Source organism: Coloeus monedula (assembly GCF_965178545.1).
Source record: "Coloeus monedula genome assembly, chromosome: 13".
NCBI classification, from domain to species: domain Eukaryota; kingdom Metazoa; phylum Chordata; class Aves; order Passeriformes; family Corvidae; genus Coloeus; species Coloeus monedula.
Window position 1 is genome coordinate 11,809,561 of NC_138793.1, and position 144,179 is coordinate 11,953,739.

Here is a 144,179-nt window from a genome sequence, read left to right on the forward strand (position 1 = left end):
TTGGCTCTTCCTTCTGATTTCAAATCCTATTTCCTGCTCTGTATCTAGAGACTAAACCTTCATTTATGCTCAATGATAGACATGCAATGAACAAACTGCAACTGTATCCAGCAACCCCTCCTTTCCCCCACTTTGGTTTATCCTAATTGTCTCAAAAAATTCTAGAGTCTATAACTTATAATCAGTTGTGACTACAGTTCATGAGACCAGCAACATGAGCAGAGCTGTGCTGGTAACTGCATTCCTGCTTGCCCAGCTTCCCGACGGAGCTGTGCTCAGCTGAGTTCTGGAGCTGCCCAGCTCAAAGCTGGTTTAGTTCAATCCACAATGCTCTTTGACTGACTTTTCTGTTCGTGGCTTCCCAGAGTTACCCCAAGAGCAGACTGCCAGCAGTGCTGCCCTTTGCCACCAGCTCGTCCCAGCCTGCCAGCAATGTGGGCTGATGCTGCCTCCTCAGCACGTTTGCAACCTGCTTTTCCTGTTCAAAACAGGTCAGAAAATCATCCCATCTCCTAAACCATTACAAGAGTCATTAGCCTGGTCATTACAAACCTTCTGGAGGCTACAATATCCAGCACTGAACTTGCTCTGTAGCTGGAAGATCTTCAGGCCCACTCCAGCAGTGAGCTCCTACACTGCAGCAGCAATGTGCTGTTTTTCCAGAGTAGCTGTGTCTGACAAGGAACTGCTGGTGGAACCTGGTGCCAGTGAACAGAATGGAAAAAAATAACAAAGAATCCACAAACCCAAAATATTGCCACCCCTGCATGCACAATTTCCCCTGTTGTTAGCATACTCTCTGTGGTGTATCATCAGGGTCTAGGTCTATGGCCTTACAATTTTCTTTCTTCCCCAAATCATCTCCAAAACAGTCCCCATAACCTGAAAATTTGGAATCCTTTCTTTTCTGGGAGCTTACTTCTTACAAGGTAAGATCAGGTCACTTTAAAAAAAACCACTGACATGCTGTTATCCATCACCAATATCTTTTAGCTGAGCAAAAAAATTAATTTTAAAGACAAACAGAAGTCACATTTCATTGAAAATATGGAAGCTGCCATCCTTATAAGCCTTCTCCTCCTCACAACCAAGAGAAATGGCCTATTACTGTCATGAGAATTACCAGGTGTAACTCTAACTAGTTTAAGATGTATCTCCTTATGGCCTGCAGATCATCATCCAACCTGTGCCCCAGATCCCACCAAGAATATGATGTACTTGACTTTTTATAAAACATTTTAGAACAATTTAAAAGGTAAATACCACACACACAGAGCACTGTAAGCAATCTGAAAGTTTATATTCCCAGGCATAGATTTCTTGTCAGTAAACCTAAACAAAATTGATTGTTTTTCTAAATTTTTGCATTGCTTTTCAAAAAAAAACAAAACCAAAGCAAAATAACCAACCAACCCCACCCCAAAACAAACAAACAAAAAAAAGAAGTAATGACCTTTTCAAGAACATTTTAATTTAATGCTATTACTACAATTATTATGCAGTGTAGCTTGTGTGGATTTTCACACTAAAGTTCACAATTGCACAAGGACTGCATTGCATCAAACAAGAGAAGGACACACTGAATCCAATGGGAATGAGTCCCATATTTTCAGGGCATGTTTAACTAAGAATTCCTTGGACTAAGTAGTACTGACCAATGTTATGCTCCAGATAAGGCTCAGACTGTCCTTTTCTCACTTAACCTCTCATGCGCTGACCAGAGATGAGGAAGGAGCTGTTCCTTGCCAGCCTTTGCACCATGCAGTTCCACCACATCTTTGCATTTCTTCCACAGCAGAATTTTGTGTGCCTGCCATCCCTACTGAAAGCAGCCCCAGAGAGATCCCCAACACTGAATTAGTTCAGAAAACAGCAGGAAAAGACCTTACTTTTCCTGACAAACCCACAAGGTTTTATTCAATGGAGCAAAGACAGCTAAATTCTAATGCTATTCCATTGCACACAATAGAGATTTTTCCAACAATCACCCATCATTTCCATCAGTTTTTTGGAGCTTGTTGCAGAAAATTCCTGTAAGACTCCCCCTCCCCAAAATACTTCAGTTTTCCTCTCTTCAGTTATTCTGTTATTTCCTTCCACTTCTCGCCTGTTCTTGTTGATAGTAGTAAGAAGAAATATAACAATATTTCCTCATTTCTCTCTTGCATACTTTTAAGTATTTTAAATGTACCCAGAGTAAAGATTTTGAATATTTTTCACACAAATACAAATTTTAAAAGTTACATTTGCATGAAATTCAAACATCTTAAGTTATTTTAGAAGGGAATATACACACACAAGTGATCCGTGACAGTAGCACATTAACTTTTCCCCTACCTCCAGCAAGCAGAAGATAAAGTGCTGATAACAGGGAATGATTAAAACCAAATAGCAACCAAAAAAAAACCTTTCAAAAGTTACAATGTTGTAACAGCCAAGCTGGAAAGGTAGGGATCAGTACAGGAGAATGGTATAAACCAGAAAAATTGCACGTTCATCAGATCTATTGTAAAAGCTGCTTTCCCAAATGAAAAGCAACACAACATGTTCTTCTTATTTTCACTTATTGCTCAACAAGAGAAAAATGTCCTGGAAGGTCTAGGAGCAGTAGAAGGCCCAGTTTAATGCTCCCAGATTTCAAAGCAACAGAAATTTACAAAGACAGCTCCCGTGTTTGAGGGTTAAGGGTTGTGGGTGAGAGTGTTTGTTTGTTCCTTTTTTTAAATAGTGGAACTATTGATATGCAACTCCCCATGCTTCCCCAGTTTCTCTAGAAAAAATTAGGCAGTTCCGAAATGTGGCAAGTGCTAAAGCAACTCAAGATCTAATGCTAAGCATTAAAAACCTCTCCCCATTTTTACACTTCTTTCTATACTATCTGCACACTCTAGTGTGAGTGAGTATCTCGTGGGATCCTCCACAAGGAGAATTCTCAAAGGCTCTCAGTTTATGGTGCTAAACACAACCAAAGGAAATTACCTGAGAGACAAGGATTAAAACCAACAAGAACAACAAATTTACTCTCTGCCAACAGTAGTTTACAATCCTCAGCAGTGAGGAGCTGAACGAACAACTTGAGAAAGTTCCCACCTCCTTGAGAGCAGCCCTGCCAATATCGAGGCCATTTTACCACACACGGGAACCAGGAGCCAACCACAGGGCCAAGGGCAACTAAATCAATCAGCAGAGCAAAGCCACAGCCCTCGGCTCTGCCAGCTGGGAGCAGGGAGCCATCACAACCAAATGCTGGTCCAGCTGAGGCTGCAATCATGTTTGTTGCTACAACATTTAATCGGTTGTAAAGCCTTGACATTATGCTGCTGGGATATGTTATCTTTCTTAAAGCCAGAAGACTAAAGAGTCATTTTTATTTCATTTTTGGCCTAACACAGTATGTTCACATTGGGGTGACACTTAAAGCACTCCTTTTGTCCAATCATTGCCACTGAATCTCTAGCAAACATTTTATCGATTTCTTTTTGTACAGCAGTTTGTAAAAGTTAATTTTTTCCAACTAAACGCAGCCAGATACAACCGTGATTTTCACAATTTGAAATCAATTTGTACATTTCAAAGCAACTATCTTGAATATCAATGAACATGTAGAAAACATTCAGAATAGAAAAACAAGAACAAATTTGAACAAAAGAAAATAAAACCAAACGAAAAAAACAACACAACAAACTTAAGTCAACAATTTTATGAGGGCAAAGTGACCTCCGATTTTAAGGCTAACAGGCACCAGAGTGTTCCCTGAATACACTGAAGCTCCTGCTGCAGTTGGGAACACGGAACTCCCGGCTCCAAAGCAGTTGCGTTTCAAGCCCCTTCCCTGCGAACCCCGATGGAAAGGGGACATCTACTGGCAGCAAAAGATATTCTCTCAAAGACGCAGCTAACATTAAATCGATAGAATTAGAGCAGGACCTTAGTAATGTTTACAGAAGGGAAGGCATTTTATTTAAACTCTACTTTTTATTATCAGCAAGCACACAGAAAGCAACAAACTATTTTAAAAAAAATAATGTATTTAAAGTAAAATAATTATAATAACACAGCAATAAAAGAAATGGTAATTAGCAACTCTAAATTAACATATTGTCATCTTTATTTGAATAGTTGCATTTCAACTGCATATCCAGCTAAAAAATACAGTAGCCCTCACCTGATTATATAAAAAGAAAAAAGGGGTAAAAAGTCAGGTCTCTTGTTTAGTTTGGATTATCTTTTTAAAAAACTTTATAACAAGTAGATCTAAAAAGGTGACATTTTAAATAGACTACAGGCAAACCTGCAGACTACAGACATATCAGGAATTTTCTGCTTTAGAATATTTCAAGTTATTCATAGATGCAATCAGCTTTTAGAAGACACTTTTTGTGGTAGACTCAAAATACTTTTTAACAGATTTTGTCAAATACAGTTCTGTATAAGGCAGAACCCAACAGGTTAAATTGCCAGGCTTGCAGTTCATTTAAAGTGACTGAAATAGAACGAATACTATTTCAAAATGAAGGTGCTGAAAAGCTTTTTTCTTCTAAAAAAATGAGGAATTGAGTTTCACTAATAAAATAATTGTTGAAAATACCTTAGTTTACATAAACAAGCAAAACTTATAAGCCTGTCTTGGGCAAGTCTGCTCTGCAAATGAGAAATCCCAACAAGAAACACCTGATCTGGATGCACAGCTGCAACTTTTGAAATAGACAATGGCCATTTCAAACTCTTCAGTCTCATCTCGAAAAAAAATAGTAAGAATAAGCTATCTTCTCTCTAAGCTGGGCAGGAACATCCCATGGGATGGGCCAACATAGAAATCATTTCTAGGTAAAATTATCAGTATCAAGAGAATGGAATTTTAGAAATTACTAAATGAATCATCTCAAAACCAGCACTATCAGAAGTGTGAAACTAGGAGAAGGAGTACAAACAACAGTAATTTTGTTCCTCAGTTATACAACATGGCAACACAAATGCAGGTGAGGGAGCTTGCTGATTACAAGCATAGAAGAAGCTTCTTTTTGAGAATCCAATTTTGTGGCTGAGTGTGAGGACCCTTTCTTTAACAACAGGAAAAGACAAATCAAGTTCTTTACCAAACTTCCCTTCTTCTTTGGTGAAACAGTTAAAGCTTTATGGTTTTTTAAAATTTTTCTGTTAAGCTACATGTATGTAAAGATAGTGATTCCTCTGATAAGGCTTTGCAACACAGCACAGTCTAAAACTTCAATCACAAGAAGTAAAGGCATTCATCAAAGATTAAAAAACACTTAGGCCTTACCCCAGGTTCCTAGCCCTCTCCAGTGATGGAAGCCGTCATCCAAACACGCGTGCTGCAAGTATTTATCTTCCATCTGTGAAGGAGAGCTCTTGGACTTGAAGCCAGCCCATCAGCTATAAAGCGTCTGCAGCATAATTACAGGTGAGCAACGCCAAAGGGACGCTGCTGGTGGCTGCGGCTGCTTCAGAGGTGAAGCTGAGGGGTCACTGTGAGCACAGCTGAACTGCCAAGAGTTCCCTGCCTCACCCCAGGGCCCGGCAGAGCCCCCCAGAGCTGAGGCACGAACCCTGCGGGCTGCCCCGGCCTGGGAGGGGCGGCTCAGAGCCGGGCAGGGCCAGAAAACTTTAAAGGCCAAGTCCGGCCCCGCCCGACCCCTCTGGCCCTGGAGCCGAAGCCCCGGGGGAACTGGACCGCTCCGGCACGGCCGTTCCGCTTTTACCGAGCAGAAGGGTGAAACAAGAGGCGGCTGGCGGAGTTTCAGCCCCCGCTGGCCGCGGGTGCCCGGCCGGGACCGTCCCCTCGCCGTCCCCTCACGGGATCAGTCCCCCCGGTCAGAGCGTGGCGCCGATAGCGCCGAGGTCGTGGGTTCGATCACCGGGTGGGCCACTCACGAAAGGGTTGGGTTTGATGCTCCTTGTGGGTCCTTCCCGACCCGGAATATTCTGTGATCCTGATGGATTCCTGCCTCATCCACCGCCCTATGCCAGCAGCACTTTGGTTTTTACCGTTCCTCTCTTTTTTCCCCTCTTTTATTCTTTTAGACAAGAGCGCAGTTTTCAATACAAGCAAGAAAGTTCAGAGGAAGAGCAGCCCCAGGTCTGGCCTCTTGTCAGGCCCCCACCCGAAGGACTCTGGGCCACCCAAAATGCTGTCACTGCCCGTGCAGTCATTTTACACAGATAACTGCTAAAAATGACACATTGCACCCATGTGCCACGTGTTAGGTTTCACACACAAGAACACACAGCCTGAAACATCCCCAAGTTCACTTTCTAGATCTGATTTCCACCATCTCATGCTAAACAGGGAATAAAACAGCAGTGGGTGATAGACAGCTAGGTACATATTCTGCACATGGCAGAGCCTCTTTGCAGTTTTGTCATGTGGGCGTGGGACTGCACTTGAACTGCGATCATTATCAACTAAGCCATAAAGGTGTTAAACTAGTAGGGGGAGTGTTTACATCTAAATCATGTCTGATGTGACTGAGGTTCTCCATTCCAGCTCTGCCTCAGCTTGCCAAGGAAGCAGAAAACCACAAGTTCCATATCAGTTTTATAAGAGGAAAAATAGGAATCTTTCAAGAGCCTGCAAAGCCTAACCAGCTGGACCATGGCAGACTGTGTGTAATAAATGGACTACATAGCAACCAAATTTTCCTCCAAGGCACAATGGCAATGTTAATTACCATTGTGCAGTCCTTTCTACTATTCAAATTACTTTAAAATTATGATTTTTGGTAGACTTCACCAAGACAAATCTTGAAAATAGATTAATGCAAACATTCCCACTTCAAAATAATGAAAAATCTTTCCCTCCAGTCCTACCCGGTTGTTCTGGAACCTAATTTGGGAGGTTTTGATGATGAAATGGCATCTGGCATGAGATACTTCTGACTAGAGAGAAACAAACCTTATCTTGATGTGATTTCCTCCCCTTTCTCCATTTTCACTACAAAAAGGATGACTGGCTCTATCCTGACTTAAACATAGCATTTTGGGTTGCACAGAAATGCAAGTGACCCATTAGGTCAATTAAACGCAAACACGAACACAATTTCAAGTTCAATACTTTGTTTCCTCTGGCAACAGAATGAGAACACTAAGCATGCATGTAAACAATTACATCATGTTGCCTAAAAAGTGTTGCACTACAAGAGAAACAAGCATCATACAGATTTCTATCTTACCAGGACAAGCAAAAAGGCAAAAAACCCCCAAAAACGAAACCAAAAAACCACCAGGAAAGTCACACCACTGGCACAAAGTACAAATGCTTATCTAAATCTAGGAGAAGGGAAACGTGTAAGGCTTTTTATCAAAGACTGATGCTCCGGGAAAATACATTAAACCAAAGCATAAGTTACTTTCAGAGGGCAATGCACATCGTAAGCATCTCTTTTATTTATTGTAAAGAAGCATACATCATTCAGTTCTTTTAAGTACAACTCAAATTGTACACTAACAAAAAAGATCAATTCAGACATCCATGAACATGTCAACAACAGAATTCATTACATTTTGCTCTGCTGGTATTGCACTTGGAATGGTTTAGAAGTAAGGCACAGTAAAAACAAAGTCATTTAGTGCTTCTACAGCAGATGTCTTTTTTTAAACACATGCTACATGACGTAAAAGTACTTCTAGCTTATGTATATACACACAGGGAAAAAGAAAAAAAAGCATGCACTAGAGAATTCAGATTTCAACATATCTTGTTGTTTCATAATATACAAATAAAGTAGTTTAAAGATGTAAACAAATTGCATGCACATAAACTAGAGCAAAATCTTTAATACAGTATCTGAAAGCTATTATGCTTAAATAAAAAAATATAACTTATTAGTACTCAGGTTTATGTGCCACTTTTGTCCTGTAGAGATTAAAAATTCAGGGCTGGGGGCAGGGATTTATGGGTGGGCAGAGAGGATTTTTCTGGTTTTGCTGTCGGTTTTATTTTTTTGCTTTACATGTTGGCAGCAGTACACTGGTAAGAAGGTCAAATATGGCTTTTGCAAAACAATGTCTCACGAAAACACGAACAAGCACAATTGTGTTCGGGATCCAGCATCCTGATATTTTCCAGTCAAGAACAAAATGAAAGAAAAATCAATATGATCTACGCTTTGAACTGGGTAAGCCATGCATTCCAAAAGACTTTCCTAAAGACATTTAAACTCTACAAGAATGAGACACTTTGTCAAGTGTAAACTCTCAAAAACTAAACAGAGAAGAATCTGAACGACTCAAGCATCGCTTTCCACTTCAAATGCTACTGAGTAAGTTTTGCCCATGGCTGTGGTAGCTGAAGTGCTATTGGACTGTCTTCAGAATTAACTACATGCCAGGAGCGGGTTTGCTTCTTTTTACACAGGTACATTAGAAATTAAGTAAATTAACTGCATCATTTTTGGTTTCACTTTATCTTTGGCATAGGATACGCCATTTTTCAAATTAAACACAGGACATGCACCACTCTGCATTCCAACATGTTATGCTGAAAAGGCACATTTGTTGCTGCCTGGGTGGCAAGGGAAGACTTCTTATTTTGCAAAAGGCACGGTGTTGAGTGCAACATCCTTTCCTCATCCTCCAGAGAGTGCTGAGTTAGACCAGGTACAATTGTACACAGCGGCTTCCCAGGAGCTTTCCGTTTTTCTCAGCCACTGCTTTCTTAGCTAGATCCAGGCTTGGGAAAGTCACCAATGCCTCACCACTGGGCTGGCCACTAAAGTTGTAAAGCATGAGGATGGAATCTGCTTGGAGCTGCAGTGGTACAAGAAGACAAAAGAAAAAAATTATTAAGACCACAGACAACACCTGGAAATGCAGTTTTTAATGCTGGGGCATTTTTTAGTGCATCTGGTTCACTCCACTCCTGTGTCCTTGGCAAAAATATTCTAGATATTAAGAATGAGAAGGAATCAATGATTAAAGGAAATTCAGTTTTTAGCTTGGCAAACAGCAGCAGCTCTTATTCTGCTGGTGTGCTGAATACAGTGATATAGACATAATTCCATGCAAAAATTTTGCTAGAGAAGCAATTGAGATTAAAGGTTGATAAGACGAGAAAGTTAGGTGTTAATAGGAGGTGAATGGAGCAAGAAATCCAGGCATTAATAATTCTTGTACTATGTGGACTACTGGCCAAGTGACAAAGGCTATTAAGGCATGTCAGTACTGACACACAAAGTTTAAAAAACCCCCAACACACATGCAAAAAATAAAAGAGCTGTATGAGTTTTGTGTTGGGAGAATGAGCTGAACTTAACACAGGTATACAGTGCTAAGAAGATTTTCCAGAAAATTAAGTAAAATTTGGTGCAATCCAACTGAATTAAATAAATATTTATTGTAATTTTAACAAGGCTAGGAAAAAGCAGGTTAGTAGATGAGATTATTCAGTCATTGCAGTTGATTTACTTTGGAGGGCATTTGCTTTCATGAAGTCTTAAAAGGCAGTTCCAAATTGCTGAGTTCAAAGCAGACATCCCTGTCAGCCCTATTGTACCCCATCCATTTTCCATAAGATGCAGGAAATTCTTCCAAGCTAAGTTTGGAACTCCTGTTTGTTGGATAGAAATGAATCTCAATGAAGTTTCAAAACCAGAGACTGAAGGATCAAAAGCTCAGCATACAAGGTTAGTTTTTTTGAGAAAACAGTGTCAAACAAAGCTATGCTGGAAAACCAACCAGTTTTATGAATACTAACCCAATTCAAGTTATGTTCATGTGACATATGTCCTCTTGAGTTTATAAGAGGTTAAAATATTTAAGCATTTCATTTCTGTAGAATTTTTGTGTGCCTGGTATACTACAAGAAATAGCAGACTTCCCATTTATTACCAATAGCATTTCATTCATATATCATATCATATATCAGCTTGACATTCAAACATATGAAAATAAAGCAAGTACATGCCAGAGCTTCACTCACCCAAACACTGAGCAGGCAGTAAAAATATTCTTAAAATATAAGCAACAGCACACTTTGGAAACCAAAAGCATGCGTAAGGCAGTTAATACAAACTTTCTATCATTTCTTCTCAGAGAACTAATGTTAGTCAAGAAATAGCATGCAGAAAGATATCCAGAAACAGAAAAAAACCCATCATGTTTAAAGCCCACTTCAAGTTTGGAAGCAATCTTGGTTTATTTCAGAGTAACACTCTCTCAAAGAGAAAGCTGTACCTAACTTGGGTTGAGCTGCAAATCTGAGTTAAAAGATGCTCTGCTCTAAACCAGCTCTTTGCTGTTAATCCATATGGGAACTCATTTACCATCAGTCCAGCTCAGAGTCAGCTAAAAACACACATGGAGCACAGTTAGATTTCTGAGCACAGAGGAGAGTTTTAAAACATAGTTTGAATAGCAGTATTGGTGTAATACCAATGTAGGGATCTGGAAATTCATGTTATAAAAGTTGCATAGAAAGTCAGCAGAGAAGTCTACACATTCTTCAAGCAACATGATTAAAAGAGTTAAATGAACCCCTTCAGTTTCACTTTAAGACATACTGGGTTTCAGTTCTTATTTATAGATATTTCGGGAGAGAAATAGATTTTATGTATGTACATGTGTGTTTTAAAATTAGATTCAGATTAATACAAATCTTTTTTCTGGATTTTTTTTTTGTTCTAAAAGAGTGGTACCTGTATAATACTACTTTGTACCACTTAGAACTCAGATTGAGCTACTCCATGAATTACCCAAAGACTGTTTCCATATCATACTTAGTAGAAATCTATTGCTGATCTGGTTTTTCACTTAATCACCAGACCATGCAGTCTGTCTGCTCCCAACAGATCCAACATGAGAAAACAACTCATTTGAAAACAACTGACTTGATGGTACATTTGTCTGTGAAAGTAATTCTCTCAAGGAACAGTATTTGATTGCCATTTTAAAACTGAAAGATTGTTCTGTTTTTTTCCTTAAGGAAAAAAAAAGTACTAACTAATCAGTAGCATTCTGAATGGAATACAGTAGTACTGTGGCATCATTTACTCCACATAGGCCATAACAAAATTTCTCTAAGAATTATCTGTTAGTGCCAGAAAGGCAGGGAAGTTTACTGTTAGCAAATCTAGTTAGTTGCGTTAGAAATTGACTATACCCAAAAAACTCTTCTGAAAAAAATAATGTAATAGCTCACATTGCATTAGGGAGATCAAGAAAGAGAGATATTAATCTCTATCCAGTCATATGGTACAGAAAAGACAAAGCCGGTGGTCTGGGGGCTTTTGCACACACATTTGTGTGTGCTTTCTAGCAATATCGGGGGAAAAAATCATCTACCACTCTACTAAAAGAAAAATATTGGGCTGAAAGGTTCACATGAGAAACAAGCACTAACAAAGTCTTCTGGAAGTTTAACACACCATCTGAGCAGAACCAGGCAATCACACTACCTCCACCACTGCTGCCCCATCAGCTACGGATCACAGCTGGCCCATTTCCTTAGGTTAGTTGATTTTTGAAGCAGAAAGACTAACACCAGGATCCCAATGCAAGCTACTAAGGGGGTAAAAGCCTCAAGCAGAGATCTCTGTATCACCAAGCCCTTTTTTCCCTTCCCATTCACCTCTGGAGACCGAGGCTCTCCAGTCACATCTTACCTTCTTCAGAAGTTACAAAGAGTTACAAACAGACCCACTCTTTCGGTGCTTGTAACACACTCCTGGCTTGATCGCTCAGCTGAATTAGGCCATTGTAGTCATCTGGTGCATACTACAGTACAAGTGTGACATGGGACAGTCAGCAAGAGAAGGAACAGTCTGGCACAGCAAGCCACACAGACCATCATTTGCAACCACAATTAAGAGCATCAGCTATAATAACTGGCAGGAGACACTGAATTGGACAGAAACTATTTTTATGCAAGATAAAAAAATACATCAATTGTATTACTGGTTGTAGAAATAAAGTAAATGCTTGTAGGGAATATTCTGAACTATTTGAACTGTTCCTTATCAAGGAAGGGAAATAGACCATGAAGTGCTCCTTTGTCCCTTCTACTCATGAGATGGCAGCACCAGGTAACCAAACTTTTAAGTTTTCATAAGCACAATCATGTACCCAGTAATGGCTCTCACTGCGACAGATGAGCCTCTTCCAGCCTGCACACTGAAATGGGGAATTAGAATAATCGTATGGATCTCATTCAGATATTTTATGCACTCATGGAAATACGCTGCAGCTTCTCTAGGGCAGAGTGACAAACACTTGAGCTGCAGATAATACTTGTACTACATAGACTACACCAATGTAATAAAAGAAAATCAATGCCCTGGCATTGACAAGGTAAAGTAGCATTTTTGGTAGTATAGTATATTTCTACACTGGAAAAAGAAATAAACTACACAGTGTAACTGCATCATGATAGATTTGTAGAAGTAGTATATTAAAATAAAAATAGTGACTGTACATAACAGGCACACCAACAAATTAGAACAAAAACCTCACATGCGAATCAGATCTAAGAATTATTTGAGATCCTGAATCTGAACAGTAATCACTCATACTATTGGCTTGGTACAAATATGACATATATAGTCAGAAAATACATCTTGGGGAATACGAAACATTGTTCTTAGCACATAACCTTTCCAAAGCACATATCCTGGAAAGGGACCAAGCATTCTTACCCATGCTGCAAACACTACTTGAGTGGCTCCTATAATCCAGAAGACAAGAGTGTTTATCACAACCTGAGTTGTAGAATATCTTTTCAGTGGCAAGAAGAGTTTCCTGTTTCCCCCCAGATGGACTACCACTAATGGTTTTGCACTAACACTTTAGATGATTGCCAAATGCACACAATGTAGATGTCCTATGCTGCCTTTCCTTCGATATTTCTATCATACAAAAAGTCTCCTGCCAGCTTAGGGAGAAAAGGGTATTATATTTGGGCATACAGGACATGTATCCATCCAAAGGGAAGTTGAAAAGAAAAATACCAACCATCACAGGATACACCTTCCACGGAAAACAATAACCAAGAGCCCAGAGAACATAAAAGAAAAGAACCCCCCAGAATTTTACTACTGAATTCTAGCCACCTTCACATCTAAACCCATGCCATTAAGTAAAAGACAAATATAAGAAGTATTTTCTAGATAGTCTCTGCCAGGGCAACCAGACCGTGCAAATATTAGATTTATCAGTTCCCAGACCTGCCCTTGAAACAAACCTACAAAATGTAAGTTTACTCTTTGGAAGGAATGTCTCAAGATAGTACATACTTTAGATTATCAGTAGATGTACAGTAGGCAAAGTTCTACAGTCTTACTCTTGTAAGGGACAGTATTTCAAAGGTTACACTTAAAGTGCAATAAACAATGTGGAAAACATAAAAATTGGAAAAATATCCTGCACAGAAATGTCAAAGTTGTCAGAGCTTAGACAAAGATCTAAAGAAAGTGAAAAAGAAAGAAGAAAATAAATTCATCAAAAGACCTAGAAATAAAAGTAGCTTCTAATCACAAGGATAAGTAAGAGACTGCACTCAATTAAAACAAGCTGTAGAACAGTAAATTCTTCAAATGAAATGAAAACTACCCTACATGATTGTGAATCCTTCTGATTCTGTCTGCATTTCAGAACCCATAAGAACAAAACACAAACATCCAATCACACAGGACCAAACCAAGGGTAAACTGGTTAATAAAGACATAGTATACTATACTTTCTCCTTGAATTTTCTTTTTCTTCAAGCTATTTTATTTCTTTCTTCTTCTCTTACTAAGAGAAATATGGGACTGTCTTCCCCTCACAGACTGTGCACAGATTTAACCAGGTCACTAACCAGAAAGTAATTGATTTCCATTTCATTTTTGCAGTTCCTACAGTGAACATTCAAAGCTCAGTCTAAAAACAGCACATACAAAGCAATCTAGAGAAAATAACCCACTGCTAAAAAAAACCAAACAGCATTAAAACTGGAAAGTATATTTAGACACACTCCAACTGGGAAAAAACAGGAGCAAAGAAAAGAAAAGGGAAATATCATAGGCAAAATGGTCAGTTCAGGATGGCAGCTACAATTCTAGCCCAAACTACCCATAAACTTTACAGCAGAATGGTCCCCAAAGGAAACTCTGAGACTCTGGAAAAAAGCCTAGCTGGACTAAGTCTGGAACACAGAATCAGATTTAATGGTAGGTAACTGCAACCTTTAGCACAAGAATCAGGAGAAATACCCTAAACTGGCTTTGCCCCTAAAAGTATATCAATTGTACCATAAGACTACCAATACAAACACCCACAGCATCTGAAAGCTCTGTGGAAGAGATACCACCTCAATGTTCTGTGTATCAAGAGACTGAAACAAGTAATGCCTGTTCCCAAAAATACAGAGGGTGCAACTTCAGTCTCTTGCTTCAAGCGTGGGAGGCAACAGACAGAAACTGTAACCACTAATATATTGCTCCCAGTCTCACAGATGCTTTCTCCACAGGGGCAACATTTCCAGGTGGGAGATAAATTTAGGAATAAAGCAAAACAAGAAGCATGCTCTATTCTGAGTGTGGGGGTGAGCACGTAACAGTGTCTGTATTGCCACATGACTTCCAATACCAGTATGTGGGAATTCTTCCTCTACCACATCCCCTTTCCCTTCCCTATTGAGAAGGTGCAATGCCTAGGATTGGCAAACAGATGATGGGGTATCCCCCTCTCAGACTACAAAGAATCAGATTTCAAAAGGAACCCAAAGGAAATAGAGAATACTTCTTTGTTTAAGCATGCATTTCAGAGAAAAAATCCCCTAATCCCTAAAAAGTCAGTAACAATGAAGTCTGCTGTCCTGATAGAAGAGAGAAATGTCGTTAATGCCCTTGGAATTCAGCCATCCATCCACCTCCCTTCACTTTCTTATTACTGTTTTAAGCACAAGTCACCCTCCTCCCCTCCAACAGCAAGCCTTAAATTCTGGGTCTCTGAAGCCTTGGAGGATTAATATACTGCATAAACTCTTTATAGCTACAGACAGAGGACACTTAAGCCCAGTACAGGTTTAAAGAACACTATTTATTTTAAGCTTTTCTTGTGTAGACACATGGACACCCAAAAAGAAGTCCCTACATTTCCATCCTAGCTTTTTCAGGAAATTCAAGGGGCTTTAAAAAAAGTTCAGATGGTGACCATGGCCCCTAAATCTTAGTAATCTTCTAGTTTGCTTTTTTTTAACTACTATAACTACACACAATCTACCTAAATAGCAAGTCTGCTTTCTAAGAACTAATCCACAGGGTCTTTTTGGCAGGCGTGAGTTCACTGCACACCATGCCAACCTCCAAGAAACTGGGCAAGTACTACTAAATGCAAGCTGAATCCTAGCCAAGACAACAGCTGTGAACTAGTTTTTGGTCAGCTAAGACTATGGGCACAGCTAAACTGCATCTGCTTTTACACTAACCTAACAGTTCTTGTCATGATACCAACTCTGTCACTATTTGCATTCTCATAAAAAAAATTTTTTAAACCCCCACACCAACAACCCCCCCCCCCAAAAAAAAACCCCCAAACAAACAAACAAAACAAATCAAACAACAACAACAAAACCAAAAAAACAAAACAAAACAAAAAACCCCCAACCCCAAAAGAGTCAGTATTTGGAGACTGAAATATTTCTCATTGATTCATTTAGCAGATAAATAGTAAAACCCATTAAGTATTTAGCCACTAAATAAAGAAAAATAAAAATACTTTAGTGAAAAATCTTGTTCTGCTATGCACCAACTTCACATTAATCCATCAAACTACTACCCTACTACTACTCTTGTTCATTCACTATTTACTAGAGTTCTCTCACTGCTTCTACAACTGTACAGTGATGGCCTAAAATAACACTGATGAGTTTTATTTTATTACTGTATTTTATTACTATATTTGCACCACTTCTTCCTCAAACTTTACCCCCATATGACATAAAATATGAGTTATTTTTCTGAACTCCTGAAGAGTCTCCTCATAATCCCGTCCATGGATCCCTTACTTCATAATGCCCAGAGACCAGGATCTGCTGAGCAGCTGGTAAATTGCACAGTGAGGGTTTTGTTGTTGTTTTGGTTATTTTGGGGTTTGTTGTTTTTTCAGCGTGGTTTTAGTTGGCTTGGGTTTTATTGTTGTTTTTTTAGTAATCCTTTAATATTGGACTCAAATCAATGGCCCTACTGCTTTACAGTACAACTAAAAAGCAGTTTAATGCAAATTACTGAAACAGAGTACTAATACTAGCTCTTTTGAGGATTACAGTACACTACAATATTATACAGAAAGGTGATGGGGAAAATTACCATCTCCCTGATTTACTATTAAAATTCTTACCAAGTTTTCAATTGTTTAATCCAAGTTACAATAAATACATGCAAGCTGGAAGGAATTTTCACCAATAAAAACAAGAAAACAGAACTACAAGAAGAAATCGAGCTGCTGAAACACTAAACAAGAGGCTAATGGTAATAAAACTAAATGAAAATCAAAATGCTGATCTGCAGACTTTTAAATTATTTGTTTTTAGAAGCATGTACTGATGTTGAGACCAGCTTGTTGAAGCCCATGGTAGGCAAAGTCTATCTCTTAAGAGGCAGGTCTGGTACGAAAAGTGCTTTCACTTAAGTAGCAACATGTGCACACATGCAATATACACAGCCCATGAAGCCTGAAGGAAAAAACCAGAGGAGAATAAAGCAAGAACTAAAATTTAAACCCTGTTCCTTTCAGACAAGGACACAGAAAGACAAAAATCACCCTTCAATCTCAGCATCCCGATCTGGTTCCCATAATACCAACACTGAAGTCCATTGAATACCAACATCAATTAGTCATACAGAGATTAAAACCATGCCCAAACCACTGATGATTATTAAGGGCTCACTTTATGAACGAGCAGAAGCATTGTGCAATAAATCCTTGGGCAGCAGCAGAAAATGAAAAAACAATGTGAGGAAAGGGGAGAAAAAAAGAAAAAAAAGATTAGTTATTGCTCCAGAGATGTTATATTGTCCCATTACAGTAAGTCACCATCTCTTTTTCCCCTAAAGGAATGAATGAGTATAAAACTAGCATTACCACATGTGGGATTCCAAGAACAATTCAAAAGAATTCCTTGGTTCCTTTATAAGATTTTGAACCCGATCTCATTTGGACAACATCTTCTAAAGAAATCAAAGAAGTGACCAATTCAATAACAGTAACTGATGATGACAGGAGGTTGCAGCAGCAGAATATAGTTTTCACCTTGTGGCAAAATTTCTGTTCATCTAACCATTTAATTATGCAATACAAACACCAGGAACTGCTCTCCAAATGCAGGAACGAGGAAAAGGGCAAACTGAGCACCAGACACGAAGTCCAGATTCACTAAACTGAAGATTTAGTGAAAGGTAGAGATGCTTGAGATTGTCACTGACTTGTTCAATGCACAGAGTGGTTCAGGCCACATTTTTCAAAGGTGCAATTACACTTCTAGCTGAATTTCAATTTAGCAAATAAGCTTCCCACCCTAAGGCGTTAATATATCCACCATCTAGTCATCAAAAACCCCCATCAGTAGAAAACAACTAAAAGGCAAAATATCGATGGCTAAACAATAGGATGAATGATTATTACTTGTCTGGACATCATGAAAGCCACAAATAACTGAACTTGGTTTGAATTCTGGAAATATCTGTGGAAGAAAAGCCCTGTTTGTCAAAATTCACCACACTTTTTATGTGACGATCTTTTTCCACTGAAAAACTGAGTATGCAAAACTGCTTTCAAAACATAAATGTAACATTCAAAAAAGACACAAAAGATAGGGCACTGCATCTTTCAAAGACTCAAAACTTGGAACATACACATTTAAGCATCTGTTCTCAGTCTACATTCATTTACAACCAGACATCTGGCTCAGCAAATTAAAGCTCATTGTCTTTTAAGAATCTTAAGGTAAAAAAAAAAGAAATGAAAAAAGAAAACATACCATGCCTGAATGTTTCCTATTAACTCTAGCAATATCACTGTTATCCAACTTACAGAATGTTGAAGGACAAACATGCAAAAACCGTTGCCTTTTAACACAAATCACTTGCAGTGGTTTGAGAGCCACAAAGAGGATTTTAGGTCAGGGCTTCCAAGCAGTACCCAAAAGGGCAGAGTTGGTAGCTGTGTAAGTGGTGTTACCCACAGGAGTTAAATACTCACCAGAATACACCATATTCAATTATCTTTCCTTTTAACAAACATGTTATGACAAAACAGGGATATAGATACAATATCCTCTGAGACAAAAGGCAGAAGACATGGAAAGAGCCATTCCATGAATTCAAATAAGTGCTGCTGGAAAATTATGTTTCTGGATGGTGTCTTTTTTTTTTAAACTTATCAAGAAGGTAAGTTTCTGTTCACACACTTGAGAGCATTCCATCAGTCCATACAGACTGAAGTTACCTATAGTATATTTGCTATCAATATAGACAGCTTGGATAATACAGATTTCCTTTAGTTTGCAATGTAATACAGCTTTAATGAAAGATATTCTTTCGTGTAACCAAAATAAATTAGCACTTCAAACAGTGTTTGACTGAGACATCTGTCTCTCTCCCTTTCCAAGTCACCACACCCAGCTCACAGCTCTCTGTACTACAAATCTGCAAACTGTAAGTGTTGAAGGTCAAACACTGACCCTACCAAAAGGCTTCCACCACCAAGTGGCCACGACTGAAAACTTTTGGCAGCCCCCACTTTCCTGTGCCAGGCCCTTTGCAGCCCCATTCACAATGGGGCTCTGAGGTCTTCAATCTCAAACCCCAAACCCAGACACCAAATCACTACTTCCAAAGTAGGATTTGTTTGTTTAATAAGAAGCAAGGCAAATCGTGTGCTACACTTCAGTCTGCCAGTTAAATATACAACATGCAGCTTGCACACTTGTTTGGCAATTTCCAAAAGCACTCACTTGCTCAGTTTGATCTCCACTGATCAATTCCCAGAGGTCCAAATATCTCTAGGAGAGGTACTGCATACTAACCTGGTACCCCTGGAAGAAACTGAGTATCTCCTTCATTCCTGTGTTATATGGCAAGCCCTGCATCCGGACTAAGGCTCCAGGCTGGGGCAGGATCGGAGTGTGGGTTGCAGTGGCAGCAGCAGCCACAGCTCCTGGAGGAGCTGCAATGTACCCCACCGTGGTAGGAGATACTGGAGGACTGAAAGAGAAAGAGGAAGCAAAATTGTTATGAAAACCAGTAACTGGTTCTACTACTCAGAACAGGCAAAGATGAAACTGAAAATTTAGATTTGAAAATAAACCCAAATCCCACAGAAAAACAAACAGCCCTGATGTGGATGGTTTTGTGGACTTTCTTAATTTCTCGGAAGCATCTCAATCTATTTTTAAAGAAGTGAAGTTAAGGAAAATAGCTAACATTTGTTGCTAAAGACATAAGGAATGGCATTTGTTATTTCACAGGGGAGTAGAAAAAAGTAGCTGCAGATGACTTGTTTTAAGATCATTAATAAAAAAAAGAAATAAAGGAGAAGGGTGTGTCATAGTATGAAATGGAGGCAAACACCCAAACCCGGCATTTTTGAGCCACAAAATAGTGAGTAATTAGCATCTCCATCTCTAGTCACGGCCCATCTAGCAAATTACCAGATAGTCAAGCCAGCAAGTGTAACAAGCCTAGGAACTATCCGTGAACAAGCTATTTCCCCACAACTCATGTACCAGACTTCAGTGACTCATCCAGATACCATCTGTGGGAAGGGAAAAGGTGGAGAGCTGCTTTGCTTTCACATGTAAAAATGTTCTTTGGTCTCACTGATATACAAAATTAAACCTAGTATACACCTATGAGGAGTCTTTCAGTATGAAAACAGTACTGTAAGTAAAAGAACAAACTAAGACATGAGGGTAGAGGAATGAAATGACACAGCTTCTCTTTTGGCCAAGAATAGAACTGCCTTGATGACATTGTCCCAGTGTCAAAAAACCCCTGTTAAATATTAGGCCAACGTTATGAGATTCAAGCAGAGCCTACAGAGGAGATGAATCCCATTACAAGGCAACAGAGAAACAGTTAAAATGGTTTCTGCCTCTGCTGCTGAATATCAAGTTCCCAGGACTACCTACACCAGAAGTACAAATTTAAGAGCCATTCACAGGTGACCACACAGTCACCTACTGCACTGGGATGAGAGGTTAAGAGAAGCAGTGAAATCTCGGGGTTACCTGGGATAGTAAGCTGTGTAATTCATGTAAAGCTGAGCAGCCTGGGCTGGGTAGTAGGTAACAGTTGGAGGAGCAGCTGTGGAGGCCTGGGGCGTCCTGGTGGTTGGCAAGAGGGCTTGTGGCTGGTAAAGCGCTGCTGCCTCTGCTGGGATCACAGCTGCTGTTTGGAAAGCTGCATAAGCTGGTGGAGAAAGACCTAAAACCAAACCAGGACACAGCGCCAAAAAGCAATCAGAATGAAGAACTCTCAGATGAATAATTCCTCTCCTACAGCAATGTGATTAAAACTTGGGCATGAATGATGAACACTTGAGCAAAGACTGCTCTCTAGCTTCTTCCCTGGAGACCTTTGCTACCTTGCCATGAATGACAACTGGGGCATTTGGAATGAGTAATTCCCAAAAGTTCATAACTCCTAGAGCTGAGCAGCCTTGTCTATATGTAAATGGAAAGTAGGGAACTTCAGAGTTATTAAAAGAAAGCATAAAGCCATGTGCATAGAGAAAGCAGGCGTGCACACCAACACACCCTTGTGTTTTTTCTAACAGAAGTTGTACTCTGTGGGACAAAAGTACTGTAATAGTAGCTACACATGGGCATCCATAACTGTTGACCATGAGACTTCATATATAAGCTTCCTGCGACTTCAAAAAGTATTTTTAGGATATAGCAAATGGAAGGGAGAAAAGATCACTAGTCTGATGCATTTTGATGAACAAATACCTAATTTGTACAGGAACATTAAACTTGGCTTGGTGTGCAGTCAGATTGGTTTTATATACTATATTTGGCAGCTTTTTACTATTTTGCAAATACATATCAGTATCTGCTTTGTGATTTGGTAGTGAGACTAATTAGAACAGTACAGTAAAGTTCCATTATAGTTCCTCAGTAAGGTTCACTGTAATCTTAAAATAAAAAAATGAAAATACATCCAACTTCCCCACTCTATGGTTGGTTAGTATATAATTCCAGTGGGTGTTTTCCTTCAAAAATAAGCCCAAAGAGTACCTTCTCAATGCTCTGAGGCAAGATAGCAAGAGCACTCATCGGCAGCTAGAATACAGAACTTCACCCCATTTTAAAAATGCCTCTCATTCCAAGTAGGTTTCACTACAGGCAAGTCTACTGCAGAGCTCAGAAGAACAGTACACCCATAAAAAGCAAAGTGTGCAACAATTTCACTGGCAAGGCCTTGCTGCCCTCTACTCACCACCGAAAATACAATAAAAATGCCTCTGATCAGTCCCATTATTGCCCAAAGGGAACAATTCCAATCTTAGCATGTACACGGATGATTATTAATCATGGCAAAACCCGAGTCAAAAGGTGAAAGGCCACAAAGCTTCAGCACCTACCACATATCAGCCTTTAGCAGCAGAGAGCAGAAGAATTGGAGACTTACATGGTAACTTACATGGCGGTGGGGATAAGCCACTACGATTTAAAGTGCCACCCATTAAAACAAAGTTCATCTCCTCTCCTGAACACTGGAATACTTCCACATAACGGTCCTTCATCATTTTTTTGTGACATTTTTGAGCCACCATAAAGGCTTTGTCAGCAGATTTCATTTGGATAAAAGCATCACCTGACGGTCGTCCCTAGGGGAGGCGGGGAAATAATTGTACGTCAATCTGTTATTAAATCACCCAGATCACAAGAAATGCAGAAAGGAGTAAGATCAAACATCTACTGAAAGCCTGTATCGTTATTCCTTCTCTGGCACTAATGACTCACAACTCAACAATTCTTTTTAGAAGCAGAAAAATCAAGACTTATGCAACAAGTGCCCAGTTAATACAATGCCACTTCAGTCCTCTGCAGAAAGAAACAGAGAATCATGTAGCGTGGAAAAAAAATTTGGAGGTCTCTAATCCAAAGACTGTTCAAAGCAGGACTAACTTTCAAGTTACATCAGGCCACTCATGGCCTTCTCTACTTGAAATCTGAGCATCTCCAGGGATGGAGATTCCATATCACCTCTGGAAGCCTGTTCAGGTGCTTAGCTAATTTCTCATTGTGATTTTATTTTTTCCTTTTCACCCAGCTGGAATTTTCTTTGATGCAGTTTACTCACACTGTCTCTTATTCTTTTGCTGTGAAGCCCTAAGAAGAGCCTGGCTTTGCCTGCCCTAGAACTACTTTCGAGGTAACAGTACAACAGCATAAAGTTCCAAATCCTTTAGTAAAGTCCACAGCTACATCAGAAATTGATTTCCAGATCTGAATTTCTGCAGTCTGACAGATATACCTGTCTGTATAAAATACTAAAAACTTTCTTAACAAAAAAAAAAAACCCAACTAAACAAATATAGTAGATCTCTTTCATTTGTTTTCTTTAATACCTCAGTATTTCTGTCATTAAAGAGTTTATTTTTAACACAAGACAACAGGGAAAATGTAACACTATGATCACACCATTAAAACATACCTAAAACACAATTTTTAATTATTGACTTCTTCTAAAACCTGAGCAATCACTAATCAAGTTAGAAAAATCTAATTTTGACACAAAGACCACTCAAACAACACAGGAGGAGCCCTGAAGCTGACAGAGCAGCTATGCCATCTAACAGGAGACATTTCTGTTGTATCTTCAGCCTCTGGCTGAACCATGAGGGCTTATTTAAACAGCCTCCAGGATAAGGTTATCATTCAGAGAACAAGCTTCATCATCCCCAGGCTGATGCATACATACAGAGAGAGAAAAGCAAGATCGCATGTAAAATGGCAAGAGAAAAGAGGCAAAGACAGACAAAGAGAACATTGTATTTTCCCAAGGTTAGAGAAGACTAAAGCACAGCCAAGATCAGGTAAGCTGCCCTGACTTCTAACCTGTTCAGTCACTGCAAAGTTACTCCTCCCATGCAAAATGCTGTTACCTGCTGATTAAGGACCATGTGAACTCCATGGGGCTTGATATCACCTGTAGCATCTCCCATAAATTCCAAGATGTCATCAATGCCAGCAGTGTAAGGAAGACCTCTGAGCCGGACACAGTCACGGATGCTGCCCGTGGCAATGGTGTATGGTGGGGGTATGACTGGAATGATGGGAGTTGGAAGAGTTGGAATAAGAGGTGTTGACATGTATCGATTAAGTACCTGTTGGCAAAAAACCCACAGAAATGGACATTTACAATCATCTGTCTGAATACAGAGCAATTGTCACAATACTATTTCCAACAGAGAAAAACACCCCTTCTTACACCAAATTACTGCAGTTAGTTTCCTGTTGGGCATATGAAAGTTTCAAACTCAGAAGGGGAGAGGGAAAGGCTAACAAATTCAATGTGTTAGACCCTAATAATATACTTTTCTAATGTCAATATAAAAAAAGTTAAAATCCAATTACAGTTTATAGTATCCCAAAAAGGAACATCTGAAATCACATCTGTGCTCATAAACCAGTATTGCCACATACAGTTCTTAGTTAAACCAGGGAAAATTAAAAACAGTCATTTTAAAAGAACCGAGACCTGAAATAGCTGGAAAGTAAAAGCACTAATTCTAATTTATTCTAAAACCTGATTCGTTAAGTGAGTGTGCTTATTTGTTTAACCCCAGTGCTCATCTCCAAGTACAGAGTTTATGAGGAAAAAATAAAGATAAGAATATAAGAGACTTTGATCTCACATTTTCTCTTGACTCATTTCCAAATGGCAAAGGGAACATATGACACATGTTGGGGCTTACTGCTGAAAAACATTTTTACTGATCATTATCACAAATAAACACATTCTACTGAAAGAGGTATCAAAAAACAGGTTACAAAGCTTAGGGAGTTTGTTTCAAGAATCTCCTTGTAGCACATTTCAGGCCAGAAATCTCTCTCATTTGTGTGGAGAATATTGCAATTACTTTGTACTAACACTAAGTAGATGAGAGCTGGCTTTACTTCTTGCAATTACTCAAAGAAGTAGCTTGTAATTTCCTAAGAAATAATCTCTTGCCTAAGCAGCAAAAAAGTTCAGGTGTCAGCCTAGACAGCTGTCATAGTGAAAGAAGTAATGACATATTGATAGAATATAAGTTATATCCAGGTCTCCCTACAAAAAGTGGAAGCAGAGACTTGGTCGCTGTGACAGAGTGATTTTGTTCCTCAGAGGATTTTGCTTCATTCTCTCTCAGGAGGGAAGCTGTGTGGGAGGGGGAAATGCCATTTCCCAATCTTCACAAAACACAGATCAGATTCTTGGCTGTTGTAATACCCATATCACAGCAGTAGCAATGGGTCTAGAAGTGTGGATATTCATTCCCTTGCCCAATCCCTTCTACAGAGAGACTTCCCTGCCACATAGGTTGAAACAGAACTGTATTACATTTTTATAGCCAGTGGTTATGCAAAGACTAGACCAAATCTAATAGTGGTTCCCTTTGGAGCCACTTATATTCTGTGTCAGGAAAAAAAAAACCATTATGTGATGTTTTTCATAGGGACAAGCTGCTGGTGACAAAATAAAATGGTTTTATCCATTTAAGAAGGTAATGATAGGAACTAGTGAAGGATAGGGAAAAAGTGAAATATATTACCTCAGGAAAAAAAAAAAATCACTTCCTTTCACCAAAAAATCAGATACATCCTCTTAATTCTTAGTTTCCAAGAAAGCATTGTAGAAATCGCTCATTTTATGCACTCAGGTTTGGATTTAATATTAGAAATTCTGTACATTGAGACCAGAATTTAAAGACAATAGTGCAGATTTTTAAGAAGCATTACTACAATACTATCAATCAACTATGTTTTTAGAATTATTTTTGTGATTTCAGTCAACCTCTATGGAGAAGAAAATTATGCAATGATTTTTACTTCATGGTCTAGGGCATAGTAAAAAAAAAACCAAACCCAAGCAGTGGCAGCTTAAAAAAACCCAAAACAAGCAACCATCCAAACTAACAAAACGAGCAAAACCAGTGCTGCACTATTTTCCATGCCCATTAGGAAACATGTATTTGCCTTTCTTGACAATTTTCATATAACAAATGTTCATGATTGCCTACAACATATTTGTGTGCAAGTGTTAGAAGAAATGTTTTAACTGTTAAGTTTTGAGTCTCACAACCAATAGTTACAACCTGTTGGACCTCTGCTGCTGTGCTCCTGAAGAGTTCAATGTAACGTTTTCCAAGTATTTCTTTGTGTTTTTTAAGTGCATTCTGTGCATATTCTTCACAGGAAAATAACACAAATGCATCTCCTGTGGGCCTGCCATCTGGGTACTTGACAAAGAGAAGTCCCTCTTTCCCTCCTGTGACTGGGCACTCTGGCCCCAGGAACCCCAAGACATCTTCCTGAGTAGCAGTGAATGGAAGGCCTCTCATCCGGATGATAACTTGATTCTCCTTGGATAAGAACTGGGCCACTTCATTGGAGGTGCCTGGTAGAAAGATAACAGCACATGGTCAGCCAGGAACATACGGGCAGTGCTGGGCACTCGATTCCAGAGGATGCAGCAGCAGCGAAGCATTAAGGAAGAACACAGGAGGTGAGTAGCCAGCAACAAACCCAGAGAAGACCTAAGACACTATTAACTTTCAGCAATATCTTTTGAGGGGAAAATCTCTTACTCTGCAAGTGTTTCATATTTTAATGAAATTGGAACAAAGATGAGATTACTGTGAATTGATACAAGATATACAGATGCTTCCACTGCAAAGGTTGGTCTTCCTCCCGAGACCTGTTTATGAACATCACAGCTCAAATGCTCACATCTCAGTTTCAACCACGTGAAAACAGAACTTGACAGGGTCAAATACTCTTGGAAGGCAAAACAGGAAAAGCTACTTTGTTATCCATTTGCATCCTCAGTCAACTAACAAAAAAAAAAAAAGAACTAGAACAACATTCCTATGAACTTAAGTAATCACACTGAACTCCAGCATCACTTACCTCCTGCAATTTTTAAGAATTCTTCTCCAGTTGCTTTGTAAACCTTCAAAAGAAAGAACAAAAAAACCCACATGAAAATCACGATGTTCAACTTTAAACCACACTCTTTCACAAACAAGAGAATTGTGTTTTGGTACTTTGAGCAAAACAGAAGTGCAGTTTGGTTTTTAAATGAGAACATAGACTAAAATATTCGGGTTTCTCTCCAAATATTTGTTTCAAGTCACAACTTTTTACCTCAATGTATCTGCTACCCATATGATGCTTGTGCCTTTCCAGGGCAAGGTCTCTCTGTTCAGAATTGACAAACCGAACCAAAGCCTCCCCATTTCTTCTTCCTTGAGAATTCAGACACAGAGCCACACCACCTCTGGAAGATAAAGACAACAAATGTAAGCTTAGTCTGAAACTTTAATATATTTAATAAATAACTGTGTAAGAATAGTAAAGGAATCAGACTTTAACACAAAGGTTACAGATTGAAAAAGAAATTGCTACTATCCACAGTTTATTTCATTTTTGTTGTAACACAATTATACTTTAAAATCTGCTTCATTGAGATCATGGATCTCATGTTGTTCACCACTTTCTCAACTCCCATGAAGATGCAAATTTGTCCTTCCTATTATCTCAGACAGGCACATTTGAATTTCCTCATCATTCCATATAAAAAAATTATATTTTCTCAGTGTTGGAGATCTGGAATTAAGTGACAGGTATGCTAAATAAACTCACTTTTCATATATATATACACACATACATCTGTACACAGGTATACACACAAGTCATGAAAATTTCTTTCAAACAGTACTTGGAAATTTCTAAATCTGGCCTGTTTAGGAGGTATAGAAGAACAATAAAGAGTTGGCACAAAATTAAAGTTTTTTTCATATCTTGGCCTCTGCTTTGACTAATGCAATAGGAGTTTCTCCCTTTAGATACTATAAATAAATGAATGCATGTTGGTTTTCAATTGATAAGTCTCTTTTTCTTCTTCACACATTTCAAACCTTTCTTGCACACCTAAGGCTGGTAAACTTGTTCAGTTGTCATGACCACAGTGTGGGAAGGGGTCAAGTAGGGAAAGACTGAAGGACTCCAGTGGAGAGTGTGGGGGATGTGTGTTAAACAAATATTAAAGGAACTTGCTATTAAAGGCAAAGTGATAACACAAGGCAAATTCTCCTTATCTTACTTGGCAATGTTGAGTCCTTTGAAAAATCGAGCGATATCCTGGTCTGAAGACTGCCATGGCAAACCTCTGGCACGTATGACTGTCTCACTGTCCACAGTTTCGGATTTACTACTGCACAGAAAGAAGGGGGGAAAAAAAAAAGCCAAAGAAAGCTTTAATCCTTTAATCTAGGTTTTCCAATATTTTACCAAATGTCAGATTGCAACTAATTGAATTGTAAATTGGGAGCATTTTTTCTCTTGAGACTCTTTTATCTCCATTATTCCTTTCAACAAAGAAAGGGAAGATAACTTGGAAAATTCATTTATATCTACAACATTGAAGATGCACAATGTTGTCACCACATTGCAGTTCCTTAAACAAAAAAATTGGAAAACTGCCTCGATGTAAGGTAATAAGGAACTGGATTAATTTTATTTAAAAGATCTAGCAATCCAAACAATACAAGTTACTTATGCCTAAGATATTTCATTGTCTGGTGACTGAAATGTATTTGTAAAGAACGAGCCATCCTGTTCCTTCCTTCCTTCCTTAACCCAACACCCAATTCAGTATGTAAAACCATTTTGGGAAGCACCACACAGCTCAGCTTATAGAGGGTGCACTGGCTATCAGCCCTGTTGACTTAGGGAAAGTTCACAAATATTTCTTCACCCTGAATAAGATAAGCCAGCCTCGCTGCCACGCAAAACAGAAGCAAGAGAACAAAGAGCATTTAACTTGCAGTGACTTTAAAGAGATGGACTAAAGTACAGCATTCAGCGTGCCAGCCAAAGTGTGTCTGCACTGGGGTGACTGCTGAGTACACTGTACTGTTCTCAGCAGCCAGCCTGCTTTCAAATGACCATGGGGAAATATTCACAAGCTTTCCTTGCTGTACACAAGACTCATCTTTGCTTGTAAACAACCGTGACAAGTGCACTTACCAAGGACCTGTTTCATACTTGTATTTCACAGTTTCAGGCTCAGTAAATACGTGATCTGTGACAAAACAGGAAGTTTAAATATAACCAGGGTCAGAGACTACTTAAGAATGACAGTACCACTGCCAATTCTTTCAGAAAAGAAAGATTTCAGCATTCAGTATAAATAACTAGCTTACTACAACCTTCTGAGAGCATGCTGAAAATGACAGCCACCATGGTCTTCACTTGCCACACGCCAAAGTCCTCCTCCGCTTCATCTGTCCCTAAGCCTAGATCTAAACAGGTGATTATAGAAAATAACAGACTTGCACAATCCTTTGCAAACAAGTCATAAGGCTTTCATGATATTAACACAAAACTAGTAATCAAATGTACTGGTCTTAGTGGGGACATGTGACTATTAGACACAGTACTCTGTTCATAAACTGGATTCACTTTAACAGTCAACAGTTTGAAAACTATTGAGAGCTTACATAATTTCAGTGTTAATAGTTCAAAAAAGAAAAAGCTGAGTAAGTTCCTATCACTTTAAACATAACCCAACTTTAATCCCATTCAGATGGGCCACAACAGTCCTTTTAATTTGAATTTAGATGTAGAGTACTGTTTTGGTTTTGTTTTTGCTTTATTTTAAACTCACTTCATTACCTGCAAACAGTGGGAACTTGCAGGCCAGCTGGTGCTGAAAAGCCCCACTGACAGCTCAGCTTTTCCTTTAAGATCAAGTACCAATGCAAATGATGCTTTTATTTGGCAAATTTATTAAATATGGTTTAGAAATCAGTTATATTCAATTTGGGGAAAAAAAATTACAAGCAGAGCCACTCCCCTGACACACACAAGTAGACATTCCTTTCACTTCACCTGTGAGTTTTTAAAATGCACATCTTGTTTTATTTTTCTAAACTCTGTAACAATCACAGACATGAAACTTCAGGAAGCTTAACTGATTGTTGTGTAAAAGCTGCAGCAAAAGGATACATTCTGCCATGGTCTTGATAGTCTGATCTTTCACGGCGGCTGAACTAGGGTAGCAAGTGTGAAATTCTTTGCGCAGATCGTAAAAGGAATAGAAGCAGTCTGACAGCAGGAAGTTCTACAAGGAAGGCAAAAATGTTTGTTTTGTACACATTATCCTTTCGAATTTCAGTTAATACTTTTGACCTGAATGAGGCACTCTCAAAAATCACATAGCTGCACGTCACCAGCTTGTCTGTGACGGAACAGTTTGGTTCCTTTGTAACACAGTTCAAATTCCATAATTCTACAGAATTGGATCTCTACATGAACAAAGTCAAATAGCCTCTGGGAGTCAGACCCATGCAAAACAGCTGGAGAGGATGGCTGGGGAAAAAAATTTAAAATATCTAGGCTTTGCTGTTTAATTCCCATTTTGGACACTCTTATTTTTTCTTTTGCAGCTACACTGAAAAGCAGAATTGTACCAAACCGTAACGACAAATTTTAAATAACTATTGTTACAGAATATAAAATATCTTTCAGCAACTTTCAAAAAAAAAGCAACCTACAACTGGCCAGCTCCTTCCATGTCAGCAGCTCTTATTCTTGTGGGTTTCCTGCAGACCTTGCTAAACCAGCAAACTCAAGAGCCACCACCTTGCACAAAGGCAAGGTTCTCCTCCCTGTGCATGACAGGCTGCTCTAAACCCTCCACGAACGTGGAGTAGAAACTGCTGCTTCATGTGGGAGTAGCAATAAGCTGCAGCTCTGTTTCCCACTGAATAAATGCAAATGGGGAACCACTGCCAGGCCACATCACTGCCTGTGTGCTTACCTTCCACAGGACACTGGTTTAACACAAGCCTAAGCAAAGCAATAGCTCTCCATCACTTCTGTTGAGGTTTGATCTGTACCTCTGTTTCCACTTCACACATGGAATTCAAAGTACTTCTATTGTTTCTATCTCTATCCTGTTCTTCCTGATTTTCCTCTTCCTTACGCTCATCTGGAGTCCAAGTAGTGTGGCTGACTTTCAAGAGTAAGTCCCTAAAATAACTACTCTGCTACTCAGGGTTGAGGTGGGGAGGGGATCATCTTCAATAGTCTTGGAATGCTCTAGTTCAACATGGAATTGTGTCACTCCCCTCCCAGTGCTCCACCTCTGCACCAGTTCTGATCTTGTACCTTCTTGGATGTTTCTGGGTGAAGAACTTGTCGAATGAGTAACTGGCCATCACTGCAGAGTGTGTAAGAGCTCCTTCCAAGTACTTTCAAATCACTGGATACCAGCTGACTAAACTGGAAAATAAAGTGATAAATTTCATTGTACTGACTGATAGAGATACTTTCATGCACTTACCATTATTTCAGCATCTTTTTTTTTTTAAGGAGATAAAGTAATTAAACAAGTTTTTGAAAAAAACGTGATGGAGAACAGACATGGGCTCCTTATAAAAGTAGGCAAATAAACTGTATGCATTTGTGGAATAGAAAACAAGAACATACAGAATATAGTAAAAAGACTAATTTGGAAGATATGGCAGAATTATGAGTTCATATGAAAGGTGACTGTATTATACTGGTAATGTACAAAATCTGGAATAATTATAATTTAAGTTATGAAATATTTGAAAGAACTTTCAAGATCAATCCCATTACTGGTTTTGCAATACCCTTTCTTCACATATGGTGCCTTAGACTTTGGTTATTTCCTTAATAACTTATTTAACTTCAATAAGAAAAAAGCTACCCATCAGGATTTACTAATGTTTCAAAATATATTAAGAAATACCAAACAAATAGTGATCTAATACCTTCAAAAGTGAAATTATAATCAAGTCACCTTTGAACAAGGTTACCTCTAGGATAGGTAACCCCCAGCAGATTAATTCTCAAGAGGAAAGGGCTCCAGCTATCTTGTTCACTGTTATTTTCCAGCCTTACATACATAACAGTTTCCAGCCTTTTATTTCTCTATACTAGTGTTAAATTCCTAGCTCATAATAGTCAACTAACATGTATAGTACCTACAAGTATTATATAAGTAAGCAGTAGCTTGTTAACTTTCGAGGGGACAAATATAATTATTCTAAGCTTCCCTCTTGACGCTACTCCCTCCCAGGAAAGCATCACCTCACAAACAAAGCAATAATTACAATCATGATGCAGTAGCCACCCACTGCTCTCAGCAGCAGTTTATGACTCCAAAACAACCACCCCCAAAAGCAAATTACAAGTTGACTTGAGACTCACACAATATCTTTGTGCTTTCTTTTAAGCTGTGTAGGGGGAAAAAAGAGAGGTGGTTTGTTTTATCATAATATGTGTGACACTTTACACCATAACAGTCTCTGCTTAGGAAAGATGATGTCCTAATGACCTGATCCCACAGCTACACAGAACTCACAGTATGAACAAGTGTTGCAGCACCTGCAGCCCAAAGGTAAGGCTCCACAAGGGAGAAATCATGTACTGAACATGATTGAGAAGAAGCAGAGACATGATTACCCAAGCTTTATTTCAAAATAACTGCTCAAACCAATCCAGATCCTTTTCTAGGCTTGGGCGGCTGACCAGAGTCCCACTACCATTTTGAGTTCAGAACCCTGTAGTAGTGGGTACTACACATAAAAACAGGGACCTGAGGGGCAGAACTGGGTAAGGAGGGGCACTCAGTTCAGCACCTTGTGTTAAGTTGCTTCATTTGCAGATATATTTACAGATATAGATAAGAATATAAAGTGAAGTTATTTAATAACAGAGAACATATGTGAAACTATAAGAAGGGTGAATATCCTCCCAAAACCAAAAAACCTTTATAGTGCAATCCTCTACACACTACCAAAACACACAAAAAGAACAAATACACCACACATAGGCAAAATAACTAACTCACTAAATAAAAATCAACCAAGCCAAACTCTTGCAGATTCACAAAACCCATTTCCTCCCAGGGAAACAGGTTGTGTTCCTACCACAAGGTGAAGTTTTGAAGAAGCTGAGGCTTTAAAGCAAGTTATTATTCAAGGATGATTTAAAGTCAGAAAATTGAGATCTGAGAGTGCTCAAAATACCTCAGTTGATGTGTAAACATCAGAAAAAGAAGAAAATGGACTCCAGAGGAACCACTTCAGAAAAGTAGTTCTGTGGATGGCCACAGTCACAGACCAACAACAAATATTCTCACCACAATAACACACATGAGGAGAATTGCCTTCTTACTAAATGCAGTAACTTATTAGTTTCTTTTTTAACTAATGGGCACAGTAAAGAGCAAATATTTGTAAAACGGGATTGGAAATGGTGATAGGGATCAGCCTCCAGAGGGTGCACAGGGATTCTTGCCAAAAGGAAGCGGAGTCTTATGGATGAAAAGTAATAAAACACTCCCCAAACCTTCAACTTTGTACCCTGTGCTTCTGAAGATGCTCAAGAGCCAATATAGAGTGTGCAGTTAGGGAGCTATTTTGATCAGATACAAGAAGAAACCCAACCCACACAATTTGAAGGAAGCAGCAAATGAAAGCAGCCTCCTGCTGTACATATAAAACCTAAGAACTGTAGTTCAAAAAGACTTTATCAAGTTAGAAAACAAAAGGAGAAGAACGTTTGCACAAGGGAGGAAATGCTCAGGTCAAATGGTGTAAGTCAAGTTAGTAAAAATCAAGACTGCTGCACTGAAACAGTTACATTTTTTTCAAGGTGGTGTTTCCCACACAACTTACAGCTGAAAAGACAACATAGATATTTTCAGAAGCCTGTACTGAGAAGATGCCAGAGTAGTAAAATATTGCATAAGGACACTGATAAGCCCAGTATTCCAAGTGTACTAAGGTTTGAAGAATTCCAAAGGATCAGCATTTGTTTTTACTTTTACCTAAGTAAAAATAAGTCTAAGTATTTGCACTGCATAATTATTAAATGTCAGTGATAACATTCAACATTGCAAACTCCTTTCCAATGGAACAATCAACATGTCAAAACAATTCTCTGTTTTTCTTACCAGATGCCAGCAGATTAAAGTGCCTTAGATAAATTGGCACAAGGTTGGCAGGCCTTGTTGAGAGCTTATTTAGAAACTTCTCTTTTAAAAACAGCCTGTTCGAAACTTTGGGGTGTACTGCTCCAGAAGAGGGCAAAAAGACTGTGGGAAGAACAGTCAGGAGACATAAGCAATCCTTCCTTATCCAAAACAGCTTAACTATGGCATGGGTTAACTGAGGAGAGGAGGAGGGTAGCAGAGCGTGAATGGGAAGATTCACCCAGGATCAGAGCACAGGGCAAAACAGCCCCAGAAGAATGACAGATATTTGAGATTAGCCTGAAGTAGCTTCTTTCATCCACATGAGATGTCCCCTAATTCTGCAAAGGTTGAGCATGAAAAGCATAGCTGTGGACCAGCTCTTGTTGCTACAGATTACACTGGACCCTCAAGTCTTTCAGGCAAAAGATACACGTCACACATGTGTCAAACGTGTTAAAGCAACCAGGGCAGATGTGTTTGTAAAGCCACATTGTTCAGCATAACAAGCCACATCAGTTAAGCAAGTCAGCATTCCCGAGGAAAAGCCATCTTCAGCCTCCTTTCTTGCACCACAGATTTCAGGCAGCATTTCAAAAGACAGCCTTGAACAGGCATCCACCCAAATGTAGCAAGCTAAGGACAAGTTAAGACCAGCACCAGATTCACATTAGGTTTTTCTGTCTCACATGTTGAACAACCTGTCCACAACTCAGTCATTTCATAAATTCCATCCCCATCTCCTTCACTCCACTAATAAAAGCCCATCTGAGCTATTTACCTGCTGTCATTCATCTTCATGCTGCCTTTCAAGAATGCCCCCCACTTCAGCAGGCAGTGCTACCCCACCTTAACGCTTCCCCCACCAAGCTCACACACCCTGTCTGCCCTGTTCATCTGCTCCTTTCACAGCAGTCACACACTGTTAATTACCTGTTTGCATCCTGCAGCCAGCCCTCATTTCAACTGCAAGAACCAGTATTAACATCACCCTCCACCTTTATTGCTTATTCCACCAGCTCAGTCTCTCCAGTAAAGCTCTGATGAGTCATTCCATATTTAAAGGAGCACGTTCAATAATTCCATGCCGAGATTAAAAACTGAACAGTGAGAAGAAGAATCAAAGAAGCTGCTCTGTATATTTGCCTCCACAAAACCTAAAACAGTTCTTAGAGAAAAGGTGGTGAGAGGGATGGACAGACTTTGAACACCACTTTGAAAAACTGGCTAAACAGGATTTTGGTCATGTAGCTGAGAGTACAAAGAGACTGAAGAGACATGTTTTGCCAGCAGCAAAGCTGGATGAAAGCCAGCACAAGCTGCTGTGTTTTTTGCAAATGAATCTCAAGGGACTAAAATAACAGCCCCCTTCGTGTTGCCTTAAATATCCTGAACTAGGATGTGGATCTCAGAGAAACAAGAAGATTCTTCATTAAGCTTTTTCTACAGTTATGATGCACGAAACACTAAAATAAACATCTGTCTATTTGGATATTCTCATTTCCCTTACTAAAAATAGCTCTCATCCTTGAGAAAGGCCACTGCATCTGCACTGTATCTGTGCCTGGCATGGTAATGAAACACTGAGATAATTCAGTCACAGAATGCACCCATGCTGTCAAACGGAACCATTTCTAAACCACCATGGTACTCTGGGGGATTGTCTCTTTAATAAAATCACCTGTGAGAAGTAACAGAAAATTCAGCTCTTACTCATCTGATTTCCAGCAGCTCCTAGTGAGTCTTTAAAACAGGATCCTTTCCTTTAGTCATGCACAAAATTTCTCTTTTTTGCTTCTTTTGGCCCTACTGACCCATCATAGCTAAGACAAGACAAAATAATTCACAGAGCTTCAGAATTACAGGCATCCTTGCAGTTTAACCAGGTCTGGAATGCCATGCTAAAGTAAAACATAAAAATCCCAAAAATAGCTTAGCTTGTAGTCCACACTTAAGCTAGACGTGAATCTATTTTCAAGTAGAAAGATGAGTTATATTTATCAATATTCTTTGCACAAAAGATGGTCTTCACTGTGTAGGATCTGGTTTCAAATCAGTAGCATCAACAGGATGTTACTAAATTGCCCAGAGTTTACAACTGGTGATTGCAGATGAATACATGGTCTACTTTCTGCCAGATAAACAGCTCATTTTTACTTCCATGACATCTTTAGACTTGGGTGGGTGAACAGTTCATACCTGGTCCAGTCAAAATTGGAGACATGAGACAGAGAGATAGATGATATTTGATTTGGCTTAAAGCCTGTTGGAAGACTTTGAACAGGTTTAGCATTCTAGATTAGTGTTTTGTAAAAAAAAAACCCAAGCAAACAAAACAAAAGCCACCAAAACAAACAAAACCCCCCACACTAGAACTTTTTCAGGAATGGTATCTTTTGGTCATTATTAAAAAGAAAACTTTCAGGAATAACTTAGAAGAAAAGTTATTTTGCCTCACTTAGGCCCTACATTCTGATATATTCCCTTGAGCTTAAAAACCCCTCATATTACTAAAATGAAACCATCTTAGAGAAAGTGAAAATAAGACTCCACAGACCTGTAAAGTACCCTGAGATGAAAAAAGTTTTATCTGAGGCACATAAATGTGCACTGCTTACATCTCCTTTGCACAAACCTATGACTAAAGCCATACTGTTTATAACCATGGATGTTTTCCAGTCTAACTTGTATTAAAAAAAAAAAAAAATCATCACTTACTAGACATTACTGCAATTCACAACATTAGAGCTTTAGACTCTCTTTTCGGTCTTTGGTGTGAGTCATTTTTGCTTGTAGCATGGAGCATATAACAATGATCAGTCTTCTTTCAGCTTACAGCAGCATGGAAAACAAAGGATTATCTTCGAAAAGGTTTCTCTGAAGATTTTCTACTCCCAGTTCTGTTTCAACAGGCACTGCAGTTGTCACCTCAAAGCCTGATTTTATGCTAAGTCCTCTACAGTTTATTCCAGAGAACACCCAAACCCAATTATACAGTTGCAGGTGCGGTTCCTGAAAGAAGATCTCCAGCAGTTGAACAATGAAAGAGGCTGCTGAGAGAAGTTGCAGATTCTTCATTGTTGAAGATACTAAAGACCCAAAGTGGCCATGGTCTTTGGCAGCCTGCTCAAGTATCCCTGCTTTCAGGGCTTGGGCTGGACAACATCTATAGTTGCCTTCCAGCCTCAGCTGTTGTGTGACTCTTACATCTTTGGACTCTGTTTTGCCCATGCTGCAGCTCCACTAAAGATCAGGACTCCAATGTCACCATGTTGTGTACATGAGGGGTGTTTGGGAAAGGACATGTTTTCTGGGATGGGGGGAAGGGGAAGTGAAGGAGATCAGAGTTGAGACGCAGCCAAATCTCATTAACAGAACCTGTCTGCCACTAAAACAAAACAAGATTGGAGCACCTCTGAAAAACAACATCCAACATTCGGACATTGAAGTCTGTCTGAAGACTTAAAGTCTAATACAGCATGAGAAAACTCAGGAGTGACAAACCATGGCTTTTGTATACAAAGCTTGCACACACACACACCACATCATGACATGTCAACCTATGGAAATATTTTCACTTGGACCTTGTGCCTCAGTTCCTACACCCATGAGGGTTTCACATTTATTTACAATACTCTCCATGGGCAGTTTTCTGCTCCTTCACTCTTCCAACCCTGGTGATAATGTCAGCCTTATCCATGCAATGGAGGAATTTAAAGCATGTCAATACTACTGGGAGGTGCACAGACTGCATTTCAGCACTATTTACAAGTATGATAACCCTTTATTGTGCTAGGTAACTTTTTAAACAGAGAATCCTATAGTAAGCCCTTGCCTTTGTTCATCAGTTAACTGATATTCCACATGGCTGATAATGGATACATGGTGACCTTGTACAGAAATTGCTATATGGAAAAAAAAGAAAGAAGTGTAAGCCCCAGTGTAGCCACAAGCTACAAATAACTTCTTTTCCCCTTCTAGCTAAATAGGGAAAAAGTTACTGTGTTTAGATACCATTCAGACATAAACATGAAAAAAAATTTGCCCCTTGATTTTATTTCTTGGCAGGGCAAACATGCAGGAGATGACAAAGGCAGCCCAGGTCTATTCACCACAAATGTTCAAAAATAATATTGCCAGTTGATTTCTCCTGTTAGGAGGAAGGCAATTATTTGCTCTACTGAACACTAAAGCCTGAGATTATTTAGTGGCTGCAGACTAGGCTGGGCAAAGCATGGGTTTCATTTCCAGCTTGCCAGAGAATTTAATTTTGCTCTATATAACCAATCAAGTTACGTATCACCTCATGCCTCTTGATGGCCTGTAAACTGCATTAAGTAACAGAACAAGTAATCAGTCACAAAGGCCACCATAAATGTACTCAAGAGAGATGGGTACATAGTACTCAAAACCAGTTAAGAGTTTCCATCCATCTTTGGCATTTGCAAGTGTAAGAGCAAGTTTGCCCTACTAAGTCTCAAGGAGAGGCAGGATGTGGCACTGAGCTTCAAGCACTGTAGACTGCCTTCTCCTCAAGTACATTATGCTGCTTCTTCTACCTGTTAATCTGCTGTCACTTTGCCTTCTTTCCTGAATAGAGGTCTAGACCAGGTACTGCACATCCTGCTGCTTCTCTGGCTGTTCTAAAGCAGTTTCCTCCACACCAGCTGCTCACATAGACAAGCTCCTGTTGTTGCCTCTCTCACAGAAAGAAACTAATTCTTTTTCACCCATGGCATGAGCCAAAGGTGACAACAGAGTCTCAACTAACCTATGCCTGGCATTCTGCCATGAAATTCCAATCACAAATCTTCAAAAGAAGTAGTACTTGAAAAACAAAGAATTATATTTTTAAATTTGTTTATGATATTCACTTTTATTTTTTAATTTGTTGGGAAGCTGAAGTTACCAGAAATAATACCACCTTGTCCTCTTCCTTGTTGTCATCTCACAGGTCACCACAAGTCTCTCAAGACAGAAAGGCCTATAGATGCTTCTTATAATTACTGCAAGACTTCAAAGGAGAAAAATGGAAGGTATTCTTCAAGTTTATTGCATCCGTCCACGCAATAAAAAAGAGCAAAATTCCTTTAAAATTCATTATACTCCTTCAGAATTAATAGAGGGACTTGCAACTTTAAACTGAGATGGTGAGAGCAGCCTACAGCTAATTTTCTGCATTAAAATAGGTCTGTTTAGTGTTGTTCAGCAACAGGTAGAACGTGAAATACAGAAACAGAGCAACAATTGTCATGGTTTGTCTCTCCAGTGAGTCTGTGGAGCATAGAAAACAGACCATTGTGACTCAGGGCTGTGATAAACTGTCTTAAAGATGAAACTCCCACATTATTTCTTTCTGTGGTTCATTTTAATTGGGACTGGGTCTTTGTCCGACAAAGTAAACAATAACTAACTAAATGCTTTATTTCTTCCTAGGAAAGAATGCGAACATCTAACCTTCTGCCACGACAAAGATCTGTCCAAGCCATGCCACTTGAGCACTTTATGACCACTTTTGATTAATTATTTCTTAGATGGAAGTTTGCAACACCAGATTATTTGCATGCTTTCCAGCTATGGTATCTACAGCATCTAATTCAGGTAATGCATTAAGCATAAAAGGCAAGAGCATGGCTCAGGCCATCTGAATGTCACAGCAATCTGGTCACAGGCTTTTATCTTCAAAAGCACAACCTGTTTTAATAAGAGAGTGTTGAAATATGCAGAGTACTCCACAAATAAGCTACTTGAAGTCAGCCTTGTGTAAGATAAAGCACCCCAGTCCAGCAACATAAGAATTTCAGAGTTTGTGGACTTACTTTACTACTACATAATGTGTCAGGAAACAGCTAAATAAAGAAACACTTACTGAGATAAACTATGTTTTCATTTTAAATTAATCTGTGTGAAAGAGGCCACAGCTATCAAAACCAACAAAATAATGCAAAAATATGCATATCTTGCAAAATACTTTATTATTTGTTAGCACCGATTATTCATGAGTCTGACTTTAAGCAAAAAGAAAAGTCTGAATACTAATACCAAAAAATCCCTGCTCTGTCAACCTTTTATCTACATTTCAAGCAGGATTACAATGGTGCCTCACACTCCTCACTGCTTGCTATCAGCTCAACTCACAGAGCAAGTCATTACTGCCTGAAAGACAAGGTTGAACATACTTTCCAAATGCTAAGTTTTAATTAATGCTATGACTGCAATATTTCCCAAAGTCTTGATATAAGCACAAGCCCTCTCAGTGCTCTGTACCTCCCCCACTCTCACTCACCTCTGTTTCAAGGACAAACTTTCATTAGCAATGTGATCTTTAGCACTGGCTCTATTGACTGTAATGCTTGGTACTGCTCTATTTACTCAACACTACCTCATTGTTTGTAGTGCAAGCTTAACCAGTTGTAGGAGAAAAGCCAATGCCTGCAAAATTAAAGCATTTTTTGCTAGTAAGTTGTTTCTCAAGTTGTTTCTGTAGTAATACACAGGGAAAGTAAAAAGATGAGGCAACATCAAAAGAATGAAGAGACACCTATCATCCACAATCCAGTTTCCTGTACGGTTTTCTCACACTCCCGCCTCTCCATTAAACTTATACTGTAAGAATATAATAGGCATGGACTTTTCTGAATACAGCCTTAAGATCTATGAAGTATTGCTGCTTATATTAGAATCCAAGTGATTCCTGATCAAACCCTTACAAAAATCAGCAAAAGAAAGTCAAACTTTTCAAATTGACTCTGCTTTCCTTCCTAAATGGGGGAGTGTTCCCTTTCTTGTACAAACATGGTTTCACAAATACATAAAAGACAAGTGGAATTAGATCCCTAAATCAGTTTGCCTTCAGTCTCTCAAACTTTCAAGTCACAGATTAGGGCAAGCATCAAGAATTGGTTATAACTCATCTAAGGAAAAATGAGAGTAATAAATTATTAGGGATACGATTTCAGCAGTTCAAAACTGAGTAAGGTCAAAATTTACACTTGGCCTTCCAAAGGATTCAGACCTGCCCAACACAGAACAAGGACATTAATGGTGACACTATTTAGATGTTGCTTCCTCTTACAGAACTATGTCCTCCCTTCTAGGTAACTTACTGTTTCCAAAGCAAGTTCCTTGTGACTGAAAAGACTTGATGTAAGTTTGTCTGAATGTGAAGCATGTCACAGCTTCTTGTGGTCAAATCTTAGTATCTGAGACTTAGAGAGAAAGGCTGTTGATTTATATTTTCTTTTGTTTCTTTAAGCATAGCACAAGAACAGCAGTTTTCTTCTGCACTTCATATTTACAGGGTGCCATTTCACATGTTTTACAATAAGCTAAAGACCATCCTGTGTAAGCTTAATTCTGTTGTAAGAAATAACACTGAGACACTCAAGTTATCAATCAAGCAAACTGCAAAACTCTGTCACAGTCATATTCTTGTGACAACTATGTATTTCCAGCTATGTATTTCTCATGATCCCCCCTCCAATCCAATGGTATTTGATTCAAGAGTCTTGGTGTGTTATACACTGTCTTGTGTGTTTCTTAAGCTGCAAAGGAAACTTAACTTTCAGCTACAATAAGTTCTAGTTACACAGCAAAACTCCCACAGGGGTTTTTTGCACTTCTATTTTTCAAGCTGCATTACTATAGTTCTACTTTCCTCTTAGTGCAATTCACTGCAACAGACTTACTTATCAGGAAAGTAAACATCTTTACAGAAGTTACAGCAGAATTAATTTCACATACTGCCAATGTCGACACAGATCATTACAATGTTAAAGCACATGCTTACATTTCTCTAGAATAAGAGCCAGAGAAAGGAAACCCCACTAATTAAGTTTTGATTTGAGTTCCATAAGAATGATAACACAATTCAGAGATTGTCCTAGAGCTCTAGTAACAGACAGAAACTTTCATTTTAAGCTAACAGGTGTCCAAAATGATCACAGGAGCCAAGTTTTTGCAAAAAGGAGTACAACTGTTTCTTAAGTTTCTAACCAATATTTCAGTGCTAACAAAATATCCATTTCTCAGTACTTTTTGCCAAACTCTGCCCACTGCAGCTCTACAAAGAAAGCAGCAGGAGGAAAGAGAAACTAAAATATTTTTAAATGGAAGTTTGGGGGAAGTGGGAGAACTGATTTTAGTTGTTTTGTTTTGTCACTCATCAAAGGGGTGAGCATTTGAATTTCAATTCCCAATACCTTTTGTGTAATATTTATCCCATAACTCACATCTACCTTCACAGCATGTGGATTTAATGAATGAGGCACATATTAGGAAAGCACCTTTTTATTAACTAAGCAAGAACAGAGGCTACTGTATAGAAGTACACTGGAGCAAGATGTGAACAGTTTAAAGAACATCACCACAGATTATCAGAGCAAAGCAATGAAACATGGTTTGTAAAACAAACATGACTTCTGACTCAGAACTCTCTTAGGGCACGTCTCAAGTTGTCTTTCAGAGTATCAATATTTCCCCTCTTTTATTGGAATAAGACTGTAGCTAACAGAAATGGATCATGCAGGAAAACATTGTGTCTCTGCAGGTTTTTGCACAGCAGCAGCTATTATGAAGAAAAAAGCTTTTCCAGAGCATAGGAGATGGCAGACATGAACATGAGGGAGAATTACTGTTTCTGTTTCTAATAAAGAGACATAAAATTTCCAGTTGTAATCATAGAAATTATAAAATAAGACAGGACTGATATTACGTTGCTAAAAATTAATCTTCAAGCACCATTTTTAGTTTTGGCCACAACACTGCTTTGCTCACAGTATCAATTCTAGCATCTATACATCAGTCTGAAACTCAACTGCTCAGCAGGGAAGTGCTGCAACACATTGACAGAGACATTGCCCTCATTTGGCAGCACTCAGCTACCCAAAAACTTATATATAACTTAAGGGCATTGGTTTATGAAAAAGAGGGGGAAAAAATCAAGTAAAGCAACATACAGATTGAGGAAGTGTGCAACCCTTTCAAAATGCTACCAGAGGAAGAGAGAAACAGCACAGGTTTGCAGACAACGCAGAATATCCACGAAAAAGTTTTCTAAGCTGCTTCCATGTTAACAGCAAGAATAGATAGAAGCACTGCACATATAATTACTGTCAAAATAGCAGAATACAAATAATAGAATAATTTAGGTTGGAAAAGCTCTTCAAGATCATTGATTCTTACCATTAACTTAACAGTGCCAAGTTGACCACTAAACCATGTCGCTAAATGCTACATCTACACACTAAAATCCTTTATGCTTCATTTACTCCTCAACCACTTTTAAAAACCCTGACAATAATTCATTAACACATTTCCAGTGATTTTTTTCAGTAGCTACTTAGAGCAAGTTAGAGGAAAGAAGTTCAAAGTCTCTGAGGATCATGCAATCCAACAATCATTGTATTAAAATGCTTCTACCTGCTGTTTTGCTGTCTTTCAACGACTTTAAAAAAACCTGCAAGAACAACTTCAAGAGAAATTCAAGTATTCAGACATAATATTATAGCTGTGGAAACATCCAAATGTGTTAATGACACAGTTTTCAAACATGGCACAACATCACTCCCTGTGAAGACAGGCACCTCAAGCTATTCTGGAAGGTCACATAGTAAAGTTTATTTGTCCATATATGCTAATCCTAGACATGGTAATTTAAAGTTACTGTTCAACTTCACCAGGAAAAGTAGCAACATCTGCTATCATAAAAAAGTCTACTCATCCTCAAACCACTGGGCCAAATTATTCACTTCTCGTGTATACTGGCACTTCTGGTTTTAAGAGAAGATAGCCCAGCTAGCCAAGGCTAGGACATTTTTATGCCTCTAAGGAAAAGAATATGCAGCTTTAGACAAATTCATTTATCCAATTCTCTGCTCATTCTGAAGTCAAATGTACCTGAATACAGGAACAAAGCAAGGGAACCTTCCTATTTCCTAAAGGGAATACTTGAGGAGTTCAGATAAAAGTATTGCAGCCTTTGGAGAAGGTAAGGTCACTACTTTTCCACACAACCTAATGGAACATAAATGCTGCCAATAACAAATGGATTCACATGATCTACATATGTATATTTCTGTACACATATATATAAAAAAATATACATTACAGAGGAACTGTTTATGCTATCAAGTCTTTTCTGGGTTTTTTGAGGGAACAGATTTGATTGTTTCAGTAACAATGTAGTGGGCTACAGAGCTGGGTAGCACTGAGGATTTGTAAAGGGAAAAATAGTTTACCTATACCATCAACAACAGAATTACAACTAAGGTTCTGAAAAAAGAGTTAGCCATAGCTAAAAAAAAAAATAAAAATCCACACTGTAATATCCTACAGCTACAGAAAGCATTAGCAGATCCTTAATTCCACACAGTAAATACTGATGATATTTCAATATTAAGTATACAACCTAATTTAACCAATGCTCATCTAACTTTATCAATGAAAATAGGTGGTTATTGGATGTTAATAGATGTAAAAACTTCATATAAGGCTACCTGCACACAGGACACTCAGCCCTCCTGTAGGAGCAGAAACCTCTCACTTACCTGCCCTGACAACCTGAAGGCCCTTGTGTCTATCAGGAAATCCTCACCACTCACTGCTGATGCCAAACCAAGGCCATAATTTCACATAAACTGCTCAGTGCCCTACCTGTCTTAAAATGTTACCCTCCTTTCACCCACACCTTAGTACCACGGCTGCCCTCAGGAAAACTTCCCAATCTGCCATGTGTGCATCAGACAGAACACTCTAAATCTGAACTGGCTTGAATTCAGAACAGTGCTCTGCTCCAGTTCAATTTGCAGCCCCAAAAACTTTTGTACTGGCAGAATGCAGGTAAGGGAGGGCCAGGTAGCAGCAGCTGCCTAAGTGAAAGGTGCCACTGAAATTTTCATACAACAGCAGCTCGAGCACACAATGCAGAGGCGGAAATAGCTTAAGCTGGTATCACCATCAAACGTGTTGGATCATGAAAACACAACCAAAGGGTGTAGTTTCACAGGACGTGAGCTTGGACAGCAAAGCAGCTGCAAGTTCCCACCCCACCTGCTCATTTCAGTGATCCTGTTTACAGCACATCTCCACAAAGGGTTTTACTGACACAACAAAAAGATGGCAAAGTCTGGCATAGGGGCAGGGGAGAAGCTGGCTTCACTGCTGAAGCCAAATCTTGTGAAATGACACCCTAAGTATTTGTTGTGGAAAGAACAGCCTGCTTAGTAACATTTGCCAAAGGCGTGCCAAACACCTGCTCCAAAATGTCAGAACTCATACCCAGCAAATACTCCAAACTCAGTTTGGAGTTTTATGGAGGTGATGCAGTCATCAAATAATCTGAAGGTGGAAGACCACCATAAGACAAAAAAACCCCAACCAACCAAAAAAACAAAAACAAAAAAAACCAAACAAACAAAAAAAACCCCACAAACAAACAAACAAAAAAAACCAGAACAAATCCCCCCCAAAAACAAACAAAAAACCAACAAAAAACCCCAAAACAACAAAAACCAACCAAACAAACCCAAAAAACCACACACACAAAAAATATAAACCAACAAAAAACCCCACCCTGCATTGTCAGGCTTTTTTCTGCAGTTTGAAGACTGGAAGATGTATTAAAAATAAATTTTTTAAAAAATCATTTATCCAAAATGAAGGTGTGACAGCTGGTAAGGGAGCCAAGAAAACTTTCTGCTAGCACTTTGTGAGGAAGAAGCTGCAGAACAAGTTTCCCTTAAAAAGAAGGTTGTAACCGGTTTATCAGGTTAGAGGAATTCACAGACTCTTCCACCTCTCCCCCCCATCCCATTTGTTTCCAAATGCTCATTTAACCAGCTTGTTTCTTGCTGAATTTGCTGAAAATAAATTGCACCTGCAGCTCAGCTGGATGATCAATAGGCATCCAAACATGCTTGAGGGAACTGGCAATTTGCTATCACCTGATAAAGTGGCAACCACTGAATATTTTCAATTTAAGCATTATTTAGGGGAGTGGGAGGAAAAAAAGGTGCAGCTTTGTCTTTCTCTAAGAATATAAATCAAAATATTCACTGATGTATTTGATTCAATATATTCAATCAGCAGGACTAGGACAGTATTTTAAACAAATTTTTAATACTTAAATGTCAATCCATAGATTCAATTTGAATGCTTTCGGTAGGTCCAAAAGCAAAGCCAGGTCTCACATGAGAATGTCTCCCTTTTTATGTATATCGTTCAAAGAAAGACAGTAATTACAGCTAAACACTGCAGACGGTTCTCCAAAATTATTAGCTCTTCTTAGACTTACCCTTTGTCAGGAAGACATGCAAATAGTGTCTTGCAAAAGGAAAGTAACATGTCTTAAGGCAAGTCATGCTGATTCAGCCAGGTTTTCTATATGGGAAGGATTATGAAATCCACAGCAGTTTCAACTTCATATGGGATCTTTAACTTAGAACCCCCGTGGCTACAATCAGAGAAGCGCGTGAGGATGTCAGCTTTTTGAAGACAGAGTAATGGGCTGAGAGAAAGGCAAAGTTCATTTTGGTTTTGCTCTTTAAAAGCAAGGTTCCATTCCTGCAAGGTTTCAGAGAGCAACCTGAAAATAATTGCTTTCCTTTAAAAGGTTGGAAACTGGGAAACTATAAAGCTACAGCAGTTAACTAGAAAAATATAAATAACGTGCTAAATAAGCCAGTCCTGTGATTTGAGGATCTGAACAATGAAACCTGGCAAGAATGTCCCAGTAATGCAGGAAGAAAACTATTCCCCTTGGTAAGTGGTGTAGCTGATGCATGTTTAGAGGCTTAGATCACGGGCTCAAGACAGTTTCAAATACACACTTGAACAAGAGACCTCCCATTTACTTTGTTAAATAAAAATCCTCACATTTTTCTACTCAGTAGCATTCTGCAACATCTCAGCAGCTGTGAGTTCACCATTACTGCTCGCACACCAGAGATAAGTTACTAATGCCATTTTGAGCTAAATACATCAAGCAGGCTGCTCCCAAAGAGCACACATTTTATGACTTCAGGTAACTATTTCCCTGACATTTGTACATACTCCACTCCCCCCCCAAAGGAAAGCTATGACAACATGGCACATCACCTATCAGAAAGTACAGATAGATCCCATAACTGCAGTAGTACCTATGGAATCAAATGCTTGTTACCCTGGACAAGTACAGTAATTAAAACCTTGCAACAAAACATACAGAGCACACACTGCAGCAAACAGCTGGGTTATTTAGGGGCACTGTGTTTCAGAACCTTACCTTGTAAAATTACAACAACCAAAACTTATTGATAACCCTATTTTAGAACATTTCTTCAGAAACTCAAGTAGTAAGCTGTGCAAGATGTAACATTTTAGGAATATGAAGCAAAATTGAAATTATGCATCATTTGTTGAAGTGTCTGGTTAAAAGCAAAGTAAAGACTTGACCACAGATTACAGGTAGACCCCATCATTGCTGGAAAGTGACCTACACAGCAATAGAAGGAGACTTTCTGTGGTCAAGGGAATAACTCCAGACCCACAGTAGCTGATCTACTGTTTACCAGCTACAAATCACTGATTCAGAACCACAGAATGTTTGAAGTTGAATGAGGCCTCTGAAGCATGGATAAAAGTTACAATGGATTTGTGCTCAGTGATTCTCACTTCCCTCTAGGTGTAGAGGCTGGGAGATCTCAAGGCAAGAGCCAGAAGCAGGCACCGACACTTTCATTCACATGCTTGAGATATGTGCTAAAGTGGGTGATTTTCAGCTGCATCATCAATTTTCTACCACAATCCAGGCAGGGTGTGGAAAGTTAATTTCACATACTCTATAACATTATCTCAAATCAAGGTACAAGTCTACTTCCTTTTCCTCCTCCTTTTAAAATAACCACTTCACCTACCTGTGCTTTTGCTGAACAAAATGCTTAACTGAGAAAGAAAAAAATACCTGTATGTGTTGTCAGATACCTGACTCATCCTTAAAATACATGATGCAATTAAAATATTCAGTGGACTTGTCTTCAAAAATGCAGAAAATTATCTACTATCAAAGAATATGGAGTTTTGCTTTTTGCCACCACTGCAAGTGGGAAGTTGAATTAATTTTCTCCTAATTCCCACAGGAGTCAGGACACCGAGGGGAAGGGAGAAGAGTTTAGGTAAGGTGTGTTCCAGAAGACTTATGATGGATCTGGCCACATCACAACTGGCATCCAACAATTAACAGCAAAATCATTATTTAGTTGCATAGATATGCAAACAAAAAGGAAAAAAATTGTTGTTTTTCAAGAGTCTCTACCCACCTACACACAAAGGTAGTATTTCCTTTTATTTGCTAAAGCAGACCCACCTACAGTGCAATTTACAGCAATAAGATACAATCTCTCATAAAGTATTGAGTATAATTAAAGTGTGTCTGTTATAAAGGTAAACAGAGTGTACTGGGCTAAGCTGTTCCAGATGTCTTTAGTGCAAGATCTGGGACAAGATCAAACCTGCAGCTGCACATTTTCTCAGGGGTTATTATGGAGCTTTAAAAAAAAAAAAAAAGAAAAAAAAAAAAAGAAAATCACCTCTTGGTCCTGGACTCCAGCAAAACAAATGCAAGTAGAACAAATGTCATTGCAGCCAATGCTGACAGATTTTAAGCCACATAGAAGTTACATGTTCAAAGACACTGCATGGTTAACACTGCACTCTGGAGTGAGTACCAAAGAGGCTTAGGACCAAGTCTGCCAAGTTATCTGTGTCACCAGAAGTTACAGCAACACAAACCTGTTCTACTGCCTAAGCAAGTTTCTTGCTGAAACACACCTACAAATGATTCAGACAAGGTGTGGAAAGCCAGGTTTATATGTTACACAAAAATGCACTATTGTATTTTTCCATTCAAGCACATTTCATGTACAGAAAGGACAGTCATAGCAAGCACACTTTAGGGAACTGCATTATATATACACACTATTTGCACTAAATTTTTTGAAGTAACTTAAGTCCTCTTGAGCTGTAGGTATCATACAAATTTATAGATTTACTGTCTCAGTGTGATATTAAATGAGCCAAAGAGCAAACCTACAGAAATCAGAAAAAAATAAAACCAAATCACTTTGTAATCCACTAATTAGGCTCATCTGGAAAAGAGTGATACACAACAATCATATCTGATGTTACATGAAAGATTTTGAAGATTTCAGCTGACTTTAGGAATAGCAAATGAGAAAAAGTTTTTTAATACACATTAGAGCATTGAACCTGTAGACTGGAATGTACCATGTGAAGTTCGAAAATTTGATTAACACTGCTTTATTAAGCAGTACTTTTACTAGCCTACTCTTTTAAAGCTTAAGAGAATCCTAGAATAAAAGTAGACCCATCAAAACAACCAGAAGTCAGATCTTCCAAACACTTACAGCATCACCTCAAACAACTCTGGTATTGTACATAACTGTTTCAGAATTATGGGGTTCCCATTTCAAATGGTTCAGGTACCTTTTGGGTTAGCTTAAAAACAAGCATGAAAACTTGCTAGTGATTTCAAAACGAAAGACAAAATTAAATTCCGTTTCCTTTTTCAAATCCATTAAATCTCATTCACGGGCTTCACCCTGAAGAGCTCCTGCTCCCAAAAGCAGCACCTCACCTGTTGAAGAACCCGGTCCAGTGGTTCAGCTTTGCCCAGTCCCTCTGGTGTTAAGCCACTGACTTCGCGACACTGGTCACTTAAGTCCAAGTTGTCTGCTTTCACCAGGGATTTGTGTAGTGTCCCTACCTAAAAACATTTAAGAAATTATGGGCAAAAGTGAGGAACAATCGAATTAGCTCTTTACAGCAATGTGTTGAGACTGCAGAAAAATCGGAAAGGTGCAGTATCACCTCCCGATAAACGCCAGGAGAAAACGCATTTGTCTATTTCACAAATCGAAACCTTTGGCTGCGGTTTCTCTCCCTCCCACCCCGGAGAGCCACGCTCTCAGCTTCGGAGTATCCGAGCCCATTTTCAGGGAAGGCCTTTTGCAGTTAGCACCCACTTTTGCGGGAGTTAACTGCAAAGGGAAGATCACTTAATATTAAGGCAGTTTCATGAATCCACTAATGAAATTGATAGTCCTGTTTGTTTTATCAAAGCCCTTCATGTCTAGGGGGTTATTTATGATAGGACTTTCGGGGAGAAAAAAGATTAGAGGTGACTTTTAGATTGGCATAAAATTAAAAGAAGTCAATATTCTTGTAAAGGTTATCCAAACATTGGTTAAACAAACAAAAAGCAGGCCCAAAGGGTCCAACGGTGACCGTGAGCCGGCTGCCAGGGAAGCGAGCACGCTCGGAGCCACCCGGGGCAGCTTTTTGTTTTAAAGCTTCAAAAGTCCGTAGACATCCTCGAAGCTACACATGATTTAAGGCGGACGGGGCAGTGGGGCGTGGAAGCGGCCAAACTTTCTTTAGAGGTTACTTCTTCCCTGAAGACGGAACAAAAAGGAGCTTCCCGAGCGAGCGCCCCGGGCAGGGAATGACCCCCGGGCACGGGCCCCGCGCCCTCCCCTCCCTCGGTGCATTTGTGAAATGAACAAACGGCTCCGGGCAGGCGGCGAGTGGCCGGGAGAGCCCGCTCGCCCCGCGCCGGGGAACGCGCCCTCGCCCCGGATATCGAAGCCATACCTTCTTGCTGTGTAGATCCACAACTTGCCACACCAAGAGAATTAGTTCCCTCTCATCCGAACCCAGTTTAGCCCCATATGCACCAGCTGTTGCCCCAAACAACACCACCAAAGAGTCACTGTGCGAAGCCGTCATGACCACAGGGGGAAACAACTACAATCAAAAGCAGAGGTCAAAAAAAAAAAAAAAAAAAAAAGAAAGAAAGAAAAAGAGAGAGAAAAAAAAGCAAAAAAAGCAAAAGAAAGACACCCTAACAAACAAACAAAAAAACCCAACCCAAAATAATCCCATAAGGCTCACCCCCTACCTCCAAGTAATCAAAGGGAAAAGGAGTGAACGAGGAGTCACAATAAAAAGAGAAGAGAAAGAGCTATTTAGGAGATTGAGTGTTTGAGGAAAAAAAACATGGAGAAAGAAAGGCTCCCATCTCTACCTGTTCCCGGTGATCTCCTTCCCGGGGCCGATTGGGAGGTGAAATTAGCAAGCTGTGGGTTTCTTTCCCTCTGACATCATGGCAGAAGCTCAGTCTGGGCTTGGGGTTTTTTCTTTCTCTCTCTCTTTTTTTTTTTTTCCCTTCCCTCTTCCCCTCTCCTGAGTTACCTGCCCTTGGTGCAGCTCATGTGACTCTAGTCAATCTCCCAAAGGGACAAGGCCATTGGGCCTCTGGAAAAGGTGTAGGAGGGACGGAGGGAGAATCAACGCCTGGCTGATCTGGCCTGATTGGTTTTTGAAGGAGATCAGAGGCAAACTCCCTTTCTCTCTTTAATTCTCCCTGCAGGAAGTGCCTGTACCTGCTTTCAGTTCTGCGGGATCCCGCCCGGCGCTGGGTGCGGGCACTACGCGGGGCACGCGGGGCTCTGTACGCTCAGACCCGCGCCCGTTTCGGGGGAAAATCTGAACAATGTACGAGTACGGTTGCTAAAACACAATTTATGACTTGGCATTGAATTCCACGACAGAAAAGTCTTTACCTGTTTCTAAGTAATTGTCTTTTGTGCACGTTGCTGTGTGTGTATCGAGCTACCCATGCCGACGTTAATCTGTAATGAAAGCGTAGTATTCCACAGGGATTTTAGGCAGAGAGTACTTTTCAATTTAGGCCCTATTCTTCATATAGTTTGTAAAGGTGGGTCCTAGCAAAACTTTTTTTTTTTCTTTTTTTTGATTAAGGATGCATCTAGGAAGTTTTGCAAAATAGCAATATAAAGCCTTGCATTTTCTACCCTACTTCAATAAAGAACTGTCTCCTGGGCATTAATTGCAGTCCAAGATAGGCAGCTTTTCCCCACTCCTCTCTCCTGTTTCACTGGTGAGACTTCAATGGGAAATCACCACCTAGTCTAGCTGCTATGAAAACATTCCTGCTCAACAGCAGCAGCAATAATATTTGTAACATCAGGGACTGAGACAATTTTCAGAGATATTGTCAAACTCAAATTGATTTTAAAACAGAAAAGAAGATCAAAAGGCCTCTAAACTCTTTTGAAAGTTATTTTTCCTATTGCCACCACTGATGAGTTACTAGTGATTTTTAAAGGCCAAAGTTGGACTAGTAGTATTTTTCCTTTTGTTTAATTAAGTCTTCAGTTTATACTTCAATATTAGTATTGTGTTGAAATAGAGCTTTTACTGAATGAAAATTGGTGCTGCTAATTGGCTAGTGGTGTCTATCCTGGGAAAATGCAGAGCTGGGCATTTAACTGTGAACATCTGATGGCTTGAATTATTAAATCATATTTTCTCATTTTATTTTAACATTCCAATTTTATAATTGATTAATTATAGCAGTTATTGTGTTCCTCCTTATGGCAAACACTGATTCCCCATGCTAACACCACCAGCAAGACTAATTCCTTTTATTTCAGTGAAAATAAACTACAGTTCAAGGATGCAGTCCAATGTGAAGTATCTTAGAATTCATGTGTTACAAGTATTTACCTGACAGAGGCCATGCAGGAAACTTTGCACAGGTGCATCTCACTGAATATCACGAGACAGTTGTTAAACACCTCTCAGCTCTTGTCTCTGCAGCTCATGCAGCTGCTTGGGAAATCATCCTGAAAATACATTGTTACAGAAAGAGCAAATTCCCAAACAACCAGAGATGAAAACTTTAATCTGTAACATGAATATATTTATATATTTAAAATGTTTTCAGCATTGTATTTTCTAGCATTGCTGAATTTATGCCACATCTATATTTTTCTCTGTCAATGCACTTCTAGAAGTCCTTGGTAGAATAAAAACCCATTTCTATTCCTTTTGGTTAGTTATAACCTTTGGATATAGTGGTAATGAAACAGTGTAACAGACTGTTACTGAGTATGGGATGATTCTTATCCCTGAAGTCTGTAATAAGAACCATAAAAATGCATTGACTGCAAGTGTGAGAACTGTTCCTCTTTTCCCAAACTGTTCCTCCCCTCCCAAACTCACACATACATATGGGGGTGTTTGGAGACAGGCAGTGTATGCATAAGTGTAAACACAGATTAAGTGTAAATACAGATTTTTAACTGTAGCTGTGTTCACAGAAGAAAGTACCCAACTGTTGCAATTCAGCTGCCCTCATGAGGATGTCACTTTGTAGCCCTAACATGTGAGTACCTCATACATAATGGGATTTTAATTAGCAGATCTCTATAGATGATCATACACATGATAAATTCTTGGCCAGGTTGGCACATATGCTCACAGGCTCCAGTGAATCGACAGAGAGAATGCCAATATGTATGCACTTGTCTTTAGGATTTAAGGTGAAAGAAAAAGGGTTATAATTGACTTAGAGCAATGTGTCAGATTAAAAAAGTCCTCCTCAAAAAAATGCCAAAGACCCTTGAAAACTAACTTGAAATCTACATATGGTATCAAAGGCTGGTGAGCTCAAAAGCTTCTATGCTTTTTACAATTATATTAGCTCATCTCATAAAATGTAGCCTCTCTTCCTAGAAAGCCCATCTGGTTTCTACTTTTAGACTATCTTGACTCATATAATCCTACTATTACTAATTTATCTGAACTATTCTAGCTAAATGAACTTAAAACATATTCTAAAATTTAAAGAAAACCCTTAAATAAATGCTGGCCTTCCTGCAATCACACATTTCAAAGTATCAGATTATGCATCTGGTTCCTCATTCACCTTTTATCCACAACTCTCCCATTTTCTGCCCTGAATTATACCAATGTTATCGATTTAAAAAATATAAAAGAATGACATCGTATCTCTTAACAGAACAGCAACAGGATCCAGTTCCTGAAAAACATGTGGGACAAGCCCTTGTACACTGGGCATAGAAAAGTTAATTTGTAACCAAGATCTTGCTGAAATAAAGAGTTATTGCTCACCTTTAGCTTTAATCCTGGCAGGCATATTTATAGAGGTGTTTGCTAGTAGGCTCCATGTAATGTAACTGGGTGGAGAAGAAAAGTTTTAAAGATGGACATTCACTGTTATGCAAGCTTAGTACTGTGATTATTTTGTTTCTTATTAATCAAGCAATTAAAACTGGAAAATAGATCAGTTTTACAGTTAGATCCCATGAGAACACTGAAGAGAATCATTAAAAGCATTGTGCTTGCAATGGATAAATCTGTAGTGGCATTTCATTCTTACTATACAGGGAAGGGAAGGGAAGGGAAGGGAAGGGAAGGGAAGGGAAGGGAAGGGAAGGGAAGGGAAGGGAAGGGAAGGGAAGGGAAGGGAAGGGAAGGGAAGGGAAGGGAAGGGAAGGGAAGGGAAGGGAAGGGAAGGGAAGGGAAGGGAAGGGAACTATCTCTTTTACATTATTAAAAATTCCTGTGAACTGAATGTCCTGATGACTGAAGTCCTTTTGCTGAAGTCTAATAAAAGGAGTATGAAACTTTGAGACATGAGATCTGGAGTAATATCCTGGCTGCATTTAGATCTACAGAAATACCTCAATTACCTTTCAGGGAACATGGAAGTCAATCTTCTGTTCCAAACTAGTATGATATTGAGAAGTTATTTGTCCTCATGAATATTTTAGTCATCAGTTAAAAGGAGGAAAATTATGATGATATTTAACCCTGTCAGATGGGTTGAAATACCCTGAAAAAAGTGAATTAACTTTGAAGTTGGGTCTAATTTCAATTTCTAATTCTAATTTCTAATTTTTTCTATGATTTTGAGAAACTGAGATATTAAATCGAGTAAGTATGGAGCCTTGGTGTTTCTCTGCACAATAGGGATAGTAGTAAATTCTCTGCATGCCTCAGCATCTCCAAACTGAACTGGCACTGGAAGTAAAAGATCTGTAAGTGATCTGTAAGCAAATGTGAGAAGACATTTAGATTTCATACCCATTCAGTCCTTGGCTCCTGGATTGGATTATAAGATACTGCAGCAATATTTGCTGAAGGAGGAGCTTACTGTAACTCCTGAAACATAAACCCATATGTAAAGAATTTTCTGGCATCCTTTCTTTAACAGCAATGAGTGGGAAAAGGCATGGGAACAAGTGCTTAGCAGTGTTCTTTGATTGCTGTCCAGATGTTTGGAGAAATCTGATTTTTTGGTCTGCCAGGTAGGTCTCCCATGACTACAATGCACTGTAGAAGCCTTGAAATAATTTCCATTGAGATATCCACAAAAGCTCAGCAATCTGCAGAAGAGCTTCAGAACTCTGGTTCTGATGGATTGGTACCCTGCTGCGGATCCAATATTGCTGCTAGCAAGAATTTTCTTGCTAGCAGCAATATTGTATCCACACCCTGCAGATACCAGCAGCATCAAGCCACACTGGAAGCATTCACTTAGAATCCTGTATCAGTTGGAATTCCACTTCTGTTGACTTAAAGGTAAATTAAAACATAACATTGGTGACTATAAAGAGAAATAAAAATGAAATTACTTCCCCTATTACTTTACACAGTTTCTCTTCTTTATGGAATGACCATCAATCCAGTGGTTTAATCCTACAAAGGTTTTATACATGCTCAGTTCCCACTGGAGTATTGGTGTGAGCTGTTTAGCCAAATTTCTCCAGATTACACTTATCAGGCTTTTGAAAATCTAAGCATTTACTTTTCTACCAATCTTATGGACAAATCTAACATGCATGCATAGTAGTGTCTTTCATAAATATTATTATAGATTCACAACAAAGTTAACAGTTCATAACAAATAAACTGAATTTCCTTTATTTTTCATTGGAAATAATGTTGTCCTTCAAATAATTGACTAAAGAATTTTCTGGATTTAGAATCACTGAAATGATTGCTGACAGGGAGGGACCTCGGCAAGTCCTCTTGTCCAGAACTGGATTATTGCCAGCACTATGGTGAACCAGCCAGTATTTTGGCCAGCTGTGTCTTGGAAACCTCCATGGACGACACGTTCCAGCGCTGCACTGCGTTGCTGATGAGAAACTTTCTCCTGGTCGCCAATCTGATCTCACTGCTAAATTTTTAAATAATTCACTGCAACTAGTTGAGACAGGATCTTTAAGCCATGTGATACAATTTCTGTTACCTAATGAGATGAATATGCAAGTACTTCCTAACCCTTTCAATCTACCTTATCTGTGATTGAAAATTGACTTTGTGTGAAGCTTTATTGCCCCTACAACCTGCCTAAGAAATTTTCATTGCAATTGGTTACTTTTTTTACTAGTCTCAGGTACAGTATAATATGAGAAAAGAAGTTCAATGGAAAATACTCTTTGTGGCAGGTTTTTAAGCAAGACTGATGTTCAGTCTTGGATCAAAAACACTTCTGTATACTAACCCATTCTCTCTTTGCCCATTGAAAGGACATAGCAGGGTCAGTGTGGCAGCATTTCCAACAGTAAAAAATTCGCTTTTTAATTGTGAAGTTGATCTAGTGATTTATTTGTTATAGTGAATTATAAAGGAAAAAAAATCAATTGGCACCATCCTTGGTACCATCACTATCACCCCAGTGGAAAGAGTAAAAACATAAATTGATAACACAATCCACTGCAATAGCTAAAAGCCAAAATGCTCTCTGTTATTCACTAGTATTTACATGCAATTAAATAGAACCATCTTCCTAATTTATAAACAATAAAATATAAAATTACACATTTACAGTTCAACAGGATAAAGTTATATCCTCTTGGGGAAAGATCAAGATTTCAACTCCTCATAATAGAAAATGAGAATGACCTGATGTCTACATGAAGCATTTAATTTGGGCCATTTTGTACTTTATATTTAACAGACCAACTCAGAGGCTTCCAGTCATAAGAGTAGCAAGACAGGAAATTCAGTAGTCCTTTACCCTTTCAGAAAACTTTTGCAACACTCCTTCAAAGAATCAGTGGTATTCAGACTATCATATTCCCACACATAAATGATTCATACTGTACAATTAGGAAGTTCTCAGAAGTTCACTGAACCACAAAATCACTGAAGTTTTGAAGTGAGAAGTGGCCACTGCCAGCTGGAACATTGGATTCCAGTCACCCAAATCCAGTCACCTTTGCATGTAAACATAAAAAACAAATAGACAACACAAGAAATGTAAAGGCCATTATCTACATCAAAAGATCTGCATGCTCCACATTGCTCTCACTGAGAGTTGATGTAATGTAGCAGTGATGAAAGAACTGATCATCAAATACAAAGGACTGTATACTGGAAGTCCAAGTTATTCAATGAAAAACAACTGTAAAATTTACACAATTAATGATGAATTTATACAGGTTACATCTTCTCAAGCTTTACTGACAACTGGCTGATACTGGCCTCATGAGATTATCTTGGCAGAAATTACTAATCTCTGTCTGTTTATTCAGATTGTACCACAAACTCTCAGCTGACACAAAAACCTTGATAAAAAAGGAGGGTGTGTTCCTATAATACTCCATTCCCATTTGATTTAACTGCTCTGATATTTAACCTGTTTTTTCATTAGAATTTAATTAAACTTATTCCACATAGAGATATGCTAATACACTTCTTTTTCTCACCACAGTATAAACAGAAGTAAAATATAAATGCAAAACATAAGCAAAACTTAACCACCTGTTGAAGTAGTTAGGCTTTAAAAACATTTCATCGAAGCATTTTGTATAATAAATTGATGAATGCAATTATGTGCATCCAAACTAGACATGAAAGGATTTATCATTCAATGATTTCCTGATCTTTCATCTTGCTTATGGCTATTTTGCTTCACTTCATTTCTACCAGCAATTGTTACATACCTCAGATCTCACAGGGATTTCAAACACACCCTGTGTCCTATTCTATCCAACGCAAGGATGGAATAATGTGCCCAAAGAAGCAGCAGACCTCTGATACAACTTTTTTTTTGTATTTCTGTTTTCACTGTCCTTTCTTGAAAGTACAAGACTTTAAGGCTGACGCATTGCTACCAGCCTCTAGCAGAACTAATGCCAATTTCTAGGAAGATTAGATGAGTTTATTTTCTACTCTACCATTTGCAGCTTGACAAGACAACTACAGTTTTTGCAAAAAAAATTTAATTTTTTTCTTCAGCATCTCTAGATGCAATTGCTTGCATGGAAGACTAGTTCACATTCAACTGTATTATATAGTTACAATCATGTCATCAAATTCTCACTCAAATAAATTTCCCTGACTTATTCAACAAACGCTCTTCTCACTTTAACCTCTGAGCATGATTAAACAACTACCTTTCTTCCTTTGGCCTGATGTTGGATCTTACACACTGTGGAATATACAGTGGAAATAGGATAGAAGTAGTGTCCTTACAGATACATCTGGCTGATACAGGAGAATGATATGGTCTCCTGAGAAGAAACATTCTCAAAGAAACATACTGCACAGTCAGTAAATATATTCAGACAGAAAGAGGACAGGTATACCTAGATTATTCCTTTTGGCATACTGTAGAAATTTTAAATTTAAGACTCCATATGATTCAATTCAGTGCATTTTATCACTTAACAGCTATAGAATTGCTTTATAAGCACAGATAATAACTAAGCACATGGCAAGCAGGTGCAATTCCCTTCCCAGCAAGTTGGAGTTGTGATAATATACCCTGACAGAGCTGTTTCATATGTGCCAGTACCACCTCACCTCCTTTCCATAACCCTCTCCTAATGTGGCACACCCTTGTTTGACAGGAAATGTCACCTTGTGTTCAGTCATTCCTTGTTTTCTCCAAGTAATTATTTCAATCATGGTGTGACACAGTTAACGTGCATTAAGATTTTGCCTTTTCTACACTGAAATACATGGTGGTAAGGAAAAGAAAAAGAGCCCTGGGGCACACAATAGGAAGCTGCCTCGAACATTCTGGGAGTGGCTCTGCAGTGACTTGAGTGAACGCACCAATAATGCTCTGGCTCTGGGCGAAGTAGATGTCTAGGACATAACTTTTAATTACTCTTTTCCATACTCTAGTGCTCAGCTTTGTGTGAGCAGGGAATCTGAGGGGTCCATCTGCTCCTCTATTCTCTAAAGCGGAGTCATTACCTCATTTGGTTCAGTTATCCTGGCAAAAACAAGGCAGTGACTCATGGGAATGGGCAAACAAGAGGGGTACTTTTGCCTGATAGTGTCATGAATGCGTGGCTTTAGGGCACATGAAGCTTTTCTAGGGCCAGTTCCCGCTGAACACCTGCAGCCTCACTAAGGGCAGTCAGGCCGGCTGTCACTGTCACACATGAGTCACGACGGGCAGCATTTTACACCTTTATATAGACATTAGATATAAGACTGTGAGGCCAGGTCTTCCTGTCTCTCAAACTCTGGATTACATTCTATCTATGCAGGAATCCCTGTCAGAGGAGGTATAGAACATCAAGTTTTTGACAAATTTATGTGCAAATTTCTCCTTTTCCCACGCACATCTTGCAAAAATGACTTTAAAAAACATTTTGTATTTTGTACGGTTATCAAAAGTGCAAGATTTATCTATCCAAACCTTGTGAATCTGTTTGGTTTGGGGGAACAAGGTGGAGTCCACCACCTTCAATCAAAGATTGGCTGCTTTAATCAAAGAGATGTGAACAGCTTGCATTCTCAACTTTTGATTTCCACAAAGCCTGTTTGTTTTACTTAAGGCTAGCAGCCCCTGTTGCCAAGGAATTGCTAGGGAGCTAAGCCACACCTTTATGAACACACTTAGCACTTCCTGCTCTGTGCAGCCTTAAAAGCAGTCTCCTCTACTACAGAGAGATAATTGGAGGTTAAAAAACCATCAACAGCTACATCTTAAGATCTTGCCTGGCTGGCAAACCACCTGTCTTTGTGCCCTTGTTAAAAAGTTCACACAAGGTCTTGGGGAAGTGTTTACCATGAGATATATTTTTCAGAAGAATTCGATGTTTGTGATGGTGATAATATGTTTCTTACCCTTTCATCTGTTTGAATCCAGAGCTTCCATTGGTGCCTGCTTTGTGACCAGAAGAAAATGAATTGGTGGGTTCCTCTGAAATCCCTCTGGGCTAGTACAGATGCTGTAGGCTGACTGGTAGCTCCAGCACACAGGGTAAGGGTTCATTATTTGTAATATATGTAAACAACCCTCTCGGTGCTCTGAGGCAGCATCATGGTATAATTGCTAGATCACTTACATCCTCCTTTTTCTGCTTCGTCTGTAATTTAAATTATTATATAAAAGGATTTGTCAGTCCTGTTGATGCTCAGTATTTACATCAATCTCAGGAAGCTGTATTTGCTGTTTGTTTGGGGGTTTTACCATAGTTTACTTAAAGAAACAAAATTTAAACACACACACATTCAGTACTATAAAACAAATCTAAGTACAGAACTCACTGCTGAAACTTAGTCTAAAAATGACTAAAGCACACCAAATACTCATATCAGAAACCTTCTTACTGATGAATCAGTCCCACAGTTTCATAGATTTCCCCCTTTATCCTTCCTTCTGATGCAGAATATAAAACTATCTTTTGTTTTATTGTCACTGCATACTGCAAATGGGACTTCAGGTTACCACTAAACATTTCTTAGAATTTTTGTGACATGTTACAAATGACAGCAGCTTCTAAGACTTGGGTGGATAGCAGTGATGATTAATAAGATGGTAACTGGCGCAGCAGTGAGGTGGAGTAGGTGTGAGTAATTGTATTCTGTGGGAACTTAATCAGAACCCTCTGGTTCATGGGCATGAAAGTATTTTGTATTCCTTGCATTTATAAGAAAGGACAGAAAATCAACAGCATTTTAGTGCAAATTTCCTTCAGGATTTCTATACAGAGGAAAATACAGGCAATAATAGAAAACTACAAATTTGGAATCAGTTACTTCATTGCCACTTTTGTTTTCCTGAGAATGAAATCTGCAATGCACATTAGAATGCTGTAGACTCAAATGCAATGGGAAATGATTCTCTCTTACAGACTTAAAACTTGTTGCACAGGCCTAAAAGCACTACAGGGGACAGACAATGCATTTGAGGATGCAGCTTCATTGCTTTGAAGGGACACCATTCTCCACAATATATTATTGGGGGCAGAGAAGGAGGTTGTGAGCATACACACAATGAAACAAAACTAGTGGATGTAAAATAACAGCCAGTTTCATTTATTTGCACAGTTTATCTATAGTAGCAACCAAAGCCCCAGTAGGCAAACAGCCTGGGCAACTGGTGTGGAAGAATGGATTCCACAGCTTTGCAAGGATTTCATGTGAAGCAATACCCTCTTACTGGGATTAGTTGCCTTACTCAAGATCAGGCTCAAAGGGATTTACAAAACCACTATACACCCTTATTCAGAGTCATACAGTAACTTCTTCATTGTTGTGTAGACAATATGCTGTGTAAGAGAGACTTGTTTTTTCTCTTATGTAGAAGAGAAAACACCCCTTCCTTAGAAAAATCATAGGGGACTGGTAATATGGGGATTAAGCAGGCAGGATTACACAGTCTCAGCTGAAAAAAAATAGTGTATGACAACTGACAAAAAGTGTTAAGTCCCTTTCAGGAAAAGGGATTATTAAGCCAACAGTTCTGCAAGTCAGGCCCACAGTTCCTGGTTCTTGGGCAACAAATATTAATTGTCAAATGCTGCTATTTAACATAAAATGTGTTCTCTTCAGTCTTCATTTGCCTTTCTACAATACAATCAAGGCTAGATGACAAAAAGTATTTGTCACATTTCAACAGGGAACTTGGTTTGGCATTGGGCATGATGGTTTGTACAATGGTTTAGGAATACTGACGGAAAGGATGTGCACTGGAATGCTCTTAAACTCATGAAACCAGAGTCACTACCTTTACATGAAACAAGAAAATGTATGTATCAAGATGTTGTAGTGTATCAAGAAAAATTAGTATGGGGATGAAACAATAAGGAGTTTATTTGATCTACTGTCCTTGAGTGAGACAAAAGACAGTAATTTCAAAAGCACTGTTTATACATGAAGGAAAATCAGAGCTCAGGGATCTATTTGTTTAGTTTCTTTAGCCCGTCAGAGAGTAAAGACACAGACTGTTTGAATTTCTTCAATTACTTCAAATTTCAAAGAATCAAACCACAAAAGTTCAGTTTCCTAATCTATTTCCTCAATAAAAATACATCTTTCAAACAAGGCAACATTTGGGTAACAAGCTCATCAAAACACATGATCCCACATTACAGACAAATATGGATGTGTATCTATATGCACATATACATTACTCCCTTGTTACATATTCATTTCCTTTTCTCACCTTTGTGTTCCCTCAGAGTTTTCAAGTTTGGGCCAAAGGCATATACTTGATCTGTTCTCGTTTAGCATTTCTGACTTCTTTTATCTTCTTTTAGTTCATATTTTTCTATCCTTTCTCGCAAGCATCTGAAAATGCAGAACATTAGCTGAGTATATAGCAATGCAGAATAATCAAATGTCTGTAGAGATCACAGGTTTCCCACAATAGTATTACAAGTATAAATTGAATACATATTTCACACATCATTCACAACATAGTTATTACTGTCTCCCCCTGCTCCCCAGTGAAAGGAAGCAACACTTCAAAGAAAAACTATCTCAGTAGTGTGAAATTCACATCTGCTGTAAGGCCATTATGCACCTAATTTCACATTTGATTTGAGCGTGACTCTATCACTTTCCTACCAGCAGTACATACGACCTTTTTTAGGAATGACTGCATAGGAGAAACATGCTCCTTTCACATAAAGTGATTCTTTATGATACCTTTCCTCCACCCCTCCCAGCAATGCCTTCATGTTTAAGCAGCTTCACTCTGAAGTTACTATATCTATGCAACTGTTGCTCATTGTGTAGCCCTTAATAATTGCTTTCCATTTGGATAATGCTGTTGTCATATTCTCTGCATAAGGCTACACCTTAAACACCTAATAAAATGAAGTTCATGTCAGAACAGCAAGGATTACTCCTGAACTGCTTGACTCAATGCAATTTTTTCATACGTTGGTTATGAATAACAAGTATTGCATAGGAAGGGTGTATCAGCTCTTCTCTTTTTCTCATTACTCCTTGCTCTGTGTACACACACACCAACATATGGCCACAGCTGCAGTTCATGTGCCTCAGTTTGATATCCTTGATATAACAAAAGCCATGACTGGCAGAAGTTTCTCTGAGGATTCAGAAATTCAGGATATGTGTTCCTATTTGAAAATAGCATGAAATTGTATTTTAGCCATAATTCAGAAGACATCTTCTCAACAGGGCCTTTGAAAAGGGATGAGGATATGCTGCCACTGATGAAGAACACACAAACCAGTTCTGTGTATATCAAGTCAACTCCAGTATCAGGCTTTAGTCCAAAGATGGATCATGACTGAATTTTTCCTAGGGCATGCAAAGATTCTAAATGTGATATAAACTGCATTCCTGCAAAAGATTTCTTAGCAATAGTCCAGTTTCTCAAGAAGTTTCACTGGGACATGACAGGTATCAGATGTGAGGGCAGCATTCAGCACAGAGCTAACTTGTTGCCTTCAAGTTCAACAATGCTTCCTGTTAACCAGGCTCAATAGAAGTCAGCAAATAAAAGACTCCCCTGGGCCTTGTAAAAATTCATTTACTAGTCCTGAGTAGAACATGGGTGAATTCCTGTTGAAAGTTAAAGCTAAAGCCTTATTGTCATTACTTTTTATATCAATTAGCCATATTATACCTCCTTTACCCTGGATCCATTCTGAATAAAGAATGCCTTGCTAGTGTCATATTAAATGTAACCTAATCCTTTGCAATATTTAGATGCATTCTATTCCACCACAGAAAGCTATGCAGTGATTGCAGGTTTTAAGGTTTGTTATATTTGCCTTCATTTTCATTTTGAACATTCCAAAACTGTGTCCTTTGCCCACTGCTAAAGGGTAGAATTATATTGGAATGGAACATAACTGTCATTTAATCTCTGGAAGGCCACACACTGGCTTAGGTATGCAGTCAAATATGCTCTAGAAAGCTGCATTTCTGTTCAGTTTTCTGTGTAACTATGAACCTCTTTTACGAGCTGCTCTACAAGATGGGAGTGACAGTCTCCCACAGCAGTGCTCTGCAGTTACTGCTTCACCTTCAAATCAAATGGTGGTTATCAACTGAACCAATGTCTCATACTGAATTTTCTCTTCTGTACTCATTCAAAAAATAATCCTAATTTGTATGTTGTTCAAGAAATAGTAGAAGTAACATTTACTTCACTACTTTTACAGTTGGACCACTGATCTAACACCATTCAGACTTGCAAAGTCAATCTTGTATGACGAATTTCATGTGAAGAAATTCTAGCTTTTGTTTGTTTTACAAAGTATTATAAAAAAATCTCTGCTCACAGTTTCACAACATCTTTTGCCTCCTCTTTCTCTTTGCTTCCTTCAACTGAATTCTCATAATTCTCCATAATGTCATGGGAAGATGACAGTCAAATTTTACCCAATGATTAGACTTTTCCCTTTCCCTCCACATTTGTGTGTTCTCTGGGCCAGTTTGAATTTTTTACCCTGGAGAGGAATATCAAAACAAGTAGATGTATCTAAAACGTACAGCAGACATGTTCAAACAGTAGTAAGTCTCACACTTCTTTTGCACTACAAAGAAAACCACAGGATAATAAACTCATCCAATTTTAAGTATAAAATATGTATGTTTATATACACATAATAATGACATGTGGGAATCTGATACAAGACTTTCATAATATAGAGGTGATAGACAAAAGCCTTGAAGAGCCCTTGGATATTCTTTCTCTTTCCCTTTTTAAACAGGCATTTTTCTTTATAGCCCACCCAGACTAGGTCACCATTGAAAATGTTCTTGGAAAGTGACTGCACAATAAACCCAAGGCAAGAGGACAAACATACTCCTGCACCACTGTACAATTTGTCTCAATAAAGCAGGTAGAACAAAAGAATATTTTAACTTGTTAGGAAAGAAAAAAATCAAGAGTATTTTACTTGAAGTATAGTTCAAAAAAAACACCAAAAAGAACATTCAGCAACTAGAAATATCTGTTAATATAAACACTGTAAAAATCCTGTATGTTAAATGGTAAAAATGGAAAAAGTTCATTTATTTGTTCAATGTAGCTTTCCTCATTATTACATTAACTGTCACAGCTGAGTAATAGAGCATCCTCTGCTTGAATATTTTCTATTATGTAGATCATGTGTCAAGCTATGATCCAGAAGGAAAACACAATCCAGCTCTCATGTGGCCTACAGCTAACAGTTTTCCTATTTTGTGTGACTTGTAACTAGCTAACACAGAAGTATGTTTAAATAGCTGGCCTGGCAAAGACCTATTCAACCTTGGAGTAAGGAAAACATTTCCAGACCCAGTATAGATCAACAGGTTATGTGTGACAACATATTCAACAGTCTCAGCAGCATTGCCAAGAGAATGTTGGACTAGAATTTATGAAACTGCTAAATTCATAGTGAACTGATGCACTGCTCTGCCACTTTTCCCCTTAGTGGGCCCTATAAGATGACTGCAAAACTGGCTGAGGGTGTTTAAGTCTCTTTGTGTTTTGTTTCATTGAATCGTAGAACCAAGGGAAATTTCTAAATCTTTAATATTGAAATGATACCTAACTCTAAAACTTTAATGGTTTGAATAGTTAACAGACAACAGGCTCACATGACCACCTGCAAATTTGAGTTGAATTCTGAACTCTGTTCAGAAAAATCTGAAATTTGACACATGCCTTTTCAGGTAAAGCTTCTGAACACAACTTTTGAAGTTAAATACTACAGCTAAGCTGGTTTAACAGCTTGGCATTGCCAGGAGTGGGAAGCCCTTGTTCTTTCCCCACACTTCTTTTTCCCAGCTTCATGTATCCCATCTCTTTGTAGCTGCTGTAGCTGTGGTCAGACTCTGGCTGAGCCAAAACCACTTGTTAATTCACCAGTAAAACCCCTTTTAATCACCAACCAGGCTGACTTAGTTCTACTACTGCCAGAGCCTATGTAAAGAGAGGGGCCACAGTCAAGAGGGAGAAAAAAAGAGTCTCCTTTTAGCAAACCATAAAACTGGCCAAAGCCATGATGCAGCCTCCCTCTCATTACTTACACAACTTAAAAAAACTGATTTTGTGTTTGTAACGAGGAGTTTAGAACTCATTTTGGCAAGTAAAATTTTTTGGCAATTTTCAGAAGCCTTGACTCCCTAACTATTCTTTAGCCAAACTAAGTTGCAGTTTCACAATCTTTTTGTTGGTTGGGGCCAGAAATGCCATTTTAACTATAAGCTGCTCTCACAAGTACTGCTGTGAAGAGGAATCGTCATGATATCATGCCCTTACAGGGTCCTTCAAACAAATACTTCAGTGTGACAATAATGTAATCACAGACTTAAGGAAATTCCTTGACTAAAGTGCTCGGGCATACATTCTAGTCAGTTTAGTACAAACCATATTGATCTAAAGACAGAACAGTAATGTACTTCAGATACATGTTCAGAAGGAGACAAAGCAATAAAGTGACAATAAACAGTAAGCAGCCAAATTCTTCATTAGTTAATGGGTCATGCACTCATAGCTACTTAGCAGTATTTTGAAATACCCACAGCAGCTACTTTAGGCTCTGGGTCTTTCAAATTTGGAATTTTACATTTTCCAAGTCTTTCGAGAGTGACAGCTAGAGCACAGAAGAAGGAAAAAGCTGAGGAAAAAGAATAGTACAGCGCTATCATTAAACTTTTTATACCATCAATACCTGAGACAGAAATTGATCTTGAACAAGAATATCAGTGTTTGTTTCCAGAATATCACAAAAACCAGATGGTATGAAGGACAGATCTTTCCAGTGTATCAGATGCACGACCACATGTATTTTGAGTGTTCCTTTCAGATAGTTCTGAACATGCATCTATAGCACTATGAACAGGCATACCCTTTGAAACAGCTCCTTTTTTTAAGTGTAAGTTTAGTCAGCTACGAAGTGGTTCAGGCTTTCAAGAAAAGACTCCCATCTGATGGCTGGAATAGTAATTTTATAAATATCCTGTCCCCATTTGTTAACCAGCTTTTCTCATGAATAAATACCACGCAGCATTTTCCTCCCCATCCCCATCTTTTAAGAACAAAAGCGGCCTCAGGCCATTGAGTCTTCCCCATCACCTCTTAATCTCTGAGAAACAGCTTCTTTCTCAACTGTTGTTGCTTAACTAATGCAACATTTAACACCCTAGATGAATCAGCACTGAGCTACAAGTAACCTTCTGACTACTGATCCTTCAGCTCCACAACGCTAAATTTATTGATGGAAGTGTCTGGAGTTGGTGAGCTCCATTTTGGAGCCCACATTTGCATATGATACCTTCTCACCTCTTGTTCCTTTGAATCTGTCTCTAGATTCCAGTATATGCAATTAATTTCTGTGATGTGGTGCATTCTGATTATCAGAACTCATGTCACCTATGTAGTTTTGGTTCTTATCTGGGCAGATCCTAGATGATGTTTGAAGTTTAGGGGTTCGGGGTTTAGTACAATACTTACAGAAATTCCCTGTATTACCTTACCAAAGATCAAAAGGAAGCATTGTGTTGGTTGAGCTATTGAAGAGACAGCAGTTCCAGTTAGCAGGAAGTTTCTCTTTCTCATCTGAACTAAACAAGAAACTCAAGTGGATGATGGAAACAAGAGGACAGGTTTGTTACAAAATCTTTCCTCAACAACATGAATATGTATTTATATATACACACATATTTAAAATGTAAATTATGCAAGTATGTATGCACACATACACCTTTTTTTCCTCAGCAGTTATTCGTTAGGGTGGACAAGGATGAAATCCCTTGATATTTTTGCTGGAGTTCTAACTTCTTCCTGTGTGCAAATTTTCTTTCTTTCCACCCCTCATTTTCCTCAAGCATAATGGCCTATGTGTAATAGAAATAGCATCAGTCAGCAAGCCTTGTCTTCAAGCATTAACAATTTCAACCAGCAAATAAAATGACCCAGAAATCAGAAAAGGTGGGTTGGTTTGTTTGTTTTTGAATTTCTTTTCTTATATTTCCCCACTATTCCATCCAAGAAGAACATATTGTCTTTTAGGTAAGTGCTCTGTGAATGTTTTCCTTCAGTCGTACACATGATCTCATCCATCCTCCTCAAGAAGCGAAGGTGGGGCTGTGTTTATTGAGCAGCCTCTAGCGGTTCCCCAAGGAGCCACCCATGGCTGTAACTGCGTGTGCTGCAGAGGCAGCAGGTTACCTGCTCACATCTTGCACAGGGAGTAGCTCAGAGAAATGCTCTGAAAATGTCATCTTGCCTAGAACATTGAGAAAACTGTTGGGCCTTTCTTTAGCATCTCCAGTTTAACAGAGAAATTCTTCTAGCAATGAAAAATCTTTATTTAGAAATCAGTAATTAGAATAAAACTTCCTATTACTGGAAGATTAATTCCTAAAAGAGGTGGTCCTTGGGCAGCAGCAGTGTGAGCCAGCCTCCAGCTCCAGGGTTTTGTTCAGTGAGAGGTTGTGATGGATGGGAGAGGACGTGGATGGCAGGGGATGGGAGGGATGGAGCTACCACTGAGCTGGCAGAGTTCATCCTGCTCATCTTAAATAGCTGTGGAACTGCTCCCGACCAAGCAGAGCCCAGGCTACCTGAGAGACCTGGACGTGACCCCGGGGAAATAATCATCTGGGGAAGATGGGGATCTCAATTAGCTTTCAAAAAACAGTCATACACTTTATACAGCACAGTTAATATTATATAAAAAATGTCCGGCATATGAAAGACTGAATATATATTAATCATGAAAAAATTAATTATAAAATTAATTACAAATTATTTTAAATTGTTTCCATTGTTTATAATTATAAAATTAATTCTAAAGGCTTTGTAATTGTTGCCACTGTTTATGTTTAAATACATAAACTTGGTGCTCTAATATTCTGTTAGCTTGAAAACTTAATGTAAAGAACTTCAAGTTTACACAGAAATTTTGGGCTCTGAAATTTATGAACCCTTATCTAACTATTTTGTGATGATAGACTGATATTAATGAATTTTTTCCAACTTTTAGTACCAGCTTTTTCCACTAAATATCAAGAAAGGAAGATTCAGCAGCATATTTATTAGTTCACATGTAAAAATTAGTGACACGGCAAAAAAGAGCTATATTTAAAGTACCTACTTAATAATTCCTCTGACAACCTAAAACTTTAAACTCCAAAAAGCTCCAACCATTTTTTTCAGCCTGGGTAGGATTCTGAGAACATATTTTTCAGCTGATTCTCTGCATTTGCATCCTAAAACTACTGCTGAAGCTCTTCCCAGCAGTAATTAATTACTAAGTGCAACGGGCATGTTTTCACTACAGCCTGAGATCCACCAACCCTGCCCCGAGGGGAGAACAGCTGCCCCACCTGTCAGCATGCAAATATGTGTGGTATGCCCAGTCACATTCACAGCAAAGCCTGCCATCCCACTAACAGAAAGACTAAGGTTTCCTATTTCTTTGAGGCACATTTTCAGGAGATCAAAACAATGGACTAAAGGAATACTCTGAAACTGGGAAACCAAATTTGCAAGATTTTACACTTCTGCCAAAGATACTTTAAATCTCTAAAAAAAAAAGTCATTTTTTTGAGTTTCTGAAACTCAGTACACCCTGGGCTGTGATTTTTTTTTTCCCCAAAATGTAAAATGGCTTTTGGGTGACAAAAGCTCCATGATTTTAGGTCATTTAATAACGTTCTGAAATAATATCTCATAAATCCAGGATCCTGAAATAATTTCAGAAGTCTTATTTGTGTGAAGTTAAAGAATATTTCTGTAGTCATTGCTTTGTTCTTATTTCTTTGTATCCCAGACTGGTAGACTGGGATATCCTCACAAGGTGGGAAGCGCTAGGAAAGTTTGTCATCCAAGATCTGAGAAACAAAATGATTAAATATCTGAACTCTCAAGAAATTGTGGGATGCAAATGGGATCATGGAACAAAAAACTCTTCAATAGTCTTCTCTACAGAATGGTGGTGTCAAGGTTTTACATCCTTCTAATCTGGGCAACACAAGAGTTCACCCTCCAGAACTTTGTGGTTTGGAACAAAAAAAACCCAAATGTGCTTGTGTACTTTGTTTATTTGGCAATGTTAAAATTCCCTTTTTTTTTCTTTCTCATTGCCATTTATCCCCAGTCAAACCACAAGCATTGTCCATTCTTCTTCCTTTCTTCCCAATAAAGATGAGGGGGAGCATGGGTAAGATAACACATGCTGTGACTGCAAGCACTAGTGTTGTTCTTAGGATAATACAGGAATCTGCCTCCCAGCCACCGAAGCTTGGTTAGGGCATACATGGAGCCTTCACTAATAAAATGTAACTTATTATACATATTTTTTATCCTACCCTGAAGACCTACATAAGAAAGAGCTTTTCAGTGATGTGAAATTACATTCTTAAAGGCTGAATCTGTCTACAGAGGAAATAAAGCATAATGTGTAATAGTCCAGGCTGGATTTAACTTCCACATCCTTTAAGCTTCATCTCTCTGCTGATGCTGAAAATCAAAGGGCCAGTTCAGACAGATGTTTTTTTCATCAAAAAACCTGAAGTGTGAGTGATATCTATGAAAAACTTTTAGTGGCACACTGGATTGTAACCAACCTCATAGTTTAAAACTGACTGATTCCAGTTAGAGAAACTTTCTCACTAGCAATGATTTGTTCTTATACTTCCTGCTGTTCAAACTGGTGGATTGTTATTTGTGATGATGATGAAGCACTTACTTAAACTTCTGAATGGAATAGATATAATTTTAGAGGCCAGTGAAAAGAAATAACCTGTAGAACTATACCTGAAAATATGTATGGTCTATTTCCAAATATACCAAGAAGAAAACAGAAGGTATCTGTATGAAAATCATGCAAGTAGTGTTCCAGTTCTGCTTCTTTTTCTGTAGTTACCTAATTGATCATCTTGATATCAATTTATCAGTTACATTTATGGCTAAACCCTCCTGACATATCTGCTGCTCTCTAGTGGCTTCCACAGAAACAATAAAGCACATTTCTACACTCAAAAGCTGTGCAAAACAAAAATCTATATTGACTTGCTATTGCATTTTCTGTGGCAAAGTCCGTCTAAGGAGTTCCCTCTCCCCATTTTGGGCTTTGATACAATGGTTCACACAACTGTTTGTGGGGCTGCATAATGAAACACGCCTAGTAACTGATCAGTGTTAAAAATCACCCTTTTTCTTAAGATATTAAGGGTTAAGTTAACCCTAAGAAAAGGGGTTATTTAAAAAACTGATAATTTCCCTGATCTGCTGAATGGATGCACTATCACTACCAAGGACAAGGATAGGGGTACAAAGTGAGCAAACTTTTTAGACTGTTTTTGTCACTGAGAGAAAAAACCGCATCCATGGTGCAAATTCCTGATTTCTTAAACATTTCTGTGGAGTGGCTGTGCACAATCAGCTCTTGCTTTGGCAGCAACCAGAACACTACCAAAACTAACCAGAATGGTACAAAACCAATTTATACACTGGTCACACACATTTTAAATTACATCTTTCAGAAATGCTGTTAAAAGCAGTCAGAAGTTCTGTTAACATCTTTCATTTTTTCATTTTTTTCATCTTTTCATTTCTTAACATCTTTTCGTTTCATCCTTACATCTACAGGCCTCAATGAGATTGGTCCTCCACAATCATTTTCACCTATCATCCAATACTTCAGCTAGATGCCAGTTTTTGCTGACTGTTTATTTGTGCCCAAACCTGTCTTTCCTACTATCCCTTAAATCTAGAAAACCCTGCTCAAATTAATTAGTATTCAACTTAAAATCCAACCTCAAGACATGTTAATACTTTGGTGTTTACAGTAAACTGCCAGTTAAGGTGCAGAGGAAGGTTGTGTGCAGGGAATTTTGATGCCATAAACACTCCTTACTTCCAGCTTCAGGAAGTCTACTAAGTATGCAAATAACTGGACTTGTTCCTCTGTGTCATTTCTTCCACTTTCTTATTTCTTCCACTAAATTAGCTGCTGCAGCTATTGCAATATACTGACTGAAATAAATCTCAATGCATTGTTTGAAGATATGGGACAGAAAGCTGACTATTGCTGTATCTCTTCTGTTTGATACTGTGGTTGTATTAAGTAATTTCCATGTGCCAGAAGCAAAGCTGCCTAATCACTGTGCTCAATTCACCTTTTCAAATTTTTTTAGACCCAAAGTGATTTTAACTGTATTTAGAAGCAAAGATGTTTTTTCCTTAAAGCTGTTAGTAAGACATAGCAAAATTTACATTTATCTGCCTTACTTTGGCAAAGGACTTGAAGAACCAAAGCTCGCTGCTATACTTCAGTCCTCATTCCATATCCCAAGGGAAAAATTCAGTCATCTGTAAAACAGGAAAGGAAATGTAATAGATCAAACTCCATCAGATCAAATAAGCTTCACCATAATAAACTGATGTGATTCTGTATTATCTTATGCAAGAAAGAAAATAATGAATCCCTGAATCTTGTAAGCAGAAACTCAGTTTATACCTGATTTCTAATATATTTTCTGTGCACAGACATACACACACACACACACACACACACACAGAGGAAAAGGGTTGTTCCTAGCAGCAGTGAATCATTGACATTTCTGGGCTACTCAGCAAGGGTCAAGAGATAGTTTACAAATAACAAACTTCATTATTGCAATAGTAGCTCTCACAATGTTGAAGGGCGATTCACAGACAGTCACAAAATAAATTCATTATGTGTTTAGAAAGACTATTCAATTTGTGCATGATGTCATGCATTTATGAAGACAAGAGTTGAGAAAACAGACATACAAAATACTGAACAGAATTAACCAGCTCTCTCCTGGTATAGCCTCTGTTTTCAAATACCACATGAGGCTGTTTTCATTCACAAGTTCAACTTATGACAGAAGGAAAATTCAAGGCATAGCTTTTTACAAGACACAGAGTTAGCAGAACTTGTGTTAATGCCTCGCTGCTGCAGTACCTCAAACCCATCTTTCTTCAAATATTTGATATTGTGAGTTTCCTTCTTTAAGCACCAATATGACAAAGGTGCTGTAAAACCCCTCAAAGAGGGGACTTGAATGACTGAAACGTGGCTAAGGAAACAAGGGAAAGGGGAAACAAGAAGATGGATGTAGGAGAAAAAAAGTTTCAAACTCAAGTTTCAAATATGAATGTTAATGTAATATGAATGTTACAACTGTCAGGAGAGAGATACAAAGCGAAAACAACAAGTACACAAAAATACAATCTAATGTGGAAAGAACTGCCATGAAGTCAGAAAGTGTTGACTCTATTTCCAAATTACCTCCTGTGTTTCCAAAAAACTGTACAGAGGTTACTTACATACTACCTTTTCTGTCTGTAAAATCAGAGAGAAAGAATGCTTATCTGATAGGCAACTCGGATATAGAAAAATCTGTAAGTAATCTTCAGACCTATCAAGTTTCATGCACTAAAATGAGATTTCCACAACTGCTTTCAAACACACATTCTCATACAGCCCTCCATACCTCCGCTGGGCAGTGCCACAACTTCCCTTTTCTTCCCACCTCTCAGTCACCATCCCAGGCTCCCTCCAGCCTCTGGTCCCAGCACTTTTCCCACACATCTGTTCTGAGGCACCTGTGCTATGCCACCTGTGGGCAGGAGGACACACCACTCTTTGTTTGAGGGGTCTCCTGTTTGTGCAGCTACAGATCTAAGATGCTACAGAACTGGAGAGAGTAAAATCCCTTGGGTGATTGAAGCATCTTCTGAAACAAATATCTGGCTGGATCCATAACACCAGGAAAAGTCAAATCTCTGACTCAGCCTACCTGACAGGGGTAAAACAAGTGAGTGAACAAGTTTGATGTGATAAAAAGTGTTGTCTCTTCCCTCAGGCTTTTTTCCTACTTGCTAGTGAAGTCTTGCTCCTTTACCACCACCTGTGGTTGGTTTTGTTTTGTTTCCTGGGAAAAAAACCCTGAAATAGAAACAAACATGTAATTGGAAAAATACTCCAAATTAAATGTTATACAGAAAGCAAGCAATTGTAAAGAGAACTATGTTGTCCAATAGCAAACAGCATTCACAGAAGAAAATTCAAGCAGAGGTAGCCAAAGCAACTACAGAAGAATGCAAACACAATTCTGCAGCTAGAAGAAGACTAATAATGAGAACAAAGATATATTGTTAATACAAATGATGGAATGGGAAGAATTATAAACAAAGTCATTCGCCGAAAGAAAACATCAAATTAAGTATTGACTGAATAAGTTAAGTAAAAAATAATTTTTTTTTTTTTAAAGCCCCACACCTGGAAATGTAAACAAAAGGAGTTTTTAGAGAGAGATGCCAAACAGAAAAGATTAACAATGGAAAAAAAGTCATTGAGAGCCATAGAATATTTTCCAGCTTGCTGTGAAGGCTGGATTTAGAGTAAGGAAGATGAAGGCAGGGTATTTATAACACATGAAATTAAACCTTTAGTTTAAGAAAATTAATTGGGAAAGTATTCTCCTTATTTTTAAGTATAGTTGATAGACAAATAAGACCTTCCTCTACACTTGTTTCAGGAACTGCTTACTTCTTTCTACAGGTTAAATAGGGAGAACAGAGAGTGACAAGTGGCTGAGCCAAATTAACAGTTCTTGGAGTCCAATCCTGTCCCCACCTTTCCAGCTTCTCTTTCTTTTCTCCCCACATCTTTCTTGTGTCGCCTCCGAAGTTTATCTGATTAATTTCAAGGTCAGGCAACAAAACTCACTAACTTGGGAAAAATGCACACTTTGGAAGGTGGGTAACTTCTGTTGTTTTATCAGGTTGAACAACCTGCAGCCAGATGAGCTCCAGAGGTGGCTCAAGGTAAGCAGGGGGATCATGTAGCCAAGAGCAGAGAGGGTTACAGGAGAAGGGCACAGGGAAAAGGTAAGTGCTTTCTGGCAACAATTAGCTTTTACCTTAAGTCATAACTTAAGCACCTTAGTTAAATATGTAAAGTTAGATGGGGGAAACTGTGCCACTGCCATCCTTTATGTTCACAGAGGAGGTGCTATTACTATTCTTCAACTTGTATCTTCACATTCTTAGGTCTCTTATTCATATTAACCAAATCATCTCCCCAGAAGTTTAATTAAAGCTGAATTAGGAATATCCACCACTGCCAACCTCTCCTGTGCTATTCTGCTCCACAGCACTTCTTTTTTATTATACTACTGAAAGTATGACACTCTTTCAACAGGAAGCTAGTATTTGATTTATACACTTGCAGGTTTAACACAAATCTCATGAATCCTGTTGAGTTTTATTTTTAGACTCAAAACCTTACATTATGCAAATAGATTACAATCTGCATTTTCAAATTTTCATTTCTCACTGGTGTTCACTGTTTTCTTGTTTATAGAGCCTTTGGTTATATATCAAAAAATCCCTGATTCTTTAATATACCTCATACTTTGATATACCTTAGTCAGGAAGGTTTTGCATGGTATTCAGACTAAATTTAGCCAATTTACAACTTCTTTTCTATTTCTAATATCCAGGCTGCTTGCCCCGATTTAATGATGTTGAAGCAAAAAGTGGGACAAGGATTCTACTCCCTGTAGGTACAGATGTACAAACAAGCTACTGCAGGCCATGCCAGGGTGTGAACCCACAGCACATCACATGCTCTGCAGAAGCTCTGCAACCTGTTCCTTCTCTAGTTTGTTATGTGCTCTTACTGCACAAAACTGGACTTTATGATACCTTGGTAGCCAACAGGAATTTGTGCAAAATATATACTTATTCAGGCTGAGTGACCATGCTCGGCCCTTTGTCTTTAATATACAAAATTATTTTCTTCTGGGAGTTACAACTCTCCAATATCTTTAGATAGCAGATGGATCTCAGATTTCAATCACACATGCACATGGCAATAGACTACATGCATAAAGAAACTGTTGTAGACATCACAGATCTCATCAGGAAGAGTAAGTACACTTTAGGAAACTCTTCCAAAAAGTCCCTTGAAACTAGCTCTCTTTTGGGGAAAATTTTTATACTCTGGTTCCTCTGAAAATTAAGCTTGGGAGTGGTCATATTAAAGTCAATGAGGGGAAATAGTGCATGCAAGAGTTTTGCAGGAACAAACTCCTTGCACATTCGGGATTTTCCTTGCTGTTATAACAACTGTATTTGATTGACTTTAGTAAAACAATCTATTTATACTGTGAAAATATGACACCCTCTGTACACCAATCTCTCCCTATATCCCCCAGGGTCTGTCCACGCGCACAGATGTGTTCCTGTGCGCTGACTGGTTCCTTGTGTTGCTTGAGCAAAAGGTTAAATGATGATTTGTTAGCTCATCAAACCTTTTCTGAATAGGTATCATTTTTCTCTGTGTTCCGGTGAATATGTAAACACTGTAGATTCTAAAAGAAACAAATGCCAGAGGCACTGAGGTAGGTGTGTTACATAAAAATGAAGCTCAGTGAAAAGTCGTGTGACATCTGCAGCACCCGCCCAGCCCAACGTGCTGAGTAACAGGGTGAGAAATGGAGAGCTGTGGGCACGAATAACACATCAGCACAACTGCACTCTCATGGGATTGTGTTTTCTAAATACAGTGATGCATAATGCGCAGCCCGAGTTGGATTCCCGAAAAAAGCAGTCCATGATAAATCCCTGAAACTAAGGAAATACCTGAGATAAGTATGTTGTAGACTGAGAAGGAAATCCATTTTAGATGAATGTATAAGAGATGTGGCCTTCACGTTTTTTGGCTTCTCTGAAGTATAATTTGCCCAAAATTAAACTAATCTACAAAAATTCTGTCCTGTGCTATTGTGCTCATTACGTCTACGTGGAAAATATACAATCAATTTGAAACATAATTTTAGAGGCCTGATATTAAAATCACAAATCATGACACAGCATACCAGAAAATATACTTTCAGATTGTTAAAATCAGGGATGATACAACAGGGGTCTTAAATATATTAATAATTCTAAAAAGACATTTTCATGCTTCTAAGACATCTTACAGCAGCCTCTCTGCTCATTTCTAAAAGAAGGGATTACCTGTGATGAATATAAACCAACTATTTGTGTATGATCTTCCCTGTGAGTGTAAGAAATAACCTGGGATTCCAGTCTGACCTCTGAGACATGTTGAAATTAAATACCTAAAATGTAGGTGTTCACTCTGAAAACTGGTATTTTTCAGTTTCTGCAAAATGATTTTTCCAGGTTAAAATTCCTGTTTCATATTGCTTTGAGACTACATACTCCTTGCTTTTGCTTAAAACGTCTTTAGAGACTTTTGCAACCGAAACATAAAACTTTAAGTTGTGGGGAACTTTGTCTATAAAGGCAATTATTCATATCTTTAACATATACTTCAGCCATTCCAACTGTACCCTGAGGAAATGTTAATTTTTAAACTTTAATGTATTATTTTAATGTAACTTTCTCTGTTACTATTTCTGCCTTATTCTCAATTTAGGAAGCTACTTGGCAAACCCTACTAAGGTAAATTCCATGCCAGTTTAAGAAGTCTTCCTTCCTTAAGAAGTTTATCTATGTACATACCTAAGTGGTGTAAATTCCTATAGAATTTATATCACTTTGATGAAAAAATCTAAGTATTTTGATAATATAAAAATTTTGAAGTGTTGCCCATCTGCAGCATATGACGATAATTTCGTTAGACCTATATTTAACTATGGTAATATATTATTACACTTATCTCACTCTTACAATGACATTCATTGTGTAGCCTTGGGTACCTCCCTTCACCTTCTGTTTTCCTGACTGTAAACCAGGAATAGTAACAGCACAGCCAGGATTCACACACAGCCTCTCTGAGCCGTGCAGAAGGGCTTTGCTGGCAGTCAGGTCATCAATGCATCCCCTCTACCCATTCTTACCTTTGGCTTTCATTATGAGGCATAATGAAATTTATACAGGAACGTTTAATATTAGATACAAACCTGCACTCCTTGCCCAGTATCACCAACCATCTAAAGTTGCTAAGAATGTGAATTCTTCTCAGAAAAAACCACAAACAAAACTCTTCTTTTGAGATTCAGGTAATGTTGGGGCATTAAAAGGAGTGCCCTCCTGACCTCCACTCATGTCCTGAGGCAGTAGATTGGGTTACTTGGTATCATTGTCTTGGCTTGGATAACTGCTCATAAAGTTACAGAGTTTTAAAATTCCTGCAACACCACTTATTTCCAGGAACACCTGCAGCTCTGGTTTCCATAGGCCAGTTTTAAATTTAGTAGAGAAATATTTCTTGATTTTTACTGCCTTTCTTACTAAAGTAACCCCATAATTTCTTGTGGACTGAATGGAGTCCTACCAATTCTGTTAACCACTGCAAAGAAGCAAGTTTTCATTTTCTGAACTTCTTTTTTTACAGATTAAAATCCTTCTCCCTCAAATAATAATATTTAAAAAAAACTAATGCTGTATTATTTGCTATCATGTAAACATGAATTACACATCCAGAGTTAGAGTTTAAACAACAGATTTCAGAGATAATTAACTGTTCAAAGTAGTTCATGGTGTTATAGAAAAAGAGATAAATCCTTTGTTTTTTCTGGTATTGGATTTTTTCGTTATTACTGTTTATTTAACACTGCCCTTTGAAGAATTGAATATACTATAACATTAATCAAAATATAGGAAGTTGCTAGCTTAAGAGGCTTATCTTTATCTTCTGATCCGACAAATCAAATTGGGTTTCCTGTGGGGCTTTTTGCTTGTTTGTTCACTTTACAGCAAAGTACTGATCTAAGGCACATTTCTACATCACACTTACAGCCTTTACCAATGATCAGATACATCATACTTCTGCTTAAACAGGAATGATGGTGAGCTACTTCATGGATGGAAAGGGGAACAAGAAGAAAGAAAAGGAAGTGGTTGTGCCTAAAGCAGCCAAGGTGAAATGTATGTTTAAACTTACCCTGAAAGCAGGAAACTTCACTACCCAAGCTTAGCAGTGCAACACTGTCTGTGTTTATTTCTCCCTGTACATGTAGGAAATGAGAAGGGATTTCCTTGGCACACAAAAAGCAATGGCAAGGTGACAATTTGGATGTGTATCTATTCATTATTTTCTCACTGTGCTACTCTGACATGCCAAAAAAGAGCTGGGGATGAGCACACCTGCCATGGAACTGCTGCGGGAGGTCTGGCCCGGGGTGAAGCCACAAGGGCCTGGCCCAGGCAGCAGGGTCCCAGCTCCTTCAGAAACGGTGTTTCCAAGCTGCCATACACATTTAGAAACTAAACAACTCTAAGAGCAGCTGAAGCACAAAAAGGGGTGTTATGTTCCCTGCTATAAGGAGGAATGTCAGTGTGAGGAAAGCATAGGACAGACCACACTGCCATAGGTCAGCTGGAATAGAGGCCTGCTCACCTCCCACAGCTCCCTCACGCAGGGGAAAACCACAGCAAAATGCTCCCTGGGTACTTAAACAGTGTCATTGCTTTTGATACACTTTAGTACTCGTGGATAACAATAGTAATTTAAAATATTAAATAACACCACCACCCCTGTGTGAAAATATCAGTGTGCCTACAACTATTTACCTGAGTTAAATTATATAGCAACAAGGAAACAAGTACTCTATAGACAATGCAATATGAATTTGGTGCTTGGGAAATGCATAATTATATTTTAAACACATACCAAGCATTTTTCTTCCTTTGCTGTTGTGCTCAGGATGCTAAATATTTAACTTTATTCAACCAGTGGTATCATCGAAATGAAATGAAAGATCCTATCACAGGGCCAATCCAACAGTTACACTGGGCTATTTAATTGTCTGGTTAACTCAAGCCAAAGTTCAGTGACCCACAGCAGGTGAAATTCTCAGTGCAGAGTGTGATAATATCTTTGTGATCAGAACAGCGTATGCTTTCCTAGCTCTTGTGCTCATAGAATTTCTATGTATTTCCAATGGTAAAAAGACATAATTTTCCATATCTTGGAGAGAGCAAAGTATCTTTCTGTGTAGCAAACACAGAAAAACTGATGAAACTTGAAGAATCAAGGGAAGAAAAAGGGTTAGATGTAGGAAAAAAATACTCTGAAGTTCTTACATTATAATTCTTCTTAATTTGTAATATTAAAGGAATGTAAGTATAAGTGAAAAAGTAGCAACCTTGAAATAGTAAAGAGTAAAATCAATATCATTTTTTCTAGGAGGCTCCCCCACTTTTTACAAAGTTGCTAACTTAAGCCATTACATAAAATGGCAATTGTGGCTTATGGGCATTATTCCATGAACAGTTTGCAGTTTCCTGTTCTTGTTCTTTGTGTTTCCATTGCTGCTGAGAATGTATCAGGTGCCTGCATGCACTAATAACCCTTAATGACCCTCCACTCCACAGACCCTGCCTATAGGTCCAGGAGGCCATATAAGCTCAGGCCTAGAACTTCACCCACTACTTGACCTGTGCTGTCAGATTGCCTGTTTGAGTTCTGCCCTGGCCATGCCTGTGCTTGGCCATGTACCTTGTTGATACAGGCCCTGACCTATGGACTGACTTCCTGACATGACCCTGACTGACTACTGTGGTCCTGCTTGGTCACACTGCCTGTTTCTAATGATGCTTATCTCAATGGGCCTGATCCTGATCCTGACCTTGACATACAGACTGATTCCTTGGCTTCTTCTTTGGGCCAGCTCCATCTGCCCAAAAACAGGAGCCTGGAGTGAAACCAGAGAAAGAAAATCTTCAATTTTCACTTTACTTTAGTTGTCACAGAACAAAATAAGGTGTGTAATGTAAAATAGCTGGGGTTTAGTATAATATACAATGCAAATCTTGGGGTAGAATGGCTATTTAGGGAAATGGTTATTGGGTAGAAAACTTTAATTCATGAGGTCTGCTTCCTAGAAGTGCTATGAGAAGTTCTTCAGCAAAATCAGTTTCTTCTAATTCTGATTGTTTTAAAAGGATTAATCAATTAGTGTAATGCTATTCAACATGACAAATGTAAGAGGATTAAGCCAAGTCTTGCTCATAGACACTAAAAGCATTACATACAGAAACAAAACATTGCAATAGAGAAAAAGGGAATTTGAAACCAAATCTATTGATTCTGTTTTCTGCTTTACTCCTAACAATTCTCTTATTTTCTTAAAGGCAAAGCTTTTGTGATTTTCTTAGCATGGATAGCTTTAAGACTGCAAGAACCATTTTTAATTTTAACCACAAGGAAGTCAAGACTTTTTGAAACTTTTTGAGAGCATCTCAAAATTACCAAAAGCCTAGAAATCAATAATGTCACCTGGCAGGAGATGTGAGCTACTCAAATTCGAGTCAAGGTCCAGATCAACACGCTTATTGATTGTTTTGTTGGGGGAGGGAAGGGGAAGTTGTTTCCAGCATAGACTTCTCACAAACTGGCATGAGGCATTACATTCTGTCAAATATTCTCAGCTTTCCTACTTCACGCAATATTTGAAAAAATGTGGGCTTAGGCTCCTGAAGAGTGAGAAAGAGACAGACTAGATCGCTCTGAAATGAATAGAAGTTGAATGCTTAATATGTTATAGTGGTTTTTTGTGAACATTTCTTTCTCAATGACCTGAACCTTAAATATGGTTCACAATTGAAACAATGAACAAAGTACTTCACTACTTGTTTCAGTGACTTCCGAAGTACTAAAATTAAGCCTAACCTTTTAAAATGGAAAAGCCACACGGTGGCAGGAGTGAACAAGGCATGTAAAAAACCTGCCCTGCTAAATTCTTCCCTCAGTTTTAACTACATAATGATCCCTTCTACAGCACAGCTGAAGGTCTGTGGCTGAATTTTTATATCTAACAGGCACTAACATAATTAATTAGTTGCAATGTTTAAAAGAAGTCCATAACTTCTAAGTTTCTGATACTACTCACCAACTTCAGCAGGAATTACACAGTAAATGTTAATATTACGGTAGCTTCTGAAATTATGTAGTAGAGTTAAGATATGGAATCTGCAACCTGGTTTCAGATTGTCTACACTGCCATATATTCCCAGAGCATCAGTGATGCAGTGACTAGAAGCGATCTTCACACAACTATTCTCCTGTTGTGGCTCTTATGGTGACACTACCTAGTTAATGACAGGCCATAAATACTGCTTCAAATTCACAATTCTCCAAAAATGAAATATTTAGCCCTTAATTTTTCATGGAATGTGCTACACCATGAGCAGGTCTGCTATGCAAAAATGAAAAGCCTGATTTTTCAGTTTAAGATCTAGCAAGAGCAGTCTAAACTTCCAATCCTCCAATTTACAACCATCCGGACATACCCTTCACTTCAATCACAATACACTGCAGATGTCTCAGTGCAGTTCACACTGTTCTCTAGTTAATGGCCAGTGGAAACAATGACGCACTTAGCTGCATATACTGTTAAGTACCTACACAGGTGCAGCCAAAACTGAAGACGGACCAGTTACTTTTGCAATTAAGATATAGTTCTGATAGCTGACTTCTATTAGATAGAGTGGATTTTGCAGTTTAGCAGACGTATAATCAGGATTTCTAACTTAAGAGCTATGACTCTTTAACCTGTATTTGAAGACTTCATGGCATCTTTTCCATTAGTTCTATCATTTAAATCACTGACTCAACATATTCCATAAAAATAATTTTCATCTAATCTGAACATTTCTTCAACTTCAATCTATTTTAAAATGTTGAACCTTACTAAGAATCATCCACAGGATTTTTTAGCATATTTGATTTAAGGGGAAAGAAGACACAAAGGAATCCAATAGTATATGATTCTCTTATCTCCATACCTATCAGTGCAAGAACTTTCTTAGGAGTGTAAACAGTGTTGTAAAGTTTATGAAATCCTGGTGTCCCTCATCATAGCCCTGGTCACACCCAACTCTTAATGCTAACAGGAGCAGCAGAAGTTACTCACCCTCTCAGAGGATAGGCTTATGTCTCTCTAAACTCTGTTTTATTGGATTTTTTTTTTCTTTAACCTATTGACCACCAATGGAGATCACACTGAGAAGTTTTCTAATAAATAACTGTTTTAGTGATTAACTGATCTGACAAGAAAGCATTCATAAAAATCTTAAACTGCCTTACAACTAAATAGTTTTCACTTCCCTGTCTGTTCTCTTTTAATACTCAGCTTTCATGGCTGAACTTCTCAGTTTCATTCTAAGTCCATATATAATTCTTAATAATCTTGACTAACTTATTTCTCATACTTCTCATTTCTCATATTTTACTCAAAAAAGCCAATAACTTTTCTTTGGCTTCCCTTTTCCTAATATAGGCAGAAAAGGGAGGAATACAAGAGCTGTACACTAACCTGTAGAGAAAACCTTCACCACCGTTAATATTTGCTAATTTTGCATCTTCTAAAATATTTATTCTTTATCAGACTCTTGTTTGAATGTGAAAGAATTTGCATTCCTATGTTGTTTCTGTGCCATCTGTTAGCTTCCAGGTTCTTTTACCCTTTTCACCCCAGCACTGCAGGCAAATCTTTCATTTAGTCCTGTTAATTGTAACCCTAAGAGCTCCATAACTGCAGCCTGAACTGTCTTTAAAAAGTCTCATAACTTTTGCTTTACTTCTTCCTAGAAAATGTTCTGGTGGTTTAAAAAAATTATGTTTTTCTTTAGTATAATGCAGTTACCCTGTTTCTGCTTTCAGATAAGGATCTCTGATTTCCCTTGTGCTACTCCTTAAATTACGAGTTGCCTGTAAACATTCACAAAGCTCCATTGTTTTAATCCCAATAACTGTTATAACTCTTTTACTGTGATGCCTACATAAACATTTTGATGTCAACAGGCAACAAATGGTGTAAGGCTGATGCTTTCTCTTTATGTTCTTTTCTATCCTTCTTATATATTGGCTGTAGAAACTAAAAATTCTTCAGACTTTCCTTCAATCCATTTAATACAACATAAAATCACTTTAAGCAGCATGATTCTACTACAGTAAATGTGAAAAAATCCTGATGTAAATCCATGGAATGTTCACAGCAAGTTTCAGGCTGAGAAATACTGAAATGTTAAGAGATAAATGTTAGGAGATTATTAATTTTTACAAATGTGAGAAATTCAAACTATCTGGTCACCTCCTAGTACTCAGTGTTCTAAGCACTGTTGCACTGACTGCATCATGCTCCCTGTGCTTCAGTGTAGTCTGAGGTGATTTGACTCAGGTGATTGAAGTGGCTCTCTCTTAGCTCAGCCTTTTGCCTTGCTGTGTCATGAGAAATAGCTGGATACTGAAACCACAGAGCAGACTTCATAAACAAGGGTGGAAAGATTAGGAAGTAAGAAAAAAAAAGAGGAACTCAAATGACATGAAGCCTCAGTTTTCTCAGGAGAATCTGAGTGTGTCAAGATTTACTAGGAAGATTGATCTCACCTCCAAGTCACTATTTTGATCTAGCTTCAACAATAGACAGATGTGAGAGCACATTAGCACTGATGAAGTGATAAATCTGGCTGCATTACTAGACCTGATGTGTACCTGCTCAAGGAAGCAGCAGACAGCAGCATCAGCTTGTACTTTTAGGTTAGCCCTAATGGTGCCAGTTACATGACTGTTGTGTTGACAAAATATTACATCACTGGGGGTTTTAACTGTGCCTACCAACATTGGCAAGAATTAACTCTATTTACTCTACATAAAAGTGAAATTAGTTAAGGTTGCTATATTAGTATCTTCTACTACTTCTCAAACAGCCTTCAAAAGAAACACAGTTCTTAGAGATGGTTGTCTACTGGAGGCAGAACCAAGGCCATTAATAAGAACTTAAGAGGGACAGCTCTAGCTCCTTGATGGACCTCATGTTTTACAAGGACTTCAGTACTGCAGTCATGAGTAAAAAGCAGTGGAGAAAAAATGTGAAAAATTAATATTGAGGCAGAAAATTCATGCACAGACTGATAGAAAGGAAAACTTTAGCTTGTACTAAAGTTTGTCTGGGTCTTCTTCCACCCTGTGAGTTGTGCAATGCTTAACTCCTTGTGGTCTAGAAGTTCAGTTGCAGAGCTCACGGGCTTATGAGGTAGTAAATCTCCTCATCTGTTCTGTGTTGTTGAATAGTGAGTGATTGCTATCTCAAGAACACATTGCAAAAAACAGCTTCACTTTTTTATGAGTAGATAACTGGAGTTGCTTCTTTTTTTGTGAGATAATGTCACATTGCTATATTGAATGTACTATAGCAATTAAAAGCCATTAGAGGGGTGAAAAAGAGTGGTAGGTAAAAGATGGGGTAAAGTCTAACGGGTTTCATCTGTTGCTTACTATGTGCTGCAAACAAGACCTTGCTATTGAAGGAAAACCCTCTGTGCTGTGGACTTTTCTACTATTCAGGAGAAAAAATACTTTTTGATAACAAGCAGGAGTAACAAATATATATGCAAAATTTAGAGAAATACTCTTCCATTAACAGCTAAGGATTTCACTTCCTCATGTTTATTTTAGTTTATAAGCTAAATTAATACAACTCAAATATCCTTTACTGTGACACAATCAGACTTAAAAAATTAACTTCTAGTTAGTATTTGTAATTTCTTTGTAAAGATGAGTAATGTAACTATTTACCAGCTGTCCAGAACAGGGTATATGAAATTACAGTATGCTTCGTAATCAGTAGTTATCTTGATCTTATTACAAATTATTGACTTAAAAATTAACAAAAGTAAGCATAAAATATGTTAGGCACAATTGAAATAAATAAAACATCAAAAGCAAACACTTGATGCCATGCAGTTTTTTACAGTGAGTTTGCATACATTCACAAAACTAAAGACCTTGCAAATACAAGTCTTATTGGTTTCTTATGGCAAAGTCCACTATTCTATAAGAGAAGAAAAAAATACTGCTTTTCTTTGCAAGGCAAAGTTCTTATGATATTAGACACTTTGTACTGCTGCCATAACTTTCTTACACATAAAAAATAATACCAGGGACCTCTCCTTCCTCCTCACCTGAGCATGATCCAATTCCCCCATAATTTAATACACATCTTGGAAGCTTAACTTCTTTGAATCAAAAATTTTGAGGATACTCAAAGTATATATATTTAATACACCAATAGTTTAATTGCCACTGAAGCATGCAATGTGTTTGACATCAAATATAGCATGCAGTCTGCAGTGATGTTAGCCATACCACACGGTTCTCATACCTCCTGCTTCTTCCAGAAGAATGTCACACTCCACATTTGACTTGTTCAAACCTACTACCCCAAGATAATGCAGTAAATAAGCTTGACTGTGTAAACAACCCTTATTACTTTCAAACCTAAATAAAGTAATGAATAAAAAACAGCTTTAGATTTTCCATCAAGCCAGAAGAGTTTTGTGTCATTAGTACATTTAAAAACCATTCTTATCCATATAAAGAATTTAACTTCTTAAAACTTTAGATTATATAAGGATTTTTGAATATGCAGTAATTTTTTTTCTGAAGAAAAACTTAGTTATAAGCTTTCAAAATCTCTCCTTTCCACATGCAGTTCTTTTCTGTTTTCTGCACACAGACTTTGTAGAAATCAGAAATAATTTTAACGGAAAGTTAAAATGCTGCATTTCTTACAATTTGAGCTTTTAGCTACCTTGCTGAGGCTCTCAGCAACAGTGGAATAGTGCTCATTTCATGATGGAAATATTACATTATGAACTGGGTTGTCAATGCCAATTGTTATAAAACACACAAGAAAAAAACCCAAAAAGCTTTTATTTATCTCCAGCTTTCCCTGAACTGCTCAATAAATGAAACTGAGAGTATGATGAGAAAGGACTGCTGAAGGAATGGCACAGATTATTCACTGAGTTCCTTGTCAGAGATTTTCTGTGCCTATCAAAGGATCTTCATGTTTGGCTACAACCAGACTTCTTTTCTTGTCTTCCTCTGTTACAGTCTGACTGATCTGTTCAAACAGCTTTGACATCTTGGCAAACCTCAGGTGATTCTGAAACCTTCGTGCAGCAAAAGCATAAAGCAGAGGGTTAATACAGCTACTGATGAATACGAGTGCTCCAGAGATGTACACTCCTTTGTCTACAATTTCTTCCAGTGTCAAAGACATCGCCTCATTAGAGAGTTCTGTTTCAATTGAAATAATATCCAGGATGTTAAAGAGATGGTGAGGGACCCAGCACAGAATGAACGCCACCACAACGCTGGCAATGAGACGTTCTGATCGCTGCTTGGACTGGTAAGTCATTCTGCTTATTCTTCTTGCAACACACACATAACAAGTGCAAATGATTAAGAAAGGGATTACAAAACCTGCAAGGGTCTCCAGCAGAAGATATGACACTTTCTGTCTATTAGAAGAGTAGTTGCGACACGTGCATAAAAGTCGACCGTTCATTTCTTCTGTCTCTTGAAATGGAATGACAGAAATGCCAAAAGCAATAGACAGGAACCAAATGAGGAACACAATCAAAGAAATTTTTCCTTTTCTTCTGTATGTTTGAATTGTGAAAGGGTAAAACACAGCCATTAGTCGCTCCAAGCTGAGTGCTGTAATCAGAAATATACTGGCATACATGCTGCAGTAAATAATGAAAACCAGAATTTTGCAGAAGATGACTCCAAAAATCCATGAGTCAGCAAAGGAGTAAATCCAAACTGGTAAAGTGATCAGTACAAGGACATCAGCAATGGCCAGGTTCAAGATCAGCAGGACTGAAAGAGATACTTGCTTCATTTTTGTACAAACAGTCCAGATGACAATGCAGTTTCCAGGGGTGCCAATAATAAATGACAAGCTCAGTATTATGCAGACTACTGACCTCACAATATTCCATGTTGAGTTGACACTGCTTTCCTCAGCTTGACTCATTCTGGAAATTCTTCCGTTCTTGGTTGCTCTGCGCTCTGCTTTATTCTGAAGGTGTTGGCAAACTACTTGAAAGTTCTCCTCTAACTGGTGTTCTGAAGGCTAATACAGACTATGAGCTCACATCCTCATGCTCACTCTTACAGACATCTGACCACATATGACAGTTCCGGTTGTTTAGGAGGACGGGTATTTTTGCATACAAAGCAAAAACAAAAATACAGTACAGGACCTGACTTTGCTGTTAGTTATATATCCATTGTGCTTCAGCAAATTTTAAAGCATGTTGCTAGTCTTTCTAAAGTGTCCCTATTTAAAGAAACTTGCTACTGTTGTGATCTTACTGATCTAATCAACGGCAGTGAGGAGAAAGAAACCCTTTTTATGCTATTCTACTCTTGCTCCTATGAATAAACTCAGCACTTTATAAAAACAAAAAAAAGAGGGGTGGCAGGTAAACTAAAAATGTGCATTATACGTTTGACATGAATTTTAAAGCACAAAAAGGTGTGCTTACTACCTTCACGTCATCTTTTTTAATTCCGCAGAAAAGAGTCAAACATATTTTAGAAACACCCTGGCATAAAGGAAATCAACACTTGTCCTATTTGTACTGTACCAAAGAATAACCATCAGAATATCCGGTCTGGATGTAGAGTTATAGGAGATGCTTCATGTCAGAGAGAAAATATATCATTATGTTATTGTCCTCCTGTGCCAGCAATGGGCTATAACTTCATGACTTTTCCTAGGAAACTTGGTAGTCAGTGCAGTATTCAAATCCTAAATGAATCCTAAGTTCTTCAGAGTCTAGCCAAAGAGTATGAAACTATTTTGCTATCCCGATCTCAAAACATCTTTTGAAGTTCATTTCTAAAATGTTAAAGGAGGAACTAGAACAGCAGAGCCAACAGAAATACTCAGGAAGTGGAACTGGAAGGGTATTTACCATAAAAAAAGATGCACAGAAACAAAGGAGTTATTTATAGCTTTCTTAAATTTAAGAACGTGACACAGATTATTTCCCTAATTTTACAAACCTGGCAAACACAGTGCATAGTATTAAGTCAAAAAGTATTTTTCACCATGGAAAAAGGATTGCAACATGAGCACCCCCAAAGCAGCTTAGCCAGTTTTGCTCTCATAAGAGTATAATGAGATCGAAAGCAAATCCAGAATAAACCCACTGAAGTAAGTATTATATCTTTAAAATACTATTTGTGTAATAAAGATTTAAATTGGGATTTAATCTGATACATGATTCCAGTTCCCTTTTTTTCACCACATTTAATGAGCATTGGGTAGGGGAAAATCTGAAACAAGTTGTTTGTATTCTGAAGGGAATTTCTGGAAACCACTTGTGAAAATTAACTAATGGGAGAAGTGCTGGGCAGTATCTCTTCTTCTAATGAAATCACCTTTACATACATTATTTCTCCAGAAGTACTTTCGTAGACTATTTTTAATTTATTGCCAGTGGCATATCTAGATTGAACTAAATTGCAGATTTTTGTTGGGAAAAAGATAATCAAGGAGAGATGTCCAGTATCTCTTGTCATCCAGTGCTACAGGGACTGGCAGGTTCTTTAAGTAAAGTCAATCTAGATTATGATTGTTGTGTCACACACCGACTATCAAGACTTTGACCTGAATTGCAGAGAGCCCAGGTGACTAAAAGCCTACATAACCAAAGGCTCTAGATAGTAAAGAAAGCTACACTGATTACTAGAAATTCTGCTTAACTGAAAGCTGGGAAAATTGCTAAAAATGCTGTGCAGCAGTAAGGTACACTAACTGCTAGAAATTGTAGATAACAATAAGGTATGCTGATGAGTGAATTTTTACATCATAATAAAGCTCTAATTGTAGCTACAACCTTGTCCTCATTCTACCAAGGATCCCTAAAAGCACCTGTATGTTCTGTACCATTGTGTGACACCTCTGTAGGATTTTCCTCTCTAAAACTTTACTTTTGGTGGAAAAGAGCAGTTGTCTGAACCATTGGTATGAGTACAGTTCTAATCCAGTAGCGTATAGATCTGGCTGAACTTCCGGAGCATCTGCCCTTACATTTTCCAGAAACACGTTTCTCCACTTGAGTTGAAGTTTGCTTGCCAGACAGCCTCTGCCTCTGGCTGTATCTCTCATTTAAACAAGAAAACAAACGAATCTCTGAATTGCAGCCACAGTCTGGAACTTCTGTTTCAAAAAAACCCCAGAGAAGTGTTGAACTGCTAAGATTTCCTTGAGTAAGACTCTGAAGCCAGGCTATTAGACCAAATATCTCAGACATTGGAGTTAACAGTAGGTCAGGAGCATGTTTCTGAGCAGCTCTATGTGACTATTGGATCACTATGAAAACTTCAGACTGTAAGCTGTCTTTAATATTCTCTAAAAGTGTCTGGCTGCTATTTATCAAATTTACATTAGTAGCACACAAACTTTATGGGCAATTTAGCAAATATTCCCATTAACAGGGGAAGCAATGTAATGTAGCCAATAACATGCTAAACACAACAGTGGCTAAACAATTCAGTATCTTACGCACTCTAGTGACCACATGTGGGTGGGCTTTAATGTATGAATGCATTTAGACTTTGGACCACAGAAGTTCTGGTCTACTCCATCACAGCAGTGAAACTAGGCTGCATCTGTGTGTTAAAAAAAACCAAAACAATTTATGTTTTTTGTGTGCATGCATATTATATGTAGTGCAACAACTCAGTCACCAACACAGGAAATTTTCTGTAAGTCTGTTACCTTTAGATTGGCAAATAACTTCTGAAAACTTTCCAAGCTCAAAAAGTCTGTGCTTGAATAGAGTTTGCTTCAGCTTAAGTATCAGGGCTGTGTTTCTCTCAACCTTCAAATTATTTATTTTACTCTGAATGAATGTATGAGCTTCCCTCTGGTGAATGCTCTGTAATTTACACTACCCCTGAGCATATTCCAACAGCTGTGTTTGCACCCCTAAATGTAAATTGTAATTGATATTTCCACCTTTTGAATATTTATTCTGAGAATCAGAGTTTCACTTCAAAATGCTAAGAGCCTCTGTTCAAAGTGTATCTACCCCTCCACGCAATAAGAGCATCCCTGTAAGGATTTACAGAGTAGCAGATGCATGGCAAATCCAGAATGTGGAACTTGTATCTAGAACTCTACCAAGGAGACTTGTAAAACCCTCTTTCTATTTTGTCTTCAGAAGGATCCCCTGGATGATTGTCTAGTAAATGACTGTAGAATAATGATTATGAAGTATCACATATCTACTGACACACTTCAGATTGATGTTAAAACCTCATTTGTCTGTTAATATCAAAGGGAAGGAGTTATTAGTCTGAACCCCCCAGTTCTTCAGCCATTGAATCAAGGTGTATTTGCAGGATTTGTACAAATGTCTTATAACAAACTCAATTGCATGTGCTACTGAGGACATTGTGGAAGCGCCCCACTTAGCCTTGATCAAAGAACTATGGACTACTTCACAGCTGATCTAAATGTTGCTTTCTTGACTACAGGAGGGGCTCCTATATAAGTGGGATTTCATGGAGGTGTGCAGTAGCTAATAATGTCTCTGTTCTGCAATTACTGAAAAGGGGAGTGCAGTGTAGGAAAAGACACACAGCAGATATTTCTAAGGCTTTGCAGTGTTTGTGACAGCAGCCCATGGGGTAGCAAATCCAAATAAGAACACTCCCAGTGCTGCTTTATCAGAGAGAAAATAACCTAGGGAAGAACTTGGGATCAGTTACAGAATGTAATAAAAGATGTGTACTTTGCACCATAAAGTTTGAAATATTCTGTTCTGTGTGAATTGTTGTTAATCAGTATTCTAACATCATTAAAAAACTGTATTCCTTACCCAGCTCAGTAGTAAATAACGATAGTTTTATATGGCTGGATAGAGAAAACATTTCCTGTTCATTATGTTCAGGGAAAACTGCTTTAGGACTTGTGACAGGGAAGTGCTTCCAAGGCACCTGTTGTATGTGCATCAGACACGCTCACATACCAGCACCCTTCTTGCCCTAATAGACTGATCACTGGTAATCAGAACATGTTCCCATGGTGAAAACCACAGAAAAATATTTTCCTTGTACAGACATACCAGGTGCATTAGATTAGAGGTCTTAATTAAGATAGTGTAGAACTGTATTCATAATTCTGACTGTAAGCAGGAATATGAATAACAATTATGCAGAGATTATGGAAAAACCTATAGATACCTTTTCTTGACATTATGAATGTATACAGTTTTAGTGTCCTGTTCCAGGACAAGATTTTGAACAGAAAATACATAGATTTGTTACAATCGAGGGCAAGACTGGCCTGTTCAGTATAAGCTACCACTAAGTAGCTATTTGTACACAAACTGTTGCTAGCCAAAATCCTTAGCAATACAAGCATATCTGGCACTATAGTTGCTACTGGGTAAATCAAATACACTGTTTACATGCTCCTCCTTTTGAGTAATAAGTTACAGATGACAATACTGCTTGGATGACTTGCTGCTAAATATTACTTGATTTATTTTTTTATAGTTTAGCCAAATCTACTGCCATTTCCACCTTGTTTACTGGGATTGCACAGAGATATTATTTTGCTATATGATCAATGTCTCTTTTTGTTATTCAGCAGTGATGAAAGAAAGTTTTTAGCAAAGCACGTCTCAGTGAAAGACCTGTGATTAAAAACCCACAAACAGATACTCTGCAGTGCCTGAGCAGCAGCACCAGACGGCAGCTGTTCTGCCCGCGTGGAAGGGGCTGTCCGTGCACTTCTGTGTTTGCAACACAGGGCGGCACTGGGAAACCATCCCTTGGTTTTTGGCTGAGCCTGCAGGCCCGGCGGTGCTGCCTTTCTTTGCACAGGGTGCACGACGTTCAAGGCCATGGGTCTCTACAAAACTGATTGCTTTGCATAAGAAGATTAGGTGATTGTGATTAAAATGTCAACAAACTTATGGAGAAAAATCACAGTCTTTTTTTTGTCTTGTACATCACATTATTTTCTAAATACTTGTATTTCTACCTCTCTGCATTCTGTTTTGATACATATTCATTTCCAGTGCTACATTCTGTTTTAACTGATACAGTACGGACAGCTCCCTCTGTGACAAAAAATAACATTAATTTTAAGAAATAATTTTCATTTTCTATGCCTCTGAAGGAACAAAGTTTGGAAAGTTTGGTAATTATATTAACAATTGGTTCTTAAGTGTAGTTTCCATTTGTGTCTTCTCTTTGTAAAGCAGATCACATTGTGATCTCTTGGGTTGTGAAACAACCCTGTTCAGCAGATTTGAGCACCTTCGAAGACTTATTTAATTCCTTCATTACACACGCCTTAAGCTTGGGTCCCAGTGTGACATGAAGTCTTGATTTTGTGGCCTTGTGTCAGGAGGCTGGTAAACTGTGCTGAAATTAGAAAGACTGTACTGATTTTATGGGGAACACAAGGATCTTTGTCCTGCTCTGTAGTAGGCACCATGTGTGTTAGGAATGCCTGTGTGCTCAGTCACTTAGTAATTAGCATACCTGACATTCTGTTCTGCATAGCCAGAGAAACGAGCACCCTGTGCCATGCTGCTCTTCAGAATGGTCTTGTCCAAGCATTCTTAATCTGAAACAAAAAGTAATCAGGATTGATTCTGAGATGCTACACAGAGCTACACTGAGCTACACTAACAGCTATTTAGTAAACACATATATATTGTACACACATAATATATTGTATGGAAATAGTGTAAGATACGCAAACTTCAGGCACAGGTAATTTTTTATCATTCTGTAATGTGAGCTATTGTTTCTGTAGAACTTTTATATAATATTAGAAATGACTGGACAATGATAACTTCTCTATTAAATGAAGCAAGTGCTTTCACTGGAAGAAAGTGGTAGCACCATTTTCTCAGTTAAAAAAATTAATTATTTATGGAATTTAATAGAATGTAAAGCTAATAGACTGTAAAATCATCTGATGTCATACTTTTCCTATATTTGACTCTTGAGGCTAATTATGTGATCTGGTTTTAGGCAGAATTATTTCTTATGTTCTAGTGTTAAGTCAGATCAAAAAGTACTTTTAGCCCAGTATCTTGTCTCTGGTAGCAGCCACAAGCAGGTGCTTAGAGAAGAATGTAAGAACAAGCCATTTGTGTCTATACTTGTCCTACATATACTCTGGCATTTAGTGAATTACAGCTGAGGAGTTTCCCGAATCAGGGATGGTTTCTGTGTGTCTAATAAAGCTTTGTGGACATTTATTCTGTAGACTTCCTAAGCCCATCCTTGAACTCGTGAACTTTTAGCGCTGCAGCTTTGATCCACGCTGTGTGAAGACCCACCTCCTCTTGCTTGTTTACTGGTCTCCTGTTGGCTCCAGCTGGCTCCCCACAGTTCATATGTTGGAAAAACAGTGAACAGCACATCCATGTTCATCCTTTCCACAGTCCTTCCTTGATTAAACCCTACATCTGTCAGTCATTTCTTAGTTGCAGACTGAAGAGTTCTTACACACATGAATATACCTATATACCTTCCTATACCCCATATAGAAATCGTCCCATGCTTTTCATCATCTTCTCACTGTCTCTTCATTCAGGTATTTTGTTTCTTTCAGAGGAACAGACAACAGACTAGTTCTGAAATTCAATAGTTCAATTAAATCACAGCGTGCTGATGACGGAAAACAAAAGAAATTGAGACACACAGAGGTCAAAGTTCCCTCATCTCCAGTCTGTCTCACCCTGCTGCAGTGTAACAGGGCTGGCCATACTGCACTCAAACATGTTGGGTTTTTTGGCTTTTTTTTTTTTCTAATTGGGGATTAGTTTAGTTTACATTCAAACCACAAAAATAATAATTAGCTTTTGTCTTTCTCAATGCCAGTCTGTGCTCTAAGACTTAGAAGACTTTGTTCCAAAGGTCACTGTGTCATTCTTCCTTCATTTACTCCAGATGCTCCACAATCATAGAACTCCTCATGTGATGCAATTACCTTGTAATCCTTAAACCATAGGTTATCCTCTGACTGGTAGAGCTTTTTATCTCTGCTGTGTCCCCTATTCTGTGCTTAAACCACTATAAGTCAAGTATAATCTAAAATTGCCATTATTTGGTATTGTATGAAAGGCAGCTTTAATTGCATCTGTTACTTTTTTCTTGGTAGCTTTGTGTCTTGTTATGTCTGGCTGTGTGGGAAGCATTTAATCCTCTATGGTATTGAATGGTATCTCTTTAATATCTCTTCTGACAAAGCAAATGTGTGACTACTCTTTCTCTCATGATTGTTGTTTTCCTGTCTTTTGAGTTTGTGACTATTCACCAAGTCCTGTGGTATCTGCCCACGGTGTCACTGAAGCTCTCGCTGCAGCTGTGCTGCCCTGGCTCCCCTTGGGGTTAGCTGCATGTACCTCATGTTGGCCCAGCAAAGTGTTTGCCATGTGCAACATATCTGATACAAAGGGTTGGTTTTTGGCACATTCTGAGGTCTGTTAGTGAGTGAAAAACAGACAACATAGTATGGAAAACATGGCTAAGACTCTTGGTAGACACTGCTGATGAGTATCCATTGATAAAATTACTAGGGATCCCCCTTGGCATGACAAATCACAGATCCAGTCACAAACTTTACCCATGTTCTAGTCCTCTGATGGAAGTTTTGAACAGTGTTAGGCTCAATTTATAATTTAGGAGATTTGCTAGGTTGTTGTCATTATGTAATACTGACTTCTATAAAAGTTTATACAGATATCAAGAAGACAACTGTAAAGGATGTAAAAGCAGATTTTAAACACACATTTATAAAGAACTCACATTTTAAACACTATTAGTCTTTCTGTATTATCTGAGAACAATCATCTTGTGTAAACACAAAAGAAAAACATCAGTACTGTCTAGCAGATTGCCAACATGAGGAAATACCCAATAAAACAGAGTAAGAGAGCAGCTTTGAGAGAACTGTTTTCTGCAGCTAATCAATGCATCTTTGCAGCACACAAACACAGCAGAACCATCTTCACAAGTTATGTTAGAATGAGGTACAAGTAGAAGAGTTGAAATTGCTTCATAATGGTACAACCTTTTACAGGAACACTCATGTATTTCTTGCTTTCAGCAGAAAATTTGTTTTCATGTCACATGATAGCAGTACCCAATTTTTCTTGCTTCTCTGGCTTGTAATCTGAGCAGCTTCATTCCCAGCTGCCAAGCACTGATAGCCAAATTAATTTCACCATACCATGAAGAAACTCTTATGAGTGTTAGTCTATTGTCATTGTAGCACGGCAACAATATTTACAACATCTCAAGCTGTCTTTAGCATACTAATTTAAAAAAAAAAAATTTCCACTAAATCCATCTTCTCAAAGTACTATGTCCAGATAGCCTTTGGTAAGCTTCCCATTTCTAATATGTCCACAAGGGTCTCTAAAATACCATTACTCAGGTTAAAACATGACAGGTCAGTTCACTGCTGCCTGTTTAATATGTCCTTTATTCAGTGTTGTTACCAGGAATGTGTTAAAGGAAATGGTGGAATTTTATTAGAATATTCATTTGACATTTATTTATTTGCCCAACAGAACTAACAAAATAATTGTCCTGATCCAAATTTGATCATAGCTATGATTTGAACAAAGGATTAAAATAATGGCCTTCAAAAGTCCCTTCCAACCTTAATTTCTCTGTAACTGTATTTTTGCACTGACATGTTTGATAGAGCCTCACATGATGCTACTCATGATGCTGCTGATTCAGCCATTGCCCCATGATTAACTGTTCCCACCTGCCTGTGTCTCTCAGTCTAGAAGGAAACTGTGTCCTTACAGGAATCATCAAGCAATACTTTTTAACTTAATCTGCCCAAAGGACGGGACAGTAAAGTGCCTGTGCATTTGTAGCCTATCTCTTACTGTAGAACATGGTACCAGCAAAACAGCAGATCAGGCATTTATTTTTACATTCAGTGGCAGTCAAAATTCAGATCTTAACAATTAATTTTGTTAATCTTGTTAACTTTGTTTGTTTTTAATGTTAATCAAGAAACTTTGCTAAAATGTGGGTCTGCTAAAATGTGGGTCTGTCCTATTTGGTTTTTAAGTGTAGTCAGTTTTCCTATTCGTATCTAGTTTTTAATGTGATAATCTGGATTCAAAGGATAGAAAATAAATGGGTGGTCTATGGACATTACATCTTCACATCTAAGATGACATTTGCTTTACAGATGTATCTTTTGGTGGGATTGCATACACATTTCAGAGCCAAAGAGACGTAATTATAAAATGAAGAAAAAAATCTTTACATATCTTTTAAGCTCAGGTAAACTCTCATTTTTTAATGCACCAACTAAAGAGGAACTCTCAGATTGTTTCTTACAGGCTGAAGCGAAGTCTCTCAACAAATGTGATCAGGGTCAGATGTTTTTCCATCCTTCAGTGTTGGAAAAATTTAGCACCGAAAATGAGTGAGTGAAACCTTATGGAGACTAGGCAAAGACCAACATCCCCTTCAAGACATTACTAAATTACTGACACCAGTTTCAGTTCTTCTGGACACACTTGTGTTTGCAGAGATGGATTCACTTTTGTCAGTAATCCATTGGATGCAGAAGTAGCAGTGTTGTGTCTCTTCAGAAGTAGCTCTGAGCTAGCAGATTTCCTAAGCCCTGTATTTCTCTGTGACTTCCCTGACACCCTGTCTGGCTGGGATACCAAACAGGTGTGACACTGGATGAAACTGCTCATTAAACAGTGGGCTCTTGCCTTTTCATTATCTGTGGACTAGAATCCTGAAATGCTGCTGCTTGACTCATGTCACTGTGCCCTCTCCAACCACCCTAATTCTTGTAAGACTTGTTAAGCATGCCAAATTCTGCTTTTTCTCCAAATCTTCTCTTCACAGAAAAAAGTACCTTGTCTGCAGATTACAACCACCTTGACAGCTTTCTACCTCAGAGGGCCTCAGTTTCTCTGCACAGCAAAAGGTGTCAGGTTCTACCACTCTTGCAATGCGCTGGGAAGTTGTACTTTGTGGGAACTTGTGCAAGACATAAACTGTCCCTGAGGGTTCAACCTACTCAGTTTTCATCACAACATGGATTATATTTTCAACACTTTTCCTCATATATTTATCCTACACAAAATTGTATCTCCCCTTTTCATCTTCCCATGCCACCCTTTATTTTTAAATTTTTAAAAATTCCATATATTGCCTAGCTCCAATTCCAAAATTCTTCAGTAGTCCAACCCAGAATACCAGCTCTGAGTAAATCTTGAGTAAAAGTCCCACTATTTAAGTCTGAGCATTCTTGCTAAAAATTTCTCACTCACAGATTCTAACAAAACTCTCTTTGAGCAGGAATTCTGAAATTCAGCTTGTCAGTAATTAAATCTTCACAATTTACTATGAAGCTCTGTTACATGGATGGTTTACAAGGACAAACTGATTTGCTTTAGCAAAACATGAGTCAAAGGAGTAATACGATCTCTATTATATGGCTTAAAGGTTTGAAGAGAGAGAGATGACAGCGACTGTTAATCTGTTAATTGTGGTTATCCTACCCTGGCTCTGAGTTTGTGGGTTGATGTTTATGTAAGTCTATATTTCAGTACTCCCACTACCCAATTGCCCTCTTCCCTTTTTTCCAGTCCCTCTTTGACACTGTAACCAAATTTAGCCAGAAGGACAATGAGGAACACAAGTTTTGTTTATAGTCCCAATGCTACTGAGCAGACCCATAGGCAACAATATGGAAGTGGATGTGAAGTGCTGAGGAAGCAGGGAGAAGTGAAAGGAGGAAGTGTCTTTGCAGCCCCTGTTCAAATATGTTAGATTGTGCCCTGGGACTGTGCTACTGCGCTGAGGTGCAAGGACAGAGTAGATTTGTGACAACACTTTTGGTTGTCTTCAAATCTTTCTTTGAAACTGGCTGTCTTCTACTCGTGTGTGTAACTCAGCACAGTCCTGTTTGAGGGTATTTGAGCCAATACAAACACCACTTAAATGGCAAGGATCAGAGGCAAACAGAGAATTCTGTTCAATCAAATAAAAGACATTTAAGCAAACAGTAGATTTCTGGAAAGGATTGTTACTTTTAAATAACCACTGTGCAAACTCATATCCAACTCACAATTTTTGTCAAGTTGCCAGTGAAAGCCCTCAAAAAGTCTTAAACAAAGATAATGCTACTGACACCGTAGTTTCTGGTGTTTAATATAATTTATTTCTATGGTGTGGACTTTTTGGAAGAAGTAAAGAATATTTTCTTAGAAGATGGATTATGAACATGAAAAAAAAATTCTACAGTGGTAACACACTGGCCTTTGAATTATGGATAATGATTTTTTTTCATTTCATACATAAGTGAAAAAGATGCAGTACTTCTTTTATCAGTAGTTCAACTGTAACAACTTCATTTTCCATTTCTAGGCAGCTTTGGATACGAAACACGTGAAGGAAGCAGTATATAGAATGAATTTCATAAAATAATAACCCGGCTGGCATTTTACTGGCAGTTCAGTTGTGTAGTTCTGTTGGTTCTGTTATTCTTTGAATCTGCCTTGGATGATGACTGGTAGATTTCTGTGTGGCTACACAGGGTCATGTTCCCAAACTGCTGTTGGGAAGTCATGGCCTGTTGTCAAGTCATTCTCTGTGGAGAAAGAGCTGGATTGCTCTTCTAACAAAACAGCCCCTGGAAATAGTTACACTGACTCAATTAATAGCAGGGTATCATCAGCTGGAAAGCAATGCCGTGTGTCCAGGCTCCTGGGTTTGTTGGTGTGAGTGACAACAGGACCAGGCACTCAGTGTGAAAACAGAAATTTGCTGTGCATATTTAAACCTTACAAAGGCAAAGAGCTTAATTTACTTTGTGTTTAAATGCAAATGGTCCTGATCTCACAAAAGGACACAATAAAAGGAAAAAACCAAAACCAACATACACTACTTGATTCACCAGCTGAAAGACAGTTATCTAAAGAGCCTGGGGTTGCAGGAATAGCTATTATGTGCTTAGAAGCCTTTTCCTGGAACAGAATTAGATGGAAAATATTTTAGTGAAGTGCGAAGACATTCCCAGCTGTCAAAACAGCACAGAGATTTGTAAAGGAAATATTAAGATTGGTTTGAAGACATCTTGAGTAGAATTAATGAGGAAATGGTTACAGAAGTGATACCTATGTGATAATCAATAGGAGCACTTGTAAATGCCGACAAATGCAAAGTGTACATCAAGCCCAAAAGGCCTGTGCTTGAGAGGCCTACAGCAAGGCACAGAAAATCTGTCCCAAGATGATGCTTTGATGCCACCCGAGAAAACCCACAAGATGAAGAGGACTTGACAGGTGTCATTCCTTGAACCTTGTGTCACAGTACAAGTGATCCCAGCCAGGCTATTTGGACATATGCATTTTGGGGCTTTTGACTATGAGAGAAAACTGATTTCAGACACAGTCATTCTTTTAAGTACTGTTTTACCCTCCCATAAGGTCTTTTGCTGCATTTTGTAACTTTTAATTCGTACACCAGGTTCACTGTTGCAATCAGTTTTAGTCAGTCATACTTGCACACCCTGCAGTTTGTTTTAGTAGGAGGTCATTTCATGTCAGCACTTGCACAGTGACTAAGCACCTGTCTTTGGATTTGTTGGATGTAAATACACAAGGTGTGGCTGCTGCCTAGAAAAAGGCGAGTCTAGATTTAGCCTCAGCCTTACCCTCCTTAAATGATTTGTTGCTTTTTCTTCTCTTATTTCAGGAGGAAGACGTATTCTTCTCCTTCCATGTCAATGCCAAGACAACATAATTTTTCTAAACTCCTCTCAGTAGGCTTCACACACAAATCTCTGACACGTCTGTCTTCAGGAATCACAGAAGTTGTTGAACACTGAATTCAGTGAGGCAAGAAGAATTTCAATTTTATACCTTAGTTGGTAGGAGTTACCAAGTCACTGAGTAGTTTTCTACTTCTACTTGTCTTTCACTCACATGTCTTCACTTGTTATATTGTTCATGCTAGTGTATTAACCATTCAAGGTAGGAACATTTCTGAAAATTAGGGGGGATGTAGGAAGCTGTGAAGCAGACAGTGCAGTGCTCCTGTTGCAAAATAACCTTATCAGAAATAGCTTTATCCTGAGCATGAATTGATAACATAAGGTTCAGAAAGTGTGTTTCCACAGCAACAGTAGATATATGAGTGAATCAAGGAAACCTTATCTGGCCCATCAGCACAATCATTACTGATCATGAGCTGTTGTTACACTGGTTCCAAGTACCATTTTTTTGTCTGTTTAGTTTCTTCATCTGTGGATACCCTTCCTCGTTCCTCTCCACACAAAGACACCCACCAAACTACCTGTACACCAAAGAGAGCACGTAGCCCCTACTAACTGGTATTGCTGAAGCACAAAGGCTTACAACCCTTCTGGTTCCAAATTACTGTAATTACAGGTCTGCCTGTTCTTGTTACATATTTAAAGGTCTAATGATTTTTTTTCCCTCTCAGTATTGCCAAACGCCTGATCTCAGGGATCCTCTGTACCAATTAGCTCTCATGTTAGTCGGGTGTGGCCTGAAGTGCAGATATGCCCATGAGCTTCTATATCAGATACTCCGTCCTTTGACCGTGTAATAGTAAAATTCCCAGTTCTCCCATGTACTTTGGCTTTCCCTTAAACGATTCTGACCACGCCCCTTATGCGCTACTTATTTTTAGACATGTTTTGCAGCAAACGCCCATTACTTCGCTGTTAGAATTTATCACGACCACACAGCTGTAGACGTAACAGTGAGAGACAAACGCTCTCCTCCCTCAGCACGTCTCCCTCCTCAGAGCGTTCCGTCGGCCCCAGCCCGGGGTTGCGGGGTGCCCTCCCTACCTGTCGGCCACACTGACAGGGCTTTCCGCGGGGAGATCGAACTCCCACAGCCAGGGTCGAGCGGCGGCCGGTCGGGCCCTCAGCGCTCGGCGGTGACGCGAGAGGGGGCGGGCCCGGCGGCGCGGGCGGGCCCTTTTCTGGCCGTGCCGGGCGGCGGGGCCGTACTCCGGCCGGGCCGCAGCAGCCGCGGCGCAGCGGTGGCGGCTCCTGGCTCCAGGGTTATGCGCTGGGGCGATGTTTCTGCCGGCTGGCGCCAGGCTCCTCCCGCGCTCCGGACGGAGCTCCTTCCTCAGCCTCCTGCTGCTGCTACTGCTGCTGTGTCCCGGCGGCGGGAGCGCGCCGCGCCGCCGGCCCGCGGGGCCGCCCGTGGTGCTGGGTAAGAGCCGGAGGGGCGGCGGGGCGGGCGCTGCGGGGCCGGGCTGAGCCCGCCGGCCCCGGTACCCACCCCCGGCGAGGCGGCGCGGGGGGCCCGGGGCTCTGCGGGCTCGACGCGGCCGCGGGGAGCGCGCCCCGCCCGCCGCCGGCAGTGCCCGGGCTTCGTGGGGCTGCGGGGGGCGCAGAGCCCGCACCGAGCGCCGGCTCCGCAGCTGCCCCGGCGCTGGCAGCTCGGCCCGGCCCGGCGGCGGAAGGTCCAGGCCGGGGTACGGGCCGGGGGGCGCGAGCGTGCCCAAAGCATTGGCCGCCCTGGCCTGGCAGCGGGCGGGGGACAGACAAGGCTCGCTTTAGTACGCTTCGAGCTCATTAGCTAGCACCAGAGCATCGCTTGAGTTTTTCCTCTATATGGGCCTTACCTGAAAGAGGCTGGAATCAGATGTGAACAGAGGAGTGATTGGGTGCTCCAGCAGTCGAATTACAATTTTTTTTTAAAATAGGCTTATTTCATCATATAACGTGGAAAAGAGTATTTGTTACTGGCCTGTGGTTTCACCTGTTAACACAAAATAGTTTGTAATGAATATGCAGACAATATTCATATAGTAGTTAATAAATAATATTTGTTAGTTGCTTTTTGTATTCATTCATAAGAAGACATAAATAAATTTTAAATGTTTCAATAACTTGTCTGCTGAAAATGAAATTCTTAAGCGTCCCACGACAGCAAGTGCATTTGGTGACAGTAATGTCAGTAGCCAGTCCTGTGAATACATTCAGCATGCTGCATGTTCTTATTATTGATTAACCTTGATGGTCATGGGGGATGAAAAACTAAGATGGGAAAAGGATAATCAGTGGCATGTTGTTCAGTTCAAGCTCCATTTCTTGATAATGATTTAGGCTCTGATGGTGACTTTGTTACTACTTTTACAAACTTCTGATTTAGAAGGGCAAACTCTTAACACACCATTTTTAAAACTGTTCTTCTTATCTCAGAGAACAGTGTGTACAAATCCACAGTTCTTAAAAGGCCACGGAGCTGACTGACAGGCTGTGGATTTGGATGTAGAAAACGCAAAAGGATGTCCTAAGAGGCAGGAGCTGAAACAGGAAAAGTTCTTTGAATTCTGTCTGGGGAGGCTAGAAACAATATTTTATCCCATCTTTCCACTCTGTAGTGCTGGGGTTTAGCAATAGGCCTTGGCACTTGCTCCAGTGCAAGCTTTTTGTTGACAGAGATGTTTTAGTTTCTGATCCAATATTGAACTCTATCTGGGAAGGAATCAAAGATTTAAAAGCAATTGGGAGAAAGGGTTACTGTTTGTAGAAGTGTGGATTTACTACTGATGGATCTACTGGAAGTATATATGTTCCCTAAGGATGGTTTTAAGAACTGTGGCTGACCTACATTTTCTTAAGAGACATTCCGGTAAATACCGTGTGGCTGAGCACATTTGTCCGGAGTGCTTTGCAGCAGACTTTCTTGCTGTTACAGTGAATTTTCATCAAAGGCTGCAGAACTTGCATCTCCTACTGTTCTAGTTAGTCTCTGCATTTTAAAATTTGCTGGATTTTTTGCTGCCCAGTCCTCACTCTTCTTGCATATATGATGTGTCGAGATAAGCTTTTTTTTTTTAATTACTGTGATGAAGATGGTGGAAGGGCTTAGGAGAATCATTTTGGGAAGTATTCTAAGTGCTGGCTTAACACAGGTTGTTTGGGGGAAGGGAGGAAAAACCCCATCACCCGGATGCACAAATGAAAAGGAGATTGAGGTGCAAGGCTGCATTATACAGGCCTATACAAGCCTGAGATGAATTTGGAGCCCATACCAGGTGGGAATACAGAGTTGATCCTCCTGATTTATCAGACTGGCATCTAGACTCTTAATTCCTCATGTAAGTTCAGTTTTAAAATAAATTTTTATCTTGTACTAAACAGGGTTTCATGATCAAAGCACTCACTCTTGATCTGTTTGGAAGTTAACACACTTCAGTAGAAAGGGGAGTTAAGTTTGGTCTTACTCTCTGTGGCAAGTTGGCCACCTGATCTTAAGGAATAAAGAAAGAAGAAATGCTGTTTAAAGGAATGTTGTCAACATAATGATCACTTCAGAAATCTTTTAGATCAGTGATGGTCACAAGACCCAGTGTAGCTTGCTCTCAAACCTTTTGTGTAATGATCCCACTTTGCAGTTGCAATCTATGCTTACCCAAGTAACAGAGGGGGGAAGTAGAGCAGAGTCTTGCAAAATATGGAGCATTGCTCATGTAAGGGTAACTTCTGTTCTGCTGCCCAGGTACTGGCAAAACTGCTGCTTCGAGGAATCTCACATCTGAAAACAGCTGAGCTCCATGAATACAACCTTGTAACTCTTGGCCGGCGTTGTGATGGCAACAGCTCTCAGATTTGGAGAGCCCCCAGCTGGCTCAGGTGAAAGGTGGTTCTGTGGAGCAGCTGTGCCAGTCTAGCAGCTCATTAGTGCTCACCCGGCTTTCCTTGTACCTGTTTGTTGGCCACTTTCTGGAGTCCTTTGTCTTGCTAAAGGATGAGGAAATAACCTGGTGAGGAATAAGGGATTAATTTTGTAGTTGAATTACTTTAATGGAGGAGCTGGCACAAAGAACATGGAGAGCGGCACCACACCCTTCGGGTTAGGGGTTTTTTTTAACCTGGTCTGTGCATCCTCAAGGTGCTTTAGTAGCAGGAGTTACTATGCTTGGAGCTCGTGTTTGTTCATACCAAGGGAGCAACACCAGGGACCAAACTGCCTTGTGTAGTAACTGACAGCAAAATCCTGTAGTGCAATTGCTCAGTTTTCTCTGAGATTGAAATAAAAATGCACTGAAGTGTATTCATGTAATAGTGATACTAGAGAAGAAAAAGAAACAGGTGAAAGTCAAAGCCTTACTTGCAGAGCCTGCTTGAAGGCCTGATATCAGGCACAATGCTCATTAAAATTAAGGTATTTTCTTGGATTCCTTTCCCAAGTGTTTTGGGGGAAAAGGAGACTCATTATGATGCTGACTTGCTTTTATGCCTTTTTTAAAGTGTTTTCTATTTAAGCCAGGATGATATAATCATACAGAAAAATCTTTACATATATTTTAAGCTCAGGTAAACTCTAATTTTTTAATGCACCAACTAAAGAGGAACTCTCAGATTGTTTCTTATAGGCTGAAGCGAAGTCTCTCAACAAATGTGATCAGGGTCAGATGATAAAACCAGAAAATAACCCACTGAATGTTTCAGTTCTACTGATAATATCTACTAAAAATGTATATTCTGTGCAATTGCTTTTGCATATTTGCTTTATATTTAGATGAACTATAATTTTTTACACTTCTCTTATCAGTTTGGTGATACTCAATAGGCTTGTCTTTAATGCTTGTGGCAAATAGATTTGTGGCTGTTCTTCCTCCTTCATTCTCTCATATAGCCCATCGACAATCACCGCATACTATCTTGTGTCTTAGAAGTTTTTGGAGCTGATAACCCAACCTTATAAGATCAGTGTCAGATGCACTGAACTCTACCTTTTAGAGCTGACTAAACACAATTACTATATCAATGTTCTGATACCTTCTGCAAACAATTTGTTAGGTACTTGGCTAAAGTTTTCTAGAAAGACACCTAAATGAAGTTTGTTAATAATTGATTTACATGCAAAAGAGCTTTGCCTGTGAATTCCTGCTGACTGCTAATTGAGCTGCGTGTGTTTGTATGGTCAGCTGGCTAGATGTCAGGAGTGATTTAAATGTTTATGCCTCATGTGATCCAAGGTATCTGGAAGTATCATGTGAGACGTTGTTTGCTTTCTTGTTCCTAATTTTAAACACAGGCCTTTTCTGTGGCAGTCCATGGAGTCTATGAGCTACTTGAAGACATTCTTCTTAGAGAACTGTGGTCAGAGCTTAAAATTAATTTTCCAGGAAAGTTGGTTCATTTTGAAGGAAGACTAATTTATTGAACTATGAAGATGACAGTTATTTGAGGAAATAATCCTGGTTAAAAAGTTAAGATAGTTGATAAATACCCTAAGGCATTTGCATTTCAGATAAAAGTAGTAAAAAAGTACCAACTGCTGGCCCTCTTTTTTTTCTTTTTCCCCACATAAAAAATATCCTGGCTCCCCACCCTATTATTCAATAGGTACCTTTTTTTTTTCCCCTTAGGATCCTCATATTTGGACACTTGTTGAATAATCTTTTTTCTTTGTTATCTGAGCTGTCTTAAGGCAAGTCACTTTCAGGGTGCAATTTGCTTATTGTCTCTTGGTGGGAACTGTGAATCTGTCATTAAGACTTAAGGACAGTGATAGGCAGGAGTGGGAATGTATCCTAAAGCTAATTACTGCAATTCACAGTCTGTTACCTCCCTTAAACCTCTAATGATATTCTAAATGTGCTTTTCCTTGAAGTTTCATCATACAAAAACACATCCCAGAGGGAGATCTACTAGTTTTGTCAGGGAAGATGAGACACAAAAATCAGCTAAGGATACTATAATATTGGAAGTGAATTGGGCTCATTGATGTGTTAGAGTGAGTTCTGTTGGGATTAGCATCTTTGTGAAAAATGCGGATGTGCTGGAACTGATAGAACATGAAATCTAATGGAAACACTTCTTCCTGCTGAATAAGAAATCTCATTTTTCCAAATGCTGCAGTTCTGAAATTAATAGAGGAATTACACAGCTGCAAATTAGGGAAGCAGGGTGCTGCTAAGGATCTCGTCTTGGACATCTGGTTTTAACTAGTGCTGATGTATTTTGCAGAGCTTCACAAGCAAGTTATTTTGGGGTCAGTTTGCAGGCTTTAAAAAAAATAGCAACGCTCTTTAATGTTTCCAGCAAAAAGGTTTAAAAACTACAAATACTGGTAGATGAGAGGATGAGGAGAAAAATTGTATACAGATTACTCTGCCCATGGGTACTTTGTATGCCCTGAAAGCAAAGGGAAAGACATTTTTCATACTGCTTTCAAATTCAACCATAGAAGATTTGGAAAGCTACATCCTTAACCTACAGAATTAATCTTCAGTGTGATTTTTTTTTTTTTTTACCTGTTACTTATAAAAAACCACTAAGTAATTCTTCAGCTGAAATGTAAATCATTAACACTGTTAAACTGGATGGGTTGAAGGCTGAAGATCTTACATGTTTTTTCAATAATCTCTAAAACTGAAATTTGTATTTTGTTCCCTATAGATTCATCATGAACCATTTTCATTTTGCAGAGTATACTTTACAAAATAAAAAAACTCCAAGGTGTGAATGATAGTGATTAGCAGTTTCATTGTTAATATGGAAATGTAAACATGACAAAAACATTTTTGTTAATCCCTGCTTTACAAACGAACAAGCATCATACTTGTACATGAGAATTTATTTTTTAACTACAGTATGTATCTTTGCACAGGTAGGGCTTGGCCCTTATCTTTTGTTTAGAATTGAAAAAATTGCCATTTTTCATCTTGTTCCTTATCATCCCTCGAGTAAAAATCAATATGTCATGTTTCTCATCTTGTATCCTGAACTGGACACAGGAGCACAGCCTCTCTCCTCCAGAAGCTTGAAGATAAAATATCTTAACTAAATGAAACTTGCAGTTAATCTAAGATCATTTCATTAAGTCCAAGTGAGACTTTGTACAGTTTCCTGCTTTCAGTGCTTTTATTGATAAATGTATCTTGATTATAATCTTAAACTTCTTCAGTTGTGAGTTTTCCTACTCTGAGCAGGAGTGCTTATGGTTGAGTGCAGTTTGGAAACCTCAGCAAGTTCTCCAAGCTTTAATACCCCAGATGTTTGCCTAAGTCTTTGAAAGGTATCTTTGCTGGAAGAACTTTATTTTTACCCAAGGAAGTGAGATTCCAGGGTAGAACAAAATGTCACTCTTCTTTGTTTTGCATTGAAACTGAGGACAAAATCAACCTGTTCTGTCCTTGGCAGGTCTGCTCCTGAAACTGGCCAGTCATGAAAGATTGATATAAATAGAATTACGTTCTGTTCCTTTTCCAATTAAAGCACTGATATGGCAGAGGCACAAGACTGGAACAAGTTGTTGCCTTAGTTTTCTAAGCAAGAACTAAGTAGGATTTTGTGGGGTTACAAGACTGAACTTCAGTAAACTCTTTCTAGGGTGTGATGCAATACTGTAATCTCCCTTACTATGCTTTCCAGTATATCAGAGTCCTTGAAATATGACCTAAAATAAACCATGGTCAGCTACTGGGCCTTTTAACGTTTCACTTAAGTTTACAAAAATAAAGCCCCATAAAACCTAATGAGAAAGTAGAGGCAGTTAATAAAGAAATCCTGAGGTATATCTTGTGGTGGGGCATAACCTGCAGTGGTTGGAGGTTGTAAGAATGTGGTTGTCTGAAGTTCTGGCCTTTTTCAGTTCTGCAATAAATTTTTCTCTAAAAGCACATCTGGTTTTCCAGTTAAATTAGGCATTCCACTAAAAGATATTATCTCTTTCCTTAAAGCGTTGCTAAGTATCAGTGTATTATAGAACTTGAACTGTTTTGATTAAATAATTGACTGGGGGGTGGGGGGAACAAATATATGGGTAGATCTGCATTAAAAAACTTCAGAACTAAACATTGGCGAGTAATATAGGGTACAGCACACGCTAAAAAGAGGGCTTTGTGGAGCTGAAAGGAGTGGAGGGAACCCTTAAGAAGTGCGTAACTTCGAAGTTTTTCTAATACAGAAAAGCTTCTCAGTTACTGAAATGTTTTTGCCTCTGGTTCTTGAGGAAGAAATGACTAAACATAACAGGATGTAAGAAGTTTCTCTGAAAACTTGATGCTGAAAATTGTAAGTGTGTTTGGTTAAGACTAATTCTAATTTGGAAAAATATTCCTGTTTCCATCTAGGGTTTAAAAAATAACAAAGAATAAACCTTAATCAAAGGGATACTGGCATTTAGTATGCACCTTAAGGAGGTGCAAATACCCGAGACCATTCAAGTAGTACTGATGTAAGGTATCCAAAGGAAAAAAAAGTAATACTGTTGTTGTAGCCAAAGCTGTGAATGTAAAGGATATGAAACTGCATTTTTACATTGTTAGCCAACTATGTCTTGTGTTGCAGAAGTGTGGCCTTGTGTGATAAAGGGCAGATAAATAATATAAATGGATCTTTTGCTTTTTTCATTTTTAATGTTAAATTGATAGTTTGCAGGCAGCTGTTTAAAAAGAAAGACTTGCATGTGCAGTTGTGATGCTCTGAAAAAAAAGTTCTTTCAGAAAGATTCAGTTTGTAATTTAAAACACAGATAATTTTGGTGATGTCCAAAACAATCTTCTTCTTTGTACCCATGGCCTTGTATGATGTGGTCCCATATAGTCTGCTCTTTGAAGTTATGAGCTGTTGATACAGTCATTCTACATGTTGGTTTCTCAGCTAATGATTTTTGAAAATACATATTTTCAGTGGAAAATGTATAGGTAATACCTTCTTATGTAGTATTTTTTTATCATGTTACAAAACAGTATTTAGCTGTGTATACTGCAATATAAAATGTTATATACTTTAATTAACTGTCTCATTTTTATCTCTCTCTCTCCTTTTTATATTTTTCAGTTCCAGGGGACTTAGGTAATCAGTTGGAAGCAAAGTTAGATAAGCCATCAGTGGTTCACTATCTCTGCTCTAAGAAGACAGACAGTTATTTTACACTCTGGCTGAATCTAGAATTGCTTCTGCCTGTCATCATTGACTGCTGGATTGATAATATCAGGTAAGATCAGAAATGCTGCTCTTTGCAGTTACGTCCTTTCCTTAGGCTGGCATGCAGAATGGCTGCCTTTAAATTCCTTTTCTGATTCAAGACCAGTGAGAGAAATTACTTGGAATTTCTGCTGTTTTTGAAGTCAGGCTCTTCTTGGTGCTGCCAAGCAATAGGACAAGAGGAAATGGGCAGAAGCTGACGCACAGAAGTTCCACCTGAAATATTTTGGTTTTAAAAATTGCCTAATTTAAAGCTTTCACACTATTTCATAATTCAATCTGCTTTATTAATGTTCCTGTAAAAATAATATAAATATATGAAAACAAGAAATAATTAGCTGGTACAATTAAAAACTATTTATTTTATTGGCATATTGCTCTCTTATGAATGTACTGAGCTGTTGTAAAGCAGCTTTGTCTTGCCCTATGTCTTATGGATTAGAGAGATCTTTGTTGAGAGAAGATTTGTGCATCAGTTTAGATTCTTAGACTCCATCTAGAGGTAAAAGCTTGCATTCAGGAATGGCAATTGTATTGATACGGTATTAAAAACAAACCAACCCCCAACTATAATAATAGAGATGACTAAAGAAATAAACTCCTGACTCAATGCTCCAGAGTCTTCACATCTTAAGTTGATTTGAAAAGTATTTACAAAACACTCAATGCCTCAATATGTTTCCTGAGGTGCCAATCATTATTAACAAAGAAAAATACTCTCTTATGCTGGTATGGATGTTTCTAGTTAAATGGAAATTAATTATGTTTAGGTAGGATAATATTTTTGATGTCTGATTTTTTAGGTATTTTATGTCCTATTGCCACATTCTTATGCTCTTTATAAGTTTTTTCCATTTTGTGGCTTGATGCAAAGTCAAATGGTACAGAACTATATAAAGTAGCTTATCTTTTAAAGGTGAAGCTCAGCCACAGTTCCTATACTCAGTTTTACAGAGTTGAAAAGTCTTAGATTCTGCACGTAAAGCATTAAAGTAATTGTTTGCACTGTATAACCTCTTAGCCATGAGAGTACTCTGGTCATCTCTGCTTGGGTTAGGTTTTTTTCCTCCTTTTGAGTAATAGTATTTGAAGTTCTTGTACTGCACTCAGAATGTAAGACCCAGTGTGATTGAGGGTTGTCATGTGGCAATATAACATGTTTCATGGTTTTTTTCATTGTTTTTCTTCCCCTCCTCCCCAGGCTGGTATATAATCGAACAAGTAAGGTTACAGAACCACCAGATGGAGTGGATATCAGAGTACCAGGATTTGGGCAGACGTTCTCCTTGGAATTTCTTGACCCAAGTAAAAGGAGCGTTGGTATGTACAAGCTGTGTTGGGAGTGCTTTGTCACTTGGGGGGGTTTTCTAGCTTGTCTTTATGCAGCAAGCTACTGAAATGTGTTTTCAAATTACAGTTCCATGAGCTCACTTTGCTTTTAGGAGTTTTCATTACATTGTATTGATTCCTTTGTTGCGTGGCCTGACAGATTGAGACAAGAAGATTCCATGTTATTTAGTGTTGTGTCAAATCTGAGTTTGCTGGATGAAATCTGAGTAGGCATATTGAGGACAGATGCTTTCTGAAAATGAGATGGGCTGAGTAGAAAATTCTGTGACTGAAGCTTGACAAGCAAAACTGAAATAAAAGCACTTCAGCTTGGTTCTGAGTGAGATGTTCTTTGGCCTTAGGTATGGGTTATTGGGATTGGGAGTTATGGTACCACAATCTATAGCTCCTTGTATTTTGTTGATGTCAGAATAATTATATAATTGTATTTGTGCTGCAAAAGTTTTCTGCATTAATGTATCTGCAGGGTTTTTTGTTTAGTGCTTTTGTAGAAGTCATGTTTCAGAAACCACTGAGTTTGATAAGCTTTTGTGAGTAGTTGTTAGCTGTGGCTGAAGACTGGAGGAGTTGAAGAGTCAGTAATGCACTGAGCTTCAGGTGCTTCATAACATGGATCTGTTCTTTAAGGGCAGTGACGTGCTTAATGATCTGCACTAGATCACTCTTACAACTAGAAGAGGTTTATGATTAAATTCTCTGCTTGAGGGACTATATGATAAACATTCAAGACTAACGAGTGAGGTTCTGCTCAAAACTTAAATATGACTCTGATGTTCAGTAGACTGTTCTGATGCTGTTACTGGAGGCATGAAGTCGAGGTAATCCTTAAATCCTAGGTGTCAAACCTTATAATATGTAACATCTTTCAATATGTAGTCTGCAACTGTTTCCTTTCTTTGCTATTAAAGCTTTATGTTCAGTTACTTAAGTCTTAACCCACTACCCCAGAGATAGAAAAGCAGTTTTGGGGTAGTTTCCAAAGTTCTGCCCTGGAGTGCACAATAAGCATTTGTTTCCAAGAATAAATGTTAGTGAAGTCCAGGCCAACCTTTGTACCCTACCTGACATTAATTTGCAAACAACAAAAGCTATGACTGCCGAAAACCCCTCAGAAATTATTATGTTGCAGTTCAAGGGTAGACTTCTCTCTGCTGAGTAAAATTTATCCACTTTGTGTATACTACATTTTGCTGCCAAAACGTTTGAGAGATCAGACAACTAGTAAGAAGTTTTAAAAGTGATGTTCTCTCAGTTTTGGGGGATAGTGAGCATAACTCATTTTGTTTAATATGCATGCAGCTTTCCGATTGTTAAAGGCAAACTGCAGGTTTAATGTCTATCTATGTGCTGTCGGAGATAATGCCTCTGGAACTTTGTTTTGCAGTAGTGTCTGGCAGCTTTTTCTCACACTAACCTTGTTACTGTTCTGTTTCTCTCTTATCTGATGTTTACAGGAAGTTACTTTTATATGTTGGTGCAGAGTTTAGTAGATTGGGGCTACAAACGTGACGAAGATGTAAGAGGAGCACCTTATGACTGGAGAAAGGCACCAAGTAAATAATATACTGTTACTTAAAAATTTTTGACTCTCCTAGCCAGCAAATAATGTATTGAATTTCTTCTCCTGCCCTGTACAATTATACCTAAAAACTTTATTTTGATTAGTTCTTGGGGCCTGGGTACTCCTAGATGTAGATGCAAGCTCAGTGTTGTGGGTTTTTTTTCTTCTTTAAACAACTTGCCACTTAAAACTTGCTTAAAACCAGAACAAAACAACAGAAAAAGCCCATTTCACCAAAGCACATGCACACAAAACCCCCACCCTCCCATTTAATATTAGAATTTCTAAGTTCTGAATTATTAATGCCACAGATAGTTCAACACAATTATTTAAAAGCTTATTTTTTTTTTAAGCTTAGCATTCACAATTAATAATTATCACTGTGTAATCTGTTTGTTTTAGATGAGAATGAAGACTATTTTGTGGCGCTTCGCAAGATGATAGAGTTACTGTATGAGCGATATGGAAGCCCTGTTGTCCTAATTGCCCACAGTATGGGTAACATGTACACCCTCTACTTCCTCAACCGACAGCCCCAGGATTGGAAAGACAAGTACATCAAGGATTATGTGTCATTAGGAGCTCCATGGGGAGGAGTGGCTAAAACTCTCCGTGTGCTGGCTTCAGGTAGGTAATTTGAGGCTTTGCAGTGCATTTTGTGTGTAGTGCACAATGCTAATGAGACTGTTGACTGGAAGACTGTAGGACTGCAGGATGAGAGTTTAAGGTACCAGGAAGGTAAAAATACTTTCTTGTAAGTGATGACAACTTGATGTTTCAAGCCTTGCAACCCAACTGGTTTTTTTCATATTTGTGGGGGTGGACTGAGTTTTCTCACATCCTGTAACCAGGAGCTTTCTCCCTTCTTGAGCTCTCGTGGCCTCTTTTCAGCAGATTGTTGTCATTTGCTGTTTGGCCCGATGCCTTCTATTTCTATCCCTTCTGCCACCAACCTGATTGCTCTCTGTTCAGTATTGCAAAGCTACCAAGGACTCCAGAGCATTCAGCAGTTTCCTTTGATTAAAGATCACACAGCTGCTTGAGGTTAACATTAAAGGAAATTAATGTTAGACAGGGTGGGGAACCGGTGTCCACAGTGTAAATCTCAGGTGAAAGTTAGAACTCTACAGATTAGGAAAGTGAGTCTTTGAGGTCTTGGGTTTATCACACAGGTTATGCCACAGACCAAAAAACCAAAAAATTGAATAAAGCAGCAGAATGTATTTCACTAAGTAGCTGAAAATGACTGATGGAAAATGTTCACTTACCCCATCATGTGATACCATAATTACATCATGTGCTTTGACATTTAGTTCATGATGTTTCTGACTTGTTAGCTTTGAATAGCCACTATCTTCTTCCTAATCAAAGCTGACATCAAAAATTGGACTTAATCAAAATGCAAAACACACAACAAGAGCCAGCCATGCATGGACAGAGCAAAGAATACTTTGCTTAGCAAAGGCACTTGATTCTGAACAGTTGTGCACTACTCCATTACTAATTAGAAAACTTGACTCAATACAAACATCCAATTTACACATTGTTAAAGGTGTTGAAATGGCACTGTAAAAATTGATTTCCCTTTTCCACAGGCTTTGTCTGACACATTTGCATGCTACAGAAATGGCAAGAAGTGAACAATGTTAATATTACCTCCATAAAATTACACGATTATATAAAATTCCACAGTCCTGTATTTCTGTTGGATTAAACTTTTGTGCTTCATACCTCATCTACACTTTATAATGCATTTCAAGCAAAGTGGCTGATTCTTCTAATGCATAATGAATAGCTAAATTTCTTCTAAAATGTAGTTAGTAATATTTTAATCTGTGTATCTGTTGTACTAAATTTTCATGTTTTCAAGCAGAAATTTAAGAATCATGTGGGAAAGTTAAATGGGCAAACATAATGTCAGAATGTACAGTTTTAGGCTGTTTCTGTCTCAAATATCTGTAGTAAAGCAGCACCATCAGCACTTGGATTGCATTAGTCTAAGAGTTTCTAAAGTTATCAGGGTTAGTATGCAGAAGAATTATTGCTTAAAAAAAGTATACTGCATTTCAGCAGGAAAGACAAGGCACTCTATGAATGCATTCTTTCTGTTCCTATTCCTGTTTATAAAGTGTAATGCCTAGAAACTTCATGTCAAATCCACAGTTGTTATCAAAGTGGTAAACAGTACACGGATGGAATTTCTGGAGATTTTTGTGATACTTTCAGCTACTTATACGTGTGCTTTGCTGGATCCCACTACAGGGGGCAAAGACACAAAGCTCACAGTGGTTTGTTTCTGGTTTTGAAAGGTTGAAATGTTAGCAGTGTCTTCCTTAGACCTGATGTTGTGAGTGTTGTGTCTGCACAACGTCAGACTTACACATCTTGTTGGCCACCCAGTACTTCTTCAGTTATGAAAAAAATAAAGGATTTGAGAAGCACTTGGTAGCAGTTCTGTGAGAGAAGGCTGGAATAGTCAGGTTCTGTGTTTGATTATTCTACTGGAAATAAATGTACACATTCCTTTCATTGTTCAGTTCAGAACTGGGGCTTTCTTAGCTGAAAACTGCCAAGCAGTATTCAGCAGCTTAGTCATGAGAGTGCACAGTGAAGTGCTTAAACCACACAGTATCATGAAACCCATTTTTCCATCACCTTTGTGATTCTTGCTGTGCATTTGAGTTTTCTTTCTGTTTCAGACTAGCAGTGTCTCCATGTAGTTCTCCTGAAGATGGCAATACTGCACTTTGTGTCTCTTTGCTGAAGCAATAGTGCCACCCCATGGCACTGAAATAGCACCAGAGTATATTTTTCAGGAATGGTGGTTTCGGTTGCAGCATTTCAATTTTTATGGTGTAGTTGACCTGGACCACTACATGCTGTAACCACCTGGATCTAATAACAGAAAATAAAATTCAAAGTTCAGCTGACAAAAGAATTGAGGTGTGACAGCCACTGTGATAATGAAAACAAATGAGGAATATAAACTCATGTCTGTCTCATGGTTTTGGTTTTTTTTTTTTTTTTTAATAATCTCTATATCAGCCATTTATTAAGCAGCTTTTAATTTTGTGTAGATGCAAGAACAATTGTTGAAATATGCAGAAAGATGCATATAAGTTATCATTTAGTCATGTGTTAGTTTAAGTCATTTTTTAGTCATTCATCAACTCATATTTAAATTTTGGAAGTTATTAAAACTCAGTTTACAGAAGTTAATTAACAAGACAATCATAAATGAGGGAAAACTTTTCAAATTGTCTGTAAGCCAGGGGAACAATCTTATTATTCATGTCATCACCATGAGTGCTGGTAATTGCTGCTGCTGAAGATTGATGCTTTGCTTTATGGATAATGAAATTCCACTTTTTTTTCCTAAGGTGACAACAACAGAATCCCTGTTATCAGTTCACTCAAGATCAGAGACCAGCAGAGATCAGCAGTTTCCACAAATTGGATGCTCCCCTACAACTACACGTGGCCCCCAGACAAGGTCTTCGTAAGCACACCCACAGCTAACTACACTCTGGGGGATTACTGGAAGTTCTACAGGGACATTAACTTTGAGGATGGCTGGCTTATGAGGCAGGACACGGAGCACCTGGTGTACCAGATGACACCGCCCGGGGTGCGCATCCATTGCCTGTATGGCACTGGTGTGGAAACACCCGATTCTTTCCATTATGAAAGCTTTCCTGACAAAGAACCCAAGATTTTCTACAGTGATGGGGATGGTACAGTGAACTTACAGAGTGCCTTGCAATGTAAAAAGTGGGTGGACAAGCAAAAACAGCAAGTGGTGATGTTTGAGCTTTCAGGAAATGAGCATATTGAAATGCTGTCCAATGATACTACTATCTCCTATGTGAAAAAGCTGCTCTTTGATTTGTGATAACCTTGTGTTGACAGTCATTTTCCTCAACTGTGATGCCTTCCCTTAAATATGGGGAAATGCCTTTTAATCCCTTGATATTTAGATATTTGAATTATTTATTTTGCTTTTTTAAAAGGTTGCGTTCAAGTTGCTTGGTGTCCTAAATGATCGTTTGTCTCTGATTTGTGTTTATGATGCTTCATGGTATTTTCACATTCTGCAAATTTCATCAAATATGCGTTTTGGTGCCTCTGGTGTTGTGTCCAATGGTCACACAGACTTTCCTTCCGAGATTGTGCAGCCCCTTGCACATACCATATGGAGTCATAGATCCCAGAGCTCCTTTGTGTGGTCTTTGCAGGTTTGGAGGGGGAAGGCTAGGAAGGACGGCAGTTTTGGATGGCCAAGGGAATGGTATTAACAATTTGGGAAACACAGTAAGCTTTTTAAAGGGTCTTGTATATTCTGATCCACAGTTCCCAGTGGATTAGTTTGTAAATGTGCGTATCTACTAGGTAAGATACGGAAGAGGTCTGCCTGGAACTGTGCTACCATTGTTGTAATCCAGACTTTTTTTTATTACAGCCTGGGAGAAGAAAAGCTAGATGTGTGAATTACTTGAAGCTTCTTTATTAGGTACCCTACTGGGTTATTTTAGAATGAAGAAATTGTTTGCTCATCAACTTTTGGAATCCCTGATTGCACACAGTCTGGAATCTGAGGAAATCTCAGCCTGTGCTTTATTTATCAGTGAGGGAATGAAGCTAAACTGTGGTTGGTGCTTGTAATAACTGTAGCAGTGTGGAGTAGCACATAAATCAAAGGTAATTGAATACTGTCAAACAATCTATACAGTGTGGAATTGCATTTCTGGGTGAAAAACAACCTTCTGTAGTGGAAATGATAATGGATGGTGGGCAGTATTTAAAAAAAAAAAGTAAACTTCTGAAATGGGGTGGGGAATGGAAGCCAGCATAATGTTATATGGAGTGTAAACCTTGTTCTCAGTCAAATACTTTGGCTCTCATCCCGTTACCTAAGCAGTGATTAGATCAACATTGCTCCACTGAAAAGAAATCTTTTAAGACTAAAAGTAATTTCCCATAGATTACAAGTTTCATTTTTGCTGTTTGAAGAAGTTGGGATAAGTGGTTCCGTAAATGTTGCTATAAGTTGCTGAACATACAATTCTGTAATTTCCTGCAGTATTGTTTACTCAATGTTAAAACAGAATAATTTCAACTCTGACCTCCACAGAAGTGCTGGCCTAAAGGCCATCTTATTTACCACCGTGATTACAGAAGTCCTGTTGTAGATATAGTTCTACTCAAAAATTCTCACTTGCTTCCTTTAAAACCAGTCACCCAGTTAGACTGCACTTAGTTTTCCGAAAACACAGTTTTGAATGCTTTCAAAATGCTAGGTTCTCCAAGAAAAATGTTTTAAGAGTTTCGGAAACTCATCAAAATATTAAGGATTCATTACTTAAGAAACTGAATTTGTCTAAAGGGTAAAATTTTAACTATTTTGGTAGCATGCCTAAAATGTTTTCTGCCGTTGGACATATCAGTAACATGTGTTGAAACTGATGAGCTTGAACTCTTGCTATTGTACAATGGAACCAGGAGGTAGTTTTAAGGCTTTTTAATTCAGAAATCTCTTGTTAGTTCAAACCAGCTTAAGCTAGGGTCATCAACGAGCTAAATATCTTCCTAGGTTTTAACTTCCTTAGGTAGCTTTATTTCTCCCTCTGCATTTTTTCCTAGTACTTATGTTGGGGGAGCGTAGACACTTTCCTGATTTTTAAAATGGATCATTAATCTTGTCCTCACTTGCCCAGGAGCCTACAGTTCAGCAGCAATATTGCCTAGACTTTTCCAGAGTAAGTACTGAGTTGCCCACAGCCTTTATTATGTGTAACTGTTGAAATGAAAAAAAAAAAAAAAAACCAAAACCACAACAAACCCACAAGCAACCAACCTAAACAGCCAATCCCCCCCAAAATAAAAAACCCTACAACAAGAAGGAGGGGGGGTGGAAAAAAAACAACCAAAAATTTCCTCTTTAGCCACGTGATCTATTTTATGCAGGGCTTGTCAGCTGGATAAACTTCAGGCTTGTGTTCCAAGACTGCTCAAAGATGATAAAGCTCTTCCTTGGTCTGACTCAATTTTTGAATAAATTGCTGTTTGAATAAATTACAGAAAACAGCTAATCACAATCTGTATTTCTTGCTGAAGGAGAATGCATGTTAATAAGCACTGGATTGAGTGGAGCTGGAGGCTGTATTCAGGATACCAATGTAGACATCAAGGGCTGAAAAATGAGAAAACAATTCTTAACCTGATCTGGAGAATGTTTCTAAGCTTCATTTGGATCCTTACCCATTGGTCAGTAGCATTTTCAGTCTCATAGCAAGAATTTAGCTTCAGGGTTTTTTGTGATTTGAAGTTCCAAAATACATTATTCAAAAAATGCTTGTCCTTCTTCCTCTTTTTTTTCTTTTAGTACTTCCAAAATACACTTTTTGTGACCCAAAAAAAGAGAAAAAGCACAACTCTTACTTTTTTCCAGTTTTGGCAACCAAGTACTGTGTTTCTGAGATTAGTTGGCTGTATCTTTTAACCTAAAGATTTCTAAACCAGTTTTCCATTAGTGGGCAAGCCCTAGAGTGCCTCCTTAAACTTGTGTTAATTAGTGTGGTAATATGAAACTGAAGGTTTTTCAAGGCTTTTATTTGTTCATGTTGTTTGTCACTATAAAGCCTTGTTGTAAGGAAATGTGTGTACCTGAGTCCCAAGTACTGTGTGAGAGCAAGCACAGTGCTTCTGGGGTTCTTTGATTAGATGTGGTGGATCTGCAGGCTATAGTTTTATGTCCAGAAAGTGTGGTTTTGTTGTTTTGGGGTTTTTTTTCCCTGCCAAGTGATCATCAGCCCTTTCATTTGCAGTTTCTTGCATATTAGGATGCAGTTCTAGTTGAAAAGTGAGTGCATTATCCAGTTGCTGAAATGGAACCACTGCACTCTGCAGGTGAGGAGTGGCTGCTCTCTGCAGCACCATCCTCTGCAAGGACAGTACTGAGCATTGCTGTTCCAGACCTGCTGCAGCATTGAGCTTTCTAGATTCATGTGGGGAGAGAGGTCTGAAAAAGAAATATTTAAGGAGAATGTGGCACTTTGATAAGAGGATTAACTCAGGTGCTTTGCCACGCTGCACAGTGGAAATGTTTGAACTCACTAATGTATCTTCGTTATACCTAAAGCATTAATTATGTGTCTCTTTCCATAATTTTTACTTAGTTTTTTGTTCTTCCATCATATTTTCAGAAACCAAAACTAGTCTTGAGGACCAAATGTGTTTCTTATTTTTGACAACATGTATAGAAAATGCTGAAGAAGCTTTCAGCTGTCATTGTAGTACTGCTGAAGAGGTTCAGAGTCACTATGTGATTCTGTATAAAAACAGAAAACTTCAATAACTAGCAATAATTGCAAAGGATTTGCAGACCAAAGGAAGGAATGTTTGGTATTAAGGTAGTTCTTGGAGCACAGTGTGTTCAAGGCCCTCTTAAATTCAGGGAATGTTTGGCAATGACTTTGCTGCTGTACACTAACCAGTATTTTGTACAGAACATATTCTGAGACCTGGCATTTTATATGTTCTTGTGTATGAATGTGTTCAATAGATTTTGAATATTTTATTGTCAAATTTGATAATATAATAAAGTTGATCTAATACAGATTGTCTTCTGTTGTGTATAATGAATGATGTGCTGTTTCAGTTCTCAGAGGAGATGAAAACTGGGTGCTGGTTTTCTTCCCTAAAGATGCTTGGTGTCTCTCCCATTTATTACTTCTGGGTTAATCTTCCAAATGCACCTGCTGTCTTGTGGTCCATTTAGAGTTCACTGTTAATTGTTCTTGAATTTATGGAGGTGTGGGACTGGGACTACTCAATTTCTTTTTGCTTGCATCTTACTTGTTCATCTTGTGTTCAAAAAATTTTTTTCTCAGGATGCCTTATATTCTGCTCAGGTAATTATTTTGAAATTAGTTCCTCAATCCTTAAGTGTTTTAAGTGCCTGCAGTTACCTTTATACTGTTGGTTTCCAAACTGATCCTCAAACCTGTGCATGATGACCGTACAGTTTTATAGTTGTATAAAACAATCTTTTTCAAATTAGAAATAGTGCATTGTGGCTTTGAAGAAACTGCAATGCTAGACAGTGATTCTGTGAGCATCTGGGGTGTTTTTTACTTGATAAAGACTGTAATACAAGTTGAGTGTTCGTGACTGCTGTTCCTCTTTGTGCCCTAGATGCCAACTATTTGGACATCTTGTCCCAGTACAGATGTTGTTCATGCCTGCCTCAAGCTTCCTTGACCCTATGTGATTGCAGGAAAAAGAGGAATGTGGCCTTCCAGCTCTATTAATATGGGGAAAGTCCTGCACTAAAGCCATGTGCCCATTCTTGCAAGAAGCTGGGAAGGCTGAGAGCACAGGGAAGAGGAGGACAGAATGATGATAGGCCTGGTGGAGTGATGCAAAGCCATGAGAGACATGTGTGGTCTAATGGAGTGTTGATGTAACCATGGTGTTAGCACAGCTTGTGCACCTTTCAAATAACAAAATTGCAGTTACAGATTGTCTGATGCTATTTTGCTGTGCCATCTGAAATTATTTCATTAGTGATGGGATTACAGTTCTGAAAAATGATGCTGATTTTTCTCCTGAGTTGTGGTTTTCCTCGAAAGTTCTAGCTTAATAGTTTGCTTGGGTTTAAGACTAATGTCCTTTGTGGTCACTCAGATCAACAAATGAGTTAAATGGAATATTTATCTCCCAAATCAGCATGCTTTAGGCAAAACCAGAATGTAGTATGAGCCCAGGAAATGCAAGAAATTCATGTGCAATGTTTTACAAAAAATACTGATGTTAAGTTTGTTTTAATGGTTTGTCTCTCTCTATATATATGCACAGTAGAGGGCAGTAGTATATAAGTTACAGAGATTCTTCAGTTTCATTGAAGGGCATCATGTTAGTTTCACCTGGGAGATACAGGATTGCAGAGAAATGAAGACCTAAGTTTGATATCCACAAGATGTTTCCTGTCCTGAAGAAATTGTACATATTCAGACTCTGCTACTGGAGGAGCTTTCATTTTCTGAGTTAAAAAGCAGGAAACTTCAGCTTGATTTAAACTCTTGAGTAAAACAATCTGAAGCACAGATTATTCACTCTCATTTACATGCTTAGATTAAAGCACAAATTGGACACTACAACTACATGGAGTGGATTGGTGTGTGATACTATGATGTACAAAAGAGATAATGTATTTTTAAAACAGCATTGCAAATGCTGTCAGCTCTGTTTACTTACTGCACTGCTGAATAATGGATACATATTGTACCTCAAAGTTTTCACTTTGCTTGTAACCACTAACTCACACCTAGTAACCTTTCTGGGAAGGCAGATTTATTGACCAAGCTGCAATTCCATGTAGAACTAAAAATGTCACCTTATGTGAGTAAATTCATCAAGACAGATGGTAAGTTTGACTGCATGCAAATACTGTGCCTACAGATTAAGTATTTTCATCATTATTAGTATTTTTGAGATTGTGTTATGTCTGAGGTAGTCAAAGATGGTTTCTAGTACAGGTCTAAGCAGGCTAAGATTAGCCAGGAACACTGCTGTTATCCTAGCTGTGCTAGCAGAGCCTTTGTACCTGTATTTAAAAAAGGCAAGATTACAATATAGGAAATCTCACTAAATGCTATTGTGACCAGTACAGATCAAAGATGACAGTGGAATCTATAAACAGATCTGGGAGACAAAACTGGCAAGGGGGGCAGATATAAGGGGTCCTTGGCTATCCACATCATGAGAACATACTTTCGATGACCAAACCACAACGTGTCCTGTAGGTGCCAAAACATGGACTGGCCAGTCCTGCTTTGCACAGTTCAGGTGTCTGGAAGGACCTTTAGAAGGGAATATTGTGCCAGTGAATTGTTAAAGAGGTTTTAGTGGAAGTAAAATCATAAAGCAAAGAATGATGTAATCTCTGATATGTGTGAAATCCTCACTTCTGTTGTATCTTCTTCAGCCTTGAACTCTTGTGATATTTGTAGATGAAGGAAGTACTGTTGTGCCTGTTTGACTCAGACCTAGGTAACTTGTTCAAATTCCTTTAGGCAGAATCTAATCACATGCCTTTAACTCCAAAGTTGTGCTCTTGTAATTAAGCCATCTTCAGATCGTATGCAAGTGAGGAAGGGCAAAGCAGCCATGCTAAGCTTAGATAGAGAGAAGAATACTTGAGAAAAATGTGTGACTTAATGCATTTTCTGCATAACATATTCCTTGTTAGTAATTTCATCTTGGCTGAGCTAAATCTGGGTTCCAAAGCCATTAATCCCGTAGGAAGGTGCATCCTTGTTTTTCCATCTACTGATAAGTGTATGTTACTTCACATTTTCAGTGTTTCTATTATGTTCATTAGTACTTTTATGCCAGGCTATGATACAATGAAGAAAAATAGAACTAAAATAGGACATGACTTGGCAAGGGGGAATGCCTTCAAACTGAAAGACGGTAGGTTTATGTTGAATGTCAGAAGGAAATTCTTTACTGAGAGAGTGGTGAGGCACTGGCACAGGTTGCCCAGGGGAGTTGTGGATACCCCATCCCTTGAAGTGTTTAAGGCCAGGCTGGGTGGGGCTTTCACAGCAACCTGGTTTAGTGTAAAGTGTCTCTGCCTATTGCAGGGGAGTTGGCTCAAGACAATCTTTAAGGCTCCTTTCAACCCAAACCTTTCTATGAACATGAAAGATAAAACAAACACCGTAAAAAAGTTCCTCAGTCTAGTTTTGGGTCCTAATCCAGTGACACAAGCCCTTTCCTCCTTGCCTTTGATCCAAGCCTTTCCAACCAGGTTTTTGTCATTAAGGCCAAGTTTTTTTCCCTGCTTCAATGGTGCTTAAATCTCAGCACCTTATGCAAAAATAAATCTTCGAAAGCCCAACACAGCATGAAAATCTTCCACGCAGACAGAAGCAAATTGTTAACAATCAACTGTTATGTAGAGTCTCTTTTTGGAGAGAGACCAAATGCTTCAATAATGGCAAATTAGCTAAAGAAGCCCATGTTTTCTTAGCAGGGATGCCTATACAACCACAGTATTTAGCTCAGAGCTTAAGGGTGTCAGGAAATCAGAAAAGAGAACTGAAATGTCAGGCAGCAGGAAGAAGTGAGAGGCTGGGCTGGTAAAATGATGCCTGTGGGGCTATGAAGTATTTGTGTTTGTTTTTAAAATCTACTTCATCAAAGCAAAAGGAAAATTCTGACTCTATGAGAGAGAAGGAAAAAACATGTAGCTAGCTGCACTGCAGTTACTGGGATTTGATTATCCTACATCAAAATCGACATAGCAAGAACTAATTTAAAGCTCCCTAGGTTCTCAAGTGGCCAGCAGAGAGTGATGTTGGATTGCTAAACAGTAAAGACTGCAGTTACTGGGAATCCTGAAGTTATCAAGTATATGCACAGGATCAATGTATAGATCACGTGTCTTAAGAGCATGTTTCCTGTGAGAAGCAGCAAAGGATCTGGATTTATATGTGGAGATAGAAAACATTGTCTCTTTGTCTCCACTTAGTTAAAAGTCATTTAGCACTGCAGGGTTCAGAGACCTCTACTATTCATGGTGAGTGACTTGCCTAGCTCTGGTCTCTTCGCTTCAGCTCTGAAAATGTCTCAGTTCCTAGCTAAGGAATTGAGACTCACCTAAGGACCACAAGTCTCACTGTATTTTGCCATTTTTTCATGTCTTCCATTTTAAGAATACAGACCATAGTTTACTTCATCTCCCAGTTCAGACCAGCCTGCGCAATAAATTCAAGGGCATCATGTTATTCCTTTTCCAGCTGTTTTTGTTATTAACTTTCTGAGGAGGATCACTATTTTATTACCACTGAGACAAGGACATAAACATACAAGACAGTAGTATACTCTAAAACAGGAGTATCATCTAATTTACACAAGAATTTGTCTCTGCAGCTTAACAGTAGAACAAGACAAGTTTTATTACCTAATTCATATGTTTATGATCAGTCTAGAAAGATTCCATTTATAAAGTAAAATTTATACCTTTTGTGATGACATCTCATAGAATTTAGTTGAGGAAATAGTTTGTTCCATAGCAAAAGTTAGAGAGAGTTTTACCAATTTTTTTTAAAAAAAATTGCAAATCCATAAAATAATTCCATTTTTTCAATGTAATAGTGACCTGTTGGATGTATGCCCAAGTATGACCAACTACTAGCAAGTGTTTTTTCAGGAACATAAAACAGTGAGGTGCACAAGAAGAAATACTGCTGCTATGATTACTGCTACTTCTAGCCCCTGTTAAATATTTACACATTCAAAAATTTATTTAGTTTTTCAGCTAAATACAGTTTTTGTAACACTTCTTGAAGTTTAACATAGCCCTATTTCTGTACAATGAAGCAGCCAGGATTTGGGCTCAAATCTACATGAAAAAGTCTCTTATACTTAATGTAAGGCTGTTCTTGGGAACAAGTATTTAGCATCAGGCCCTTAAGAAGCAAGATACATTAATGGAATAGAGTAAGATATTGTGCACTTACTCTTTTCAGAAAGGCTTCTGTAAATGATAAGTGTATGTTCAGTCAGTATTTTTTCCCAAAAGTTTCAGACCAATAGAGTAAACAATTTAATTTGTTACTGTTTGTTTCTATTTCCTGTACTCCAATTAGCAAACGGAGAAATTAAACTGATTTGTCTGGTTTCACTAATGAATAGAAAGCAAACAGAAAGGTCGGCTCAGACTGACTTTTCGGAAATGTACGAACACATGATCCATAAAAATTTTTTTTTTTGTAAAGAAATGGCAGGTTGAAAACAGGAAACGCCATATATTTATCTGCTGAAATTAGTCAAGTCGTGATAAATAATAAGAGCAGTAGGGTTTAGATCTGACCTTACATTCCATCTGTTTTACTATAACAGCTCTGAGTTCCAGTTGCAACCAGGAACAAACCGACAGCACCAAAACAGACTGGGAGGCTCTGGCTGCCTTCAGCAAATAGGAGCAGGCTGTGGAGCTTCCTGTAAGACACAAAACTGAGTGAAGCAGCCCAAAGCATGTCACTGAAAGCTCATGAGACTTGTCACAAACTTCTACTGATAAGCTGTTAATTACCCCTTTGCTGTTGTTGTGTCATCTTTGCTATAGTTCTGTAATGAATTGGTTGCAGAGAAAGAACTCATTTTCTCCCAAGCTCTGTGTGTGTCATCAAGGCAAGTAGTGAGTCACTATCAGAGCAAATTTGACTTCAGTGGTATTGTGGTTTAACCCTCTGCAAGGTCCTTGTTTCAAGACCTTTCCAGTCCTCAGCACAGGACCACTTGTTCTCTGTGTTTCCAACTACTCGGAGTTGGTGCACAAACTTGTCTCGGTAGCAAAGTTAAAAATTATGAAATGCCTATTAATTCAAAATGGATGTAATGGGTAATTTTCAACCCACTGTACTTGTAGTTTGGGACATAGTTATAACACTCATTTACTTTTCTAAATAAGGCACCCTATTTCAAAAGGTGTGTGGGAAGCTATGCACAAATGCAGTCGGTAGGAATTTGTATGCTAAACTCCTACATTACATTAAAATGTCCTGCACCACAGGAGGTGGTATGTAGGAGTGGGTGGGCAAACTTCAGAACAGAAGAAGGTACTGAATCACTTGAAAAATTCTCCTTACTCTTTATTTATGTATTCAATTACTTGTTCCAGTTTTTACCTCCTAAGCATTCTTATTTCACAGTGTTATTTCAAGGCTGAATAGAAGTGCTACATTCTTGATGCAAACCTGTCTTTACTCCCACTTCCACCTCTCTTTAAATTTGAGATGCAAAATTTTACTGAAACGTGATGAACCAACTCCCAATACAAGTTTCAAACCTAGCTTGCAGTTGTCAGTTATTATCCAGGATTCCCAAAGAGGTACCACAATTCTGCAACAGTTGAAGACATTCATATTTTGTAGACAAACAAGTACTGTAGTGTTACAGTTCACATAAAACAGGAGAAATATATGGTACATATTGTAATACAAACTTTCATTGGATGCTTTAAGAAATGCAACTTTTCTTTTTAGTTCATCCAGGTGTTAGAACTGCCCCCAAGCTGGGAAAGAAAATGTTCATTGGTTAAGAAGCTCTCCTAGAAAAATAGCAGTGCTTGAATTCTGACACTGCATGGCTGGAAAAGGGACAATAGCTGGGTGTCTGCATGATTCTAGAGCAGCAAAAGCATCAGGGCCAGCTGCTTGGACAGATAGTAGTTATACCCTTGACCAAAGACTGAATTTTTAAGTGGTCTCAAATGATTCTAAATTTGTGTGTTTATGAATTTCTCCTTTTACAGAGAATTCAAACCTGAGCTTACTGCATTTAAAACTCTCCTTAACTTTACCACCAATCTGCTCTCTAAGCTGGACTTGCACTTAAAAGTCAACTATGGAAGACAGCATAGCTTCTAATTCATTACTGAATTCTCTATTTCTGGTAATTTTCAAAACTTCTGCTGGAAAAACTACATTTAGTCCAAAGACTTATTATATCATGCTTTAAAATTAGCTTGTGACTTCTAACTGCAGTTCTGGAATGGCAGGGTTTCATTAGAGATGTTTCCAAAACTAGTAATTACGCTCTTAATGAGCCCTTGATGATATTGTTTATATTTATAATTAGATTTACAGGGGACACTCAATCAGTTCACACACAGCTGGGTGCATGATGCTGGCTGAGACAGTCAATCTACTGGAATGTCCAGTCAGACACAATTGCCTTTTGACAAAGATTACTGAGCACCGAGAACTGGCACCTTGCAATCTGCAAAGCTAATGAAAATACTGCTGCTTTGCATATTCCACTATAAAAATGGTGATTCTCTGCTAGGGGAAAGATTTTTGATTTTGATTTTTTTTTTTTTTTTTAAATCAAGCTGGCTCTCAGTTTTGTTCCTACTGAGTTCTGCAGTATTTGTGGATATTTGGGATTTTGAAGGGGGGGGAAAGTGGTGTCTCGTTCACTGAGATACTTAGCCCAAGGACAAGGGGGAATGACTTCAAACAGAAGGAGAATTGGTTTAAATTAGATTTTAAGATGAATTTTATTTACTCCTATTCTATAAGTCAGAATTGTTAGAACAAGATGTGTAAGTCTATGATCTTATGGAAGCTGTCTTGACCTATATCTGATGGCAAGTCCAGAAACAATGGGGCACAGTATAACATCAACTAAACACAAATCTACAAACCAGAAATTACAGGAATTCCTGATGTTTCATTTCTATGTTGCTAATAATAAGTGATGTCTTTGACTCTTTAAAATCTCGAGATGTTAAGAAGAGAAAAATATTTATGTACCTGTCAGAGTGATCTGATAACTTGCAGAAGTCTTTACCTGTGTAGTGCCTAATGTTAATTATTCCTTACTGTGTAATTTCTTTCTTCTTCAATATCTGTACATTGCCTTTCTGTGCTCCATTTATTTCAGTGCTTTTTCTATCCACAGAACCGTTCTAACCTACAAACATGCCCATGAAAACTGGAGGAGCTCCATGGAAACTAAGGTATTCCTTTTCAAACTGACTAATTTCCTTACGTAACTGCCAGAAGATGATCTGGCAGAGCTAATGCATTGATGAAGATGGGTAGAACATGCATAGGCAATAATGTACTTACACAGACTGATGTTTGCTACTTTGCTTTAAAAATTATTTTCTGTAGTTAAATGCTACTATGTGTTCTGCAGCTGGAAACTAAACCAGGAAAGCTGTATGTTCCATTTTCTCCGTTGGAGTGACCATGCCCATCAAGCACACCAACTGCAGAATAGAAAGCAAAGTTGTAAAGTTGTTAGTAACATTCTAATTTACTCCAGAAGTTTACATAGGGCTCCTAAGGCTGACTGACAAAATTTTCCCCTTAATTTTAAAATAAAAATTAATTTAAAAATTAAACTTCATCTTTGTCACCCAGCTGAATGTTACAGTGGGGATACTGCAACATGTGTATCAGACAACGAGGCCCATGGAAAAGAAATAGATATGGACTGATTCTTGCTAGATGTTTCAGAGATGTTTATTTCTCCAGCCGCATGGCCGGGGCTCTGCCCAGGAACTGCTCAATCACGGGACCCGAGGGTCCTTGCCCATGCAGGGGAACACAAAACAACCACTGAGGAATGAGGCTGAGGAGGGGCAGGGAAAGCCCGTGCCTCCCCCCAGGGCCCCTCTCCCAGGACCACATGGCAGGGGGAAGGGACCCCAACAGCTGAAGCAGTGTGTTCTCACACTCAATAATCTCCATTGCCATAGCAACACATGCTTGTCAGATCAGGGCTGAATAGTAGCAGGAACCTCCCTGCAGAAATCTGCTAACCCTTAGATACGCAACTCTAGAATTCAGTAGGATTTCTTTTTTCTTTTAGAAAGTTAATATTGTTATACAATACAAGACAAATGTCTCAACCCATCTGATCAGAATCTGTGCAACTTGCTTTCTAGTAAACCAAAGTTCTGAAGTGCTTAATGCAGCTAGAAACAGAAGTAGATGATTCAGGTGACAGGTTTTTCACGTAGGAAATTGTAAATGAAAATAGAATCATAGAATATGCTGAGTTGGAAGGGACCCACAAGGATCATCGATTCCAGCTCCTGGACGTGCACGGCACACCCCAAAAATCCCACCCTGTGCCTGAGAGCATCATCCAAACACTCCTTGAATTCTGTCATGCTTGGTGCTGTGACCACTTCCCTGGGGAGCCTGTTCCAGTGCTCAAACATGCTCTGGGTGAAGAACCTTTTCCTAATATTCAACCTAATTTCCCCTCAGCACAACTCCACCCATTCCCTCAGGTCCTTTCACAGAGCAGAGATGGGTGCTGCCCCTCCTGAGGAATCTGCAGCCCATGATGAGCTCTGCCCTCAATCTCTTCTCCAGGCTGAACAAGCCAAGTGCCCTCAGCTGCTCCTCGTATGGCTTGCCCTCTATTTAGCATTTAAATAATAGTACACAAACACTGGATATCATTCTGTTCCCTTTGGAGGGAACAGAGAGTCCTTCCCCTGTTCATTCTTCATAGAAAAATATTTGTTCACTTTTCACCTACAGTCAGTCATAAGACACTCAAGTTCCATTGTCATCATACACAGCTGGATTAAGCAAGGTAGGGGTGCAGAGATAAGTGATTTGTGCAAGTTTACATATAAAGTTAACATGAGAAACACTGTTTTGCGGCTCTGGATCAGTTATTCCTGCATTTATCATTATTATATGCGCTACCATTTATATTTTCATCATTACCTGATTAATAGGAAAAAAAAAGCAATAATAAAACCTGTCGGCTAAAGTTGCACGTCATCTGGTTCAGGGAATTCACCACGTAGATTGCTAGGCCTGGTTTTCACTCCAGTATGCTGTGGTTTAGTGTCTTGATACATTTTTAATCAATCAGGTGTTGCTACACTCAAAAATGTATGCAGATAGAAAAGTTAATGTCCGTATAAACTGAGGACTGGAAAATGCTGAAGTGTAACCACAAATTATGCTCAATACTGCATTATTCATGCTCTCTTGTTTTACTTTTTTCCACCATAGTTGGGCAGACTCCCTTAGTGCAGGCAAATAAAGAGATTTCTATGGAAATGTTGCCTCAGACATACAAGTACATCTTGAAGAATTGCTAGAATCCACTTCCATGAAGTTGTTTATTCTGTATTGGTAAACTATTCAGAGGCCCAGGTGCTTTATTTCTAGTAATTTGTGTAGGAAACTGCCTCAAGTAGTTAGAAAGAGTTCAGACTTTGGTAGATTAAGAAAACCCCACTTCCTGTAGCAGGTTTTTTCTGAACCACTACTACACATTTGCTAAGAGACACAGTATAAACCATGTTTCATAGAAAATGGCAAACAGCAGGTTAACGGTGTCTGGTAGGTTCTTTTAACTTTATATTAAATAGTTCAATTCGCTCTGTGTAGATTTTAATTACTAAAAGGTTCATGATGTGCTTGGATTTAGGATGACTTTAAAAAATTGCCGATTTTTATTCATATCAGGTGTTTTGCAGAGTCTCCTAAGTGTTGGGTGCTCAGGTAATATTGGATCAAAAAAGATTCTAGAAAGATGAGAGTGATTTCACACATTCACTCTTTTCTGCATCATACTTCAATAAAATCTGACAACCATGTATTTTTGTCTTTTAAACAAGGCATTAGACAGAAGCAGAATTCAAAATAACCATGCTTTTAAATCTAAATTAACTTTTAAGAAGTCTAGGATGATATTTAGAACAATAGTTCCCCAAATATTTCAGTCTGTCTCAGCTGCAACAACTAGAAGTATGCCAGCTGTATGAATCTATTTGACAATAACATATGTTTTAGAAGTGCTGATAACTCACCTTGAAAAGGTTTTGCAGCACATCAGTGAGTTCCTCTACCTTTAGTCATATTTCTGATATTTCATCTCATGTTCTCTCTTTGTCAATGTCTGGGGAAAAAAATTATATATACAGTGAAATGCCACTACAGAATTCTTTTGCATGGAGTAATAATTCTTCCCAGAAAAAGAGAATTCATTAAAAAGTTATTATCTCCCTAACTCAAAAGAAAAGCACTAAATTACAGAGGAATATTACATCAGCAGCTATTATGGCTGGCACTAAAGCTAAAGTCTATAACTGCATTTCAGGAAACATGCCAAAATAATGAAAACCAGGAAAGAGTCAGGAAATATTCTTCTACAGTCCATCAGCAATGAAGCTACATCACAGATACCTAACCTATCTGTGGCAGCTATTTATGTAATTCGGGGTTTTTAAGTCTATCAGGTTCCAGTTGTTTAAAGTCTGTTAAAATGTTCAGTTATAAAGAAAGAAAAAGTCTTACACCTAACAGATTCCATAATTGCCACAGGAGTTGTCTTCTCCTCAGCAGATCTACAAAGCCAACACTCTTTCCTTGTACACACCCAAAGAATGTCAGCACATCATCCACAGCTTGAACCAAAGGACAGTTGTTTCCTATATCACCAGTTTTCTTCATGAGAGGGCAATACTGATGATGGGAAGAAGGAGTAGGAGGAGTGCTGGTCAGGGAGCCACTTAATCTACTAAATGTGTTAACATGGCTGTTATCAATCATAAATCAGCACTGATAAGAACCAGAAAGCTGTAAGACTTAATAAATTCACAAATACTATGATTTTGTACTTTCATGCTATCAACATACAAATGTAGTACACAGCATATTTCAAAGTTCTGCGGGAAGTATGGAACATTAAAAGCATCCCAAGATGTTATGTAAGATCACCTAAAAGGCATATTAATGATTAGCCAATTACTTCTGTAAGAAGATAATGCACTTTTTCTACTGCAGCTGCTAAAACACAACTGTCTGCTCTGCATAGTACAAATGAGACAGAGTTCCTGGGCAGCTGCTCTGCTTCCATGAAAACACTCAGCAGCTTTTTGAAAGAGCTGGAAAAAGACGTAGAAGAGCAGCTGCTCTGTATTCAAGTGAATTCAAGTATGAGACGGCTACAGCACACCACACTTCCTACTACTGCACACTACCTCTGTATTTCCCACTAATAAATGAAGGAAGACAGCCGGTATAAAAATTGGTTTTGCCCTTTAAGCTTAATGTCTTTTGTATTTTAGTACTTTCTCACCTCTAAGTTTTGCATCCCAGAGTTTGGACCAGGAATTGCTAAACACACTTTGCATTCTCTGTAACACCAAAACACCATCTCTCATTAGAATTCTGGCTCCATAACCCAATCAATCTAATTACCTTTTCAAATACCCAATTTAACTCTCTCTGCTAGGTAAATTGACAATGGTTTCTATATCTACCATAAGGGGAATGCTGATTAGAAAAAAGCACAATTACAATGTTTACAAGGTGTCATCACAGAGCAGAGCAGTCCTGCATTAAAGCAATCCAATATGTAGAACTGTACAAAGCTCCAACTGTGTTATCACAATATTCCTAATTCAGGATATAACATAGATACTAAATGTAAATCTTTAAAACAGAATTTCAGGTTTGTAATTAATAATCTACTTCCACAAAATACTTCTTGTTTTCAAAAATATGTTTTGAAACCTCTAAAAATATAGAGATAATTATGAACTTAATCTATAGTTCTAGGTTTTCTAGCCTTTGGCTCTGCAGTATTATTGAAATGTATTTCTTCATTAAGTTCTAGTATACATTTATATCTGGGTGAGAAAAGATCCCAACCCAGTGTCCTGGGCTCCGAAACATACACTATGCCATCTCAGTAGACATGCAATGTGTGTGTTTATTCAGGCAAGAAAAGGTATGTGCACACATACAAATGTAAGTTTAATTTGCTATACTTACATACCTAGGCTACCATGCAATAGCAGTGTTGCTATGGGAACAGGTTTTCAAAAAAGTAGGAGATCACCCATGACAGGCAGCACATTTTTGAATGTTTTTCTGTATATATATTATGCCAGGGTGGATAGCAAGCACATCAAAATAAAGCCTTATGCACCCTGATCTATAATGAGATTCCATTGATAATTTTGCATTACAATTTTTTAAGGATTCTACAAAGTGCTACTTCTTTATAGGCGTGTAAGAACTCTTTTCCCTCATTTTTATGTACTTTATATTTCACTTGTAATTTCCCATCTTCTTATCGGGTCCTCCCCTTTTATTTTGTTTTCCCTAAATATATTCATAATGCTCATTTGCTCATTCATTCTTCCTGCCCATTATATACCCCTTTCTTTCTTTCACTCTTTCTCTCTCTCTCTGTGTATACTTTTCTCAGGACTTTTCAACCCTCTTTTGCATATTTTGCAGTCTACCTTTACTCATAGTGTTGACTCCAAACAAAACACCCAGCATTTGCTCTGACAGAAGGCCAAGAGACACCCAGAGCCATGGTAACAATACCTGGAGTGGCATTTTTTCATTCAACAAAACTGAATGTGTATTTCTTCCTTCCACTTCCATATAAGAGGAAGAGTCACTTTGCTTTTTGTTTTATGCATTAAAAGAGCTACAGCAAAATGGCATACACTTTCATTTGTTCTTTCAAAATCTCTCAAAAAATCCATTTCACAGAGTTTATTTCCCACTGTACATGGTAGCAGGTATGATGTTTTCTGTAAACTGATGATATAACCTTTACAACCTAGTAGAGAGTTTCAAAAGCTTACATCCCCAAAGCTTTGAAACTGAAAGGTAACACAGGCAGCCAGCTGAAGGACAGCTAAAGACAGTGCAAATGTAGCAGTATTCCAGAAATCTGTCACATCAATTCCTTCTTTTTAAATGCCCATGAAAATGTTATTAAAGATTTTTGTAGGTGTTGACATAAAAAATGGTATTTCATGTCTTAATATGACTTAATATGCATTGAAAATTCTCTAGACTAATAACTTGCCTGATTAGCATGTTGTCCTAGGGTATAGAAGCCATATTGTGCTTCATCTGACATTTTGAGCTGTTAGTCAGACATCGGCAGTGTCAGGAAAACGTCATCTGAAGTGGAAGGTAATATATTCAGATCAGTTCTACTTTTTCAGCTTTCTGATTTCTTCCTGTTCCATGATTATTCTTCTGCATCAACATTTGCAGGAATTTGTAATTCAAATATAGAATTTTTAAACCACCAGCAGCCCAAGTTCCATCTGGAATTTGAACATTCAAGCTGAGCTCCTTCTGCTGCACACAATACTTACACCACCACTACCAATAAATATTGGGAAATTAGAATTCTGCAGACGGACTTTCTAATGAACAGAACAATTTGCTCTTTCACACTCTTACTATGACTCTAATTATGATTCCCATAAAAAATAAATTTGTGAGGTAACGTTTTTAAATCTCAGTGAATCAAAATATTAGTCAGATAACCCTAAATTCATGTGCACACTTAATAAAGGTTTAAAAACAGTGAGTATGAGTGGCATGTCTATATGAACATGCACTGAAAGGTGTATAGTACCAATTTCCTTGAGTGATAGTGAATTGCGTGAATTGTATGAATCACTTTTTGGCTTAGCTTAGTTTTTTTTTTTCTTTTTGGCTTCTTTTTGTGTTACAGAAACACAGAAGACTCAACGTAGGTTTGTAAATTTGTTAAATTTACAAAATTTAACACGCAACAAGAGTAGTATTATAATTGGCTTATACACACAAAAACCAGAAGAGATTTCAGAGTTCCTCTCTTTACACTTTAATGTATTTAATTCATTAAAAGCCCCCAAGGTCTGCAGTTTTCTACTGTATTTCAACTGACATTACATTTCAAATAAAAGTGTGTTTCATTTTTGTAAGAGGTACCATTTAATCTTTTCCATTTGTAGTCTACTACTTCACCTGCTGCTAACTCAGAAATACAGTGATTCTGAAGTTCACCATCATAGTGAAATTACTCACTTTAAGCCATTTCCCTTCTTCAACTACAATCAAGAGAAAGTTGATGGCGAGTACTTTAAATAGTTCCCATTTCAGATGAGATGGCTGGCAGATCATAAAACAAGCTGCTTCTACACTGCTTTGCCTGAAACTGTTAAAAATGAGGCTAATTTAGAAAATAGACACAACGTAGAAAATAAATATCAGAAACACAATGAGCTCAGATATAGTGAGTTTCTCCAATTTTCCCTCTTGTTTTGATAAAAAAGAATGACATACCATCACGTGAATTATTGTGTGAGGTGGGGAAAATCCCCCAGGTATTAATAACTTTGTAAAAGGTCTTTAAGCATACATAACATGCATACAGACTGCATGAAATCCCATCTGTTTGTTGGATAGAAGTGGAATAAGTCAATATTGACAAATTAAGTTTATTAAAAGGATATACCTTTGCATTACAAAACATATTATAGAGTAATCCTTACAAAATCTCTGGGGCTATTAAAATTTTTCCTGCCCCATTATATGCACTTTGAAGCCCTTAGAAAATTGTTCCTCTTTGTAATTCAACTTCTTTGTATGTATAGCATGAAGTGTGCACTCTCACAAAGGATGCTACAGGTATCAACAGTTCCTTAGGCATAAACATCAAAATGCATGGCAATTGCTGGGAAAAGAGTTTTTCCCTAGATAGACGTGTATCCACAGACAACAGGGGTTATTGAACAGGGCACTACATGGCAAACATTAAATTAAACAGTCAGTAAGAACAGATGTAAACATTAGTTCTTTGCTGTTTATGCTCAGTTTACTCCTGAACACCCAACATTTCAGAAAATCCACTAACTGTCCAAGTGTACTGTTGAAGGATTTGCAGTGTTTTCTTCCTTTTGGGAAATTCGACACTAGATGGCACATCACACCAAGAAATGTGTAATGAAGTGTAAGCAAATGCTGCTTGCACTAGAGCACACTACTCATCTAAAAGGCTCCTTAAATCAATACAGGAACACTTCTATATCAGACTCGAGGTCTGCTTCTGAAAAAGGTCCTTGAAGAATAAATTTCATACAGTATTCATAGGTAGATGTTTAATTTACTACTAAATTAATCCTAACAGGTTTTATTATGTATTAAACTTCTATTACAATAACTGATGCTAAAATACAATTTAATATCCACAAGAGAGTCCTAAGTATTAAGTTATGCGTTTCTTTCAAAACCATTTGCAAAAGAATACCACCATGGATTAGTTTCACTAGTGATGCCCTACTGTCTGAACCATTATTTTAATTCACACAGCACTGAGTGTAACTGCCAAACTTGGAACTCAGAACTGATAGCAGTTCTCAGAACTCAGAACTCAGTGATTTTTTGCATATTAAAAATTAGTAAGACTATAAACTTGAGCTGTAGTCCTCCAGACCTCATTGTTTTCATAAAGTAAGGTTGTATCACTAAACACAATGGATCCTATGGTCGGAGCTGTACTGCTCAAGGTCTGGAGCTTTCCAGGCAACCAGTATATTTTATTCATAGGGCAAGTATTAAGTGTATTTTTAGGCCTGTAAATAAATATCTATGATCCACCGAGGTATTATATTTGTGATGCACAATTGCACAAAACCCTTTAAATAAGCTCTGTATTTCACATGCCTTGTAACAGATTGGAAACATTTAAGTAGGAATCTAGCAGGCAGAGTATTTTTAAGCTACACTGATGTTTGATACATGAATCCTGTAACAAAATGCAAAATAATCTCTGAGTAAGAATTGGCATGCACTTCTTTTAAACTCCATGAATAAAAAAAAGAGAGCTGCTCTTTTCAAAATAGAAATAAAGGAAGATCTCATAGGGAAATAATTCAGTCAGTGGAAAACAGTGCTTATATTTGCTTTCACATGAAGGCAGGGAAGCGAGGGTTAGAACGCAGAACAAAATGTAATTTTTTATGCAAAAGAAAAATAATCTTTAGAACTCTATTTCATGTAAACTGAGTCAAAACCCTGAAATGTTTTAAATGACAATTTAATTGCAAGACAAAGAAATTATATGGTTGCCATGGCTGCTTCCAAATGCCTTGATATGCTTTCCTGTCTTAATTTTTAATCTGAACTCTGAACTAACTCTGAATTTATGTCTTTTACTGCCATATCAGCCATTTTTCTTCAGAAGTCTATTCCACTGCTTGATATCTTCAACTGGTAAGGGCAGATAACTTTGGGATAGTAAATCTCCCAGTCCAACATTTCAATTCAACATTTTACACACTAAAAACAAGACTGGAAAAGAATACTTCAATATCCAGTTCCTCTGCTATGCAAAAATAACTGCGTTTAAACAGTTACAGCCTTATTTCCTTTCTCAGCATGATTTTTCTTGTCTCTGGGTAGATACCCAGCCTAGAATAAGATTCTCTAGCTGTATAACATGATTTTCTCCGCTTACATAGGAAAAAGAGCCCATGGTACTCCGAGTACAGCTAGGCAACCAGCTCACTAACCACAGCTATTTTGGTAGCAACAGCACCTTACAAAGAAGTGGGCTCCACAAAGATAATGTGGTTAAAACTGTATCACTCAAGAAGGTTAAATTGTCAAAAATAGCTTTCCCTCAAATGCAGGAGTCAGGCTTGTATTTGTATGTTGAAATTACAGGCAATTTTGAATTGCAAACAACTTTGTGGCAAACCAAAAATATGGGTGTTTTTTTCCCTCCCCAATACCCACATGTTGATTTATGTTGTCCATTAGGTAGAAGGAAGTTTCCTCTGTCTTTAAAATAAAGCAATCCTCTAATAAAGTGAGTTTGGACTTTGAAATGACAAAATAATAGCTGGGATAATGTAATACATAGACAAGCTCTCTCCTGTCATAATGCTGTGGCTATAACCACCATAATCCCTTGAACTCCATTATTTTTGAAGAAAGATTCTGGCTTGTACTACCCATCAATGAAGCTCTGTTTCCAACAGAACTACACTCTGATTCAGACAGTTTAAAGTATGCTGTGTTTTGCCCTGTAACCTGAGGGCAAAATGGAAGTTGAAGTACTGGTCAGCTTCTTCATGAGCAACAGATGCTAACAAATTACTAATGAAAGTGCCATGTTTGCCGTTATGTCATCACAGCTGGAGGGTGCTTTTAACATATTTTATATAGAAATCATGTTTTAATTGCAGCATTATGTAGCATTCTGCCCTAGGATGGACAAATTAAATGCAAACAATAAGCATTGGGGAGATCTAGATCTAATCTCAGCCAGCATCCAGATATATATTGCTACATAAACTGACAATTATCAGTGGGTTTGGGAAGACTTCATTTTATTTGTGTTATTTTACTCGGTATGGTGTTACAATTAGAAGCTGAAAATTCAAGGATGCAAAAAGATTCAGAGATAATAACACAGCCCTGAACTAATGACATACTCCTGTACTATCAGGAGAGCAGTTCAGGCTTCAAGGATAACTACCACTAACAGTTCTAAGGTCACTGTAGGATCCTGTACTAGGCACAAACATATGCACAAACTTTAAATAGCAAAGAACAAAGAACATGAAACCAAACATCCAGATTAAAAGGCTACTCTTTCAAACACCACTGGAACTGTGCGTTTTGTACTTTACCACTTCCAAGCCCAGATTTACAGCCTTGTGTTAGCAATCAAAGTCTACAATTAAAGGGAGAGGTTCTTTAAAGAAGTCAGCAGTCTCCATTTAGGATAGAAATGGAAGGACTGAGTCTTCTAAACTCCTGATCAACCAGCAAGTTCCAATCAGTTTGTGTATTTTTAAAACGCCACTGTTTAATTTTGATGTCTAAATATGAATTCAGGTCTGGTTAAATAGGATCCTAGATGCACTGTGGAGAAGAACATTTTTCTTTAAAACATAGTTATAAAAAAACAGAACCACTCCGAATTGTCATCCAGCCTCTTACTGCAGCCACAGTGTTGCAATGACTACTGCAGTACTACATTATTTGCAGCAACAAAAGCCCTACAGATTTGCCAACATAAAAGCAGAGCTTTGTGGCATGCCAGTGGGGTGCACTCCTTAGCTTTGCATCCCTAATAAATACTTGGTAGTTAAAAATCTGATAAATTTATCCTGACATTACTGATTTATTTCTTTCTTTGTAAAAGGTATGTATTTTTAAACATTCTAGTCTATACATCAGCAAAAAGCAAAAGTTGGAAAGTTGATCACAGTTCAAAGCTGATTAAGGAGGAAATAGTAGAAGACAATGTACATGCTTGGATCAGGAATCTGTTTGCAGTGGTAGATAATTTTTACACATCTCCTCTATCTGAATTTATAGGAAATAAATCTAAGAGCAGAAGACTACTATCAGTCAGGAGTGTAGTTCATGAAGCTATGAAATTACTGAGTACTTTCTTTTAGTGTTTCAATTTAACTTTACAAATGGTGTTCTCCATTTTTTGCTCTCATTGCAAACTACATAATTAAAAGACATCATACTCTGCCACTGAAGAATTCTTTGTTCTCATTCCTTTTCCTAAAATAAATTCAAGTTAAGGTACATTATTATTATGGATGTCTAGGAAAGTAGAACACATCTAAAGCTTTTAAGGGCTCCTTCCCTAATTCAGTTACTCACATTAAGTTAAAAACTTTCACTTAAGAATGTGCAGTTGATATTGCTAAGGCAACGTTAGAGGAGCAAATCCAATTTTTGGAAAGATTTGCTATCCAGCTTTGTTGCAGTATGACAAGCTAGTGGTTCCACTCTGGGATCCAGGGTTTCTTACCACACTCAAGAATGGGGGATTAAAAGAACGAAGCAGGACACTCTGCTGGACACTGCAGATGTTCACAGATTTAACAGTGGCCTAGCAAAAAACTGGAAATCAAAGGTAAAGACTACAATGAGCAGACTACTGATACCCAAAAAATGTCAGTAAATTCCCTCAGTATAGGACAGCAAGCAATGACAGAAGAAGAGTAAAGTCTTCCAGTCCTTGAGATGTCACAAATTTATGGACAACAGAGTGAGTCAGGTTGGAGTCCAGTTTATTGCAAATTGAATTTATTACCAGCAGTAGAGATTTGGTGTTTTCACTCTGCATACCAATTTTTTCCAATAACTCGCTTGAAAGGTTTAAGTAAACAGGAACAATTTGTTCAAGAAAAATGATATCTCTATGCCTGTCATAAATGCCCTGTGTCCTCTTATCTGCAGCAAAATGCAAAAGAAAAAATTTAAATACCTACTAGCAGAAAGAGACTTTACTTAGACATATGTCAACTATACCAGGCTTAGCTGAATACCATATGCCATGGAGACATGACTTACATTCATATGCATATGCAAGTAATGTGACATTTTGCTTCTATATCAAATTAATATTTTAAAGGATACTGAAGAAATGGTGGAACAAGGGTAAAAATCAGATTATACAGTTAGATTTGCCTTTGGCATTCTCATTACTTAAATTTAAAAATACTTTCCTCTTCTATTGGTCTGTATAATTTAAGAATAATTCTTTAAAGAATAGAAGCCAAGGTACAAGGAAAATTTAGAAATATATTCCATTTAATAAAATCTTACCAGATCAAAGCTACCCTAGGCTTAATTTGAAATTCATATGTTTAAAACCACAGAATGGAAACTTTAGTTATACTGAAAGCCATGTCCTGCATATAGCCTTTCCCTTTTGGAAACTAGAACCACAGTCTTGCTCTTTATTTACTGAACTTTCTCTGTACTTGCTCATCACTGAAGTCTGTAATTACAGACTCTCTGCATAGTTCCAGGCCAAAAGGCAGAACTATTTATGAACCTTTGTAGCAGCAGAGGTAAAACAGGGATACTAATAGGAATTCAAGGCATGTGTTAACATTCAGGATCTTAAGCAGAATTCTTTAGGCAAACAAGAAGGCAAACAAGAACGAACGGCAAATACTATGTATATTAGTCCTAGATGAACATATGCAGCTGAATAAAATGAGTTGTCATTCATTCACTTCTATTTTTTTCATTTTCATTTCCAAATGGGCACCTAGTTAGAAGAGGATCCTGTTCCCTTATCTTCCTTATGATTTGCCAAAACTAGAAAACTTGCTTGAGGTGTTTTCATGAAGAGAAGTGTAGTTTAATTTTTTCACTGGTGTTTAGTTTGGAAGGATCAGTGAGTAAACGACACATATTTGCACATTTATCAACATGGGGAAAGAGTCTGGACTATTTCTTAAGGATGATGTTGTAGCTATGCTGATGTAGGGATTAAGAAAGAAGGATTAAGAAAGAATTATTTTATAGTCTAAAAACTGCATGAACAAACAGAACCTCAGCAAATAGAAAATTGTCACCAAAATATAAAGTCAATCTGGTACATGCTAACTAAAATCAGACATATTTAACTTTTTGTTTTGCCCTATAAACCACAGTGATTACCTATTCTTACCACAACTCTTTCCCAGTTTACTACTTATTACAACACACTGTCTGTTAGTGTAATATTAACATTATTACAGTAATATTTTATTGATGCATGTCTGTGTGTGGAACAGAATCTACTGGTTAACTATCATTATGATCCTTCAGCTTCTTATGGCTAAGCAAGCAATGTGTGCTCACAAGCCTAACCATTTGATCTCATTTATTCTTACAAGGATCTTATTATTAGTTAGAGATTGATTTGTTAATTCTAAATTTAATTGAAATTTAGAAGATTTATATAGTGCTTGCATGTCAATTGTAACATTAACTCTTCTTTCACCAAATTCTCCTTTTGGTACCACATGTCTTTTTTTAGGTGGTCATCTCAGACATTTAACATAAAAATAATTGGGAAATTCTACATGGCTGGAGTAGTATATACCAGCTTTTGTAACAATAAAAGACCCCAAGGAAATGCAAGTGAACAGTTCTACATATTTTCCATGAACAAGCAAGATAAAATAAGTGAAATAACTGTAACTATGAAAACATATGACTATCACTGGAATTCCAAGAACAGCATAAGTAACCTACATTCCTTTTTTCTCCATTCCACACAAGTTCTCTTGATAATCGTCCTTCCATCTAGAGATGAAATGTCAAAGGAGTACAGAACACACATACATGAGAATCATCAAAATCAAAATGAAGAATGTACAGTCACAGTAACCAGACTTCTCTATTTTTCAGACCACCCTTGATCTCACGAAGTTAGAAAATGAAATGTCATTATGTGCCTTAAACAGAGCTTTTTATTCCATGTGTTCTCCAGAAGAGGAACTGTGTTAGGTGGATTTGAGTATTGCTCTTTCTACATGAACAACAGCAGTCCTCTTCATTCTTCCTGTTCTATTTAAGTAGTTTCCTTGCTGGTTCTGATGACAGTCATGTAATCACCTAATTCACATGTACTGTAAAATCTGGCTAATAAGTGGCAAGATTTATTTTCATATAACTGACTACATATTTAATGTGCAAATCTAGATGCTAAATATTCAACATCTTAACTCTTACTTAACTTTTCCGATTTGCTCAGTTGAATCCCCTTAGAAATGGAGATCATATTAGTTGAATATTTTAGACTTTGAATATAATGCTTGAATGTCACCTAAAATTAAATTATTTGAAATTTTAAAGAAAAATATCTGTGCTTATCACTGTAACTGCCGGTGCAGAGACGACCCGTTTCTAACACTGGGATGCACAATAAAGAAAAAAAACAAACAGAAACCCATCCACATGCGTTAAAAAAATGCAGTTTAAATCAGCCATCTAAGCCAGGGCTTAGAAAGGGGCGTTAGGATACAATATGCTGTTGCATTTTATACTCTACTGCAGTGAAATGAAATTTTAAAAATGAGCTGGAGGTTAAAAACTTCTCTAAAACTCAAGGCTATAGACAACCCTGGAATTATGATATAGGCTAGTAATTTATTTTTGTTTAAAAAGAATCTTATAAGTTCAAGATAACAATGACTACATGTAAAGAAAGAACACCAAGTGACTGAACAGGATGTTTTAGCACAGAGTTACAATTAAGTTCTCCTTTCTTTATCTGATCATCTCTGTAATATGCAAGGAAACACCACCAGGCATAGATTAGTGTCACACTCCTGAAGCTGTAGGTAACTTGAAGAGATATTCCATAATCCTTTACTCATAGCAGAGGAACCCAGCTTCAGAGGGGCTCATGGGAACACTATATTTAGCACATAATAAGGAGAGAGGCTTTGGGTGAAACAAGTATGTAGGGAGAGGGAAGGTTGTAAATGATCAAATGTTTCAAGAATTATGACTGTTACTAGATGACTGCACAGTTAAACATGCTACATGTTTTATAAAGAGAGGTGATTATGGAAGAAACCAATATTAAAACAGAACGCTGAAATCAGTTTAAAGAACTCAAGAACTGTCCTCTCTTGACAGGTTTATACCATAATATTCATAAAGTATCTATAAAGATAGATTCTTCAAAACCTAGCCAAATATTTAACCACAGCATTCTGCTACTAACAAACAAACAAACTAGATAAATGCTAGCTTGGGTAGGCTTAAAAATGCTGCAATATAATAAATCTATCCATTAATTAATCTCTTACAGAGTGTTGATACTTTGATATGCTTCTGAGGAAGAAAGCTCAGAATATAAAACAGTTTTTCATATGATACTTTATGTCAGACCTGATGGCAAAATAATTACAAAATTTTGACTTGCTAAAGTCCTCACTATATTTTCTCTTACTCTTGATCTTTTGTAAAGCTTCCACTTAAAATTATTTGTAATAAACAGAAAAAGAAGAATCCCCTTCAAGCAGCACTAAATTGGGTATGTCTCTACATAACATAATAAAAGTAAAAATCAACATTCCAACTTAAATATATGTTGTGCATCTCTTTGTTACTGGTAAAGTACACCTTACCTTTATCTTTGACAATTATGTGCATCATCTTAAACATTATTTTCTCTGAGAATTTCTGCTCCTTGTAAAACTGCAAAAAATAGAAAAAAAATGGACACATTCTACTTTCTTAAGGTCATAATATAAATTGTCCCACCTGTTACTATAGAAACAGAGTGTATTTCATCATTTTAATGCATGCAGTGATAATTGTTCTTCTTTCAGTCTATGGCTAGGTAGTTAATGGTGCCAGTTGCTGTTAGCACAGACACAGACTATTGTCATCTAAGCACAAAGCTGCTGTCTCCTGTTCTGTCACTGTGAGCTTTCCTAACCATCAGCAATTCATAAGGGAACATTCAGGCAGAATGAAGAGCTGTTCACAGGCCTCCGTTCTGTGGCTGAAACAGAATTCCCTGCAGGAATTATGTTTTCAGATGAGAACCAAATAAATATGACACAGCACAGAGTGCTTCTTCAGATTGTCCTGTCACGTCATTGCAGAAAAACTGTCTTCTGAGTAGTAGTTTATGAAATTTGCATTGTATTGAGAAAATCTTCAGCTGACATCCTATCTATAGAGCAAGCTTTCACTTGGCAGATACCATGAGCTTACAACACACATCTCTGTGCAACTGTGTATTTTAACCTTGAGCTTATAAACAGATCAATGTGAGTACTAAGTAAATGTAAATACTGCAGTTCTGGGAGATCACACTTATTCCAGGGGTGACCAAATTTAGGCTCATTTAGAATACTCAAGTGGGAAGTACAACCACTATCCAAATTCCAGCATTATCCGATCTCAATCTAAAACCTGGTTGCATCAGTTTTAAAAGGGATGCACTCCAAAATAAGCAGATAATGGTCCCACAGAACACTGTGATATCTAGAAATCACCGGTGGTTTGGGATGCCGTCTTTCCTAG

The 144,179-nt window shown here is 38.3% G+C and overlaps 3 protein-coding genes and 1 long non-coding RNA gene across 4 annotated transcripts; 1 reads left to right on the forward strand and 3 right to left on the reverse strand.

The window, feature by feature from the left end:
- Positions 1-8,627: 8,627 nt before the first annotated feature.
- Positions 8,628-67,089, reverse strand: ESRP2 (epithelial splicing regulatory protein 2). The gene is made up of 23 exons (XM_082289843.1): positions 67,028-67,089; positions 66,801-66,882; positions 61,519-61,643; positions 59,196-59,437; positions 53,208-53,272; positions 51,798-51,916; positions 50,831-50,899; positions 49,860-50,012; positions 48,844-48,972; positions 30,377-30,490; positions 29,213-29,327; positions 28,408-28,506; positions 28,232-28,286; positions 27,306-27,416; positions 26,348-26,480; positions 26,111-26,153; positions 25,297-25,598; positions 23,104-23,325; positions 21,624-21,822; positions 20,219-20,414; positions 19,016-19,193; positions 11,619-11,730; positions 8,628-8,766 (listed from the first exon to the last, which is right to left on the reverse strand). Exons 8-22 carry the CDS (start codon positions 49,992-49,994, stop codon positions 11,641-11,643), a joined length of 2,121 nt encoding a protein of 706 aa, XP_082145969.1. The 5' UTR covers positions 49,995-50,012; positions 50,831-50,899; positions 51,798-51,916; positions 53,208-53,272; positions 59,196-59,437; positions 61,519-61,643; positions 66,801-66,882; positions 67,028-67,089; the 3' UTR covers positions 8,628-8,766; positions 11,619-11,640.
- A 6,027-nt stretch (positions 67,090-73,116) lies between these two features.
- Positions 73,117-101,091, reverse strand: LOC309577798. The gene is made up of 4 exons (XR_014226785.1): positions 100,992-101,091; positions 92,648-92,732; positions 85,446-85,496; positions 73,117-73,249 (listed from the first exon to the last, which is right to left on the reverse strand). It is a non-coding gene; the product is annotated as an uncharacterized lncRNA (long non-coding RNA).
- Positions 86,100-87,110, reverse strand: LOC309577777 (leukotriene B4 receptor 1-like; the record flags this gene model as incomplete). The annotated part of the gene is made up of 1 exon (XM_082290004.1): positions 86,100-87,110. One exon carries the CDS (start codon positions 87,108-87,110, stop codon positions 86,100-86,102), a length of 1,011 nt encoding a protein of 336 aa, XP_082146130.1.
- A 41-nt stretch (positions 101,092-101,132) lies between the features above and the next one.
- On the forward strand, positions 101,133-119,634 carry PLA2G15 (phospholipase A2 group XV). Its single transcript, XM_082290033.1, has 6 exons — positions 101,133-101,367; positions 108,960-109,116; positions 110,308-110,426; positions 111,911-112,009; positions 112,420-112,644; positions 115,398-119,634. Exons 1-6 carry the CDS (start codon positions 101,226-101,228, stop codon positions 115,907-115,909), a joined length of 1,254 nt encoding a protein of 417 aa, XP_082146159.1. The 5' UTR covers positions 101,133-101,225; the 3' UTR covers positions 115,910-119,634.
- Positions 119,635-144,179: the final 24,545 nt, after the last annotated feature.

What these genes read in the sequence shown, in the direction of transcription:
- PLA2G15 (XM_082290033.1), top strand. Translation starts at nt 101,226, where the DNA reads ATGTTTCTGCCGGCTGGCGCCAGGCTCCTCCCGCGCTCCGGACGGAGC. An exon ending in CCCAAGTAAAAGGAGCGTTG is followed by an intron (nt 110,427 to 111,910) that starts GTATGTACAAGC and finishes TGATGTTTACAG; the next exon opens with GAAGTTACTTTTATATGTTG. An exon ending in TGACTGGAGAAAGGCACCAA is followed by an intron (nt 112,010 to 112,419) that starts GTAAATAATATA and finishes TGTTTGTTTTAG; the next exon opens with ATGAGAATGAAGACTATTTT.
- ESRP2 (XM_082289843.1), bottom strand. Translation starts at nt 49,994, where the DNA reads ATGACGGCTTCGCACAGTGACTCTTTGGTGGTGTTGTTTGGGGCAACA. An exon ending in TATCAAGACCATGGCAGAAT is followed by an intron (nt 28,507 to 29,212) that starts GTATCCTTTTGC and finishes TCACCTGTTTAG; the next exon opens with ATCTAGGCTTAGGGACAGAT. An exon ending in GTTTCTTCCAGGGGTACCAG is followed by an intron (nt 11,731 to 19,015) that starts GTTAGTATGCAG and finishes CTTGTACTGTAG; the next exon opens with TATGCACCAGATGACTACAA.